We start from the raw sequence: 144179 nt of genomic DNA, 5'->3' as shown, positions 1-144179 counted from the left end.
TAAGCCTGTAATATAAATCACCGTGTTCTTCCTATTCTTTTCTAAGCCTGTAATATAAATCACCGTGTTCTTCCTATTCTTTTCTAAGCCTGTAATATAAATCACCGTGTTCTTCCTACTCTTTTCTATGCCTGTAATATAAATCACCGTCTTCTTCCTATTCTTTTCTAAGCCTGTAATATAAATCACCGTCTTCTTCCTATTCTTTTCTAAGCCTGTAATATAAATCTCCGTGTACATCCTACTATTGTCTGTGCCAGTAATACACATCACTGTACACTTCCTATTCTTTTCTATGCTTATACTATAAATCACCGTGTTTTGCATACTCTTTTATATGCCTGAAATATAAATCACTGTGTTCTTCCTATTCTTTTCTATGCCTGTAACATAAAGCATTGTGTTGTTTCTACTCTTTTCAATGCCTTTACTATAAATCACCGTGTTCTTCCCACGTTTTTCTGTGACTGTTCTATAAATCATTCCTACACTTTTCTGTCCTTGTATTCTTTTCTATGCCTGTAATATAAATCACAGTGTTCTTCCTACTCTTCCTACTCTTTTTTATGGCTGTATTTTAAATCACAGCGTTCTTCCTACTCTTGCTACTCTTTTTTGTGCCTGTAATATAAATCACCGTGTTCTTCCTACTCTTGTCTATGCCTGTAATATAAATTAGCGTGTTCTTCCTACTCTTGTCTATGCCTGTAACACAGATCACCGTGTTATTCCTACTGTTTTCTGTGCCTGTACTATAAATCACATTGTTCCTCCTACTCTTCCTACTGTTTTCTATGCCTGTACTACAAATCACCGTGTTCTACCTACTCTTGTACATGCATGTAATTTAAATCACCGCGTTCTTCCTACTCTTTCCTGTGCCTGTAGTGTAAATCACCGTGTTCTTCCTACTCCTGTCTATGTCTGTAATATAAATCAGCGCTATCTTCCTACTCTTCGCTATGCTTGTAATATAATCACCGTATTCTACCTACTCTTTTATAGGCCTGTACTATAAATCACCGTATTCTTCCTACTGTTTTCTATGCATGTAAAATAAATCACCGTGTTTTTCTTACCCTTTTATATGCCTGTACTATATTTTAAAAAAAAAACGTTCTTCCTACTCTTTTATATGCCTGTACCATAAATCAACGTGTTCTGATTACTCTTTTCTGTGCCTGTACTCTCAATGAGCGTGCTCTTCCTACTTTTTTTCTATGCCTGTAATATAAATCACCGTGCTTTTCCTACTCTTCCTACTCTTGTCTGTGCCTGTAATATAACTCACCGTGCTCTTCCTACTCTTCCTACTCTTTTCTCTGCCTGAACTTTAACTTACCCCGTTCTTCCAACACTTTTATATGCCTGTAATATAAATCAGCGTGCTTTTCCTACTCCTTTCTATGCCTGTAATATAAATCAGTGTGTTATTCCTACTCTTTTCCGTGCCAGTAATATAAATAAGCTTGTTCTTCCTACTCTTTTCTGTGCCTGTAATATAAATCACTGTGTTCATCTTACTCTTGTCTTTGCCTTAATAAAAATCACCGTGCTATTCCTACTCTTGCCTGTGCCTGTAATATAAATCACCGTGCTCTTCCTACTCTGTTATATGCCTGTAATAAAAATCACCCTGTTCTTCTTACTCTTTTCTATGCCTGTAATATAAATCAGCGTGTTCTTCCTACACTTTTCTATGCCTGTAATATAAATCACCGTGTTCTTCCTACTCTTCCTACTCTTTTCTCTGCCTGAACTTTAAATCACCGTGTTCTGCCTACTCTTTTCTATGCCTGTAATTTAAATCATCGTGTTCTGCCTACTCTTTTCTATGCCTGTACTATAAATCACCGTGTTCTGCCTACTCTTTTATATGCCTGTACTATAAATCAACGTGGTTTTCCTATTCTTTTTTATGCATGTAATATAAATCACCGTGTTTATCCTACTGTTTTCTATTCCTGTACTATAAATCAACGTCCTCTTCCTACACTTTTCTGTACTTGTACTATAAATCACCGGGTTCTTCCTACTCTTACTACTGTTTTCTATGCCTGTAATATAAATCACCGGGTTCTTCCTACTCTTGTCCATGCCTGTACTATAAATCACCGTGTTCTGCCTACTCTTTTATATGCCTGTACTATAAATCAACGTGGTTTTCCTATTCTTTTTTATGCAAATAATATAAATCACTGTGTTTATCCTACTCTTTTCTATTCCTGTACTATAAATCAACGTCCTCTTCCTACACTTTTCTGTACCTGTACTATAAATCACCGTGTTCTTCCTACTCTTCCTACTGTTTTCTATGCCTGTAATATAAATCACCGGGTTCTTCCTACTCTTGTCCATGCTGTACTATAAATCACCGGGTTCTTCCTACTCTTGTCCATGCCTGTACTATAAATCACCGTGTTCTTCCTACTCTTGTCCATGCCTGTACTATAAATCACCGGGTTCTTCCTACTCTTCCTACTGTTTTCTATGTCTGTATTATAAATCACCGTGTTCTTCCTACTCTTTTCCATGCCTGAAATATAAATCACCGTGTTCTTCCTACTCTTTTTTTATGCCTGTACTATAAATGACCGTGTTCTCCCTACTCTTTTCCATGCCTGTAATATAAATCACCGTGTTCTTCCTACTCTTTTCCATGTCTGTACTATAAATCACCGTGTTCTTCCTACTCTTTTTTATGCCTGTACTATTAATGACCGAATATGAAACAGAAAAAGTGTAAACCAACTCACTCATCAGTCATATTGGTCGCTTGATGGCGATAAGCATACTGTGCGACTTTCCATACTGGTTTTCAACTTCAGCAGACTTTGCTTAGTAGCAAAAATTTGATCCATGGAGCCAGGAGTCAGAAGTACAGTGGGATAGTGAATAGGTGAGGTTCATTGCACAGATTTAATTCCTTTTTACTCCTTCAAATAAATTCTCAAGAATGGTTTCAACTGATTTTGTGAGAAGGTACTTTCTTAAGCCGGATACTCACCAATTACGCCATGGTGACTAAGGGTTGACCTAAGTGATAGTTTGGGTAAATAAAGTAAGTCTAAACCAAAAATCAATAAGTTTGATTTATCTTCCCTGGAATATCAGTTTCTTTTCAGTATTGAACGAATTTTCGGGCTAAATTGTGGCCAGTTAGTCTATTAGTACGTCAAGTGACATTAACATAATCTTACATATAAACTCTGATAAAGCTAAAGAAATGTTCACTTTTTCGTCGATTTCAACTGATATATAAAATAGTATGTACCTCAAGACCGATTACATTCACCAAATGCAATATTCACCAAATGCAATCTGATACATTCTGAAACGAGTGAGAAATCGATCGAGAAGTTATAGTTACAATGACCCGTCTGCCTAAATGATACTTGGAAGAATGCACGTTCGACTAAATTGTACGGACGGCCTAAATGATATTGGGAAGAATGTACGATGGACTAAATTGTATGCACTGCCTAAATAGAATATGTATTACTATCTGCAAGAAGTGATATTCACTCAAATAGTTTATGTTTTATTTATATTGATTTTTATCGTATCTTGAAATAATATTCAGTTGTGCTTCGATAAATCACAGAATTACAAGATCAGCGGTTGAAAAACAAAAGTAGTACATCGGAAAAGGTAAATGAAACAAATTAAAGAAACAAACCTGACTTATAACCTTAGTTTTGCATGTTTATATCGTCGAGAGGAAACAAATCTCACTTATAACCTTCGTTTTGCATATGTATTTCGTCGAGAGGAAACAAATCTCATGTGATTGACGCAATGGTCTGTGTTCTCCCTTTCCACCTGCCAAATGGACGAAAGCTCGTACTACAACAAACATATACGGGACAGAATGGCCAATTTTACTATAAACAATATTACATTGCAATGGCCAGAATGGCGATGTTTTCCAGAAACAATACCATAATATGCAGCGTGTTCTTCGCACGAAACTTTTAATCTAGTCAGAGCAGGTTACGAAAATATCAATCCGGTAAAAGGATATAATCGAACCGATCATGAACTTCATAACTTATATTCTTATGTTCATCCTTGACTAGATCCACCGACATACACCCGCCATCTGTTACATCCATCCATTGCATGCACACCTATAAGACGTAAGACATCTTTAAAAACAAATTATTTATGAACTCTCTAATTAACAGAACATTTATTCTTTCTTTAGCTTTTTTTCCAATTATACAATTGGAGGAGTGAAAGGAAATTTCACAAATGTTTCAATAATACTACCTCCAATGAAGAAAGTTTTGGAAAGATTATTCATCATTTTGGAAGAACAACATTTAGAAATTCCCGCTGAAAGTCAAATCAGATTTATATGTACAGAAAATGGTCAATTCAAACATGTAAGGGAAGACTACAGATTTAAACTAGATAAGAAAAATAATGAAATGACTGCAAATGAAACTATAGTTGATATAAAAGTCCCAAAATGTTCCTTCTGTTGTAAACAATCCAAGCAGACAGTGCTTATAGTGGTTGTAGTTTAATTTCAAAGTCATATAAAGATCTGCCTAAAATTCAAACGTGTTGAATTAGCCATCCGTGCTATCTGCATAATAAAATTACACGTACTGGATTAGACACCAGCGTCATTTGCATAATAAATTTACACGTACTGATTTAGACACCAGTGTAATTTGCATAATACGTTTACACGTACTGGATTAAACACCAATGTAATCTGCATAATAAATTTACACGTACTGAATTAGATACCCGTGCAATTTGCATGGTAAATTTATATCAGCACTCATATTTTTCTTCAATAAAAGATAATCACTATCTTCATTGATTTTCTTATATCGCACTGAGTAGAGATTACAGACCGGCGAACAAAAGATGTCATTTTGCAATAACAACAGGAAATAAAACTTTGTCACGACGTTAGTTTGAGTAGCTTTTGTGTTTGAGGAACTATCGTATATCATAAAATAATGAATAATGTTTCCTCTCATGTGCATTAGGTCTTAAAAGTACTGCATTTTCAATCATTTGTTGTTTTATACAATGTCGATCGAAGGTAACACCACCTTACCGGACATCACTATTTCAACAAAAGAAGGAAGTTATACGACTTCTCATTTGATCTTCGAAGGAAATAATCATCGTAATTCGTGTATTTCTTTGGTTATGAGTGATTGTTTAGCTCTGATGGTGTTCATTGTCTTAGTGCACGATGACGATCTTGGCGACAGCAATAGGTGAAAGAAAAAGAGAAGTAGAAGGAGGAACATTTTAATTATTTTATGGTACAGTACTTATTTGTACCCCGAAAATAAAGACGGACTTTGGAGAGTATGTGTACATCCCGAACAGTCTCAATTTAACTAAAATAACTACAATATGACGACTCGTACAGAAAAGTCTTTTAAGACTTTGTCACCCAGTCAATCAATCAACTTTGAATTTAACTACACATATGTTCTCACTTTAAACGGATACGTTAACTTGATATCTTTCAGGTCCCCAATAAAGAGAATTTCCTTGCTTTTCTTAGATTCATGTTCATCGGGTATCAGAGAGAATAACAATCTAGTACTACTGATCAACCGTCGATATCTTTTGTAACCAAGATATTTGTTGCCTTCTGATCGCTTTTGACGGTTTCTTCGGTAATAAATATCATGATGTGAAGTATTTTAATAATTGCATATTGTCCTGGTTACCAAGCAAAAACGTGACACCACCTTTTTCAGTTTCGCTGACACATAACCTAGTTTATGAATCATCTTTCTTTCAAAGAAAGAAAAATGTCTAAGACATTTGTTGTGAAAAGACTTGACACCAACAACTGTTTTATTGACCAAAATGGAGCTCGTCGATTTTTTTCGTTGAATCCAAGCACTTTTATAATGCGGACAGAGGAAGCAACTTGCGTGTATATTCTGTATTTCGGATATCAACGATAGATAAATAAAAATGACATTTTGAAACAGAATATACTCCAAAACTACTATGTGTATGGCAGGAAGATTAATTTTTTAAAAAATCATTTATTTCAAGACATATCGTTTACAACAGATATATGCACATATTGTACGATATTAATTCCTTTTGTCAAAGACCATTACACGTCACAGAGATATAGCCTTTTAAAAAACCATAACACGAAATAAAGATCTATTATTTTCAAAGATCATTTCACGAAACAAAGGTATAGCCTTTTCAAACATCATTACACGACACAGGGATATAATCATTTCTAAGACCTTTATACGACACAGAGGTGTAGCCTTTTCAAATATCATTACACGAATCAATGATAGTATTTTCAAAAATCATTACACGACATAAAGATATATCCTTTTAAAAAATTATTACACGACACAAAGATGTATGATTTTCAAACATTAGTACACTACACGGTGATAAATCATTTTCAATGACCCTTACACGACACAAAGATGCAGCCTTTACGAAACTTAGGACACTAAATGGAGACAAAGACTTTTCAAGGACCATTACACGACAATGATGTGTAGCATTTTCAACGATCAATACAAGACACGGAGATATAGCCTATTTTAAGATTATTACACGACACAAAGATGTTGTCTTTTCAAACACCATTGCGAGGCACAAAGATATATCGTTTAAAAGACCATTATAGGAGTCAAAGATACAGTCTTTTAAAGACCAATTCACGAAACAAAGATATATCTCTTTGAAAGACCATTATACGAGACAAATGTGAAGCCTTTCAAAGTCCGTTACACGACACAAAGATATAGCCTTTTCAGAAACTATTACACGACACAGAGATATAGCCATTTTAAGATCATCACAAAACACACATATATATAGCCATTTTAAGAGCATCATAAGACACAGAGCTATGGCCATTTTAAGAGCAGTATACGACACAGAGATATAGATATTTTAAGAGCATTATACGACGCAGAGATATATCCATTTTAAGAGCATCACACGACACAGAGATATAGCCAGTTTTTACTCTATTACACGACACAGAGATAAAGCCATTTTAAGAGCATCATACGACACAAACATATAACATTTTGAGAATCCTACGACAGAGAGATATGGCCATTTTAAGAGCATTACACGACACAGAGATATAGCCATTTTAAGAGCATTATACGACACCAAGATATAGTCATTTTAAGAGCATCATACGACACAAAGATATAACTTTTTCAAGAAAATCACACGACTCAGAGGTATAGCCGTTCTTAAGACTGTTGCACGACACAGAGATATAGCCATTTTAAGACTATTACACGACACAAAGATATAACCATTTTAAGAGCACCATACGACAGGGAGATATAGCCATTTACAGAGTATCATTCGAAACAGAAATATAGCCATTTTAATAGTACTAAACGACTCAGCGATATAGACATTTTAAGAGTATTACACGACACAGAGATATCACCATTTTAAAAGCATACGACACAGAGATATAGCAATTTTAAGAGTATTACACAACACAGATGAAGGCATTTTAAGAGTATCACACAACACAGAGATATAGCCATGTTAAGAGTAGTACACGACGAAGACACATTGTCATGTTAAGAGCATTACACGACACAGAGATATGGCCATTTTAAGAGCATTACACGACACAGAGATATAGCCATTTTAAGAGCATTATACGACACAGAGATATAGCCATTTTAAGAGCATTATACGACACAAAGATATAACCTTTTCAAGAAAATCACACGACTCAGAAGTATAGCCGTTCTTAAGACTGTTGCACGACACAGAGATATAGCCATTTTAAGACTATTACACGACACAAAGATATAACCATTTTAAGAGCACCATACGACAGGGAGATATAGCCATTTACAGAGTATCATTCGAAACAGAAATATAGCCATTTTAATAGTACTAAACGACTCAGCGATATAGACATTTTAAGAGTATTACACGACACATAGATATTACCATTTTAAAAGCATACGACACAGAGATATAGCAATTTTAAGAGTATTACACAACACAGATATAGCCATTTTAAGAGTATCACACAACACAGAGATATAGCCATTTTAAGAGTAGTACACGACAAAGACACATTGTCATATTAAGAGTATTACACGACACAGAGATATAGCCATTTTAAGGATATTACACGACACAGAGATATAGCCAACTTAAGAGAGTACACGACACAGAGACATAGCTATTTTAAGAGTATTACACGACACAGAGATAAAACCATTTTAAGAGTACTAAGCGACACAGAGATACAGCCATTTTAAGAGTATCACACGACTCAGAGATATCGCCATTTTAAGAGAATTACACGACACATATATATGGCCATTTTAATAGCATTACATGACACGGAGATATAGCCATTTTAGGAGTATTACACGACACAGAGATATAACTATTTAAGAATATCAAGCGACACAGAGATAGAGCCATTTTAAGAGCATCACACGACTCAGAGATAAAGCCATTTAAAGAGTATTACACGAAACGGAGATATAACCATTTTAAGAGTATCACACGACACAGAGATATAGCCATTTTAAGAGTATTACATGACACGAAGATATAGCCATTTTAAGAGTATTACACGAAACGTAGATATAGACATTTTAAGATTATTACACGACACAGAGATATAGCCATTTAAAGAGTATTACACGACACGAATATATATTCATTTTAAGAGCATTACACGACACAGAGATATAACCATTTTAAGACTATTAACGACACAGATATATAGCCATATTAAGAGTAGTACACTACACAGAAATATGGCCATTTTAAAAGCTTTCCACGACACAGAGATATAGCCATTTTAAGAGTATTAAACGACACAGAGATATAGCAATTTTAACAGTCATCACACGACTCAAAGATATAACCATTTTAAAAGTATTACACGACATAGGGATAAAGCCATTTTAAGAGTTTTACACGATAAGGAGATATAGCCATTTTTAAGACTATTACACGAAAAAGAGATATAGCCATTTTAAGATCATCATACGACACAATGATATAACCATTTTAAGATCATCATACGACACAATGATATAACCATTTTAAGAGCATCACACGACTGAGCGATGTAGCCATTTTTTGAACTATTACACGACACAGAGATGTAGCCATTTTTAGAACTATTACACGACACAGAGATATAGCCATTTTTGAAAGCATTTCACAACACAGAGATATAGCGATTTTAAGAGTATTCTACAGCTCAGAGATATAGCCATTTTCAGAGCATTAAATGACACAGAGATATATCCCTTTTCAGAGCATTAAATGACACAGAGATATATCCCTTTTCAGAGCATTAAATGACACAGAGATATATCCCTTTTCAGAGCATTAAATGACACAGAGATATATCCCTTTTCAGAGCATTAAATGACACAGAGATATATCCCTTTTCAGAGCATTAAATGACACAGAGATATATATCCCTTTTCAGAGCATTAAATGACACAGAGATATATCCCTTTTCAGAGCATTAAATGACACAGAGGTAGGGCCCTTTTTAAGAGCATCACACAACTCAGGGATATAACCAGTTCAGATACATGTACACATCAACAATGGTTACATACAGAAATATGATAATTATACAACGCAAAGAACGGTTACATGAATAGGATTTCTCACCACTAAGGTGCTTAAAGATTCTACACTTCATGTCTCGCCCGTAATAAGGTATCGTACTGAAAATCGCCATTTTACTGGTTAGCCTCGTACTGAAGTCAGGATCAATTTCATCTCCTTTGCTTTTTTCTCCGCTTTTGTGAAAGATAACAATGGTAGCGAATTTATTGTGGTTTTTTTTATTTATGTTAGTTATCATTTATTTATACTGTACATAATTCACTAATTTAGTATTCAACATAATTATTAACTTCACTTGTTTTCTTTAGCAACGCTCACATATTAAGAAACCTTTGTCTTTTTCTCAGTAAAACAAAGCTTGTAACACATGATAAAGATTCTCGGGACATGAACGTACTAGCAGTGCACCACTTATAATACTGAAATCGATGGTCTTATCAAGTTAATGAACTATTTCATGAACGTGCATGAGTTTCTCTGAAATCAGCATCATAGTTTTATATTTCATTTCAGTGGAATACGCACTTTAAATAAACTAATCGTCAATGAACGGAATGATGTGATGAAATCAAGATCTGTGACACGTGCAATTAGATACGCTCCTTACGTAAATGAAATGTCAATGAACAAAATGCTGTGACGAAATCAAGTTCCGGGACACGTAGATTGGAAACGGATATCACGTAAAGGAAACGTCAATGAATTTTAGGACTAAATCAAGCAATTCAAGCAGTTTATTCGTAATTAAAATACTTTCCTTACTGGTGGTGTGAGACCAATATGATAGCAATAATATTTTGTTTGTGGGGTTTTTTTTAGTTCAAGGTTTTCACTCTTTTTTTAGAGAGCCTGTCCAAATGACCTTTTTATTTGTAGACTATTATAAGCTTGTACTTTTGGCAATAAAGAACTAAAATGAGTAATCACTTCGTGACATTTTGTTTCAAATAAAGTTTTATATTTAAACAATATGAATTACAAACCTTGAGGACTGAGAAAATTCAGCCGACTTAATATTACTAAATGTATATACCTAACAATTACTTGAATGTAGACTTAATTATATATTAAAAAAGCAGTTAATGCGATAATAGTGAAGTATAGAAGTATACATGTGTCCCATCTCATTGTTTAAATTGGTTATGAAGAAATATAATGAATATTTTTTTCTTCATTTGCAGATCTAAACTTGCATGATAATTATCAGATTTCTTTCTTAACGTCGCCATGTTTTATATGTCAATATAATTTTTTTCTTTATCCATCGGTTTAATTTTTATGTCCAGGCTTTTTCATTTTCATTTTAAAGGTGTGTGCGCGAATTAGAATTTTATAACCTTTAACATAATTTTTTTTTTTTGGGGGGGGGGGGGGAAATATGCTACATGCTTCATCCATATGTGCGTCCGATGATGTTTATAGATGATTTAAAGTTGGAAATGAATCAGTTGGTAAACTTCATGACACATATATACAGCCTTATATAATTATTTAAGCAAAACTACAGCATATATAAAAGTTGTGTCCTTTGTATATTTTACGAGAGTTTTATATATACCAGTGAGCTGCAAGAATTGTTAAGGGACTTGAAATACGAATTATTTGTTCCTGTTATTTCTTGGGATATTATTTGTTTCAGATTAATGGATCCTGATTATTATCGAAATTAGGAATATTTCCAGAATTATACAGTTCAGAAGTTTCTTACAGAAAATTATTAGGAACAGTGGATGCCACATGGTTTACGTAGAGGAATATGGGTGACTAGTATCTACAGTATGAATACATCAGCTGAAGTTATATTTCATGAGTCTGAGAACACAGAGAAGGTAGTCACCTCCGAACAATTATGATGAGTTTGTTTCATATATGATGTATTGGACACAAGTTTAATCTGTTAATACATGATGTATTGGACACAAGTTTAAACTGATAATACTTGATGTATTGGACACAAGTTTAGTCTGTTAATACATGATTTATTGGACACAAGTTTAATCTGTTAATACATGATTTATTGGACACAAGTTTAATCTGTTAATACATGATTTATTGTACACAAGTTTCATCTGTTAATATATGATATATTGGACACAAGTTTCATCTGTTAATACATGATATATTGGACACAAGTTTCATCTGTTAATACATGATATATTGGACACAAATTTCATCTGTTATTACTGACGTATTGGACACAAGTTTAATCTGAAGATCCTAGATAAGAAGAAACACAACCCTTGGCTTTAAATAAATATGGACCACAGGCAATAAAAATAATTATTATATGCTCATTTTTCCCCGTTAACTTTACATTGTCAGAATCGTTCAATATTACCCGATACTGAACTCGCGCGACAATACACATATAGCATTCACATGCATAAAGGAACTACTTTTTCTTGTAAACAAACAATGGACGCAGACGCCAGCATTTTTGTTTTTGTACACAAATCATGTACACTCGCCTAAGAGGCTCTTTACGTTGTGGTTATTTAAATTTGTTTCTGAATGAACTAAAACAGATGTTTCAAGGACTGCCACATACCAGCTGCTTTGGCACATTCCGCGTTGATGCAATGTTACGGATTTAGGCTAGCTACATTATATAACAGACGCAAGATAACGTCTTTACAAATAACATACAAGTGACAAGTCATATACTCTCTTCTTTAGCTGGTGATAAGAATGGCAAAATAAAATATACTTACAGTTTTACATCCTGAATTTCCTCAAAATGTATTTTCTTAATTCTGCAAATCCGAATTGCATTAACCATGTCATAGGTTTTCAATCTGGATAACACATTTCGAAACTGTGCTGTAATTTAGATGATAAGTGCAATTGCATCCTCCTTACTGCACTCAAAATGAAATAAGCATTAAATTCCATAGCGTCTTTTTAACAATTGCAGTTGAAAGACTTCATATTTTTCCCACATTATGATTTCAAACATTCAATGACAGAAACAGAAACACATTTGCAGATGTCAACACGCTTCTCCCTAGCTTATTAAATCTCATGTATTTCATGTGGAATCGTCACATACAAATCCAGTCAATAATCACGAAATTTCCTAGAATCGAGAAAAATACCAAATTCTATTCATTCCAGATCAAATGGAAAAGTTGTTGCAATGCACATTCATTCACAATATGACTCCAAATTTCAATTTTAACTAGACACGCCATTTTCCTTCGAAAGTTATGTCGAGCGCGCGACTAAGTTCAAATTTGTCTGGGCGGAGTTATGTGCGCATTAATAATGTTGATTTGTGTAATGACGAATATGCGCTTGTGTATTTAGTTTGGAATGCGGCATACATTAATTTACGTTGTTTCTTGTAGTGTATTGTGTTTATATAATTAAACCTTAGGTAGAATAAAAAAATGAGCATATAATAAAAAGGTTACTCATTTGTATGGGAAAATATGAACTCGTTTTGTCAGGTGGATATTCTGCACTCCCAAGGTCGTACAGTATTCCATCCCAAAACTCGTTCATATTTTCCCATACAAATGCAGTAACCTATAAGTACTGATGAAGATATTAGTATTTGCCTTACACAGATTTGCTTTAAAGCCATGTGCGTTCACGGTGGCAAAGAAGTCTAAGAGGAAATTGTTACGTGTTTAGGCTCTTGAAAAGCATACCAATAAAAAAATGAAGACAACAAACTGTATCAGATTTAACAAATAATTCAATTCCCTAGAAAAACAAGGTAAAAATGAGAAAAAGAAATTACGGTTTTAAGAATCTAATTAAAAAACAATCCAAGAATTAAAATAAAATTCCTAATGATACTGAGTTTGAATCCCGATGAAATCCAAAATGGAAGGTGATGACGTATGCTGTGGTTCGTACTGATGTGTCAACAGTTCTTTGTTGAATTACAGAAAATAATATTCCAGTGTTTGAATTCTGATAACTGTCCTTGTCCAAGAATTAATTTAGAGCCCTAGTATTTCTAGGGAAAACAAACTTGTAATCCAAAAAAAAATCAATTAAACAAAATAATTAGCCCAAAAACTGGTCATTGCATAAAACACTTTAACTTCTCAAATGTTAAGGCACTAATGACTATTCTTTCTCAAAACATCAATAATAAATCTAGCTACAACGCAAAACAGACGTAGTTCTATCCTCTGGAAAGACCTAATTGATACGTGTTATTTGTCACATACTCCAAGTATGGCCTCGATTTCCCTTGATGAATATTATTCTGAGAAAGAATTTTTTTAAACGTTGTTTATTACAACTCTTACATGTTCTGATTCAAGGTCAGGAACTAGGTCAGCATTAGATACAAAGTTTCTATAAAGCGGTTTAAGACAAAAATATATTTTAATAAATTAGTCAGAACTGAACTTTATTCCAGTAAATAAAGTTACATTACAATAGCAAGTAATGGAATATAAAAAAAACTTACAAACAAACAATTAAATTAAATATAAATTTATTAAAATATACATAACAAGAGTCAGAAAAATATTTGTGTACAGGATGAGTTCATCTTGTGTTAACACATCTGCAGCATAAAAAGGGCTGAGTTTTCTTTGATGCTTTGACTCACTTTCAATATCTGATGGCACGGATGATATTCAAGAGTGTTTTGTCCGCACTGAAGGACTGACTCTGCAAGTATGGGTAATGTCAGGGTCTCGCTTACTTATGGACTCTTTCTGACTATACTAGATTATATGTGGCTGGTATGTGTTACTAACTTTGGAGAGAAGTCAAAGTTCGGTTCCTTAACGATTCCTACACAACGGCTGAAATGCATCCATTCTTTCCTATCAGATCCGCGTGCAGTCTATGTTTGCTATAAGACTTTTAAGAAGGTAATATAAATACTATGTTGAAGCTGCTATAGGGTCAGACGTCTGGAACGCCCTCGTCGGAGCAATCGTTACGAATTGTACCCCATAGTGACTACAAAATATACAATATCTGCATCCATCACACAATTAAAGTATAACTTCTCTGTTTCTCTACAGCAAATGGATTATTGTCTGACTCGGCGTGAAGTTGAAGCCAAACACGAAAGCATGAAGTAAAATCCATAAAAGAACTTACCACGTGTTAAAAAGACTTTGTTAAATCAATGATACCAAAATATAACTGCTAACCTTATCACGTGTTAAAAAGACTTTGTTAAATCAATGATGCCAAAATATAACTGCTAACCTTATCACGTGTTAAAAAGACTTTGTTAAATCAATGATACCAAAATATAACTGCTAACCTTATCACGTGTTAAAAAGTTTTTGTTAAATCAAAGATGCCAAAATATATCTGCTACTCAATGTTGAAAAAGTAATTGAAGTGCATGTTCCTACTGATATAATAGAAGACTGTGGTTCTTTCGTAATGATTTTTGATTGTTAACAAATAGTAAGAATATTTAGTACGTTCTATATCAGATTTCTTACTCTGAGACAATATACTCTACAATGTATACTCAGTTTGCTACCAGTGTTTGTAATTGTATTGGAGGGGGTCTTTTTTAACACGCACTTGTTTTAGGAGAGACAACGATGAATTCAAAAGGTGTTATTAAGCAACAAAATTACTGCATTAAGGCGGAAACAAAAAAGCAATATACTTAAATTTATCGCATCCATCATTAATTTCATTAGCAAGATTTGATTTCGAGACAGTTATAGCTTTTAATGTATTGCTTGCGTTTGATGTTTGCCATGCAAAAAAATAAATGAAAAAAACACTGATTCTTCTGTGCTCAATGCGCAGTTAAATATAAAGCCTTAAGACAAATGTGTCAAGAAGTATGCAGTTTGATTCAAAGAGAATAATATCAGCATTTCGACATTTTATATTTCAGTTTAAAAATTGTACACCCGTGAATTCATCTCGCAAGGAAGAGAGATGTAGCTGATCAGTGCGTTTTTGACCAAAATCTCACACAGGGAAGTCATGTAAAATGTAACATGTTCAGCCACAGTCGCTTAGTGGTTATGGCGTTCGACTCGTGGCCATTGTGGTGCAAGTTCGATTCCCACTTTCAGATCAGCCCAAATTGGCCACCGTGGTTAGTCTTTATGTAACTTACAACGTGTTTGTGTGCCGTAAAGCACCAACCAAACATTGTAATTGCTGTACAATTTTCAAGGAATATCGATCCCCCTAATAGCTATTTCCAAAACTCATTTTGCTTCTTGCAAAACGTACCAAACTGTTCGATTTATGTTTGTGAAATACGCTTGCCTATCACATTTCAGGAGTCCATTTGAATGACATAATTTTTGTAATGTAACAAACACCTTTCGAGTCAAATAAACAGAAAAGGAAGCACCCGTTGTTCCCTGTTAAATTTGGCTGGCACATCATAAACACGCCAGTTGTTTATCGTCTGGTTGCAAGAATAAACAGATGGAACAGCCATCGAAATTGCGATTTTTATTTTGCAGCTCGGGGGTGAGTAAACATTTTTAATGAAAACATCAATATCGTGGAGGTTAAAAATAAAATGTATATATTTCAGTGCAATACCAATGGTCTTAAAAATAGCTGATTTTCAATGTATGCATGTTTCAAGTGTCTAATTTATTGTATGGACTAAGATTAAGTCTCACTTCCAACACCATCCCCCCTCCCATTTCCCAAGCCTACCAAGCCCCGCATCATCTCGTTCGGGAAACAAAACACAGATAAGAAAGTCTGACAATTCCACGCAGTCTTTGAAATGCATACTGTATATCTTGCTGTCTTAAAAACAGCCCAAAACTTGAATTTCACGAAAGAGGACGATAAAGAGTTGATAGTTAGCAAAACAGAAATGAAGTAGACGTAGCTGATAGTGTGTGTGTGTGTGTGTGTGTGTGTGTGTGTGTGTGTGTGTGTGTGTGTGTGTGTGTGTGTGTGTGAATGGAATTCAATCCAACCGGTTGACTAGGGACTAAAGAGAATTCAAAGAGGAAATATAAAGAGAAAACAAAATGCATAATGGCTAAAAGCCTGTTAATCGTACGTACCCCTTATTTGTGATCAGAAGACATGAGCACTTTCTTAAGACGACCAAGACACTTAGTTTAGAGTGTTGTCCAACAGCGAGCTTCAGTTCATGATCAAATACATTTTCGACATTAAGCAATGGTCCAAACTGAATTTGAATTTGGTAAGCATAAAGGCGTGGACATATCATTCAACCATCAAAAAATTTCTTCTTTGTACATTTTCTTTGCACTTCAAGCGTGTATTTTTCCGTCGACACTAATCGTAAAGCCATTTAAATTTCTTTAATATTTTTTTCTTCAGAATCACAACCATATTTGTTATTTTCTTTTACTCGCGTATCTTTGGGTCTAGATACTTCACTCTATTGTCTCTGTGTGTGTGTGATTTCAGACTTTTAACGTAGCTTTAAAAAAAAATCAGTCATATCGCTACGACATCTGCAGTGTGGTAGTTTATAGTGATGTCTAGATCTGGGGCATCATGCCGCAGACATGTAGCATGATGCCCCACCCAGTCACATTATCCTGACACTAACCTCTTAATGCTGAGCACCATGCGAGACAGCCGCCAGTACCATTTTTATAAGTCTTTGGTATGACTCGGCCGGAGATCGAAACCACGACCTCCCGCATCCGAGGCGGACGCTTTAATCACTAGGCCACCGGAGCGGTCCACTGTATTGCACAACATGTTGGTAAATAAACAGATACTGTACATACACATGCACACACACACACACACACACACACACACAGAGTAGAGAGAGACAGAGAGAGAGAGAGTTGTTGTTGGGTTTAACGCCATTTTTCAGCACACAATAGGCTATACCTGGCGGCCAGTATTAATGGTGGAGGAAGAACCCGGGAAACCCCCGGAAGAACCACCGACCCACGAGAAGCTACTGGCAAGCTTTCTCACATACCCACATTGGCCGAATCCTAGACTCGAACCTACGCAGATAGAGGTGAGATGGCAGTGATCCCTAACGGAGAGTGCTTTAGACCAATCGGGAGAGAGGGAGAAATATACAGATGGAGATAAAAAGTAAGAAAATAAACATAATACTGGAATACCCGGAGTCAGCCGATAGCCACACATACATCTGGCCGTTTGATTTAGAAATAGAATACGTGCATGGATGCATAACATACCGGACACATGAATTCACATAAAGATTATGTTTACAGCTAAAAAAAAACAAACTGTAGTAGGTCTATATGTCACGGAATCGGCTATATCATAGCAATCTTACCCCATCTGTCACTGAATCAGTTGTATCATGACAATCTCACCCTAACTGTCACTGGATCAGTTGTATCATGGCTACCTCACCCTGTCATTGAATCAGTTGTACCATGGCAATCTCACCATCTCACTGAATAAGTTGTATCATGGCAATCTTACCCCATCTGTCAATGAATCAGTTGTATCATGGCAATCTTACCCCATCTGTCACTGAATAAGTTGTATCATGACAATCTTACCCCATCTGTCATTGAATAAGTTGTATCGTGGCAATCTTACCCCATCTGTCAATGAATCAGTTGCATCATGGCAATCTTACCCCATCTGTCATTGAATAAGTTGTATCATGACAATCTCACCCTAACTGTCACTGGATCAGTTGTATCATGGCTACCTCACCCTGTCATTGAATCAGTTGTACCATGGCAATCTCACCATCTCATTGAATAAGTTGTATCATGGCAATCTTACCCCCTCTGTCAATGAATCAGTTGTATCATGGCAATCTTACCCCATCTGTCACTGAATAAGTTGTATCATGACAATCTTACCCCATCTGTTATTGAATAAGTTGTATCGTGGCAATCTTACCCCATCTGTCAATGAATCAGTTGCATCATGGCAATCTTACCCCATCTGTCATTGAATAAGTTGTATCATGGCAATCCCACCTTCAGTATATTTTAATACACTGACAAACGGGAATTTTTTTTGTTAATTGGTATATATTAATTGGTTCTAGCTAGCTGTACAATTTTGTCTTGTAATACTTAATTACATATGACATGAAAACACGTTTCATATTATCTCTGTATACATGAGTGTTCATGGAGGAGGTACTCAATCAACCATTGGCTGCTTAGACTTGACGCTCATCCTAAGTGAAAGTCAGGGCCTATGCGCTAGTTATAGAATTTCCGTATCGTACGTTTGCAACACCTTTTGGATAGACATGCAGTTTTAAGAAAGTCAAGTTACATTCGTAATGCTACATATGAATTCCCTATTACAATGAATTTGTTTTTTTCATGGTGGTTTGGATGGTGTGTTTTCGTGTGTGTGTGTGTGTGTGTGCGTGTATGCGATGGGGAGGGCGTCAGAATATTTCAATATTTCCAGTTTCGAAAATTGTGCAAATACATCTTTCTGAATTATCGTATTGATTACATGCTATAATATAAGATCAATTGTTTTTAAATATTTTCAAAAAATGCAGAAATAATTGATTAAATACAAGTAATAAATGTTTATAGATTTTCGTTTAAAATTACTATCATGTTATTCATACGTACCTCTGAATCAAAGCGCATGCCCGTTTGGTCATAATTGTATTGGTGACATGCATGATTCGATATGTGATTCGACACTGGATTTTACATGATCGAAATAATGTTCAAAGTAAGGATGCTTTATCTCTGGTTGTTTTTGTTTGGGTCTTAATGTTGTTTTTCGTTGTTGTTACTTTTGTAGGTTTTTTGGTGGCGGGTGTTTTTGTTTTGTTTTGTTTGGTTGATTGTTGGTTTGTTGTTTTTATTGGGGGGTTTCAATTTTATATTGGAGCGAATCAAAGATGTAGATATTAAAAGTATTTCAAAATAGTATTTTGAAAAAAATAATACTTACCTTTGTGCATTCCTGTAAACCTATCTTTCAGTACTGTCAGTTCGTATATCTGTCCAAACTCCTCGAAAATAGGCCTTAGATCTTTTTCCTCTAGATTTCTCGGAATTTGCCCAATAAATAATTTTATGGCATCGTGGTCTTTCATTGGAATGGAAATTGAATGACCCACATTTGGTCCATTTTGAGCATGGTGATCACCCATAAGGTTGACACCATTCAACAGATTTGCCATATTCGGTCTCATTCGGCTGCTATTTGTATTTCAAACGTCCACGCGCACACTCGTTCACTGATCCACCCGGTTCTCTTCAAACGCAACCGTAAAGAGCAGACGACACCCTGAAAGCGTATCTCACCTTCTCTGAAATGAAAACGGAATGGTTCCTCAGCATCTTATTTACATAGATAATATGATGAATTTCCCAGCATTCCAAAGCCTAATCAATTTGTTCTGCTTCCGCATTCATCGTTGTGAACCACACTAATCAATAATATGCGATACTGAATAACAGAACACAGCATTATTGCCACGATTAAGCCGCACGCGCTGCAATATTTACTATGGATTTTCGGTGATAAACCGTTATTTGCCCTAACTGTTAACATGCCACGTGCGGTTTCACTTAGTTACATGCTCAAATATACAATCAGTCGAAATATTAATGCGTATGTACGTGTAAATGATCTCGCAGAGATATCTTACCATTTTGGATTCCGTATCTCGTAGATAGGGTCGTATTAGCTGAGGCAGGCTTTACGCTATTAAGAACAGCAGATGAGAGTATACAAACCCTGAGACTCGAATTAAATTACCCCCATCCTCACTAGATTCCATTTCGCTAGAAGGGAAAGTGCAGTTATTGGCAGGAGTACAGATACTGTCTAATGAAATGTATCAAACGTGGAAAGGTACTGATGTTGGCCGTGGTCTAGATGATAAACTATGATAATATAATTTGAGTTTGTAAGAAAAGTGCGCCGTTAAAACTGTACATTGTGCTGTAATAAGGGCAGGCCCGACCGTATAGGCCAACTAGTATGTTGCCTTTTGCACCAGGTTTTAAGGGGCACCAAATTATACGGTTAAACAAAGTGATTTATTTTCGGGGGGGGGGGGGCACCCAAGTCATTGTTTGCTCCAAAAACCATAGGGCCACCTCTGGCTGCATTGACTGGAATATTTAGAACGATACATTAAATTCATTTTTTGGGGGGGGTGCAGGGTGTTTTTCCTTCCATCCCACCTTATCTAGGGTGCCGTGTATGCATATTTTTGAATATTGCAATGGAAGAGAAAATTAATTTGTTAATATTGTATTGTGAATGTAACAAACATAGGTTTGCGACAGATCAACAGAAATATTTAAGGAGTGCAATGTTCACATCCTACATTATTCGATATTTGAAAGCTGATCATTCTTACTCTAAGATGATGTATGATGTGATGCTGGTAAGCGTTGCTGTAACCATGCAAATTACTATAATATATATATATATATATATATATATATATATATATATATATATATATATATATATATATATATATATATATATATACCCAAACATGACAGAAAAACAAGCCAAAAAAGTTGAATATGCTATTATTGTTATTATTATTATTATTATTATCATTAACATATTTGATACAAAAATCACTGAAAGACACATACTTTATTACCATGTTTTTGAAAAACTACGTAATTAAACATATATGAAACTGGAGTTTTCTTTGTCTTTTTCTGTCTTTTCCTCTTCCTTTCTTTGAATTGGAGAAGGTAAACCGCATGATAGCTAGCAAACCAGTACAAATGCTGACTAGTACGTTTTGTGGAAATCACCGACTAGGTACTCAGTTTTAAAAAATCCCTTATATTTTCTCGCTTCTTAAGCAAAGAAAGATAACGAAAACCTATCCCGTTTAGTCCTGCTCGTTTTTATGCTGTACAAGGGATAGCTTTAGAGATATGCTTGTTTTTATGCTCACTATGTATAGCTTTGAGGATATGCTTTATTATGCTGTACAAGGGATAGCTTGAATGATATGCTTGTTTTTATGCTGTACTAGTCAGTGTATCCCCCAGGGATGTAAAATTGAGGGTTAAAAAAAACCTTGGTGTCAGAACTGGGGGTCAAATAAAAAATGTGGGGGTAAAAAATGTACTGACAAATTTTCATATGACTCGTACTTTTTCAGCGTGAAATATGATATTGCAACTTGCACAACATACCCCCCCCCCCAACATACAAATAAATCAACATGCACAATTAACAAACAAACGCATTGTCCATTCAAAAAATAATTTCATAAGTTGATTGTTATTTTAAAGTCGTACTTTTAACAGTCTCCTTATAATCAATATGAAGCAATATTATAGCCCAACACAGTACATACAAGCCAATACAAAAAGCCAGATAAATATTTTTAACAAAATGGCAATCAAATTGCTGCCTTTCATAAAATGTATACTATCATCGGTTTCATTTTACTTCGTCCTAGAACATAATTATCCAAATATCAAGGAGGATAATGGTTCATCTTCTTTCCAATAAGTTACACCTGAACTTTTAGATCTTTCTTTTATTGCAGCAAAGTTAAAAACCAACAAAATCTGCGATGACCCGCTGACATTGTAATCCAAATAACGCATTTGTCTCTTCGGGGCCCCGAGTGGCCGAGTGGTCTAAAGCACTCTCCGTCACGGATCACTGCCATCTCACCTCTGTCTACGTGGGTTCGAGTCTCGGGCTCGGTCAATGTGGATATGTGAGAAAGCTTGTCGGTAGCTTCTCGTGGGTCGGTGGTTCTTTCCGGGGTTTTCCCGGGTTCTTCCTCCACCATTAATACTGGCCGCCATGTATAGCCAATCTTGTGCTGAAAAATGGCGTTAAACCCCATAACAACAACAACAACAACAACAACATTTGTCTCTTCAAGTTTGCTGATTTCTTTGTTGTAAAAGAATGTCTTGGGTTATAATGTGTTTTCCAAATATCTTGTGAACGAGGGCAGATTTTTTAAAATGCTAAAACCCTGTCAATAAAGGATTATCCACTTTTGCAGTCTTCGCAATCACGCGATCATAAGTCACACCGGTAATCCTAATGTATGAATACCGTATTCCAGTCAAGGGCATTATTTTCTCCATTTTTCATTAAAGTTAGATCCACAGTAACTCTTTTGTATTTTGCTTCTTTCACTTTCTTCGCTAATTATTGTTAGTGCAGGGCGTTTTAATCTGGAGATCACTTTCTAGTGCAATATGCATTGAGATTAAACATCTAGATGACAGCTTGCTGAACTCGATGGAAATCGCGTGAGAGCTCACGAGATTAGGAGAAGCTAATCCGTCATAACATTGCCTATGCTAGTCTGGTTCATTGTTTCGAATGTTCCTTGCGTTGCACTCTGCTATACAAATAGAGGAGCGGACGGCAAGGAACAAACAAAGCGGACAAAGCGGGGAACCAGACAATGCATATGCTCGAAGTATCTACGATGCCGTCCATCGTCCAATGCATTGGGTATTAAATAAATCCTGATCACATTATGAAAATCCTTTGCGTCAAAAAAAAAAAAAAAAAAAAAAAACGCACGGCAACAAAATGTGTGTGTTAATTTTCTCTAGCGTGCGTCCCTGACGCACCAATGTGCGTAAAGGGAAACACTGCTAGACTAGAGATAGTTTTGGGGATATGATTGTTTTTGTGCTGTACTAGGGATATATTTGAAGATATGCTTGTATGTATACTGCACACAGGGATATCTATGAGGATATGTTTGTTTTTATGCTGTGCTAGGGATAAATTTGAGGATATGCTTGTTTTTATCCTGTACTAGGGATAGCTTGAGGATATGCTTGTTTTATGCTGTACTAGGGAAAGCTTTGGGGATATGCTTGTTTTTATGCTGTAATAGGGATAGCTTTTGGGATATAATGCAACGGGTGACCTTGTTATCTACTGTTAAGTCACTTCTGTTTGAAACATCATATAAATTTGCTAATAAGCATTTACGTTACAACACACGAATTTTCATTATATGTAATTTTCTTTTCTTTGCAGCTAACCTTCAATCGACGCCATATAGCATGGATATGCTGACATACCTGTATACCATACTCTTAGACGAAAAATCCTTTTAGAAAAGTATAGTTAAACTTCTTGCGACAAGTTGCTAACCTGGACCACTTCTAATAGACAAGAAAAAATTGGATTGCACTCAGTTTGTAAAGTTTACAACATACGAAGTAAAGAAAGTATAAGAAAAAGAACATGAATATGGCGAGCGATTTTATTACATCCTGAGTTGCAATCGATAAAACGGAACTACGTGTTGTCTGAAATCCCTGTAAGGTAGAGGGATTAGTATTTGTATGTCTTCCAAACATAAAGGACAGAAACGTGTTTGTGTTTATAGACTTGTGCGTATATCCATGTATGAAGACCAAAGAAAATGAGTTAGACAATAAAGCCAGCGTTCCGTGTCAAACTAGCATTCGACGAGTACAGTCTCATTTCTTATGTAAAGTTTAGTCTTTTTAAGGAGAATGTGATGAGAGCAGTTCGATGGACAACGATTATGGATACATGTCATTACATGAGGGAGGTAATAGAACAACAATGTAATGCATTTGTAAGCCATTTATGAACTTTCTACGAGGATCAAGTGACATTACGGCGCCTTCAGAATTATACTGGCTTTTTTTACTATGAAAGAGTTGGTGGAACATGACTTTGAAATCTGTATAGAATTGTAAATGTCCCGATACAAACGGAGGCAGGATGACAAATACAGCAGGGAATAAGAACGAGCAACTAACGAGTTTTTTTTATTCAAACAGAAAACGCCAAATATGATGCGTAGTCAAACTACTTTCAGTAAAGGAAGGGGAGTTAGTGGGATTTTAAAGTCATATTTATTCGCGCTTTTAATTGTTGCGTTATTTAGAGAAGCGCAGCATTACTAACAAAGTATATACATCACAATGGTCCATATTTGCTTTGATTTATGTGGAAGAAAATATTTCTTTGATCGAAAACATAGGTGGAATGTTGTGAATTATTAAGCAAAATTAGTGATATACTTTTCTTTCTTCCTTCTTTTCTTTATCCTTTTATTTATTTATTTATTTATTTATTTATTTATTTATTTATTTATTTCCATTGAGCACAATAATTTGTGTACGTAATAACAAGTCTTTAAACGCAACGCTACTCTTCCACAGATCAAAACATTAGTAATCAACAACTTATAAATCATTGGTCAAATAAATCAAAGAAACAAAATACTTTCAACCCATGAGAAGTCTTCTTCAACGGCCTGTTTTTACTACAAAATTGCTGTAAGTAATGAGCATAAAACATTTTGCACAACAGCTGCACAACTACGTTTAGCTGGACTGCCTTGAGCTGCTGACAAACACAGTCCTTATTGGTGCTTCGCTTATTTATAGATAATAGAAGAAATATAGTAAAGTCTAGAGTTGTTTGTTTCTTTTTCCTTTCCTTTCAAACACATATGATGCACGGGAATGTGAATGGCATAGAGTACAAATAGTCAGATACTCCCTTTTTGATTTGGGGCAATATAGCAGAGATATAGAGAAAAGACTTCCGGAAGGCATTATGCTAGTTAACTAGCAAAAATCATGATAGATGAATGGATATACATATATAACGATAGACAGTGAAAGGAACAACCGAACAAGGGTATCTTGTATATAAAAAAAACTTTCAAAACAGCCCCAAACACTTAGGGCTTATGAAAGAGTTCCCATCGCCTGTCTATTCAGAAGTGTCAATTCATATGTCATTTGAAGAATGGATTTACGGCAGATGGTTTTGTAGATATATAATGGAAAAATGAATGAACGTGATATGGAATGATGAATTAACAAACAGATGGGTATAGTTGAATGAATAGGTTATTTAAAATATACATGTCGCGATAAAGAAAAATTAGAGTACATTGAACGTTGGGAGGGTGTGGACAGTAAAAAGGGCAATTAATAAATAAAACTGATATCCCTTGGCTGTCCTTTTCAAAATAGTGTTACTGTGGTTGGATAACGGAATTTCTTTATGGACTGATAGATGGATGATGCATGGATAGTTGAATATATGCATGGATAGATGAATATGGAAATATAAGGCTGGTTGGACGAGAGAGGGATAGGTAAATAAATATGGATATTGATTAATTATCTGAGGGAGGAAGGAAAGAAAAGAAGAGAAAAGTGTGGAAAAAATGTGAGAAACCGAATAAATGAAGACGAGCATAATATTATCTTAATACTTGATCTCTCCAATTAAAAACATATAAATCAAAATTAAAAATATCTGCTTTAAAGTTAATATATATATATATATATATATATATATATATATATATATATATATATATATATATATATATATATATATATATATATATATATATATATATATATATATATATATATATATATATATATATATATATATATATATATATATATATATATATATATATATATATTGTTACGTGTTTAGGCTCGAATCAACAGTAACACAGAAAGAGTGAAAACAACAAGCGTTTTAAAATTTTATAAATAATTTATTTTCCTGGAAAATTTCAGTGAAAATGAACAAAGGAGAAGAACTTACGGTTTCAAAAATCAAATCCCAACAACAATCTAAGAATAATCCACGAGTTAAATTGCAAAAGTCGTAGTAATAAATGTTCTAAAAATTTCAAGTTCGAATCCTGATAGAAAACCCAAGATGGATAACGATGATGTATGCTGTAGTCAGTAATGTGCTTATCGACAGTTCCTTGTAGAAATACAAATAATGGCACTCCGGTGTTGGAAATCCAAATTAAATTTGTAAGCAATGTCTTTCCAAAATTTCTGTGAGCACTCCTCAAAATATTTCCAGATTAAAAAAATAATCCTTTTGAAATCCAACTGATTTGAAGAAAATTAGAACTATTAATCTGGATACAACAAAATAAATTGACATCAGTGTAAAAAGCTGAGAAATCTCTCTCAAAGCATCTCTATTAAAACTAACAAATGCGCGTAATGGAAAAACCGGAATTGCGAAATCGAATGGGGCTGTCACGTGATCGTGTTTATGCCACGTATACCAAAAATGATCCTGACGACAACCAGTCATTCTACTCCAAGAAATAAAAATTAAAATATATTGCTTACCACATAGTCCCATCATGATCTTGGAAACAAACAATCATTTTAAAATAAAATAGAACTTGTTTACGAAGGTAGCTACAAGCTCTGAAACAAGGTCAGAATTTAGATCAAGATCTGTTGTTTACAAATTAACAGTCAAGGTCAAACAATTTTCTGAAAAAAATAACATCTCCAGTGAATAAATTTACATTATAACAGCATACAATACAATAAAAGAAATTAAAACTGACAAACAATTAAATTAAAATAAATATGGATTAAATCAGATATACTTAACTATATATAATACATATGTAATAATACATATGTATATACATATATATATATATATATATACATATATACACATATATACATATATATAGATATATATACATAGATATATATACATATATATAGATATATATACATAGATATATATACATATATATATACATAGATATATATATACATAGATATATATACATAGATATATATATACATAGATATATATATACATAGATATATATACATAGATATATATATACATAGATATATATATACATAGATATATATATACATAGATATATATACATAGATATATATATACATAGATATATATATACATAGATATATATACATAGATATATATATACATAGATATATATATGCATAGATATATATATACATATATATATATACATAGATATATATATACATAGATATATATATACATAGATATATATATATATATATACATAGATATATATATACATAGATATATATATACATATATATATATATACATAGATATATATATACATAGATATATATATACATAGATATATATATATGTATATATATATATATATATATATATATATATATATATATATATATATATATATATATATATACACACACATATATATATATATATATACACACATATATATATATATATACACACACACACACATATATATATTAAAGTGTAGAATTTTGAATTGTATTGAACCTTTAAGGTTGAAAGCATTGAGAATTAAAATTTTATCACATTTAAGCCAGAAAAGTCTTTGTGAAGGGTCACCGCGACCTTTCTTCTTTTCTCATCCCATGTCAGGGTTAAAATATGAAAAGCTAGCATTTATGATTCAGTGAGATTGACCAGAGAATCGAAACGCTGTCCTGAGAAAGTAAACATTTGAGCTAGCAACGATAACCGCCGGATAGGAACCCATGTCAAATTTACATTTTCAAAGTGAAATTGAGATGCACCGTAGTTTAAATCAAACGCAATAAATTATTATCTTGGGATAATTTGGGAACCGCTGCTTACGATTGGCGAGAGTAACTTAAGGCGTACACTTTAGGAGTAATGCGAATTTAAAATGACGACCCTGGTCGAAATTCTTTAGTCTTAAAGATCCCAAGAGAGGAGAAGTCTGACTCCGGGGAAGAATAAAAACAATAGTGCTTTCCTCGTTAGACATGAAAATGGGACCAGGTGGCTATCTTGTAAGAGAATACAGGTTTTAGTGCTACGACGCACAATTTCTGAAAGAGAACAGTATTAAAGTGCGCAAGTTTATTTTCCCACGTAATCTTCTATTTTGAATGTTTGTTTTGTTCAAATGTGTTTGATATGACTATGATCCATATGATTTTGTAATGTTTAAATAATCTTGTAAGTTAGGGATTGCTGTGAGCTAGAATTATGTGAACTTTATGCAATAGTTATCGAACCTGTGGTTGCATAGATAAAGAAATACGGTAATGTTGGATATACCGCTCACGTGTTAATATATGGTCGGTTGCTGTGAAGCGAGAGTGATGATCTATCGAATTAAGTCAGAATGTATGCAGTGCGGATAGCTATGTATGCTTCTGAGTAGCGTAAGTGAGGGATTTTATGTACGTATAGAAAGTGGTACATCTAGAGGTTTGGGGTTAATTTTGTCCTTTAAGGAGCAGTTTTCTGGGCGGAGACGAGACAGTCTGAAGACGGAAGTCCGAAAAAAGAAGTGACGAGTTCAGAATAAAGGACTAGGAAGTGCAGGAAATAGTGATAGAAAGGCTCGAGGAAATAGGAAGACGTTGATACCCAGTCAGTGGAGGAAGGTGATGCAATCAGTCGTGGCCATTGAGCTCTTTTCACCACTCGTTATTATGACGAAATAAATCCAAATTAGACACTGCTGTTAAATTGAGTTTACATAAAATAGAATGAATGGTAGTTGCTGCTATTAATTGTTATTCATTAAATGTTGTTAAAAAGACAGACAAGACAAAGAAATAAAACAAACAACCGTTGTCTTTGTAAACCTATACATGACTATGACTTGTTGAAGATGCTGAAAGATGTTTTATAAAATACTAGCAAAAGTTTTGATAAAGTCTTTTACTCAATTTGGCCTTCCCAAATCTATCCAATAGGGTCTAGGGTTAAATTTAAGTCAGGATCTTTCCAGCCTATGATGGTTGAATTTGGCATTCAGCAATTCAAGTAAAAAGTGAAATTATGGTTTGACAGAACTATAGCGCAGAGAACGTTTGAGTCTTGTAATAATGGAGTCCTGTCTCTCTTGGTCATTCTTTAAATATTTTCTTCGGTTTAGATAGTGCGGCCCATGCAAAGTTATGAAGAAAATAAATAATATTAGTGCTCCTGAGATCTAAATAAGTTATAGGAATGTTTGACAATTAATTTATCTAAAAGTGCGTTATGCCGTGCTAGTGTAACATTTCTGGACACGTCGTGGGACATGGACAAGTTAAACCTATAGATGCTAAGGTCAGGACTATCTCTGAAATTCCCGTGCTTGTTAATATTATAACTGTTGAACCCCTGCCAATTTTATTAAGTAAGAAAAACAAGTTCCTTTGGACTGAAAAATGTCAGGAGGCTTTTGACAAGTTGAAATCCATACTTAAAAGCGCGCCAGTTCTTACAGCTCCAAATTTCAACCAATCCTTTAAACTATATGTTGATGCAAGTGATGTTGGGGTTGGAGCAGATTTGATTTAAGAAGATGAAAATGGTATTGATCATCCAGTGTGCTATTTTGCTATTTTTTCGAAGAAATTAAAGAGGCACCCAAGAATTATTCAATATTCGAGAAGGAATGTTTGGCTTTGATATTGGAATTACAACATTTTGAAGTTTACCTTAGTTCAGCTCCTTCTTCGATTTTTGTATTTAGTGACCACAACTCCCTTACTTTCATCGGCAAGATGAAAAATAAAAGTCAAAGACTATTAAGTTGCAGTTTGTTGTTACAGTAATATAATCTATACATCAATTACATCAAGGGAAAAGATAATTTAATAGCAGACGCACTTTCCCGTTTATAACAATGTATTATTTCATGTACACTGTGTGTAATTTATATGAGTTCCTTTTAACCTCATGTATAATTAGTCTGTGGTAAAATGAAAGTTTTATGTATAAATCTTTCTTTTCTATATGGGGGAAGTGTTATGTATATTTGATTTAATTATATCTGAAATAATATATATTTATTTTAATTTAATTGTTTGTCAATTTTTAAAAAAATATTATTTTATATTACACGTGTTTGTAAATTTATTCTCTAGAGATGATACGTTTTTCCGAAAATAGTTTAACCTTGAATGTTTGTTTTATAAACACCAGCTGTTGATCTCAATCCTGACCTTGATTCAAAATGTGTAGCAACCACGTAAACAAGTTCTGTTTTTATTTTAAAATGATTGGTTGTTGTCGAAGTCATAATGGGACCTCGTGTTTAAGATGTAAACAATTTTTTGGATTTATTTCTTTGAGTAAAATGTTTGGCTTTCGTCGGGGCCACACTGGGTAGACATGATCTTTAACAAGTACTTGATTTATATGAGCTTCCGGAATATGACCACGTGAACCCCTTGTTTACGTTTTAGAAGACCATATAACCACTGTTTTGGAGAATTATTCTCAGTTGCAGCTGGGTTTCTCTTACATTGGAAGTTGTATGTTGTGCTGGTTGGAGTTATTTCAAATTACTTGGACTCCAAAGGATTAATTCTGTTATTATTCTGAAAAATACGTATGCTCATGTAAATTTATTGAATAAGGACAGTTTGTTATAAAAATGTATTCAGCTATCAGAAACCGGAGTGATAATTCTTGTTTCTACAAAGAACTATATAATTCAACAATACAGATTTCGCCATACGTCATCGTCTTCCATCTTGGATTCTTCGTCGGGATTCGACCTTGAAATCAGTTGAATATTTTGTTATTAGGATTTCAAAAATTTATTCGTTGATTATTCTTGGAATATTTTTGGATTTGATTCAATAAAACTGTAAGTTTCATATTTTTTCATTTTTACAGAATTTTCAAGGGAAATAAATTATTGTATTTTTTCAAAGCTTGTCGTTTTCACTATTTCTTGTGTTACTGTTTATTCGAGCCTAAACACGTGACATAAGAATACACTATCTGTATTTGAGCTAAAGCGCACATTGAGTAAGACAGGCAAATCTATGATCCATGGCACGTTGCATTGTTTACAGTTCAGCCTCTCCAAAAATTACAGGTTATCTACAAAATTAACGTAAGTTCGTCTAGGGACATGCTTTTTATTTAACGTAGGCTTTATTTGGATTTTGTCACAGTACCGAACCCTGACAGTGTGTAAGCATTGCAAACTTTAACTGGATTAGCATCTTTATTAATAAAACTAGGGATGCAGGCTATTTTGACATTTTGTATATATTTATAGTAAACACAATTAAATTGTGAAACAAAAATGCAAAAATATGGAATTGTTTCCTTCAAATTTTAATTTCATTTATTTTCATTTTTTTTTAATTTGCTAACAATGCCACATTTTATTCTCTATGGACCTGGTGCTGATTGACGTCATCATACCTGTATTATTCCACCATATTAAAGTTAAAATGGTGGACATTTTCCAGAGAAAATACCTTTAAATTCAGTGTCTGAACGTATCTTTTGTGTAGTATCTGTATGGATTATTGCTGAATAGGAACCCTGACATAGACATTACATAGCTTGTAATGGTTATAGTCTTATAGTGACCCTGATAGGGATATTCAATATGTATTTAATATTCGGTTGTTATTTAGACTCTATGATCTTAAGCTAAATAACAGAAAAAGGCGAAAAATCCAACAATTTTGTAAAATTCAACAAGTAATTATTTTTTTAAAATTCAAAATGAAAATTTAAAAAGGACCTTAGAATACTATGAATTAAATCATAAATAGTCCTAAACGTTATATCACAAGTTGAAATGTATAAAGTTCCAATTGAATTCAGTGGTGTTCCAAATAATCCAATACTGAGCGTGCCAATGCGTCCTTAGCCCCGAAAGTGATAATGTGCCAATGGTCTGGAATGTGACGATGTCTTAACAGTTCTTTGACGTGTCACAATAATCCAATCTAAAATGTCTGTCCTGACGGAAGCCACTAAAATTCCAAAATAATGACTCAGTCCATGAAGTATTAATCAGCACTTTGTAGTTCCAGTGAATAAATATTTGAATAAATGAATCATCCCAATTTGAAAACTGAACACAGCAATAAGAATGATTCCACTTCGGATGTTAGAGCAGGAATTAGTACTTTTTTTCAAGTAAACAACATTGATATAAAAAGGTAAGACACAATAATAGATCCAGGGGGTAGATTGGTCTCCTCTATTAAAAATTCAAAGTTGTCAACAAGTTTAGGAAATTCCAAGTGAGAAGCCAATATCCTACATCCAGAGAGAAGTAAACTCGTTTACCTCCATTAGTAATGATCTACCATTTAAACCATAACCAGAATCATAGAGAAATATTAGCTACTCATTATGTTGTCCACAAATAAATGTCACTGGTCAGGTAAACCATTAACTTGATTTCGGACTATGGTCAATTAAATAATACAGATGTACAAGCGATCTCAACTTCGAAACACATCGTACCAACAAAAGCCGTCAGTCCTCTAAACAATATGTCAACTGATTTGGCCATGGTGAATTTCCAAACTACAGGGTACAGTTGAAACTGCGACGTTGCGTAGGAGTCCATTACTTGTGTTTGTCACACACACACACACACACACACACACACACACACATAGAAATTTATACTCAGTCATAGATTAATAAATAATTGGATGGATGAATGCATGCATTCTTTGGTATGTTGATGTTTGATTAACTTGAAGAACTAGAGAGAGAGAGAGACAGAGACTGATAGAGAGAAAGAGAGAGGGTATTTTGTTTGTTTGCTTACACTAGTATGACAGCTTTAGGTTCGATTATGCATTTATTTGTTCATGTTCATTCATTCATGTATTTATTTGTTTATTCATTCATGTTCTTAATTCATTCACAGCTTTTTGTGATTTCTTTTTGGTTTAATTTTTATGCGCATTTTTGATTTTAAATAAAACTGTTCCGTTCTTCTTACATTTCTCATGATGTAGTAGTTGCCATTACAACTGCATAAACAGTGTGTTAGCTATGGATTACCGCTCTACAGTCTTCTCCCAAGATCTGTGTGTCATTGTTCTGTCCTTTTCAACTTGGAATTAGACTGTTTTCTGTCTGAAACGTCCTAGGATCCAGCTACACCTGAGTAGTTTATCTTAGAATGAATGTCCTCTTAGCATTTTGGAATAGCAATACTGCTTTGAATTTGGGCATGCTCGAACTTTCAGCACTCGGAAACATAGATACAAGGATTAACTATGTACTTAGTCTTATTGCTGTTTTCATTCGTTATTCCCGTATCCTCAACCGACTTCTGTGTGGCAGAATAATAAAATGAAACTTAGATGTAATAGTACTAATTTTAATTCACCATATTCTGTCATGTTTGTTTGTAAAATGACAAACACATAAATAATTTATGAACGGGTAGGGTGGGGGCATGCTATTATATTGGCATGGTTCTTGAAGTTAAAACCACAGCAATGAATTTCGGGAGAAAACAATTATAAGATAGGTGGCAACTCTGCGATTTGATTTTGCTTGTCAACTATACGACGTCTAGAAACCCCAGAAATACAGTAGGTGCGAAAAAATACGTTTACAATCATGACAAAGAGAATTTCCAGTACGGTTATCAGTATTCATTATATTCTGATTGCGCTCACACTTTATTAGTTTAACCAGTCCAGTATCAAGGTGTTTGTATATTCAAATTGCCAAAATACAGACAGTCTAAAGACGCAAACTATATCTTTGTACGACATACATGTCATATTGGTATTTCGATTGTGCGTGTACAAAGTGATTCCAGCTGGGCATGGAATGATAATAAGCATTAGTTGTTGGCGTTGTAGATTCCTTGAAATAAGCTTGACCTGATGCTACGTTCGTGTCATTTACGTTTTTAAGCATAAGCAGTATAACAGTTTACGGCTGCCCAACGGCAACAAATGTAGCAGGAGGTGTCGCAAGGAAAAGTCGATGTTAACGATTGAACCCGGTACACCTGTGTGTGTGACAATCAGGCACACACGAGACTAAAATACCGGACCAGCTAGGGTGGTTAACAAATGATCTAACATATGCTAGTTTTCCAAAATCATGCTATCCCCATCACAACCTTAAAAAAACAAGTTATTTACTTCCAAGCCTTAGCCATGAGTGTATGTATATATATATATATATATATATATATATATATATATATATATATATATATATATATATATATATATATATATATATATATATATATATATATATATATATATAAAACTCATAATTCAGTACAGATTATGCAACAAGTTAAACTATTAAAACTTAAGTTATAAATTCAACTAATAAAATAATGACAAAGTTTTACAATGAGCACTATGCAAATTTTTATTTAATAAAATCACATTAGCTTCAGTTTAAATAATCCATTTGAAGAGTGTAAGTAATCCATACGAAGAGTGTAAGTAGTTCTTATGAAGAATGTAAGTAACCCATATGGGGAGTGTAAATAATCTATATGAACAGCGTAAATAATCTATATAAGTAATGTAAGCAATCCTTATGAAGAGTATAAAAAATCTATATCAAGAGTTCAATAATCTATTTGAATACTGTAAATATTCTTTATGAAGAGTGTAAGTAATCCGTATGAAGAGTGTAAATAATCTATATGAAGAGTGTAAGTAGTCCTTATGAAGAGTGTAAGTAATCCATATGAAGAGTGTAAGTATTCATATTGAAGAATGTAAGTAATCCTTATGAAGAATGTAAGTAATCTTTAGGAAGAGTGTAAGTAATCATTTGGAAGAGTGTAAGTAATCCATATGAAGAGTGTACGTAATCCTTATGAAGAGTGTAAGTAATCCTTATGATTAGTGTAGGTAATCCGTATGAAGAGTGTAAGTAATCCATATGAAGAGTATAAGTAACCCATATGAAGAGTGTAAATAATCCTAAGGAAGAGTGTAAGTAATCATTTTGAAGGGTATAAGTAATCCATATGAAGAGTGTAAGTAATCCATATGAAGAGCGTAAATAATCCTTAGGAAGAGTGTAAGTAATCTATATGAAGAGTTTAAATAATCCTTATGAAGAGTGTAAGCAATCCATATGAAGAGTGTAAATAATCTATATGAAGATTAAATAATTATATGAAGAGTGTAAATAATCTGTACGAAGAGTGTAAGTATTTGAGATATAATCTGAGGTCATTTCTGATCTTCTTACATAATCGTAAATCTACCAACTGAATTTAACTCTCCATTTTTTCTTGTAAGCAGATATGTTTACATCGTTGTTTAAATATAGCTTCAAAAATGGTATCATCAACCTCCACGTTATTTACTCAAACGTTTCCCATTCAGTGTGAAAACAATAGATTTGTACACTTGAGTTAACTGTAACTTTAACTGTATAAAATTGTTTTGGAAATCTATCATCGGTTATTCTCCTGTATCCTGCTATTTGAATTGATATTCTACCTTAACGAACGTAGATTTTTACCACCACCACCACCCCAATAAGAACCAAATATTTGGTGTTTGGTAAAAAAACCCACTGTTTTCTTATAAAATGTTTGGAATATTGTTTTTATAGACAATTTGCCAAAACGATTTAATCTTGTTTTCAGACAAGTAAGGGCGTTTGCTGTTTGTTCTGCTAAAGTGTACATTGAGTTCTTTTATATTTTTTTTAAATCACAGACGATACGTTGACACTATGCATGATATTTATTGTTTATGATATCACTGGAATCGAGTTACGCCAATGCATTGCATAGTATAATATGGATCATAAATTATGCATGTGTGTGTGTGTGTGTGTGTTGGGGGGGGGGGGGTACACAGTTATGTATAGTCAGAATATACCGCTTGTTTTCCATAACTGTAGAAGACACCACTGTTGCCCTCTGTTTTCAAGATTGGCAATATTACCCTTGCAATCCGTCTTATGTTTTTATATATTCTTAGTTATGGAACTGAATCATACTCGTGACTTGGACATGGAACCGGCAATCTTGGGAGGTTCAGTACAAATCAAGCAATGAGGACTTTGTATAACGCCTAATCTTTAGAAGCTCTAAGCGCTTTACAACATTAGACAACACCTATAAGATTAAAAAAAACATATAATAATATTATTACAAAAACAAACACCATGAAATTAGAAAAACATTCAAAAATATTTTTTAAAAAAACATGCTGAGAATATTTCAGGTGGGAAACATCATTAGGTCTTTAAGTTTGTTCTTACAGTCGAAATAAGTGAGTTTTGAGAGCCCCCTTGAATGTGATCACTGTGTCTTTGTGTCTAAGTTCAGTGGGCAATTCATTCCACGTTGCTGGGCCCTGGTATTCAAAAGAACGCTGTCCATATGACTTTGTTTTCATAGTGGGAATAATGAGTATACGATTGTCAGAAGAGGAGCGTAAGTATCTTGCTGGTGTGTACACATGGGTGAGATCGGATAGGTATGTTTGACTAGAGTCCGACAGTGAAACGTAGCACAGAGAACAAATTTTGTGTTTGATTCTGGATCGAATGGATAGCCAGTTTACGGTACAGAGCAGCGGGGAAGTGTGCTCTGGTCGTGGTAATCTCAGAATGATCCGAGCAGCTGTGTTTTGAACTTTTTGAAGTTTCTGGAGTAGATATTGAGATGAACCAGACAGAATTGAGTTACAATAGTCCAGTCTTGAAAGTACTAATGAACACACAAGTGTTTTAGTGGCATCAACTGAAATATATTTGCGAAATGAGCTGATGCGTCTCAGCTCAAGATATGCAGCCTTGCATATGTTCATGACATGTTGGTGCAATGTGAGAGTACTGTCCAGAGTAACACCTAGGTTTCGTACTGATTGCGTGAATTTAATGTTGGCGTTCCTGATATTTATTGTTTGAGGTAAATGATGTGAATGTGAAAGTCTTTGTGTTGTGATCAGAATGGCCTCAGTTTTATCATCATTTATCTGCAGCTTGTTACATGTCATCCATGATTTCACATGAGAAATGCACCTCTCTACACCTTGGATGGTAGCATCAACTTCAGTTGGAAGGCTAGATTTGTATATTTGGGTGTCATCAGCGTACAATTGGTGAGACACTGGATGATGATGTATGACACTTGAGAACGACTGAGTGTACAGAATGAAGAGAACAAGTCCAAGAATGGACACCCGTGGAACACCTCAATATAGATCAACTGGGCTGGAGTGTATTCCATTTGCAGATACAATTTGTGTCCTGTTGACCAAGTAGGACTTGAACCACAGTAAGGCTGTATCATGAATGCCAAATATATGCTGGAGACGGTGAAGTAATATATCATGGTCTATTGTGTCAAATGTTGCAGACAAATCAAGGAGGGTGAGGACTGTAATCTTTCCGTTATCCAACGCAGAGAGAATGTCATTAACTACTTTTAGAAGAGTAGTTTCAGTACTGTGGGGAGGGCGATATGCAGATTGTACATTGCTAAAAAGACTGTTTGAATTTAGATGAGATACAAGCTGGGATAGAACAACCTTTTCTAAGATTTTTGATATGAATGGGAGATTAGAAATTTGGCGGTAGTTCTTTAAATCGTTATGGTCTAGTGTTGGTTTCTTCAGCAGAGGCTTTACAATGGCAGTTTTGAAAAATGATGGGAATTCCCCGGATGAGAGAGAGGTATTAATAACATCAGTTAGTGAAGGCAATACTGGATCTAAGCACTCAAGCAACAGTGATGATGGAATTGGATCAAGTTCACATGACTTTGGTGCACTCTTCATCACGATTGTACGTACGAAATCCATAGAGACAGGATCAAATGCTGCTAATGGTTGCCGCTCAAATTCTGTATCCAAACTGTATGGTGACGACGAGGCAATTGAAATTGTGGTGTCAAGCTTATCTCTAATGGTTTGTACTTTGTCACGGAAGAAATTTGCAAACATGTCCGGAAGGTCGACTGGAGAGAAGGTAGATGGAAGTGGTGTTGATTTGTTCCTTGGCATTAGCTTGTTAGTAATCTCGAAGAGCTCTTTGCAGCTGGAACTTTCCATGATCTTAGTAGTGTAGTGGGCTGATTTAGCTGCATGGACTATATCTGTGACATTCTTTTTAGCGACTTCATAGATTTGCTTATGAATAGCGAGTCTGGTGGAAAGCCAGAGCCTCTCAGCTTTACGGCGGTTTCTTTTAGCAGTGCGAAGCTGGTCCCTTACACTGATATACCATGGAGAACACTTTTGAATTGATACTCTGCACTTGGTAGCTGGGGCATGTTTGTCAAGCAATGAACGCAGACAGTTATCGAGTTGACAACGCCTGCACAATAGGTGAGAATAACATCCCCACTCTTCAATCGCAGCCACTTTTCCCCACAAAGCAACCAGGGTCCGCATTTCGTTCCGACGGATATAGGCCGATAAATCAGCCCATTTCTCATGATGATATTGATTTTCGGTTTAGGGGTTGATATCACCTATTCATTAAGACATGCATAAATCTGCAGCCAGTTTTGGCTGTACATATCGGTGTGCCTTTTTATACACTTATAGGTATTTCTCGCTGCTGTGGAGCTACCGTCGGCTGAAGGGTTCTTTTGATGACATGTACATTATATTTCCGATGCAAATCCTATGTTTGGTGCCTTGTAAATCCACGCAGAGTAGCAAAACCATCTGTCCTGTAGCATTTTGTTAATTTCGTGCTAGATATGGCTGTTTCGAATTACCATTATGTGTCTAAAGAGTACGCAGGTTTGTTCTGGAACGATCTGCATGCAGCAAAGTTGTGCATTTTAATGAACAGGTGACACCACACCTATATATCGTCCATCACTATCAACACAGATTGGGGGGGGGGATGATTTATCGTATTACGATGGATACTAAATCCATAAAGATATAACAATGTCATTCATTCAGATAATTAATGATATCCGTGCAGATGAGTTACGTCTGAACTATCAATTCAACCTTTTCGAAAGTTTATTATTCGGATGTTGCGAACGTTTATTACTAGATCTTGTCGAAAGTTTATTGAAAAACTGAAGAAATCAAACGACAAATTAACATGTAAGCTTGCAAGAAAATACACAGATATCATTGAATCAGCGCTAAATTTAGAAGCAACGCTTCTGACAAACATAAGGAGATATAGATTCAAGAGGCCTCATCCCGCAGAAACAACTTAATCTTGCATGATAAGCCATGGATCAAGGGCAAGGATAACTCACATTTGCATGGTATGCCATGGTATGCCAGAGATTGAGGGCAGATACAACTTAGTCTTGCATCGTATTCCTGGGATCAAGGGCAGAGACAACTCAGTTTTGCACGGTATGCCCAATCCTGCAGAGACAGCTCAGTTTTGGAAGATATGCCAGGAATGCAAGGTATCAAGGGCTAGAGACCCCATCATTCAGAGACAACTTAATATTGCAAGGTATGCCAGAAAATCAAGGAATCAAGGCCAAGAGACCCAGTCCCTCAGAGACAACTTAATTTTGCATGGCATGCCAGGAATGGCATGAATTAAGAGCTAGAGGCCCCATCCTGCAGAGACAGACAACTTAATATTGCATGGTATGCCAGGAATGTCAGGGATCAACGACAAGAGGCCCAGTCTCTCGGAGACAACTTAATATTGCATGGTATGCCAGGAATATATGGGATCAATGGCAAGAGGCCAAGTCTCTCAGAGACAACTTAATATTGCATGGTATGCCAGGAATATCAGGGATCAATGGCAAGAGGCCAAGACTCTCAGAGACAACTTAATACTGCATGGTATGCCACGAATGAAAAGGAAACAATAGCAAGAGGCCCCTTCCTGTAGAGACAACTTAATCTTGCATGGCATGCCAGTGATCAAGAGCAAGAGGCCCAGTCCCACAGAGACATATTACCTTTGTATGGGTATACCATGAATCGAGGGCTAAATGCGGAGTGACGCTGAAAGCACATTTAGAAAATATATACGGCTGACATTATATTTGAAGGAATCGGAAAATGAAATTTAACGAGTCACCTTCTGAGTTCCAGAAGCATTCTGAGACCTGCGATTGGTAATTTTTTTCCTTGTAAAGATAAGGAAACAGTTGTGAAAAATACCATGAAATATCAGAATAAAGGCAAAGGTGGATGAGAGAGAGGAGTCAATGCAGTTGGAATTGACAACGAATATTAAGGCGTTTTCGTATGTAACTAAACCACAAATCTGTTTCTGACGACCTCCCAAAAAGGGTACGTCTGGCACAAATAGATCTGTATCCTTCATTCATCCAGGTGCTCAGGAGTGGTAAAGCAGTCGTCTTGAAATACGACAGATATGTTACAAGTAATATTCTGATTTACATTTTGAGTTCAGAAATGGAGACACTACAATGGATACTATAATAACTCGAAGTACCTTGATATGTACTTAGTTTAGGAGACGACGACGTAGACTAGTACTATTTTTAACAGCGTTTTGACAGTATTGATTAGAGCGTATTATACCTGAAATTAGTCAGAAATATATTAGCAGTTAAATGCTTACGATGTTATGTGGTTATTGTGTTGCGTTAAAACGCCAAATGGCTTGGCAGAAACAGTTTACTCTCCGATTAGAGTATGTCCCGGTCGTGGTTTATTGTCAATTGTTTTGGAAAGACATAAAGACACACAGTCGGACCAGCCAAACGGTATAACATTAGAATTTACTAAGTTTGCTGTATGCTGACTACATTTTTGCCAATCCAAAACTGCTTTTCAACTCAAGAGAATACTCAATAAATTACAAGAATATAGCATCAGCTGGAAACTAAAGACAAACCTGGAGAAGATTGCAATCATAGTTTTGTTTCGGAACATGGGATATCTGAGAGAATACGAAAATAGGCGTTTGTTGATTGCCTGATAGAGATGTCATCTTATTTTAAGTAGTTCGGTTGGGTAGTTTCTTCAAACCTCATGGACAAATATTTCATCATAAAAAAGTTATAGCTATAAAGATAAAATAAATTATTGAAATAATTTCAAAGCGAATATGGTGGAAAATGTAGCAAAAACAGCTTTATACAATTGCATCCATTATTTCTTGGTCATTTATTACATCTGGTAGAATCACTTAGTTTGTGCTGATCATTAAGGGGATGGCATTAGTGAAAAATGATTTAAATATAAATGAGTGTATTGTTAAATTTATCTATTTCAAAAACTTACTTTAGTAAATAATGGCACCCGATACTGAAATTATTCCAGGATAGTAAGCTGTTTAATTAAAATAGCGATTATATTCTACCTTTTTATTTAATGTTTATGTCATCTCTACTTCCATTTTTGTTATTTCTGGTGAATGTTATTCAGGTTGTAGAGCTTCTTTTTCTTGAGAAATATACTTTTTATCCTAATCACGGACATTATAAACCAATGGTTTCGTAACTTCTTTTTTTAAAAAGTATAGATAGGATCTGATGATCCTTGCATATCACTGGGCTTCATCTGTATACAATTACCAACAATCACATCATATACCCTTATATATATTCTTGCAATTCGGATTTTAATATTTCATCCCTTTACGGATGTCCATCTTCCTCTAGTAAATTTTCTACTAAATTGGTAAAAGTTTCTATTTGTCTTTTGATGAAGTTAGATTTTCTATGTGAGGCTCTTAAAATAGCACATACATTACACCTAACACTTTCAAATAATCTAAATATATCAGCCCATGCCTATTATTCACTATTCGCCATTTATAAGTTCGTACATTTTTCATATATACATTAAAATTCTTGTTGCACTGAAGTAATAAACTGCAAGCTTACTAACGTCTGTTGTGCGTGTTAATTTAATTGTTTGTTCTTGTTCTGATATTTTATCCCATCTCTTCATTTTATAACAACCATCAGTTATGGTTTTCATCTACCTAGTATAGCATCAGATTTGAAGATATTCCAAATGAATGACATATTTCTAGATATTATTTTATATTTATATTATTGATAAGAGGAGGTAAATCTGATATAGATGTTCAAGCACTGCTGACAGGTCAAACTTAATCAAGCATGTAGTCACATTTAGATAATATCTTTCTATTTTGAAATTTATACAAATCTATACAGTGATCCGACTAAATTTGGCAATGTTTCATTAAAAACCAAAGAGATATATTATATGCACCTGCTGCTATCCATACAGAAATATTTACTTGATTTTGCCAAGACAGTGTATCTACTTTTATCCTAAATTTGTTGCCACTTTAACGCAAGTGAACGTTAGGGTACATCGTGGAATAGCTCATATGAATTATATTTTGAACATTCTTTACTAAATCTCTATCTTCAGTCATTAATGGGCTGATTCAATTTATTTGCAAATCTACTTGCTGGTATTAAGCAAAGAATTTCGTACTATCTTCAGTCTATTATGAGTTTATAAAAGTGTATTCTTTTACTTTTATCTGGGAAGCTTTCAGTTTCAGTTTAGTTTTATATCCACTATGCGTTAAGTTTGTCAGGTAAATTGTATCTAGTTATGATTTACTAGAATAAGTCAGGGGTCGGCGGTGGAATCATTCTGGTGTGCTCGAAATATTTTAATGTTAAAAAAATTAGGTTTGGAAATTGATGCTAAGATTGATTATCTGAACTTGACATAAATTATTTGAACTTGGATGGGTTTTTGCATTTTAGATTTATATATTGATTAGTAATTTAGTCTGTTATAAATTATTAGTGTATTGAACTGGTTGGCTGTAATTGGACAGCTAGTCAGGAAATGCGTTAACACTAATGATTTATACAGACAACTCAAACTGGAAACATTTCTAGCTGGTATGTTATATTTTCAATAACATTTCTAATTTGCATTTTTTTAAAAATATAATTATTGTCATTTTTTAAGTTAATTTGCTGACAAGATATATTTCGTAGTCTTTTGTTTTACAATTTATAAATCAGATGCAATGCTTGAAAAGAGATTCCTTTTCAAGAAGAAAAGGAGGGGATCGTGGGATGTTCTGAAACTGCCATTAATATACTACTAACGTCTGAGATGATTTTGTATAATTTTGATGGCATGCATGAGTATGCAATCTAGACCAAATCCAAATTAAGCCGCATTAAAAAAAGACAATATTCGAATACCCACTAATACACGCAAAATACAAATACAATAGGTATACCATCTAAAAACCTGAAACAATATGACTCAAGTTTATGTCCCTGACATTTAAAAAATGATTACTTAAAAATAACCTATACAATTCTTGTCAAAATGGGGCAAAATTTTATTCTCTCCAGAAACATAAAATTTTTAAATAAAAGACCTGATCTAAAAATGTGACGTTGGATGGATGGAAAGAAAAAGAAAATTGCTTGTTTTTTGTACTTTCTTAATAATATTTAATTTAAAAAAACTAAGTGAATATAAATACAAAAAACTATTTCACCTAACATCGATGTCAATTTCTGGTCATGAAAATTCTTGTCATTCATTTATCGTTGATGTCAATTTCTGGTCATTAAAACTCCAAAAACACCAGATTATATATTTATCTGCAATTTCATGTTATATTGTGTTTGAACCATTTATGTAGAGAAATTATTCGCCATTGATTGAGCAGTTGTTACAAACCACGTACCTTGATTATTCTAAAATCAAAATCTACCACGAAGTACTGAATCAAAAATAAAATGATAACACAAAGTACTCACTGAAACATATAATGATAACATAAAGTATTCAATTGAACACATAATGCTAAATCAGAATATTTTTTATTGGACGTAGCAGTACGTAGGTCAATAAATCAGCCTCATACTTGTAATGATATTGTCTGGCTTTTTCTGGGCTGATATCTCCTATTCGTTAAAACCTACAAAGGTTTTGTCTCCACACATCGGTGTACATTTTATATACTTACCAGTATTTCTCGCGGCTGTTGAGCTACCGTCTGCTAAACAGTTCTTTTAGCAATATGTACATAATATATCTGGATCAAATCCTGTGTTCGGCAACATGTAAAACCACGTGGAATATCATAACATTGGTCTTGTGTCCAATTTGAATTTCGCGCTAGATATGGATATTACCAAATACCGGTGTCTAAGCTGTACGCAGTTGTGTTCCGGAAAGATTTGCAAGCAGAAAAATTGCACATTGTAATAATAACAGGTGATATCCGACCTACAATAATCCATCAGTAGCAACACAGATTAGGGGTGGGGTGGGTTGATTTATCGGACTAAGCAGTACTTTATTTGAGAATACGAAGATAGCGTTTGGGTTTTAGAATCATCATGTCGCTAATTATCTTCAGTGTGGAGCCGGTATATGCGATAGTACAATCACGACTGTCATTCGTAAATACTGAATATCACATCCAATAGCACTGTGCCGAGAATGTAAGGTGCAGTTAGATCATGATACCAGTAATCATCCGCTGATTGACTCTGAAATTATTTTTTTTCAGACAGCACTCACATCCCCTTACTCACATCCCCCTACTCACATCCCCCTCAGCCTAGGATACTATACCTGGTAATATTTCTTTGTACCTATTCCAGCAGGCGCTACTGTCAGGTGCCGACGGATTAGAGCTATTCCTTTCAGAGTAGTGCAATTTTCATTGATAAGCACAAGTCATAATTCGTAAACAATAAGGTAATGTGATCATTAAATGCGTTTAAAAAAATAAGGTAATGTGATGTATTAAATTTGTAAACAATTAGGTAATTTGATGTATTAAATACACATGTCTTGTATTAGGAAATATTCAGATACAGTATTGCAGTAGTTCCCGTGCATGGTAGGGTACATTACCTTAGTCACTGTATCCCATCAGATAATTTTCTTGGAGAATAGTTCTCAAGGAAGAATGAAATAAAATTCTGCTATAGTGTTATATGTTGGGGAGGGCACTATAGCCACGAGACAACATTGTAGAAGAATAGATCACAAGAGAGAAAACAATGATAGATCTAGTGAAACACATGACGTCAAATAGCGCTGGGGTGTGTCAATAGTGCCTACTGTCCAAATACAGTAAGATAAGATAAGAATTCTTTATTTCAGACTACAAAGTCCATACCTCTAAATTAAAATATAATTATAAAGTAAACGCATTGTAAACATAATAGAACATATATATATATATATATATATATATATATATATATATATATATATATATATATATATATATATATATATATATATATATATATATATATATATATATATATATATATATATCATACATACAAGTATAAAGATACATCTACAACAATTAATTGTGCCATGCATTGTTACGAATGAAATTAAATGGCACATTTAAAGAGTAATTTGTTTCATCTACAATGACCGTAGTCAGGTAAAATATCCCAGAGTCAAGGCGAAATGACTCATCCTAAAACAGGATCTGTTGCGAGCAAATCAGAAGTGGAAAATCTATCATGGCATGAACAACGAAAACAACAATAATAATAATAATAATAATAACTTTGGCTACACGTACAGGACTTTGTATTATATTTATGACACGTGTATTTATGACACGTGGTTACATTAGTGACATCAAATTTGATTAACATGTATTCATAACACTGATACACGTGAACCATGTAATAATTCAGGAAAGCCAAGGATCAAGGAACTCACGAGAAAGCTCTGCTCCATAACATACGATGTCATTGCTCTGCTCTGCCCCATAGCATACGATGTCATTGAACTGCTCTGCTCCATAGCATACGATTTCATTGGCAGAATTGCGCAAAGACTCGGACTAAATGTGTGACCATGAGGATGACATGTTTAAAGAACGACAAATACGGGGAAATAAAATGAGTCTATTGGAGTAGTGTACAGTCGAAAATGAATGAGAATATGGAGTAGTGGAAGGGAAGGGGGGGATGGAATAAAAGAGATGAAAGAAAAGGAATGAATGGAACAAAACAATAAATAAAAGTGAACGGAATGAAAAGGAGTGGTGAGAAGACGACTGTAATTAATTGGAAACAAATCAGACAGACGAGTTTTATAAGGGTGTGGTTTTCTGAATAAGTCAGTTAAACCGTGTGTGTGTGTGTGTGTGTGTGTGTGTGTGTTACCAGAATTAGAGATACTATTATTTAGAGAAAGCTGAGTATTAGAATATGCATTTCTGGACCATAAACGTGTGTTTGTTTTTTCTTATTGGCGAATGAACAAATTAATGAATTTAACTTCATTCAGAATATATGCCTTTGGTCCAAATATTCAATATAAAAGTACGAAATATACCTACAAAAATCTTCTAAAGCAAATGATTATGGTAACCGGTATGAAACGTGTATAAATATATCAATAACTTTAAAAGTAAATTTCTGTCTGAATATATCAATACTTTTACAGGTAAATCAATGTGCACTGGTGATATACTGTCAGAAGAGTGTCAAAGTTTTCATAAATAAATCAAGCAATTTACAAATACAGCACCATAAATACTCCTTCAATGTTCTTCCTTAACTTAAACTCATGTAAAGGATAAGATCCAATGGTAAAATATACGTTGGGCTCACGGCTTTCATAACAATACTACAATGGACTTTATTAATATATTTTTGTTTAAATGTCCATCGGCGTCTTCTCAAACGTATCCAGTTGATTTCAGCGTAATATAGCTTGCATTTTCGTCTAGAATATGGCCCTACTGGACACTGCCACGAATACATTTGTGATATTTATATTAGATCTAGCGAGATTTCTAACGAGAGTTAGTTTGTAATAAGTCACGTGGTATATCACGTTCTATAACGCTAATGTATATTATTTATAACTGATCCTGATTCTAAGAGATGGTGGTCCTAATCGAAATATGGGAATACCTCAAACACCCTTTTAAAAGAATAATGGGACCCAATATCAAAATTACACGAAGCTTTGCTTCTCGGCTTTTACCAATATCCATGTGTACACGTACGTATACCAGTAACAACAAGCTATTCACACACCATTAAGTTATCGTACAAATGCCACAAGGCTTCTTAATCTATTTGTATATAGTGTTTAATGACAGTAACCGAGGAAGACATGTTTGATAATGTAACACAAATGCCACAAGGCTTCGTTTTAATCTGGTTTTATATAGTATTTAATGACAGTAACCGAAGAAGGCATGTTTGGTAACGTAACTATCTGCAGCAACTACGGACGAAAATACCACATTAAACCAGTAAGAACTAGTTTATACCGGTAGGTGCATCATATAAAAAGGTTAATTTTAATATAAATTATTTCATTGCTTTCCACCGTTGAAGAGGACACAATAATACAAAGAGTCAGTGAAGCAATAAGTAGGTAGTAAGCTGTGATATGAAATCAAGATTATTATTTTTTTCTAGTTCAATGTAGTTACACAAGATCTAAAAGGAAGTTACATGGATAATGCGTGCCGAGTACAGATCAATGTAGTGACTATTAGAAATCACAAATCTTAAACAGTTGCACTCACCATACATCATTGTATCATTTCATTGTTCATTTGTATTAGTCATTAAATGATCAACCTTCTCTGTACCTTTTCCACCTTTCACCATAACATTACTTAGTCCAGCAACTTCAAATGCAACTGCTCTCGCTGAATTTCGCAAACTAAGTACATATTTTAAAAACTTGTATAGACGCTGACGGTGAGAAAACAGCATTTGAATTTGAGTAGAAGAAACGAAAGAGTGAAAACAAATATTAAATGTGTGTGTCCTACATAAAGAATAACACTTGAGAAGAGCAGAAATCCTCACAAGACAAGAAGCTAAACGAGTAAGCATGACACGTCTTAAGGGCTTAAAGAACATAGGACAAAGCCATTTCCTGCTCATGCCGAAACAAAACAAAGAATTTTCCGTAACGGATCAAATGGTTCTAATTGTGAGGTAACAAAGATTTAAACGGAGGTACCGAGCTGTACGGATATTGAACGGATATACATCATCGTACGTATTTCTGCTTCCAAATGGAAATTCCAGACAAGGCTCTCGTCGATGAAAATAATTCAAATCTAATACAAATATTTACAATCGAAACCTGCCCATTAATAATGACACCTTTCCTCCTAGTCCGATAGCTCAGCCCCAAAAATTTGTGTTGATACTGATGTACGATGTTGTGGTTCTGATGTCAGATGTTCATTAAACTGTGAAATTTTGCTGTATGCAAATCTTTCCGGAACAAACCTGCGTACACCTTAGACACATACCGGTAATTGTTAACAGCCACATCAAGCGCGAAATTCGTAATGGCCACAGGACAGATGGTTGTGCTATTCCATGTGGATTTACAAGTCACCAAACATTTGCTCCGGAAATATAATCTAAATGTCACCAAAAGAATCCTTCAGTCGACGGTGTCTGCACAGCCACGAGAAATACCAATAAGTTTATAAAATGTACACCGATGTATGCAGCTAAATTTGAATGCAGATAATTGCATTTTTTAATGAATAGGTACTATCAGCCCCTCACTAGAAAATCAATATCATCACGCGTGAAGGTCTGATTTATCGGCCTAGTTTCCTCCATATATCCCTACTTCTTTTTCTTGTATCGAGTTTAAGGTACGAATATTGTAGCCATGTTGTATTTATCATCGTCAATGTTTTACGTGTGGTCAAGCTGGAGCCATCCCTTTCGAGTGTAAACGTTACCAACAACAGCCAAGGAACGAACAATACCGCAACTACTCACAGGCAGCCCGATCAAACTTAAATGAAAATGAAAAAGAAGATAGGGATGAGAGATAAGGCGAAAATGAATAACGATTAGATTTGGACAAACAAGAGCCCATACAAAAGAATTTGATATCACGACCATTCTAGGTCAGAAAAGCTTAGAGGAACTCTTCATTCGAATGCAGGATACCCCTCCATACGTATATCTTTACCACATCGACTAGACGGTGTCAGTCATAGCAAGAGTACAATTGACAGAAACACAATTTACAGTACCAGACAAAACAGCGTCAATGTCACGTGACAAAGAAAAGTTTCAATGGTTCTTTACAAACATAACTAATCCCTTTAAAGCACTTATAAAGTCAGAAGAAGGAGAATACAGAAAGAAGGAAAAAGACCGAGGGAAAGAGTCCAAAAAAGAAACTACCAGAATAAACTAAAATGTTCGTGCTCGGAAACCAAGTACCACTAAAAGATGGAATAAATGAAGAAGAACAAAAAGATACAATATAACGGAAAAGAAAAGAACACAGAGGAGAGGAAATATATGAGAGTTCTAACATAAAATCAGATAAGATATAAAAAAGTGAAATAATATACATTTAAGGGTAAGTCCAAACCTCAAAAGAAAAGTGTCTTCCTTTCACTGTCGACCAGAGAAAATAGGAAAAGCGAAATTTAAAAACAAAAATAATCAGTAGCAAAATATACAGAAAATCAGAAATAGTAATAAATAATAAGAACAAGTTACTTAAAAATATTTTATAAACAAGAGATCTTCAGCATAAGGCTTAAAATGTAACACAAACAAAACAGCTCGTTTGACGATTAAAAAAAGTTTTAAATACACAAAGTATGATATTATATTCCTGCAAGAAAGTGAAAAGGCTATATTTTAACAAAATTAAATACGAACGAAAGAGAATATATTTACAATTATGAATAAAAGGGTAGCCGGCTAGGTATCTTTTATATTTGCAAAACATAAAAAGCCGTAAAGTGATTATAATATATCATATCAGACTTTCTCAGATGATTTTCCAGTAGACTTGAATTTAGGAATGAAAGACAAAGATGGGGACAACAAAAATAGAAAATAAATTACATTATAATAGAAAACGTACCATATGAAGAGAAAATTAGGAATATATTAAACAAGCTACAAGTGACCGCAGGTATATCAGTAGACTGGACAGAAACTTGGAAAAAAGAATGATAAATAGTAATTGATAAACAGGAAGATGATAAAATAAACGTAAGGTAAAGACAAGTAAAGTAGTTTATTGAGAGAAAAAAACATAAATGGGGGAGACAAACAAAAATGAAACTGAAAGGAGAAAAAGTTTTGAAATATAATGCAAAAAAGTAATAGATAAAGAAGAAGATGATATCATAAAAAGTAGGCAACAGAAATTAACGAAACAATAAATTTAGTTACGGATAAACGAGAACAAATACGAACAAGTATATTAGTTTGGCTGTAGACTATATGTATAACTTAAGTTACACGGAGTCAAAGTACAGAAAAAGAAATAGACGAAAATAAATATAAAATAGTATGCACAACGCAACAAATATATTCAGAAATAATAGAAACACAGAGTATGAGGTGTAACCTTCCTGAAAATAAACAAAGACAACAAAACATTTTGTGAAATCTTCATTAGATGGAAACAAAACACAAACCCAATAATCAAACACATAAGGATAAATTTCAATGCGATGATGGCATATCGTCTACTGATATAAAACAATTAAAACAAAACTTATTCCTATAATAGAAATGATTTACTATATATATATATATATATATATATATATATATATATATATATATATATATATATATATATATATATCCACTGGTTAATTATTAGCCCCGTAAGAAAATAACCAGCAATAACATTAATAATCCCCGTTTTTCAATCAATTAAACATGGTACACAATTTCATCAAAACAATTTCTGCTTTCCCTTTAATCCCCCTTTCCTCTCTCTCTCTCTCTCTCTCTCTCTCTCTCTCTCTCTCTCTCTCATAAGGCACAAATAACAAGAAAAGCTGTGGAGAGAGAAAAAGAATTTCTGTTTGATGAAACCCTTGAAACCTAACAACACTGGTCGTCGTAACCGTATGTGTTCACAACAGCAATGATACGAAGTTGCAATAGACTGTCGAGACTAATATAATCTATGTTGGGGGGTTGGACCGACACAAGGAAATCTCAGTCAAGGGGTTATATTATTTGTCTCCACACGGGAATATGCCTCGTGGGGACGCATATAATGTAACTCCGCGACTGGGATTTCTTTGTCTTGGTACACAGACACCGACATATAGTATATTTCTCACCCAATTTTTCCAGCTAAAGTAAAATAACTCTGCACCCTTGCAATTTATTTAGCAGATTCAAAAGGCACTATTTTTAGGTACTATTATTGCTTCTCGCTCTATGTAAAGGTCGGCAGGTTTTGTACTCTTTTACGAAAATCTGAATAATTATCTAAGGAAAATCGAGCTTCTCTTAGGAAAGGAAGAAAAAAAATCAAGAAAAATGTTGTAAGTGTTGTGTGTTGGAGGTATTTGCACAATAAGCCTCTCGAGCCACGTGCTTTTTTTTCTTCAAACTGCGCATGACGATTATATTAATACGGGCAATGGGGTGACCTGTCGACCCTGAGTACACAAGTTCTACGCATGAAAAAATAAAAACATAAATTCATTTGATATTAGTTCTGTATCTATCACATTTAATTGATGGATGTCATATGAAATAGACAATAATAAATAATTTATTCATTTTATATGGTTAAGTTTCAACTTTCACAGTTTAATCTGTAAAATTTTCAGCGGTAGGCAATGGATGGTATGATACTGCGCAGCACAAAATGCCTACAGGGTACAGTTCTAAAATCAGGAAATTTCTAATTCATGACTTTCCTGGAAATTTATATTTTCTGTCCTGGATTTATGGCAAATGTTGCTATCACTACTACATGGAAATGCTTAAGTGGAATAGATTGTGGGCTGATGAATGAGTAACGATGGTTTGTAAGAAAATGGATATACATGTGCAATGGCTTTATTATGTTTGATTCAACCAGGGCGGATTGGGGAAGAAAAAAGTCTGAAATAAATCATTTCTGGTTTTTGCAGGCTTTGCAGCAGCACCTGAGAGAATTTGGTTTTGTGTGGCCAGTGATGGGTATTGTCTGGGTCTCTATCAAATAGCTCGACTGTATGTGTGTGAAAATGTTTTGTATGGTGTTATCAAAGTTGGAGAGATCTCAAGTTGTTTAATGAGTAAATTTATTTTTATTATGCATCTGTTGTTGTAGTATTTTATAACAACTTCGACAGGCACAGCAGAAGACATCAATGGTTTCTTTTTAAAAGTAGTTCGTTGCGCGTGGACACCATGACTGAGACGAATTGTCTGAGATAATCTGACTTAGAAAAAGTAAGGTTATTACAACAGACATATTTCTCTGTCGCATGGGTGAGAATGTAAGGTATTTCTTAGCTGACGCACACAGGGGCGGATTAAGGCTCACTGGTGCCCTAAGCACTGACAAATTTTGGTGCCCCCCTCCTTTCCACGTACACCTGGAAAGATAACCCTAGGGTGCACCATGATCAAGAAACAGAACATTATGATCAATTTGCACTAGTTTGATCAATTTTTTTTTACAAATCTTCATTCGTTTTTTTTTCTTTTCACCCTTTTCTCAACTTTGTGGTGCCCCCTTTGGCCCTGGTGTCCTAAGCACGTGCTTAGTCTGCTTAATGATTAATACGCCCCTGGACCCACACACACTGTAACCAATGTAATTCTCCGTGTGTGTGTTTAAACCCTATAATGAGGTTCTAGAAGCAAATTAGTTTTAAATATTAAAATGCCCGAGGGTCAAGCAGCATCTCTCTCTCTCTCTCTCTCAGGACTCTAATAGCAAGGTGCGCGCTAATTTCCGTGAATAAGCTAAGGCCACGGATTTGCGCCCGTGTCATGCGACCACGTCTCTTGGCATATGATTAATGGCAGAATTTACAAACCGGCCAATGGAAAGGGGAAAGAGGGAATTGAAAGATGAAAGCAATCTTATGGCCGAATAGCAATGTTAAAGCACAATAATAACTATAAATAAATGAAAATGTTTGAATTACTTCTTGTTGGTTCATCATTTTGCTAAGTTGATATTCTCCATTCGTTTGAACATACTCGCCAGTATGTGAATGTCTGAGCGTACATTATTTTGTTTGTATTTATTTTTAAATTTTTACTTGGATGAGTTCAGGACCTTTTTTTTCCCTTTGAAAATCAATTGTCTACTTGATTTGTATCATGATGTTGGCTTGAATTTAAGTTCAAGGCCTGGTTTGTTTACCACTTTTGTACTTTCTGGAAGAGAATATGTTTGAGAATTTGATGGTAAAATTAATCACATTCTGGTCATTTTATTGTGTAGCGTGAGATGTATTACTTATCTAAAATATTCATTGGAATTACAAAGTGCTCATTAACTTTTGGACCAAAACACTGCTATGGAATTATTAAGGACTCAAAATACATTCTGGATTATATCATTATAATACAGTAAGACTATATGGTACATCAACACATTCAAGACTTGTAATTTATTCGGAATATTCTATTATTTTGGACTTATGATAGAAGATGTAGTTTTGTACCAGATAAAGTAAGAGTTTAATTAGCTAATTTGGCAATACGTGACGTTTTCTTATGCCTGCATCTTGCTTGAGAGGAATAAAGATGTTCAAAGTTTCTATCTGTGAATATTCATTTCAAATGTTTGTGAATATTCATTTAAAATATTTGTGAATATTCATTTCAAACGATCACTGCCTACTCATCTCAGCTTAGTTTTGAATGGAAGTCATCTGATCAAAGAGCCGAATTAGTGTTAATATTTTAGTGTTAATCTTAATATTATTGAACTATGGCCATTAAAGCCAGCAAGTCTTCGTTTATCCTCAATCCATTCTGTGTACAAATTTTGCTGAAATGAAAGAAAAGATTCTCATCCAAATTTATAAATCAAATGATTTTATTAATTTTTATTCATCGAAGTTAATCTCACTACTGAAGGTTGGTCATATTTTGTGACAACGTATTATTAAAAAGCAAAAATAAAAATGAGAAAGCCGGCAACACGCGCAAATTGCTTTGTGGTGTAATCAATCGTCGTGCAGTCATGAATACATTTCCTATAAAATAAAATGACCCCCTTTTCCTTAACAGTTATTCTTGTTGTATTAGTTCAAACATATATAGGCCCTCGAAGACAATAGTTCTTGTGCAAGTAAAATCAGCACATCTCACATTTGTGCATAAGTATATTTAGTATATTTAGTAAATCTTAAGCACTTTTCATTATATTTACACGGTTATTAAGAACAAAGGACTTAAAATGCTAGAAATATGAAGATCATGATATTAATATTTACAAAACTAAATACAGTGAAGGGAAAGAGGAGAAGTGAAATGCAAACGATGAAAGATCATTTGATGATACCTATTTGAGTAACTTATACGAATTTGTATTGCTATTAACAGTACCCACACCTATACTAGCAGCAGAGGGGGTGAACCCATCTCAGTAAATCGAGCAAAGAAGTCTATACGGCTTACCTTAACGGTGGAAGGTTCCATTTTGAAAAATAAAGCTTTGAAGAAGGAAGGCTCCATTTGAAAGGCCGGGGTGGGTGCATGTGTATATATGGGTTACCTTAGCAGAGATGTCGCACCCTATCAAAAAATGTTATCAAGACCTATACGATATCGTGATCGTGGGTCATGTAAGTTTATTGTTTTAAATCCATGCGGGGATAACTGAGCCTGACTAAATAAATTTCTAAACTTAATTATATCCATATCACCGCTACACCAAGTCTGGTGGATATTTCGTTTAGTATGTGTATCAACTCCGTTAAATACAACTAAAATATTACAGTTGTCTCTGATCACTTTAGGTATTGGCGTATACCGCTGAGTAACATAAATCACGTCCGTGTTTTTACGCCTGCCTCGAAAAAATATCCGAGTTGGATTTGACTGTTTGTCTAGCATTACATCGTCATATACAACTAAATTGTTAATAAATCCATCAAGTTCATCTACGGATTGCGCTTCATTAATATCAGTAATAAATTCAATAACGTCTTCGTTTAACAACTTTGCATTTTCATTAAAATCCTTAAGTATTTCGTAATATCGTTGATCATCAACTGACGTGACAACTAAATATAATTTATCCCATTTGATCCCCCTCATTATTAAAATAAGTAACAGTTGTGTTTTGCCAGACCCGGATGGGCCAATTATAATCTTTCGGACAGAATTTGGTAGCGCTGGATGATGCTTGACCGGCTTTTGATTTCGTGTCGCTGAAAAGTCAATTACAACCATGATGTAGAAATATTATAAATAATATGGATTTATATTGTGTGAAATGCCAGACGCATACCCCCACAAGTGGATTAACAACTACACTACGAAAAATAAACGAAAAGCACTTATGGGTAAGTGTGAACGATTGGTACCAAAACAATTTAAGTTTATTTACGCTGACAAACCAACGAGCAAGACTAAAACAAAAGGGAGGTGATATTGCCACGCAGTTAACAAAGTTACCAGGAACACCATGGGGATAATACCCAGGAGGAAAACACCTTCTAGGATATAATTACTGCGGTCCTGATACCAGGCTTGATATCAGACCCGATAACCAAGATCAGCCAAGGCCTGGTGAGCATCCAGTAAACGCTATTGATAAAGCGTGTCACTCTCATGATGTAATTTATGAAAGTAAATATCTTCAGTATCGACATATCGCAGATGTAAAATTATATCATGCGTTAAATTCCATAAAAAAATCTTTCAAAGAAATATTAGCTAATTGGTTGGTGGGATCAGTGATGAAGGGTAAACTAGCATTAGGAGCTGGTAATTAATCAACCGATTATTATTATAATGAAGTCGATTTATTATAGTCCAAGGGGATATTAGAAAGATAGAGCAGCGATTAGTAAACTCGCCGACGCAGCAAATGTTACACGTGTTGCTGCTGACAAATGGTTAGTACGACAGGCAATATGGCAAATGTACCTACCACCGCCTAAAATTATTCAGCATGCACATTTTGATGTTAGCATTCCAAATGAAGTTCATCAGGCGGATATTTTGTTTTTACAACATGATATTATTAAAATTGGAAGACGTCGAATAACATATAGGTACGTGTTAACTGTCGTTGACGTTGCAAGTAGGTATAAGGAAGCAGAGCTGCTGCTAACTAAAACAGCAACTGAATTAGCTTCAGCGTTTGAACGAATTTATCAACGTGGTGGTCTACGATGGCCACATTTATTACAAGTTGATCCTAGCAAAGAATTTCAGGGTGCAGTATCATTGTTGACGAAAAAACATAAAGCTGAAATACGAGGACACACTGCAATTCATCGCGATCAGGCATTTGTTGACAAATTTCATCAAAAACGGTCATTTGGATATCAGTAAGCGAAGGAAATAATGCAAGTTACGAGATCTCGCGAATGGGTTGCAAGATTACCAAGTGTCATAGCTGCATTAAATAATGAAATTACTCGAACAAATAACATGAAACCCATTAATGCAATTACAAAAAAACATACACCCGTACAACGACATGATTTTTCAAAACAGCTAGTATTAGCTAATGTGACTGTAAGATATTTATATGAACCCGGTGAACTTGAAGGTGGTAGAAAAAAGCAAGTGATCCTATTTGGAGTATTACGACACAAGATTTCCAGCGCGGCAAGATCCACGGTTAGACTTGCAATCTACAGACTAGATTCAACTGCCCTTCAACGTGGATTTTACACGTGAACAAATTACAACTAATTCCTGAAGACACATGGTTACCACCGCGATCAATTTTGTAAGCTAGCGCCGTTACGTCAGATACACTCAAGACAGGTCAGCGTCACATTTTCGCGTGTATGACCAAGACTACTATCTTTTCTATCTATGGTAAATTGTCTTGGATGTCTATCCGAGTACTGCCACAACAGTACTGTATTACAACTTGCACAATGAGTATTCTGCTGTTGTCTCAGCGCTATGACAAATTCAGTATCGAGATCAAAGTGTCGTTTGTATTTTGTGGGTTTTTTTTGTCACATTGTTTATAACCAGCTAAAACAATTATATATCACTATCAACAACATCATTGATGGTTTCTATAGTGTCTATGATAATTCTCCGCTGTTGAGATATTCTTCTGACTCGAGACACTGTGAGATAAACTAAGTTTGCCCATTCGGTACGAACATCGATGATCCAAACAACTGTATCACAGATGGTTAGCCCTTGAGATGAATGAATTGTCATTGCATAACCCAGCGTCCATGGGGTCTTGTTCGCGCTGAGCGCATCCTCAACAACACTAGCATCAGCTACGACAACATCATTTAATACGAGATTCTGTTTCTCAGTCTGTCCTGGTATATCAACGTCGATATTCTGTCGTCGTGTATCAACTGGTCTATAACACAATAGTACACGTAGATCTGAAAAATTTTCTTTTTGCAACTAAAATAAATGCTGTTAAAGTGAATCACGAACTATCTTTCTACTTGCCACTATCAAATCATTTGGTCTCCACTCTTGCAGAAAATCGTTCATAGAAGTTTCTGAAATTATTTTACGCATTATTTCATACTGAATTTTATTAGGTTATAGTCTGATTAATTTCTTGGACTCCCTTAATTCTGGATCAAGAGATATATGATCATCATTTACTTCTTCATAATAATCTACAAAATTCTTTAGCCATTCGTGCGGAGATAACTTAACAAACGGCGGTGGTTGACGTTGATCGCCGCACATGATCACAACTGTAATTTTCAATAACAGCCAGTCGAGAAACATTTTTAATGTATCTTTCGATACTGTGCATACTTCATCCCCAATGATGATGCTTGGAATGTATTCCTCGCCCATTCGGCCAGGAGTCCATGCGTTTCCCTTCCATCGGAAGAAGCTATGATAAGTACATGATTGCGCTTTTCGTTCTTTCATTTCTCTTGCAAGTATGTGTGTAGGTGTTAAAACAACTATACCATTTAACTCTGCCTAAATAATTCAATAACTCGCGTTGTTTTACCAGAACTACCCTGTCCGTTTAGATAAACAGTCTTGAGTCTGGATACTGGATCATACACAGATGGTGCATTCGACATTTGTCCTGATAATACTGGTATACGATAAATATCTTTAACCGCAATATTTGCGGATTCAGAATAATTATATAACATTTCTTGTTTTATTCTCCATTCACCCCACGATGCATCATTAGCTGTAATTTGAGTCAGTAATTCTGAATATTTTTTTCAAGATAAAATGAATCGGTTGCAACTCTGACTGCATTGGTAGGGAATTTGTTTATCATCGATAATAAATTTATAGAAACATAAGCAAGCATTGAAGATCTTAAATGAGTAAACTGAGGCGATTCGCCATCAATATAACCAACAGTTGTACCTAATCGTGTTCCGTTAGACAAATAAGCGGTTTCTCGACTTACAAATATATTTCTCTTCGTTGCATCAGCAATTACAAAATCATATTCAACATCGTCTTTGATCAATCGTGCATAATGTCGTTTATGATCATATGCACCGCCTTGAGCAAATTTACTGATTATTCTTCTGCCAAGATCCTTTGAGGTTTTATTTTCATCAGGTGGTGGTAACCAAACCTCTTTCTGAGGACGGTATAATATAATTGCATCACTTACAATCAACGATATCAGTATTTTACGATCAAGCATATATCGTGACAGCACTATTGGTGCCCAACGTTTTTCTGAAAAGTGTATACCAAAACATATATAACAGATCGGATGAAGACCTTCAGAAAACTCGAATGACTCAATACAGGCGAATCCAGTTAGATCAAAATCATTTAGGGTAGGGGTCTGTTTATTCATCTCGTGTGTGGGGTGTACAAATCGATTAAAATATCCAGAACACTCTCCGTAACCAAGAAAACTTCCCGGATAACACGCGACCATATCAACCGAGATAACATTGTTGTGGTCATACTCTGTATTCCACAATCCACCGTGTCCGTATTCACAGAAACTTAGCTGTACGTTGTCACGTTATAAGTAAGGAAAAATAGCCAGATTGCAAAATGTAAATGCTAGACCCTGAGGCCATTTATTCGCTTCATAAATGTTGCGAGTGTAAGTCGACATCAAAAAGACGGATGGGAAGCCAGTTGTATATAACATGGCCATAAGAACTTGTTACTGGCGCCTTATTTGGCTGCGTGCGATTCACAGGTAAGCGGCATGAATTGCCGGTGTTGGGCTCAAAGGAACATTAAGTGGGGGTCGTAAATCCACCCTTGACAGACTGCCGGGGAGGGACAATGTCTGCTAATTATGTAGACCATGGGTGAATCGACATCCACTCGGACTTGGACAAGGCGTGGCCACCATTGGAATCGCAAGTTTAAATCTAGTGTCTTGAAACTAAACGTCAGTAGTCGCTAAACCAAACTGCGGGAATTACATGAGGAAGTTATAGGCTACTCCGACGTCATTCGAAATTGACGGGAAACATTGTTATTCTGGGAATTACAAAGGAGCTTTGGAAAGGAAGCTATCAGGGACCGGAGGAGCTGTAGGAGAAAGAGAAGGAAAACACCCTGGTACAGTTGGTCCCGAGTCTCTGGGAGACAAGAAAGGAGAGAACGGAAGTGGAGGAAGTTGAAGGGTGAAGGACGTGGTTGTTGGACTGAAGGGGTACTGGGTACCAGTCAAGAAATACTACAGATGAGTAGAAACACAGGACAGGAGGAAAATTTATCACACTGTCAGATGATGAAATAGGCCGTCATTTGGTCGAGTGAAAGACGAGTGACAGGGTTTTGAATATTGAATTTCATTTGAGGAAGGACTATCTGTAATTGATGGCATCAAATTTGTTGTTTATTTTGAATTTCACCTTTTGTGTATTTAGTAATTTAACTGTCGACATCGCTGACAGGGGGCTCGGAGCTTTGCATCTCTATCACTACCTCAATTTTTAACAAAAAACGAGCCAGGGTGGATCTTCTGTAATAAAGATAATACTGGGAGCACCCCACCCCAACCTAAGATAGTTTACCAGACCCTTTACATACGTCTTCAAGAATTCAAATCGTGTTGGCTTCCACGAATTTTTCTCTCTTGCAAAATGAGCAGCAACTGACGGAACGGTGAAACAATTATTTAGTAATTGTTCATTATTCTCTTTTTGAAAATTTCTGCGTAAGATTATTAATTTCTTCATGAAGAGATTCTTTACGATATAATTCGCCGTTAGGTCAGAACTCTTAAATAGCCTTACTGATACAGGATCGTTTTTGCTTATTTCGTGAATAAAATTAAACATGTTTCCCCCAGAGTCTTGAGGGTAAAATCTTACGGTTCGATCTCCTGGAAATATTGTCACTGCGCTAGTCAAGGAGTGCGCATTATGATCAACGATATTATTGGAACTCCCCCCTTCTTATAATTTTTCGAATCATGTAAAATTTCTTCTGTTATCGTTGCTACTTTTATTGGGAATTTTAGTGTGTTTTTTTTTCCTAACTGAGCGACATCATTAAATGACGCACCTGTTTCCTTGACCGATTCAGCCCATTTGTTTATTTTTTCACGTCGCTGATCCGTTAACCCATTTCCACGTATCGTGTTTGTAAAATGTTCGATTACTCGTTCGGCTACACAATTTAGTCTTGACAATTTCATCGGCGCAAGATCATAGACGTTGGGGTTATCATTTAGCGAATAAATTCCATAAATAACCGTTGTTATAGGATACTCTCGTTTTTAATATGGTTTATCAATACCAGTCAACATTTGTGGCCTAGAATTTTTACTTAGCAGAGCGGTTTTCCCATTAACAAGGACAAGGTCACGTTTGTCACGGATAATCCACTCAGCGCTGGGATTGTCTGTTTCGGATAATATAACAAATTTTATTCTGAAACCAATATATTTGATCGTTGAGATTATCGATAATCTTTTTCGCTCGCTAATCATTCATTGTAGCATCAGTGACTCCGTCGTCGAGTATAATTTTGAATGTTGACAATACGTGAGATGTCCCATCGTCACGAAATTCTCTTCTTTAGCATCTCGAATATTATTAATCAGATTATTTGTCGGATCAGCGAGAGTTTGCCTCCGCAAGTAAGGAGTTATTCTGTTAAGATAGAATCTGGATTCAGGAAACGAAGTTTTCCAAGGCTGGATTGTAGATAAAAAAAATATTATATATATGATGATTTAAACAAAGAACCAGTGCAAGTGACTGATGATAGGGTCTTCAACTCCTTATAACAAATCTTGTGTAAACGAACTCTGCGTACAATATTTGCAAAGAGTGCGTCGAAGAAGTATTGGTACAAAACCGCGTTTACGGTGTGGTGTTGGAGTTAGAAGGAAAACGCAGTTGTGTGTGCAATGTGCTGGTAAAAAATATAGGGACCTATAACGATATTATAATTTTTAAAAAAATAACCTTGACGTTGTCAAAGACGTTGATAAAAATCTACACAATGTTATAAGAAACCCTGAAGATTATATAGCTAGATTTTTAAAGACAAAATTTAATTTAGACAAATAATATTATATATAAAATGGAGTAAAAAGAATTTGTCAGAAATCCTATCATCAAGAATTATGAAGCATCTCGTGATCGTGTAATCAGACACAGTCAGCTGAAAAAAAAACAGTTGGTGTTGTTAATAATACTGGTTATCTTAGATTCAACGTTTGGAAGAAAAGGTATTGCAATCATAGGTTTGTATGTGAGACTTTTTACGCGGTGATCAAAAAGGAACTTGTGATCGATCATATTGACGTACAAAAACTCAATAACTCTTTGAATAACCTGTAAGCTATTATACAGAGCGAGAATTGCAAGTTCGGTAATACTGGAAGATGAAAAACAGTTTCAATGAAGGCAGTAAATCTGTAAATATTAAGACCGGTGAAGAAATAATATTTCAGTCAATGACCGGGACTGGCAAGTATTTCGGTATTAGTATTAGCCCACGCGGATGTTAATTCACACTTCTGTAGTTTCTCTCTGGAGTGCAGTGTAGCTCCCAAGAGTCCCTCGTGGGGGTCAGGTATTCCTAAAGTCACAAAATCTAACAACTGGAGAAAGGAAGGATTTGGTAAAACACCTATTACTGCAATGTTAATTCGACAAGCCGAAATTGAACGCGGAAGTAAATAACTATGGTCTTAACAGAACGGTCTATCGCGATAATCTAGTCTGTGTTACAACAACAGCATTATATTTCAAGGAAGTACAAACAATAGTATCTACTTGAAGCGCTGACAGTTGTCTCCGTTGTTTTATAATATCCCCCCCTCCTTAAATTTATCAAGGATTTCATAAAGGACTGTCTTTGAAGATAGGAATTTGTCGTTTATTTAAGATAAATGGAGTTCTTTTAAGAAAAAATATTCTCGTTTTACTGAATCCGTCCGGTTTCCTGGTTCATCTGTATTTTTTCTGCGATGTTATTTAAGAAAACATAAAATGCAAACAGCAAACAAGCCGCGCCCATCGCATAAGCTTTTTTCTCGAAGATTCAAGTATTGGATACCTTATTTACTATACGACCCGTTCTATTATTGGGGGTCCTCTCTATGTTCGATCTTCAATAAACAAACGCACCCTCTCACCATGTCACCACGTGGTGGGTGCTCTTTACACTCTCCTGTGGTTGATTACGGAGTGAGGGTGTGCAAAAATCTATTGAACGTAGAGAATGGCTCCCGTGTATGTTGTGCCGTCTTTAGAATTAAGTCAGATAAGATTTATGTATTGTGCCGTCCTTATAATTAAAGTTTACTGTAAATATATTCCCTGAGCCTGCAAGACTGCCATATGGCAATCCAGGGAGCTCACATGTGAATTGCGCCGTCCTTACTGTAAATAAATCCCCTGAGCCTGCTAGACTGTCATATGGCAATCTAGATGCTCACATGGGAATTGTGCCGTCCTCTCCTTAACACGCCCTCCTGAGCCTGCTAGACTGTTGTTTGACAATCTAGGGGTTCACATGGGTAGTTGTGCTTCGTGCGCCCTTGAGTCTGCTAGAATGTCATATGGCAATATAGGATCTCACATGGGTTTGTTTCGTCCTTAGTGTAAAACCCCCGCCAGGACATACTAGAATGTCATATGGCAACCTTGAAGTTCACATGAGAGTGTAAAATATTTTTCTTTTAAACGTATATTTAGTATAAAATTAACTATGAAAATATCAATGATATTATTTCTGCTATTAAAAAATAAAAACATGACGGCATAAATATATCTGATGAACTAAATCCTGAAAAAAATTATTTCTGATTTTGAAACATTACAAGATCGTAAACTTGAAGGGGGATACACGCTACCATCAGAATACAAATTTGTAAAGCGAATTCAGAGGTCCATATTTCAATCGTTGAAAGAAACTGAAGTAGGGGAATTCCTCTCTCTCTCTCTCTCTCTCTCTCGCAATAGAAAATAATTAAATCATAACTATTTCGTGAATACGAAGCAAAAAAGACAATTTACACTCGCATGAGACAATTAAGAAAGATTACATCTGAAAATGAAAGTTAGAGTCATTTCGTGAAAACGAAAGTGAACGTGTGTCAGACTTTAGTCAGTATAAAAAAAACCCTCCCCTTGACAACGTCAAGGATAAAATCAAAGACAGAGTCAAGGATCAAGGAGGGAGATATTTTTTCTCTCTCCTGTTTTTTCAAGTATGTGCTGTCCTTGACATAGTCAAGGGGGGGGGGGAACACTCTACAATTAAACTCTGCAATTAAAAATCTACGATTAAAAATCATTAAGATCGCACATATAAATTCAGACTTAAAACCTCTTTACAAAGGTCAAGAAGTGGCCGGTCTGGTCAGTTAGTTTGAAATTTATTCTTGATAATAGCGGATTATGACATCGCAGGTAGACCGGATTGATAGGCTCTTGCACAATCAGATATCCGGGTGGTACTTGCAAAATAAAAGTGCGCCTGATTTGATATTTCTGTGTTTGTCTGATAACTGCCATGAATTACATCACATACAAGATTGATGGCGACCGTTGAGGTTATATTTACAATTCCCGGCTATATATGTCAACCTTCGCTGTAATGTCCATTGTTGTATCTGAGAATGTTATTCTGCTGTGGTATCTTTGTCCTCTCAGCAAATATTTTAGGAAAAAATTCATCGATGATATCATTGACGGATTTTTTTTTTAAAACTCAGCTGCGTTATAAACAGGAAAATTAAATATTGGAAGATCTGCATCTTTTATCGAATAATGATTAAGTAAAAATTGTTTATGTGTATCTGCTGCATTAATAACTACACTTTTTCTGATAAATGAATTCAATATCAAATACAATCTGATTTAGTATTTCTATTTGTTTGATAATTCCTTCCCTTGTAGACGTCAAGTCAAGAAGATATTCGGTGAGGAGTTGGTGTAATTTTTCTCGTTGCCGCGTATGTTCATCATTTATCTCACTAAAAACAATCTTAATGTGGGTTTTTTTTTTCAAGAAATGCCCTTGGATCTTTCTTGCCAAATATCCACCACATATGCGGTCTCTCTTCGTTAATTTCACGCCTGTCCGGGACTTCCTCAAAACTACCAGTGTCTGGACTCTCCTCTATATGTTCCCAAAGCCGATTCTTTACATATCCTGGAGTAATTCCATGATACGAGCGTTTATCTGATGTAGAATCAGACCGTTTTGGTTCTGATAATGGTGGAGCAACTTCTGGCCATCCCAGCACGGATCTGATCGTCGATTGATATATATCAACGTCGTATTCCGGTGAATTTATTTCTATCGCGGCTGATAGTTTTGGTTCATGAACTGTTATGGCTATCTTGGATTCCCGGCCCGTTACAGATTTAATTCTACGATGGAATTCATCATTGATTTGTTCGATTTGATAACTCCCGTGGTTATTCCAACAACGTGTCAATCAGGTGTTTCCCCGTTGACAGAGTCAGTGCCATCGGCATCTGGTTCAATTTTATTTGCAAACACTAACGAATTATTCGATTGTAGACCACCAAATGATCCTGACCGGATATTGGGCCAACTGTAGTATATTCGTAACTGCACAAGAGCTATTTCCTTTACTGGAATCGCGGTTGGAAAATTAATACTAAATTCAGGGTTTGTGGAATTTACTGATATCATTGTGGTTTTCAGCGGATGTGTATTTGCGACTATCTGCTGGAGTAGTTCTGTCATCATTGAAACCGTCATTTACTTCATTGTCTGTCTTAAGCATTAAGTTAAATTCAGAATCTAATATCGTCGTATCGAGGAGTACGCGTGTGTTGCCGTGTGTAATCGCACAACATAGTCGTGTAATTTTGTGCCCGTGCACGTGGATATCTTTTTCGCTGCTACTGCTGCTGTCACTGGTGTTAGCGCTGATGATAATACGCTGGTATCAGCAACGAGTGTAGATACCGAGTATACAACAATATGGATGAGAATTGCACGTCTTTTTTATTTTTTTACTTTCGTTGTATACTTGTCAACGATGGTCTTTAGCGCTGTTTGCCATTCACGTACTTGATCATATCTAAATTTCTGAATGGCCATTATATTTCAAACTTTAACCAATTGCGGTGCTTCGGCAACAAATTTCAGACACCACCAGTAAGATGCTGCGGTTAATTTCTTATCAGCTGATTCTTGTATAAATGTTTCTTCGTTCCTGCTATTTAACACAATAGACACAACCCCGGAAGACTTGTCGGTTGAATGACGCCAGGGATATGTAGTGTATATACTAAACTTTGCAGCGATGAACACAGACAACCTGTACACACCAGTGACTTCCGCGGTATGTTTGATAGTATTAGTCTGCTGTGACCATGCTGAGAATCCTGATAACACTGTGTATACTATGTTGATGATCTGTTTGTGAGGAATTTTAATCCGATTAATTTTGTTAACGATATCAGGAATTCCACTTACATCTTCTAGTGTTTTTTTAATCGTTTCAATGCTCGTCTTGACATCAGAGAGTTTCACGTCAGCAGTCAACGGGGTGCCAAAGAAATCGACTGCGATTTCATTACGTTTTCTTAAGTTTCTATGGAGATTTGTAAACGCACTTACGAGAACATCATACTCGGCCTGCAGCGTGGATACTTTGCCATCTACGTTATCCACATATTTGTTTGTTGCAGCATCTTCGTCTGATGTTGGATCTCTTAGCACGACTATTTTATTTCCGTTCATGCTGAGTTCACCTGTCATTGTGTCGCTGGTATTCTTCAAACGATTAGCAATGCTTCTTGCAATTTCATTTCTGATTTGCGATATGGATATACTTGAGTCTCTGACCTTACCGTCGCTGGTAAACAAAGGGATGTTATCCGTGGTAGCGCCAAGAACTCTACGAACTATGTCATTCCACTTGATGTTACTCGTTTTTAAAAACGCCGTATATATATTGAAAAATAACAACTTCATCTTGTTCAACTCCAGAGAGGTTCATAAAATCAGCGGGTTCATCCTTTGTTGCGTAATTTGACAAATCTATTTCGTCGAAAAAATGTTTACTCTTAGTAGTATCGCCTCGGGATCTTCCGTAAATATCTAGCATTATTCTTTAAGACCAGTTTAATTTACTACTTGTATATTTGATTATGACTTTGTGAGGTTATTTGGTTGATTTTGATACAGCGTCAAGTACAGCAATTGCCTCATGGCCGCATATTGGTAGATCAGTTAGTGTGTGTTGGCAGCGTTGAATACCAGAACGGGGTTTTGATCAGTGTAACATAGTTGATAAATTCCTGTGGTGGAGCTAACCCGTACGAATCGAAATAAACAATTCCACCTGGATTAATCGCGTATGCTACCCAATGAGTTCCTGCACCGGTACTATTATCAAGATTAATAATACCTGTCTCAGTGCTGTTTGTTCAATGTGGTAACTGATCGTGCATAAAACACCTCTAAAGTTTTTTTATATTTAGTTGCTTAGCAGCATCATTGTAAGTCAAAATTTGACAACGGTGAAATCAACGAAGTGTTTCTGGAAGTCTCAGACCTTTTCCTGACGAGTTCCCAGAACCCTTAAGCCCTTTCCCGTTGCTTTTTTTTAATGCCATTCCAGTGGCGGTTCCAACAGCACTTAACGGGGCTGCTTTTGCGACAGCTGGTGCGGCTGCGGCTATCAGCGCTGGTATTGCCGTGAGTAACGGAAAGATACCTCCGGTTTTAGCGGCGTCGCTGATGGCTCCGATGGAAAGTTTGGCTTTATCGAGATGTTTAAGCTGACGCGATGTCAACGACAGTTTATTTTCACCGCCAGTGATTTGACTGTTGTTTAGCGTTATTGTGGTTCTTGTTTTTTTAACTGATGCGGATTGTAGTTTATTAATCTGACCAGGAGTCAGACTGACACTACCGTGATAGTACGATGACATTATTAATATACTCGTATTTTTAAATCACCGCCTATTACATGTTTACTACCGGTGCATCAATGACTTTCATTCGACCACCAGCACCTTCAAGCAGCATTGCCTTGTCACTGAGTACGACCACGATTGCTCCTGTAAACACCACCTGGAATATTCACGCGAGCTCTAGAGTGCATATCAACAACAGATTGCCTAAATAAATCTAAATGTAACAATGAAAAATAATAGATTGGATACAGTGCTATAAAATCCAGCTGTGAGATTTGTAAACCGGTATCTAGATTTTGATCACGTCCCATATACGACAACAATCGATGATACGCGCGCGCAACACTATTGCGTTCAGAACTTAAGATAATATCCTCAGGTGGTTATTGGTGTCAATTTACTCGTAAAGAAACTTCACTAACTTCAAGGGGTTCAAATATCATGTTGCTGCGTTCTTGATTATCCAACCGATCATTAGCTTGCAGCGCAACAAATATATGTCTTGGTGCAGAAACACCCTGTTGAGTTGCCTTTTGCCATGTAAATGTCCCGTCAACATTACTCTGAATGCTATCTGTGGTTGTTGTAAACTATGATATCAACGACTTACCACGTCTGAAAGTTTAAACAAGTTTACTTTACCAGCAGGATCTGTGTCTGTTCGCCAAATAGCATCATTGTTGTTACCTTTTCGTATAAGGACAACCGTGTGCTTCACTCCAAAGATAACTTTTCTGAAATATTTGCAAAATCCAAAGATATGCTACAGTGGAATCGCGCATGAAAATCTTCTATGGTCACCCTTCAGCACTAATGTATGTGTGGAAAGACCCATGTTGTAATTGTTGTTGGTGCTTTGGAGCATCAAAGAAGCAGCATCTGGTCTAGCTATCGCTGTAGCCGGTTGTGGGTCAACCGCGGTATCTCGTAGTACTTGTACTTGAAGAAATTTCCTGTGATCAGGATGATTAACTTAGTTATCTTTGGCAAACATCATCGACGGGCCAATTGATCTTGTATAATCACTGGAGTATCTTCCTAGCCCTAGTATTCTTGTGGCAACATCAACGTCCCTTTGAATTGCCTCTATGTTTTTTCCATCAATCATGTAGATGGCGCTGTCAAATGACGCCATAATACCATTATTAACAAAACCAACCATAGCCCTCGCGGCGTATGGTTTACTGGCAACATCTGTTACAAGCTCACCTTCTACTACAATGAATGCATCGGAGGGTAGAAAATATCTGCTTGTATCATGGACTTGCAATTCTATTCTTCCTCGTGCGTTGGGTACATGTGCGTCGTAAGAATAAAATTGATAATCGTATGGATTCATCTTTGCGAACTGGTTCATCCATATCGAATGCTGTGTCGGATGTACATTTAAACATCTTATTGTATTGCCGTTTTTCCAAATGGTTATCGCGCAGACCTACGAAGACAACTTCCTGAAATAAAACTTGTATTTATTTCTTCGCTAGGTACAATTTCTCCTTGATGTATCAGCGCTGCTAGTTTTTGATTTGCGGCTTGATTTATTATTTTACTGACATTCGTGGGCATAGCTTCGGTGGATGGTTATTTCACTGATTGTGGTTTTTGTCGTATTAATGATGCTATTTTGTCTTTGATTGCAGAGAGCGCTTTACTAGCAACGTTACCAATTACACCAGGAGCTTTTTCTCGAATAACGTTGACGACTTTCATTGATAACTGTTTTGAGATTGGTGCTGCTTTTGGAGCCACCCTTGTGAATAATCCCTGAATAACATTACCAAGTCCATCTCCGTAATACGTGCTGTAAACGGGTAATCGTGAGTTTACTACTCTGTCCATCACGGGTCTGCGGTGACCGTTGTTGTGTATGATCTTGTTATTTATTTATCTAATCACTGTAGTAGCTGTCTGCGATTTCATCAATAAGTTCCCGATAAAGATTGATATCCATGATACCACCCTGAAATAATCGTTGGCAAATATCAACTGCTTCAATGATTATTTCTGGAGAATTATTTCCGGCTCATTTTCCTCCTATGAGAACTTCTAGTCACTGCACATCATCGATGATGTTGTTGGGACATGGAGTAAGACCACTTTCCGTACAACCACTTCCTGTAGGTGCATCGTATTCTTCTTGAGGTTGTGCTCGAGTAGCTAGTTTTTTTATCTTTCTGATACACTCTGTTTAAATGCTATATACCCGGGATCTTTCATATTAACCCGTGAATTTCTGGTGGCAAACTATAATGAAGGACGCCAAAAATGCAGGTTTTTCTAATCCAACAAATTCAGATTTTAATTTTTTTTTCTCTATCATCATAATCACGCTCAGCAATATCGATTCATTTATCCGGGTTTCTGGCAAAGTATTCAAGAGCGCCATTGGTAAACATTTTTGCAGGTAGTAACGGTAACTCGGGAGACAGATTCAGATTGAGGTTTTTTGTTGTTCTATTTGTTGCTGCTGGAGGAAGTTGATAGGAAGGCTCTTGCTTAGAAGGTGGCAAATAGGGAGGTGATTTCCCTTGAAGTCGTTTTTTTTACTGAACGGATTGTTGAAATTGAGCACCTAAAATACATTATCTATTTCATCTAAATATGCTAAATATAATACATCACTATCTGAAACTCGATCCTTTCTAAATTTTACGTGCAACATCCATTTATACCAAATATCCTTCCTTACGGGTTTATCATGTTCAGTTTTTAAAAGTCTATTTTTGTAACTAAAACTCGAAGCTGCAAACGCACCTAATTTGGAAAGATCATTTATCATACCGATTTGCTTAACAGTGCTGTCATTAAATGTATCAAATAGTTTAATCTGTTCTTCAGGTTGCTCTTCTTCCCTTAATTTAGGCACAATTTTTTTTCTTATTTTACCGACACCTTCAGGTGTTTCATCGGTTCATGGTTGTGCGGCAGCTATTTCTGTTGGAAGTTTTCGTAAAATCTTTTCTGTTTGTTTAGTTTTTTCTGCTATTTTTTTCAGTTTGTTCGGCGGTTTGTTGTACTGGAAGAAGACCTTTAGTAGCCATTGCAACTCTATCAGTAACCATTGTAACAGTCCTAAATAACTGTTCTGCACCTTCTGCAAATTCAACTTGGGATTCTTGATGCACTTGTAGTTTTTGTTTAACAGAATCTCTCAAGGGAATATATTTCTTAATTGCTTCTAGTCGCTCTACAGCTATTCTAACTGTATGATTCCAACACTGGGGGTATTATCTGAAATAATTTTATTTTAATTGACAGCAGCAACGAGGGTACGACCTCTTCTCAAGGTAACCCGTAAAGACTTTTTTGCCCGGCCCTTCCAACAGAACCTTCCTTCTTGAAAGCTTTATTTTTCAAAATGGAATCTTCCTCCGTTAAAGTAAGCTGTACAGACTTCACCCTCTCTGCTGCTATACTATTTCTAAAGTCTGATTGCCATTGGATTACATATATGCAAGTAATATGACTCTCAGTTATGGCATTACACTGACTGGAAGAAGAAGCTTGCCCCATGTGGTGTAGGCAAGGCCCCTGTATATGGAAAATGTAACACTCATTGCATCTTGTGTAGTATGTATGCATCATGATAATCACAAAGCTCAATTCTACCTCTGTGATGTGACTTATTGCATGTAAAATGCAACATCAAAATGCCTACTTTATGTCTAATAAATTATTTTCCACATTACCGATTGTATCTGCAAATTTCACTTACAAATTTTAAAGTGAACAATGTAACATTTTCCACTGATTACATATTATACATATTTGGCTATATCATACACATCCACCCTACAAACCTATTTGCATTTCCAATAGTTCAACACGTAAGGAAAACCAGTAGCAATGGTAATTTCATTTACTCAAATAGCATATCTTATCACATACCACAGGTCCAAGGAACAAGACACTAAACCAAATCTGTGCTGTGATAATCTCCACATATCTTCTTCTGAGTGGACATCCCCTTGTCCAGTCAAACCTATAAATTCTTTCTGACTACCTAAAGAGGGCACTAATAACAACATCCATGTCAGATATGAGATGGAAGTCAAAGGAGCAGACAAGATCACACATTTTAAGCAAATAACTATTTTACTTTCAGATCACACACTTTGTTTCAATGTTGCTATTTCAATAACTGCCCTTAACTATGCATGCATTTAAAGTGAAACAGGGACATGATATAATCCATTATAATGGATTCTTGTCAGATAAAATAAAATCATATATCGTAAGTGCCAAGTACACTATTCTCCTATTAGACAACCTTTCTTGAATGCAACTAATACTGACACTTCAACTATTGTTAGGCAAAGAGCTGCATGCCAGGTACGTCATTCTCTATTACAGTCAGCGTTCTTGTATGAAGGATAGACAACCAGTCCAATAAAGAAGTATTCATTTACTTCAAGAAAATAAAAGCTGTCCTAAACTACCCAGATCTAAAAAAATCAAATCCAGTAAAAGGGGATCCTCTGGCATCCTCTCATGAACAAAACACAAAAGATGAAATATAATTCATGATGCCCTTCTTCTCTTGTAAGGGTGTGTTACTAACAGAGATGAACATTATTATCAATTTCATTAATACAGTATGAATAGTGCCCAAGAAAAGAACATTACACACAAAATTTAAAACAAGTCATTGAAATGTACATTATAGGTCATAAAAACCTACTTGTAAAATGAGGTTAGTTCTAATTTAGATTAAGCCCTTCAACAAATCAAATTATTTTTCTTGAAAGGATATCATGTACATAACACACACAAATAAATGTGGCCATAAGCTAAATACAAACCTATGCCAGTAAAATCTGAAATGTAGGTCATAGTGAACTCTTTTTCATGTGTCTTGTAACAATAGATACAATCATAAATTTGAATGATTCTAGCATGAATAGTTAAACCAATATTTAAGCAAAAGACTTTGGTGTTTCTCGTATGCTTCATTTTCATAGACCTTCTGTCTACGAATTGTATGAAATGTGAAGACATGAACATGGGTCACAATAACCCATTTTAGTGATGAAAGTACTCATCAAGATGCATCCCCCCCCCCCACCAAGTTAACAGGATGCAATAAAACTATGTGGCCATGAGCTAAGCACAAAACTTAACCCCAGTCAGTGATACGTGAATTGTAGGTCTTAGTCAACTTTTGTAATGGTGTGGTACTAACAGAGAAGCATACAAATATCAAGTCTGACCATTCTAGCATGACCAGAGCTTGAGAAATAAACTTAACATAAGCTTGAAATTTGAGTGACAGTGACTTACTTTTGTGACAATGTTGTAGTACTCATTCAGATGCATCACCTCATCAAGCTGCATGATTCCAGGTGTAACAGTATAAAAACAGGGTGAGAAAGAGAAAAAACCAACAGCTAAACAAAATCTTAATCAAGAATGTACAAATAATGTAAATAAAGTTATCCCCGCTTCCCAGAGGGAAAGTGCTATGAAACCCACTCCAACCTGTTACCTAGGACCCAGAAAGAAAGGCAGCTTGAAATACAATGAGACTACATTTGAAAATGCTTTTATATGTGAATGTACCAATTTGAAGGGAAGTATAATAGCTTTCCTCTACTTTATAGAAACAAAATTATGAATTAAAATGGCCATACTACAACCCACAAGCCAATTACAATTGTGTCAGGTGCCATTCATCCATATCCATCATACAGTAGCAGTTTTGTACCCATGTTGCGATGTCAAAGAGAGGGAAGCAGTGGTGGAATTGACAATACCTTTTTTGTGACTGGCAGTAGAAATTTAGAAAAATGTCAGAAAATACACAAATTTAAGATGGAATTAACATTTCTTATGTAAAACACTGTAAACTGATTATATATACTTTGTTTCTTTGTTTAATTCTCCTTGTGTGATTCATGTATTACCATAATTTAAGCAGAAACCCTAACCCCCACCTCAACATTTCTTATTTAAGACACTAATGGAGATAGATGAAAAATGAAAAGAAGAAAAAAAAAACATTTCAATTCGCTTAGCCCCCAAGAAGCTTAAACCTTTATTTTTTAAGTTCAGTATGTACTAATAAATATGTATACAAGCATCAATACTAATAAATATGTAATACAAGGCATCAATACTAATAAATATGTAACACAAAGCATCAATATAATGAAGTGATACAATAGAGACGTGAAGACTAATTCATTTCAAATCATATTAACATATAGAGACTGTAACCTTAATACTCTGCCATGTTCACCATGATATAAATAGCATTATCAATATACAATATACCTGTAACTAGCTTAATATAAACAATTACAAAATTGTCACAAATTGGTGGTGAAGAAATACAAAATTTCAGCATTTTAAGGAAACTATTTGGAGGAATTGAGGTGCACAGGTAACACATATTTGAATATATATTAATTCACCCAAGTGATTTATATTTGAAAAGTGTGTTGCTATCTAAAATAAAATGATTGTACATGTATACATTTATATTTGTATAAAACTTATCTACTTTAAGACAGGAAACAATTACTGATTGTTCAAAAATTTCTTTGTAACAGAAGAGACAGCTGTCAGCAAAATTTCAGCTTTCTACTGAAAACCCCTGATATTGTATTTTTATAAATCATATCTGAAGATCCTCTCTTGAATAAATAGTGTTCAACCAAATACAAAAAAGAAAAGAAACAAAAGCCTTCAAAAGGTCAGATCCATGCCTTATTTCATTAAGCTAAATCCAAATGTGGAAAATTCATGATAATTAATGGATAATAGATTAAAATGAAGAAGAATGAGAATTATATGGCAACAGACTGACCTACATGAAACTTTTTTTTGCAAGTGCATGAAAAAATACAACATTAAAAACTAAAATCATATTCATGTTATACTGAAAGTTTTGTTCATATAAAAAAGAGGTCCAATTGGGCCTTATATCACATACCTCACTTAAACAATATAACACATGACTAAACAGGCTTCTGTAGTACTGTAAAAACACAACCCTAAATAAACTGTATCATGAATTTAATATCATGGTGATTTGTACTGTAGTCTGGTATACATTTTCAATGATACAAATATAATTACTATATATACTTATATAATCTCTATTGTTTATGATCAAACTTTTCCAAGATCTTTATATTACCCTATTTACCAAGTTTCACAGAAAAACGATGAGAAATATAGTCTCAAAATCTAGAGATGTAACAAGCATAGCTAATCAGTTGCTAAGCATCTCAATACTATGCTCTGATCTCACTTATATAATCTCTGTATGACAATGATGATGTAAACTTATTTACCAAGTTGCAGCAAAATCAAAATTCTTTCTCCAGGGTGGTTACAAGATCAGTTAAAAGGCTGCCTCATTCTATATGCTTAGATCTTGCATATAATCAATTATGTCCAGCATCCTGATGATATAAGACTATTTACCTATCAAAATCAAAACAGAAATATACTTGCTTAAGTGCTGACAAACTTAGCCAATCAGATGGAAGATCACATATTAATAAATGGATCCTGTCCAGAAAAACACTCGACTGAGATTCTGATGATATAAGCCTACTGACCAGGTTTGATCAAAATCCTGTAAAAAAAAGTCTCTATAATGGTGAAATAAAACCCAGCCAATCAGATGCAAGATCACCTCATAAATACGCACTCTAATAATTGATAATATCATTCATCTAAAATCTTGATAATGCTGGCCTATTTACCAAGTTTGATCAAAATGTAAAGTCAGATAAAGAAGCTCAACCATTCAGATGCAAGATCAACTTATTAAAATGCATACATTTTGCTATTTATAAAACTCATTGCAAATCTTCATAAAAACCTTTTCACCAAATTTAGTCAGAAATGGAGTGAATGAAGAGTTGATATGCTCACAGGGCAGCACAACATCCATTAAGGTGAACTAGGTGATTGCCTATGGTGCTAAATTTGAGGAGAAACTATCAGAAGGTGGGTGCTGATTGCATGACTCATCTTAAGCACCGGATTGCTGTTCTAGGACCACCACTCAATCAATCTAATGCAATATGACCTCATTAATGTGTAGATCATGTTGACGATAATATCCATTTAAACTCTTGATAATTTACATCCTTTTACCAGGTCTGAACAAAACAGGATTGCAAAAACAATCTCTAGGACGATAACAGGCTTGGTCAAAAAGATGCAAGATCACCTCATTAACATGAATGGATCTTACTATCTAACACGTGGGTTTATCAGCGTACATTCTAAATTTGGGCAAAATTACATCTGAAATATGGTCTCCATAGTGATAACAAGATCAGCCAATCAGATGCAAGACCACCCTCTTAATACATATGATGATCATACTGATGCAAGCTGACCTCAATAATTTGCATCTTCAACTATCTAGATGATTTAAGCAGACATTTCTTGTGAAGGTCTATACAAAATATGGTCAACAGAGGAGGGGTCCTAATCAGAAGCAATATCACCTCATTAACACACATGATTTCAGCTTATTACTTGTCTTTGGTCTTCATGATAAAAGTCCAAATTCCAAATTTGATACAAATCAGATCAGAAATATGATCTTCAGAGTGGTAACAAGCAATTGTTCATGGACAGATGGAAGATCAATGTAGATATGTTTTGTGATGGAATTATAATATGCCTCACTCTTTTAACCAAAGAAAAAACTTTCGAGTATAAATAAATTCTAAAGTTGATGTGATTTATACATATGAATATATTGCATTATATCTGAGGTTGGTATGATTACAACATGTTCTTGTAATTACACAAAATATATATATATATATATACTGTACAAGATGTCTAAAGACAAAACCGATTCATGAATAGTAACAACAATGGTAAAACTTTACAACATCACTAAATGAAAGCAAAACACATTTCAGTAATGATACATCCCTATGGACAAAATTATCTTCTCGTGCAAAAACATTTACAGCAATGAGTGTGCATAACATGTACAGTGTATCTATCTACATGTCAAATTTAAAGAAGAACGTTCATTCGAAAGTAGTTTCATACATACCAATTATACAGGCCAGGATTTATCTTTCAATATTCTTCTTTTACAGAGAAAACGAGTTACATAACACTTAATGCTACTCAGATTTCTTCCCTGCAATCAGCAGTTACCATTTATACTTGTTTGTAAGTTGAGTGCAACTGCAAACATCACAGACCCAGATCTGCCATAAAGTAAAGAACATGCAGATCTGGGTTGATGCAGTTTGTTAAAAGTAACCAGAAGAACAAACAAACATACTTTGATCTGCCAGTGTATTTTATGATGGTAGATCAGGAACTAGATCAGGAAGTAAGTTGTTTGCAGCTGGACTTGACTTAAAAACGAGTACATACACATGACCAAATCGAATACATACAGAAAAATTCTATCAAGAGTTTAATGTTCTTTTTCCTGGGTTTACTGTGATATAAACTGTCAGTTGCCAAATCACACAGCAAGTAACTCCCAAAAGGCATTATGTAAGTGGTGTGAATTGGCAACAAACAGTTTATACCATGATAAACTCAGAAAAAATTTCAAACTCTTATAATTGCCTTTATTTATAACTATTTTTTTGTTGTTGTTATTTTAAACTATCGGTATTAGATCCTGTTTGAGATTAAAAGTTCTTATTGAGGCATCTGCTACGTAGCTACTAAGAGAACAGGGAATTCTCCATCTGCAACGTGATAGCTATGTCAATATCAAACAAAAAATTCTACCAATGGTAGACAATCTAAGGTTTTGAACATTCCACATCATAGTCTTAATCATTTCTCTAAACTGGCATTATGTTTTCTGAGTAGAGTGTGTGTGATTATGATTTTTAACATAGCTTTAACAATTCTTCAGTCATATCACTAAGATGTCTGCAGCGTGGCAGTTTATAGTGATGTCTCGCACTGGGGAATCATGCTGCATGCATGTACAGTAGCATGATGTCCTACAGTCACATTATCCTGAAACCAAGCCTAACACTAACCTCTTAATGCCGAGCGCCTAGCAAGGGAGCTGTTAGTACCATTTTTGTAAGTCTTTGGTATGACTCGGCCAGAATAGAACCCACAACCTCCCGCTTCCGAGGCGGACACTATAACCACTAGGCCACTGGAGCAATCTTTCTGAGTAGAAGTTCAATATTCAAAGCAAAGGATGTGTTGTTTTGTCTGACACACAAAATACACTTGGATTTGCTGATATCATGAGTTTGTTATGATTTGGGAATCATTATTGCCCAGACATATGAGTAACCAATTTTAGTGTCTTTAGATCTATTTTCGTGTTATTAACAGTTTAGGTTACCTACTGGGGGCTACTTACAAATGAAATGAAGACTATCGGTAAATGGTTATAGTGATGGGAGTCCAAAAGTCAAATAGTGCAAGACATCAATACTAACAGTTACAATAGGTGGGGTAGTGGCTCTCCCACCCACCCCTCATTGTAACTATCAAGGTCGGATTCTTACATTGTAGGACCATAAAACCAATTGTAATAATGTCAGTCTTTGAACCCCTCTCCTCCCAACCCCTATATCTATTTACCCATATTTTTAAATTCATTTGTAATGAGCTGCAGTAAAAGTGATGTCGTCCCAATGTTCTTGGCAGATTTTTAGTTTCCCAGCTTTTCTTTTTCAAATCTAGTAAAATAAAAAATATTTATAATCAGACAAACAGCAAAGATGTGTTATTTGATTCTGTCAAATCAATTTATTCAATTTTCTAAATAAAATACAAACCCATCATTTCTATTTTGTTTTAAAGGCATGCAGTTTGTATGCCTTCCAGCTTAGTGTTTATGTTAATTACTTTGCATGTGACTATTTACAGAAGTTAGGATAAAGTAGTTCTATATGCAGTTTATACAGAATTAAACGCAATTGGGTTTGATCACATGATTATGTTCTGACCAATGGAAATCTTCCCTTCCTTGATCAGCTGATGCAACTGCAATTATTAGGCAATGGTTTAATTTGGTTTGGTGTGTTATGGCAACAGCACAAGCATATTATTTAGTATCAACGACACAATATGATGGACAATGCAAGCTGATTCAATTGTAGGATTTCAATTTGAACCATGTTTGGTTACAATAAGAGAAGGCTAAAGACAGAGTCAACATGCCCATTTTACTTACCAGTGTTGTCTCTTTGGACATGCAGCTGGGCACATCAGACCTATTTTACATCCAACACCAAGGGTTTCAGAAAGAGAACAGTATTTGCAATATGTATCTCTTCTGTATCACTGTGTTTGAAATCAGCTGAAATATTCTTAAAACTGGTCCATACTACTGATGTGAGAGAGGCTTGCTTTAATTCTGATCTCACTGCAATGCAGTTGACAAAGGCCTTCCATAGATACTTATGACTGATATTGGTGGTGAGATACAGTGAAGGCTCAAATGTGGCTCAGATGTGGCAAAGGCTTAAGAACAAAGTGAAGTGACATCCTTTGGGTGCTGATGCACTAAGCTGAGCATCGTCTGCAGATAGTGCTTAAGTGCCTAGTGGAACTGTGCAGCTTTGACTAATCCAAAAGAACGCCTGTGTGATGTGAGTTCAGCAAACTGGACAAAGATTGTTATTCTGGTTGCTGACAATTGATGATCGGTTTGAGTACTGACCCGTTACAATCAGAGCCATATGGCAGAGTCCAATCATGGCAGAATGGGGTCATCGTGGTTGGCATGATGTTATCCATTTCATTAAGTAAGTACAGGGTAAGGGATATTTGATCCACATAGCAAGTAAGTGCCAGACTGTAACTGAGGTGGTTCGTTTTGATCTTGACACTGCTCAATGGCAGGTGATAAAAACAAATGGGCATGAATCCTGTGCAGTAAATGGCCTACTGGTTCTGTTAAGAATAGCTTATCATGACACAGTGTTGAGGGAGGAGTCATAGCTGATGCTGACTGACAGTTTGGATCAATTCATGGTTGACGAACCAAGTGATACCTGTGAAGAAGCAAGTCATTTATCACCATGACATCATCATGTATACTTATGACATCTTCATCCCTCAAGCTGTGCCTTTCCCTAAAGTAACCCCTTCCCCAGTACTGCTTTCGTCCACAATGTACAAATCTGACATGTTTTCATAAATTAGCAAATGAGCAGGCTACACATGTAAAGTTGTTTTCAGACCGGTTGTTCCAATGTTTACAAAGCTTACACTTGGTCTTGACAGATAATATACACAAGTGAAGCACAGCACATGTCCGGCTTTATAAATTCACAGTGATGTACAGAGCTACACACAATGACAATTTATCTGCACAAGGGTGCATGTGGCAGCCATTACAAATAGAGTAAAGGAGCAATGCATGTAATACTTACTAAGTGGACACCAAAATAATATTGATTCTACTCAAGTTGTATGTAGGAATAACCACTTTGCTGCCAATACATGTAAAATCGCTAAAGTATTGCTTATAGTAACTATGAAGTGGATGCTAAGACTAAACTATGTATAGAAAACTTACCTGAATGTATCTGACCACAGTGGAAACTATACAGCGATATAAGTTTTCTAAAGCACACTCAATACATGCACATAAAAATATACCAAAGCATCAAGATTGATACTTATGAAGTGGACACTATAGTATCAATTGCATGAGAATATCACCTGTAGCAAAGACCAAATCATGGCCTATACAGGTAATATTTGTAAAGCACTGCAGATATAACTACAATGTGGACACTATGACTAGATTAGTATAGAAAACTTACCTGTAAAACCATAGCAGAAATTATCCAAAACTATTATATGAGTTTTCTATATCATACACTTGATCTGAACATATTTAAATATAGCAAATGTCAGGGTACAAAGTAGCAAAAAGCAGGTAAGTACCAAGAGTGTCTAAGTGTGTCAGGATGGCAAAGTGATGACACTAAAAACACATAACTCTGCCACTAAAGACAGAAAGAAAAGGGGAAATTTACTGTTACTTCCCTTTAAACAGAACACTACTCCAACTGGGAGGGCTGAATTTGTGAGGCAGTAGTTATTCTAACGTATTATGATTGGATGACGTATCTGAAGAAGAAATACATACCTCAGTTGTACATTGACACAATAATTTTTTCCAGGCACATGTTCCTCCACCATACAGCTGCTGCATGTTTTTCTATTGTGTCATTCAAATTTATAAATGGATAAGGTTATTTATTGTTCTCATGTCCTGTTACACCCTTTGTATGGAGATGTTTAGTGATGGGAATTGGTCAGAACTTCATAATCGATAACTGGTTCCACTTAACCAAGTGATAATCGATAATAGACGGTTCTTAAGAGCAAATTTGAAATTTTGTTTGTTATACAGTTATATCTTTGATGTTATACAGTTATATCTTTGATGTTATACAGTTATATCTTTGATCATGAGTTCAAAAATGTAAATAAATGTAAACTCTTGCAATGACATCTATAATTTAACCTCTTAAAAATATTACATTTTCTATTGTTTTTCATTTTGAAGCTGATCATCATATGAAACTGAAATACTGTTGCAATCCCCCAAAATCCTTTCATTCATATCTGATGTGTATATAATTTAAGGTTTAGAAGGACATTGTTTTCTTGTCTGCCACTGTTAATAAATGCTACACAGTAACTTACATTCAAAGTGAAACGAATCATCAAAATGTGTTTAAATTTATTAACTCAAAAATTTAACAGCTTGATCATGTAATCATGACTGTATGTTACTAATTATGAAATTTTACAGCAATGGAAAAAGATATGGTTTTATATATTTGAAGTTGTGAAGGGGATTAATAATCCAGATCAACTTTAGTGGCTGGGAGTTTTACTAACCTTTGTGTTTTTTGCATACAACTAAAAAGAAGTAGTCTCCCTTTACACACAATCGATTATGGAGTTTCACAATCAGTTATCTTATTGGTGTTCACTCAACCACCTGATGATCAGTTATAACCCAGAACTTATGGGTTAGAACTTATGGGTTAGATTAAAAATTTGAAGGTCTCTGGTACACCAATGAGAGTAACTGGAAACAACATAATTTTTTAAATAAATTCACAAAACTGTAATGACTTCTAAAATGTATTATTGACAATATAATAAAAATAGAAAAAAATCCCATCAAATGCAAATAATAGTTTTTCCTCTAATTGGCACATTATCATATATAATTGCTTAAAGGTACACACCATCAAACAACATGGACTGTGCTTATGGAAAAAACAATATGCTGTAAATTTTGGCTTAAATGACTAAAATTAAATTGTTTTGCATACTATGAATTCATTTAAAACTTCTGTACCCATTTTTGTTTCATCAGTCTGTACAAAATACACAAGAAATGATGCTTATCTAGATCAGTCTGGTCAAGGACAAAGGTTTCTGTGCAAGATCCATTTTTCTTTTTGCATCACAATAACCCTTTGACTTACTGACCCCAAAATCAAAAGGCCTCTTTCTTACCTTATGTACAAACCCTCCACAATCTTTGGTCAAGTTACATGGTTTTGAAACTTCTGGTTTTGTGCAGAAACCATGTTTTCCTTTCCAGTCAGTGACCAACACCTTTGACCCCAAAATCAATAATCTCCTTACTCAAAGTGGAAGCCATCCATAAAGTTTAGTCCAGGTGTGCCATGAAAAACTAAAGTTATTCAGTGGAAATGATTTTTCTTCTCTTAGGTACAGTGATTGTAACTTTTGACTATTTAATACCTGTTATATAGGCTTCTTCATTACCTCAAATGCAATGCAACCAAAGTCTGCTAAAAGTGGATGGTGAAAAACTAAAGTTATTGTACAGAAAAGAAAAAGATACCAGACATATGGATGTACAGATATACATACATATGGACAGACATGTAATGTTACAACATTATACACTCCAGCTTTGGCGGGAAAATAAAAATGGTACCCAGCACAAAAATAGTGATTCACAGTAACCCTTAACTTTTGCATGGTTTTGTGATCAAATACCAATATAAATGTATGAAATCAACTCTCACAGTCCTTGGGCTACAATCCTTCAATCCCTGTTCTGTCCTTGGCTCCAGCTTCAATGTCCACTCGACATATTGGGCATTTCTTGTTCGTTGTTAACCACTGATCAACACATTCAATGTGGAATAAATGCATGCATGGAAGACGCCTTGAAGAGAAAAGATTAATCTGATGAGCTAGAATAAATTTAAGTTTTAATATGCAAGAGATCTTGTTTAAAATTGGCTTAGATTTCCAGTTTAACCCATTCAAAATCAACCCCAATAAGTCAAGTGAAATTTGTTAGTTAAGTCAAATTATCTTACAGAAAGTATTATAAAAAAACAAAAACATTATTCAATTCAATCAATGAACTTTAATTGAAAATTCACTATATTCCAAAAATCTCCAGGAGATAAAAGCATGCAGTGAATATAAACATTGTTTAAACTGTATAGTAATTTACATTTCATTTTTGGAGGCCCCGAGTGGCCGAGTGGGCTAAAGCGCTCACCGTTCCGGATCACTGCCATCTCATCTCTGTCTGCACGGGTTCGAGTCCAAGGCTCGGCTAGCATGGGTACGTGGGAAAGCCTGCAAGTAGCTTCTCGTGGGTCGGTGGTTCTTCCCTGGGTTTTCCAGGGTTCTTCCTCCACCAGTTATACTGGCTGCCATGTAGAGCCTATCTTGTGCTGAAAAATGGCGTTAAACCCTAGAACAACAACAACAACAACAACTTTGTTTTGTACCTTAAGGAACCATCTGGACCCTCTTGTGTGCATGCCTTATTGAAACATAATGCATGCAGAATGATAATTTGAATGTGATAATATGAATATAGTGAATGTGATAGTATGTTGTTGTTGTTGTAGGGTTTAACGACATTTTTCAGCACATGATAGGCTATACATGGCAGCTAGTATTAATGCTGGAGGAAGAACCCGCAAAAACCCTGGAAAGAACCACTGACCCACGAGAAGCTACTGGCAAGCTTTCTCACATACCCACATTAGCCGAATCCAAGACTCAAACCCACGCAGACAGAGGTGAGATGGCAGTGATCCATAACGGAGAGCGCTTTGGACCACATGGCCACTCAGGGCCCCTTGATAGTATGAAAATACTTAATGTGTATAAAATACTGAATGTGATAGTATGAATAAACTGAATGTGATACTATAATATAGTGAATGTGAAAGTATGAATATACTGAATGTGATAATAGTATGAATAAACTGAACGTGATAGCATGAATAAAATGAATGTGACAGTATGAATATACCGAATGTGATAGTATTATGAATAAACAGAATGTGATAGCATGAATATACTGAATGTGACAGCATGAATATACTGAATGTTATAGTATGAATATACTGAATGTGATAAAGTATGAATAAACTGAATGGGATAGTATGATAAACTGAATGTGATAATATTACGAATAAACTGAATGTGAAAGTATGAATATACTGAATGTGATAATATTATGAATAAACTGAATGAGATAGTATGAATATACTGAATGCGATAATATTAAGAATACAATGAATGTGATAGTATGAATATACTGTGATAATATTATGAATAAACTGAATGTGATAGTATGAATATACTGACTGTGATAGTATGAATACACTGATAATATGAATACAATGAATGTGATAGTATGAATATACTGAATGTGATAGTATGAATATACTGAATGTGATAGCATGAATATACTGAATGTGATAGTATGAACATACATTTGAAATGTGACTAATTAAATAACTTATGCTGTCTTTAGACGATTGCAAGATCTGAGATATATGATTAAGAAAATAATACTTTTTGACAAAACTCAGCTAAGCACTATTGCAAATGACTCCAATAATCATATCAAATATATTTTTCCTGAATGAAGAAAGAGCCACAATGTTCCATAAGCAATACAACCTACAGATAACCTATATTTTCCTATCTACTGCAAACCTCACCTTACATCCTCCCCATCCTCAAATTCACTGAGACAGATTGTGCATTTTTCTAAGCAATCATCATCACTTTCACTACAACGTTTCATCTGCAAAATAGGAAAAACAAACAGGTTATAATTTAAATGAGGCACACAAAAAAGTAAAGGACCTGTAATGGACTAGGAATATGCAGAACATAGCATTCCATCTTTTTATTTGGATGTAATTTTTCACATCAAGATTGACAAAGCAAAGTTGCAAAACAAATTCAATACCACACTCTTTTAAAGAATGGAGCTTTTAAAACATGAATATTATGTTGTTGTTCTAGGGTTTAATGCCATTTTTCAGCACACGATAGGCTATACATGGCAGCCAGTATCAATGGTGGAGGAAGAACCCATGAAAACCCCAGGTCATATACAGTTGCTATGAATGGCAAATAAGGACTTTTTACAATATTCTTACACAGCAACCTCAAAGTTTAAAAGAATAGAATTAAAGAGATGATAATAAAATGACAAAAACAACTTCTTATTCCTCTATTTTTATTTAAGCTTTTAATGTAGCAAAAAAGTACAATCCACATGAAGTCTCCTGGAAAACTTAATTTGCTGGAAAAAATGCGTAATGATTACACAAAAGCATAATAGTTGGCATGTATGCTTCTGGCCTTCATGAGTTCATCGAATGATTTTATTTTCTCCAAATCTTGTGGGCAATGCTGGGCCATCTATGTCCGTGCATGAAGCTCTATACTGTGTCACTTTAAAAGCTGTTCCATTGTTTCAATTTATTTTCAGAATTCCCGTGAAAAGGAACCAAAGTTAGCTTCCCTATGTTGGACAACTTTGTACCACACACACAAAAATAAGCATACTTAAAAGGACAAAAAGTCATCTTCCAAGGTCTGCAAGCTTTGTGATAAAAGAATCTTATTATTGATATCCTTAAAAAAATAAAAAGGCTTAAAAGTATCCCGTCAGCTTTTGAGTTGGCTTGCTTTGTAATAAAAATAACCTTTGCCCTTGACATCTTGTCATTAAGTTTAAAATATGAGTTTATTGTTCACTGCCAGTTGTGTTTATTCACCACCCCGACTTCTCATTGCTTGGCATCTGTAGTCGTAATTAAAACATATAGGCATTGATGACTGGGTAAATAGTATACACAGCAATAACTTGCTTTAACACTTTACCTCATAAGGCTTTGTAGGCAGTTGATATACATGTACCAAAGTAACACAGTACAGTGCATTATAAATAGAACACCTGTTCCCTATTGGACTACACACACATAGGCCTGCCAATTAACTGTTATAGCAGTGTAGTACATGTTACATTCAGCATCAATTTTAACCATTTTACATTTTGGTACACATCTATTATGTATAGAAAGATTTAAGAGTAAAGTCTGATCGTCATAGTGGTATAATTATTTTTCATAGATGAATTTTTTTATGTGCTTTAAAATCTTGAGAGAACTCATTCACCATCAAGCCAGTGAAGTTGTGTGACCAACCATAGCTGCCATTTCTCAGACATCAAAATTTACCAGTTCTGTCTAGATCTATCTCGCTAAATCACCTGAATTTGATAAATTATAAAAACTGCCTTCATCAACATCAAAGCCTTTACCTATGTTAATGAAGCTTTAATAACTTTGATTCTAATCATGCTAACTCTAGAAATCACTGAATGAAATCTGGAGCATCCATTTTGTAAAGTGGAAAATCTAATCGTTATTTTAAATAGCAGATTACAACTAGAGCTTAAATATGGACAACGTCATCTGACATAATGGTCATTCATATTAATCAATGTAGTATATAATGGGGGGTTTCATGAAGTTGGCACTACGAAAACCAGCTGAAAATTACTGATGTTTACAGTGGGTGTCCAAAATCACTTCCATGAGAATGGTGTAGAGGTGTCAAAACTCGCTTCCATGAGAATGGTGTAGAGGTATCAAAACTTGCTTCCGTGAGAATTGGGTAGAGGTGTCCAAAGGCACTTCCAAGAGAATGAGGCAGTGTCCATAGGTGCTTACATGAGGTAAAGGTTAATAATACTTTTTGTACCAAATGCAAGCAAAAAATAATGATTTTTATTTGTGAGATACCGTCATATAGCTGACCTGGCTATAAAACAATTTTGGTTATTTTGCACCAAATACCATGTCATGTGTGAATGGTGGATGATTTCAAATAACACTGGACAACAAATTTTTACAAAAGTCATGTTACTGAAATAAAATTAGTCAATTCTTATCAATTTTTATGTGCTGAACACGAATATGACAGTCAAATTGCAAAATTGGCTCTAGTTTTTTTGTAATCTGCAAGAAATTAATGTTTACATAACGAAATGCGTTCCAATAGTAAAAGGTCAACTGTAATAGCCTACCTATAAAAAATCAAGTCATTGACTACATGTTAGATTTCTTCGCCTGTCTCTTGTACAGCTGTTCGGGAGCATCTCTGAGGAGTGTCCAGCAGTAGTCAGCCAGCATTGTAGTGGACCATTTTCCCTGGTATCTTTGTTCCATTGTTGCGATATCTTGATGAAAACGTTCGCCGTGTTCATCACTAACAATACCACAGTTGCTAGGAAAGAAATCCAAATGGGAATGAAGGAAGTGAATCTTTAGAGACATATTGCAGCCAAGTTTCTTATACTTCATCAACATGTCTTCTACTAGTTCCTTATAGTTTTCTGCCCTAACATTTCCGAGGAAGTTTGTAGAAACTAGGCGAAAAGCATTCCATGCTTGTTTCGCGTCACCTTCCAGCAAGTTGTTGAACCGGTCATCTTTGAAAAGCTCTCGAATCTGAGGACCCACAAAAACTCCCTCTTTAATCTTTGCTTCGCTGAGTCGAGGGAATTTTTCATGCAGGTATCGGAATGCTGGCAAAGTCCGGTCAATGGCTTTCACGAAGTTCTTCATCAAACCTAGTTTGATGTGAAGGGGTGGTAGCAAGATTTTCTGAGCCTCAACCAGAGCTGGGTGTTGGATATTCTTCTCTCCAATGGCTACATTCTGCCTGTGAGTCCATTCCTTCCTCATGTAGTGCATTTCCCTAGCTCGGCTATCCCACTCGCATAAGAAACACATGTATTTTGTATATCCTTGCTGCAGTCCCATTAAAAGGGCAACTACCTTCAAATCACCACAGAGGTGCCAGCTGTACTTGTTATACTCAATGGAATTCAGTAGCTGCCTTAAGTTATCGTATGTCTCTTTCATGTGGACAGCATACGCTACTGGAATAGATGGAAGAATGTTTCCATTGTGCAAAAGCACAGCCTTGAGACTCAGTTTCGAAGAGTCCACAAATAGTCTCCATTCTTGTGGGTCATGAGTGATTTTTAAAGCATTCATGAGGCCCTCAATATCGGAACAGAATATCAGATTACTTTCCTTTCTGAAGAAAGGCTCCAATTGCTGGTGGCGCTTTCGATATGCAGTAATTGTGACATCTTCTTCTAGAAGATTCCATTGTTGGAGTCTTGATCCTAGCAATTCTGCCTTGTTCTTTGATAAGTCCAAATCACGAATCAGGTCATTTAGTTCTTCCTGTGTTATTCTGTGTGGGGTTGATGATGCACCACAGTGAAAATCTGGATCACTGCATGCTGATGGACCAGGAGAAGAACAGGTCGACTCACCTTTGTCTTCGTCAGATGAATCAAGAGAATATTCTGCTGGAGGTTCTGGAATAGGAAGTCCCTCACCATGTGGAACTGGTCTCAATGCAGACGGAATGTTTGGGTAGACTATTCTCGACTTCTTTCGCTTCGTTATTCCGCCGGAAAGAGGAGGAACCAAGCAGAAGTAACAGTCATTTAGGTGGTTGCTTGGCTCTCTCCACACCATTGGGACTGCAAACGGCATTGATGACCTTTTGCAAATCAACCACTGTGAAAGCTGTGTTGTACATGTAGCACAGCATATATGCGGAGCCCAAGGCTTGTCTTGGTCACCAACCTTGCATCCAAAGTAAAGATGATATGCCTTCTTCACTTGAGAATTGATACTTTTCTTCTGGTTGGCAAATGTCACTTCCCCACAAATATAGCAAAAATTGTCCGCGGTATTAACACACTTTCGAGGCATTACTGTTCTTTATTGTACGTAAATGGATAAAATAATAAGTTTTATGTAACAGTAGCTTGAACTGTCTCGCACAACGTCTAAAATATTTTAAATGCTGAACCTATCTGATTGGGCTTTATATAGTACACTGCTTACGTCAGCTTCAGCAGCCGCCTGGCATTAGTATAATAGGCCTACACATGTATAGTACACTGCTGACGTCAACTTACTTCAGCAGCCGCATGGCATTAGTATTGCATTGCATCAGAAAATGATGCAATCAACTGTGGATGATGTGAGCATGATGGTATTATGCAATGTTACATCATTATTCCGGATGTTGCTGCAGTCCTACTGGAGAAATTTACACAGTGAAACATAGAAAATGAGGTATATGAATATCTTCAAAACGAGAGCCAATACAAATTTTTCACGGTTATATTCGTGTTCGGCACACCAAAATACTACAGATTAGGGCCTTTTCAAGTCAGTAATGATTTCACTGTTGACCAGTGTAATCGTTTATTTCCCTTTGTGAATTAGTTGGATCCAGTTTTCAGTCAGATAACATATTCAAACCTTAGAGTACAAACAAACACAATCTGTTTCTCTATGTTCACATCAATGAACAATGTGTCATGTGTTATCTGACATAAGCGATACATGCTTGAGTATGGATGCCTATGCTACATATATGGAGTTTGTGGATATATTTTATTCTGTAATGCTCATGATGAAAATAAAAAGAAGAATAAATTATAACAAAACAAGGTTACTTACTTTCATTTTATCATCAAATAAACATTTTATCTATTATATTGCAAGGTGCCATATGGGGTGGGTGCAAATTCAACATAAATTTATTTCATTTCTTTAGTCTTACAATATATGACCTAGGTGAAAAAATGTTTCACCAGAAGTTCTGGGACAAGAAAAAAATTAATTATTTATATACAGTAAATACAATATGTTTCTTTACTCACAAAAAAACATCTTCAAGAAGTTATACATGACTGTTATCATTTTTTTTTTGGGGGGGGGTAATTCTTTTATAAATTTTTGTGTATCAAACTATAATGAATCTGTGACAAATGGTTTCAAATGCATGAAACCCATCTGAGTTCTTGGAAATGTGTCATGTACAGTTACTATAAATAGAAAATAAGGAAACTGTTCAAGGTCACACACATCGAAACTATATGATCAGCTGACAGAGGTCTACGATGGATTAATGTTAACACAACATGAGCCTCGTACTGTACTTGTTATTTTCAGTTTCGCTTGCTCCTGATGTTGCCAGATATAATCTTCGATCAGAACTTGGAAACATGTTTCGTTCTGTTTTGCATGAAATAAATGGTACCCTGTAGCTAATTTTATTACTTGGGCAATTTATGAACAGGCAGGTGGGCAGGTACTCGAGCACCCGGGTACCCACTGACACTTTTTATCATCAAGCAGACAATTACATTCTAAGTGAGATATAAATTTATGGAACTTGTTAACACTGATTAGCAAATTCAATTAAAAAAAAAAATTAGGTGACAGTGTTCTGGAATGTATGTATACTAGCTGCAATATCTAATACCTAAATCAATATGGTCCAGTAGAACTTATGAACTGTCACAAAAGCATAACAATACAGGCCATATCATATCAGTGTCTTTCAGAGGATAGCAAGTTACAACCATGGGGTGGTTAATGTCCCAAGTATTGTGCAATTTCATGACAATTTTGATTCAGGACAAGTAGAATATTTTAGCATCAATCCAGCTCTGAATTTAGCATCACTACAGCCCTGAACTCACCTTCTGATATTTGTAAGGTAGGGTATTCTGTTCTATAGTCGCCTGACTAGCACCATGATTGACATTCCCCAGCCGTTCCTCCAAACTCAATAACTCCTGAAATATGACGTATATATAATAAAGAATAAAAGAGCTCCTTAAAAATCAAATATAATTATATATGACATATGATAGCATCTTGTGCTTCTCAAAGCAATTCATCAGAACCTGCATAAATGTATGGCAGGCTATAGTAGTCTATGTACAACAAAGGTCTCTCAATACCTTTTCGTTCTTATTCTCCAATAGTGGCATATCAAACATTCCGACATTTATAAAAAAAACTTCCCTAAGAATCCAAAAATAGATACAAAAACCATGTTCTTAATATTAAAAAAAATCTTTGGTAATTAATAGTGCTTACAAGATGAGACTGAAGTATTCTAATAGACTGCAAGAACAAACTTAAAGACATAATATTGTTCCCTACCTTAAATATTTTGAGCATGTTTTATGTTTTTTACTTTCATGGTATTTTTTGTTGTTGTAATAATATCATTATATATATTTGTTTTGTTTTTTATGTTATAGGTGTAGTCTAATGTTGTAAAGTGCTTAGAGCTTCTAAAGATTAGGCGCTATACAAAGTCCTCGTTATTATTATTATTATTATAGTTTTCGATACCACAAAATATTACTTGATGAGATCAAACTATATTAATTCAATAATTTATAAATTGAAAGAAAAGATAAAAGAGAAAAAGGCAAAAAGACTGAATTACAGACAGATTAATACAGGACTCCAACAGGCTGAAACAATACATGGTTCAAATTGTTGCCATTGCCATCATCAGAAAATTTAAGACTATCTTGTTATCTGAAAGTCAAGCCAAATACCCAAATGACACAGATCCCCATGCTAATACAATGCAGCTGAAAGAAAAGTTCAAAATCAAACTGGGACCATAAGTCTGTAAAACCTGCTCTAGAAAGGTGAAAATCAAACTTAACATAAACAAGGGGATGAAAATTAGTTGACCAATTTCTGGGACTGATCTTTTTTGGCTGCAGATATGTCCTATAATACACACACAAGCCCATAGTTCTTTTTTGTTCCTATAAACTGAATAAAAATGCTCTGTAATTCTTACATCATCTGCAATAGTCATTAAAGTGTATTAATGCACTGAAGTGTGTGTAATTTGGATTTTTAATACAGCTTTAACAATTTTTCAGTCATATCACTATGATGTCTGCAGTGTGGCAGTTTATAGTAAAGTCGAGCAACAGGGCACCATGCTGTAGACGTGTAGCTTCATGTCCCACCCAGTCACATTATCCGGACACCAGGACAACCAGTCCTAACACTAAACTCTTAATGCTGAGCACCTAGCAAGGCAGCTCTTCGTACCAATTTATAAGTCTTTGGTATTACTCAGCTAAGATTTAAACCTGTGAACTACCACATCCAAGGCAGATGCCCTAACTGATCCATTGAAGTAAACCTTTCAGTAATGAGACTGGTATTATAACACATCACTGGAAAAAGGCAAATAGAGCATGCAATATGTTAAGCACCAGTCTAAGATTTATCTTTGTCTATCAAATGTACCTATACCTCATTTAAATTATATATCTACAGTATTGATCTCCTGAATTTCATAGATTATCGAAAAGTAAAACCTATAGATTATCGAAAAGCAAAACCTAATGAAAACTTTCAAATTAAGTCTTTCAAAAGTTTATAACCAGAAACAAACTTCAAGAACAGATGGGATGGAACAATGATCTTGGCATACTTTACTCTGTTGAAGCATACAAATACTTCATATGCAGAAGGTCTGTGATGAATGTTATGGGACAGGATGGGACATGAAGAATATGGTAGTTCTATACAGTTCCTCTTGGGGGAAACATAAAAATACCTTATATGTAGGAGGTCTGTGATGAATGTTATGGGACAGGATGGGACATGAAGAATATGGTAGTTCTATACAGTTCCTCTTGGGGGAAACATAAAAATACCTTATATGTAGGAGGTCTGTGATGAATGTTATGGGACAAAGAATATGGTAGTTCTATACAGTTCCTCTTGGGGGAAACATAAAAATACCTTATATGTAGGACGTCTGTGATGAATGTTATGGGACAGGATGGGACAAAGAATATGGTAGTTCTATACAGTTCCTCTTGGGGGAAACATAAAAATACCTCATATGTAGGAGGTCTGTGATGAATGTTATGGGACAGGATGGGACATGAAAAACATGGTAGTTCTATACAGTTCCTCTTGGTAGAAACATAAAAATACCTTATATGTAGGAGGTCTGTGATAGATGAGAAGGGACAGACATATATTAGTAATTCTCTTTACCTCATCTTGGTGGAAGCATAAAAATACCCCATATGAAGGAGGTCTGTGAAGGGTATTATGATAAAGCATGAGAATTACAAATTGTTATACATATCCCACTTGGTGGAAGCATAAAAATACCCCATATGAAGGAGGTCTGTGAAAGATATTATGAGAAAGGATGAGAATGACAAATTGTAATACATGTCCCACTTGGTGAAGGCATAAAAATACCCCATATGAAGGAGGTCTGTGACGGATATTATGAGAAAGGATGAGAATGACAAAGTGTAATACATGTCCCACTTGGTGGAAGCATAAAAATACCCCATATGAAGGAGGTCTGTGAAAGATATTATGAGAAAGGATGAGAATGACGAAATGTAATACATGTCCCACTTGGTGGAAGCATAAAAATACCCCATATGAAGGAGGTCTGTGAAGGATGTTATGAGAAAGGATGAGAAAGACAAATTGTAATACATATCCCACTTGTGGAAGCATAAAAATATCCCAAATGAAGGAGGTCTGTGAAGGGTATTATGATAAAGCATGAGAATGACAAATTATAATACATGTCATAATTGGTGAAAGCATAAAAATACCCCATATGAAGGAGGTCTGTGAAGGGTATTATAAGAAAGCATGAGAATGACAAATTGTAATACATGTCCCACTGGTGGAAGAATAAAAATACCCCATATGAAGGAGGTCTGTGAAATGTATTACGAGAAAGGATGAGAAAGACAAATTGTAATACATGTCCCACTTGATGGAAGAATAAAAATAACTCATGTGAAGGAGGTCTGTGAAGGATATTATGAGAAAGGATGAGAATGACAAATTGTAGTACATGTCCCACTTGGTGGAAACATAAAAATACCCCATATGAAGGAGGACTGTGAAGGATATTATGAGAAAGGATGAGATTTACAAATTGTAATACATATCGCACTTGGTGGAAGCATAAAAATACCCCACATGAAGGAGGTCTGTGAAAGATATTATGAGAAAGGATGAGAATGACAAATTATAATACATGTCCCACTTGGTGGAAGCATAAAAATACCCCATATGAAGAAGGTCTGTGAAGGATATTATGAGAAAGGATGAGAATGACAAATTGTAATACACGTCCCACATGGTGAAGCATAAAAATACCCCATATGAAGGAAGTTTGTGCAGGATATGAGAAAGGATGAGAATGACAAAGTGTAATACATGTCCCACTTGGTGGAAGCATAAAAATACCCCATATGAAGGAGGTCTGTGAAGGGTATTATGAGAAAGGATGAGAATGACAAATTGTAATACATGTCCCACTGGTGGAAGAATAAAAATACCTCATATGAAGGAGGTCTGTGAAATGTATTATGAGAAAGGATGAGAATGACAAATTGTAGTACATGTCCCACTTGGTGGAAGCATAAAAATACCCCATATGAAGGAGGTCTGTGAAAGATATTATGAGAAAGGATGAGAATGACGAAATGTAATACATGTCCCACTTGGTGGAAGCATAAAAATACCCCACATGAAGGAGGTCTGTGAAAGATATTATGAGAAAGGATGAGAATGACAAATTGTAATACATGTCCACTTGGTGGAAGCATAAAAATACCCCATATGAAGGAAGTTTGTGAAGGATATGAGAAAGGATGAGAATGACAAAGTGTAATACATGTCCCAATTGGTGGAAGCATAAAAATACCCCAAATGAAGGAGGTCTGTGAAGGGTATTATGATAAAGCATGAGAATGACAAATTGTAATACATGTCCCACTTGGTGGAAGCATAAAAATACCTCATATGAAGGAGGTCTGTGAAGGGTATTATGAGAAAGCATGAGAATGACAAATTGTAATACATGTCCCACTGGTGGAAGAATAAAAATACCCCATATGAAGGAGGTCTGTGACGGGTATTATGAGAAAGCATGAGTATGACAAATTGTAATACATGCCCAACTGGTGGAAGAATAAAAATACCCCATATGAAGGAGGTCTGTGAAATGTATTATGAGAAAGGATGAGAATGACAAATTGTAATACATGTCCCACTTGATGGAAGAATAAAAATACCTCATGTGAAGGAGGTATATGAAGGATATTATGAGAAAGGATGAGAATGACAAATTGTAGTACATGTCCCACTTGGTGGAAGCATAAAAATACTCCATATGAAGGAGGTCTGTGAAGGATATTATCAGAAAGCATAAGAATGACAAATTGTAATACATGTCCCACTTGGTGGAGGCATAAAAATACCCCATATGAAGGAGGTCTGTGAAGGATATTATGAGAAAGGATGAGAATGACAAATTATAATACATGTCCCACTTGGCGGAAGCATAAAAATACCCCATATGAAGGAGGTCTGTGATGGATATTATGAGAAAGGATGTGAATGACAAATTGTAATACATGTCCCACTTGGCGGAAGCATAAAAATACCCCATATCAAGGAGGTCTGTGAAAGATATTATGAGAAAGGATGAGAATGACAAATTGTAATACATGTCCCACTTGGTGGAGGCATAAAAATACCCCATATGAAGAAGGTCTGTGAAGGATATTATGAGAAAGGATGAGAATGACAAATTGTAATACATGTCCCACTTGGTGGAAGCATAAAAATACCCCATATGAAGAAGGTCTGTGAAGGATATTATGAGAAAGGATGAGAATGACAAATTGTAATACATGTCCCACTTGGTGGAAGCATAAAAATACCTCATATGAAGGAGGTATGTGATTGATATTATGAGAAAGCATGAGAATAACAAATTGTAATACATGTCCCACTTGGTGGAAGAATAAAAATACCTCATATGAAGGAGGTCTGTGAGGATTGAACATCATCCTTCCCAGCTGCAGACGCATCTGAAGATTACGGGGTATGCTGGGGAATGCAGGAAAGGGAGGATATGGTGGGAAATCTGGCATTGGTGGCATATCTGGGAACGGTCGCTGTAATGTAATTGACAGTGTTACAAAATTATTAAAAAATATATTTAAAATAGCACAAATGATACAAGTACATACTACTTTATTATCTTCACCATCATCATCACTATCATTTTTGTCACTATCATATTTACTATCACTGTCATTATTCTAAAATACTGTCATCATTTTGTTCATAGGAAGTTTCATCATTCATCACTTACGATCATAATCTCTAGGTGTTTAACATCTAACCGAATACACTTACATATACTGCAACTGTTTTCTAAAGTTCATCCATAAAAATGTCACCAAATTTCTTTCTTGGATTGCAACAACCTTTGACAAAGGAATATAACCCTCATAAAAAAAAACTGCAATTGAATCAATCAAATATAGCTTTGTCTTCATAGTACAGCTTTATCACATCAACCAAGTGTTAATAATTATTTCATACTTTTGTGGATTAAAGGGTTCCGACTAATTCTATTATTTTCTGCAGGGTGCATGCATTTTATGGAAGACCAAGATATCTTTTCCAGGTTCATCTGACAAAAGGACTAAGGCACTACAGCTGCCTTAATAGATCACATTCACTCCTCGTGAAATATTTAACGTTGCATTGTAACTAAACTGTTTACTAGTCATGCTAGTCTTACTCAAGAAGTGAATGATGCATACAAACCACATCAGTTTTCTTTTTTGATTGTTTAGTTTATTTAATAAACTTAAATTATTTCGCGTCACTAGGTAGTATTTTGTTCTGTAACTCAAATGGAAAGACACGTACATATGACTTTGTGAGGTATTATCTTGGTAAATTCTAGCTTGGGCACCAAGATATATTTTAGAGGTGACATGACAGTACAATCAAGTTTAAATACTAGATCTGAACTTTTACATAACATCTTGCATCTAATCTGAACAAGTGTAGTCAAAGTAATAATGTGGATCTTGTAAGAAACTCCTACACATAAACACAAGCTGTGTGTGTGTGTGATTAAGATTTTTAACATAGCTTTAACAATATTTCAGTCATATCGCTACAATGTCTGCAGTGTGGCCATTTATAGTGATGTCTAGCACTGGGACATCATGCTACAGACATGTAGCTTCATGTCCCACCCAGTCACATTATCCTGACACCAGGCTGACCAGTCCACCAAGGTGGATGCTCTAACCACTAGCCCACTGGAGCAGTCTAAACACAAGCTAACCATCATTGAATACACATCATACAAAAGAACAGTCTTCTGTTAGGGAGTTTAGAATAGAAGGACATAGAGCACTTTTAGGAGAGTGACAATGATGAATGTGATGAAAGAGACTGAGCTCTATCAACAAGGCCAACCTTATCAGCCAACAATATAATCATAAAGATATACTTTCAGTATTTCCACATTATTTCGTGCTTTAATTCTTGATATCTTCACAAAAACTGGTGGCCATAACCCGGTATCATACATGGACAAGAAAGACACAATAAATAGTCATGTGCATCACTAATTATATGATTGTAAGCAATTCATCATGTAACAAACCATGATCAAGTGCACTATCAAAATTGCCAACTACTGTTTCACTTGGAAAACAAAGCAAATGAATCAAGATTTTAAAACTGATTACACCACATATGTGTTATAAGGCACAATTAACATTTGGGTTTTTTTTACCTCATTTTGGGATTAAAATCGGGATGAACATTAAACACACCCAAATACAGTACACAGTCAAACTGAAGTAACACAAATTTTAATCACTCTTTATATAACTGTCCATGGAAGACGTAAATGGAACTCATGTTATAAGAAAGGTAGCTTTACAGTGACAGATGTTCCATTAAGACTGTGTACAGATAGTGTGTTAAAACAGAACAATAAGGCATCTAATGATGTGACATCACACTGTAAATGGATCTCATATTACTTGTGATATAAAGGGGCAGTGGTATAATGAGTGATTCATAATGAAGGACCACTGTATACAATACAGTGTCATAAAAGGGCAGTGGTATACTGAGTGACCATTTTATATAATATCTGTGTTATAATAAGGGCAGTGGTATAATAAGGGATTTAGATGAGTGGTATAATAAGGGATTTAGATGACCATTTTATATAATATCTGTGTTATAATAAGGGCAGTGGTATAATAAGGGATTTAGATGAGGAACCATTTTATACAACACCTGTGTGAAAAGACAGCAGTGGTATAATATGGGGTTTATATGAGGATCCATAGTGGTATACTTAAGGGTTTGTAGTGAGGAACCATTGTAAACAATATCTGCGAGTTTATAGTGAAAAACTTTCATGGTGGACTGAATGAAAAGTTACTTCCATAAACCATACAAAAACAAAGTGTATCAACTGGACAGCTATAATGAAGTTTGAAATTGTGATAATTAGTAACACTAATTTATTTTAGTATTATTCAATTTTCAAGACAAAATATTTGCTAAAAGTGCTGATCTGCAAAAACTATAATTAAATAGGTTGTTTGTTTACTCACCTCACACAAAAACTGGGGGGGGGGGGGGGGCCAGAATCAGTCCCTTTTAATAAATTCCTAAAAACTGTAAGCACTTGAAGATTTGTAAAAAATGTTTCTCAAGCCTACTCACCATCACTGGCAACCCATAATGCATTCCTGGTACTGGCAGTGGGTGGAGCCGTGTGGGTGGGTGATGGTAGTGGTGCAGATGGTGATGAAGATGTTGATGTTGAGGTGGCTGAGGGGTGCCACTCAAAGGGGGCTGTTGCATGCTGCAATGATAAAGTACTGTAGTGGAAATTTCTCAAGTGGATGGATCTCATCTTTAATTCTTGTGCAAAGAGAGTTAAAGAAAAGTCTAAGTGTAAAAAAGAAACAAAACTTAGCCAATCATGCATGCACTAGACAATCATGTCAAAATGAATATCTATAAACAGTTTATAAATTATTATTTTTTTACAGAATGCAAATAGTTCTTTGGACATGAAGTACTGTTAGTACAATGTTGTTAAATATGCAGGCAGAAGAACGACTGTGCAAAACATGCATCCCAAAATCAAACCATCAAATTTTGCAAATACAAAATGCCTCAAAACCATCATTTATCAGATTCATGTTACTGGAAATAATTCATATGACACTGTTTTAAGCAACATTAAAGACATGAAAAGTGATCAAGAAGAAAAATGTTTTATTTTGAAATGCAACTAAATTAAGTTCTGAAATTCTGAAGGTCCATGAATAAGCTTATACCATACTGTACACCATTTCTTCTACTTATAACCAGACTTCAGAGAAATGATGTACAATGGATAACAACACTGTACAGACTTGAATAAAAACATAATCAAGTATTGTGTACAGTGTATAACAGCACTGTAGACTTGAATAAAAACATAATCAAGTATGGTGTACAGTATAAAGGAGTATTATAGATTTGAATAGAAACATAATCAAGTATGGTGTACAGTGTATAACAGCATTGTAGACTTGAATAAAAACATAAACAAGTATGGTGTACAGTGTACAACAGCTTTGTAGACTTGAATAAAAACATAATCAAGTATGGTGTACAGTGTATAACAGCATTGTAGACCTGAATAAAAACATAATCTCAAGTATGGTGTACAGTGTATAACAGCATTGTAGACTTAAATAAAAACATAATCAAGAATGGTGTACAGTGTACAACAGCAATGTAGACTTGAATAAAAACATAATCAAGTATGGTGTACAGTGTATAACAGCATTGTAGACTTGAATAAAAACATAATCAAGAATGGTGTACAGGGTATAACAGCTTTGTAGACTTGAATAAAAACATAATCTCAAGTATGGTGTACAGTGTATAACAGCATTGTAGACTTGAATAAAAAAATAATCAAGTATGGTGAACAGTGTATAACAGCATTGTAGACTTGAATAAAAACATAATCTCAAGTATGGTGTAAAGTGTATAACAGCATTGTAGACTTGAATAAAAACATAATCAAGAATGGTGTACAGTGCATAACAGCATTGTAGACTTTAAAAAAGTCATAATCTAGTATGCTTCTAATATACTTTTCCATATATTCTGCACAACAAAACCAAATCTATGACCAACAATGAAGACATGATTAAACACTGTTATATGAAGAAAACACCCCATTAAGAACCTAAGTTTCTATCAAATCAATTATGTATTAACTTTTTTTAAAAATTTACATCATTATTTGACTTGGATTATGATATGACATCATTTGTTGTCTGACGTAAATGAAACTAGGTATAAATCTAATAAATGCATCTTTATGGAAAATGTCTTAATTTACATGTTAGAGAATTACACCATTTAAAACTCAAAAACAATTTAAAAATGCACATTATTTTGATCACCATTTAAAGAATCCATTATAAAAATACTATACATTCAACAGTACTCACAAAAGTGAGCTAAATGCAAAAAGTATGTAACAATTAGAATATGAAATTTATTACGTACTTATTCCATATTTTTGCCACTAATTATTATGTAATTATTCCATATTTTTGCCACTATTATGTAACTATGCCATACTTTTGCCACTAATATATAGGTAATTATGCTAAACTTTTGCCACTAATTATTATGTAATTATTCCACATTTTTGCCACTAATTATTATGTAATTATAACATACTTTTGACACTAATTATCATGTAATTATGCCAAACTTTTGCCTCTAATTATTATGTAATTATGCCAAACTTTTGCCACTAATTATTATGTAACTATGCCATACTTTTGCCACTAATATATAGGTAATTATGCCAAACTTTTGCCACTAATTATTATGTAATTATTCCATATTTTTGCCACTAATTATTATGTAATTATGACATACTTTTGACACTAATTATCATGTAATTATGCAAAACTTTTGCCTCTATTATGTAATTATGCCAAACTTTTGCCACTAATTATTATGTAACTATGCCATACTTTTGACACTAATTATTATGTAATTATGCCATACTTTTGCCACTAATTATTATGTAATTATGCCATACTTTTGCCACTAATTATTATGTAATTATGTCAAACTTCTGCTACTAATTATCATGTAATTATGCCAAGCTTTTGCCACTAATTATGTAATTATGCCATACTTTTGCCACTAATTATTATGTAATTATGCCATACTTTTGTGGCAGTACATGTAAGAGTGTCTCATAGAAATGATGTATATTGTCAAAACGTAAGGTTTGTGTCATTGCTACTGAGCCAAAATAATACAGTCAGAAAAGTGTTCTCTACATCTTGCTTATGCTTCACTGGATAGTATGACATACTTGTATGTCTTCACATATTGCACCAGGTTATCTGATACATGCATTTTGTTACATAGGCCATGCACATGTGCAGTGGCAGCTTAAGGTCCATGTTGTTTGCAGTTGGCCCCAGCTTATAAGCACCTAAAGACAGCAGGTGACTTGCCCTTTCAGTTATTGTAAGACATGGCAATTTTCACTTTACCAAAAAAACAATAAAGCACAAGTTTCAGTTATATTCCAAAAAAGACCTCTTCAATATTCTAAAACACTATTTTGGCACATGGCCTGGAAAGTTTACAAATTAAACAATGATACATTCATGTTGACACTTGTCAACATAATTAAAGTATACAGCTGCATCTTATTTCATGGATTTTCCCTCTATTAATACCCAAAACAAATAATAACCAAACAAACAGAACAAAACTATGTCAACAACAAAGGGTGGTCACTTGATCACTAAGAATACATTAGTAATGAAGAGAAGGCTTTATGTATCACTTATGTCTCATATTTTCAACAGACTTTTAAAATCATTGTTTGCATCAAGCACAGAATCCATGAAAACTGATACGAAGAAAAATACAGTGAAACCACAATATTTCTTTGATGTCATGACAAATGCAGCAGGCAGTATATATTGAATCTTGTATATACCAACTGTTTTTGTTGTTGTTCGGGGTTTAACACCATTTGTCAGCCCATGATAGGCTATTCATGGTGACCAGCATATCAATAGCGGGAAGAACACAGAAAAATCCTGGGAAAAACCATTTACCCACAGGAAGCTACTGGCAAACTTTCTCACATACCCATGCTGGCTAAGCCTGAGACTCGAACCCAGGTGGACAAAGGTGATAAGATGGTGATCTGTAAAGGCAAGCACCATAAACCACTAGGTCAGTCAGGGCCCCTATGAACCAAATAATGAAGGGATTTATGGTGAGTGGCCAATGAGATTAAAAGAATTTAATTCTGCAGAGCAACACGTTTGATGACATTAGGAAGAACATCATAACAATAAAATTAATAAATTTAGTAATGCAACCTCCACAAGGGTTGCAGACATTTACAACATAATAAAGCATAATGACATAATCTACTGTGTCAATAAGTGTATGCCTATCCCACATGACTGCACACTTCTATGGTACTGGGTTTGATTCCCAGCTCTGATACATTTGGGGGCACATCCAAAGTTGATGGTTTCTAATTTGTTTTCTGGCCTCATCTCAAAGTCATACAAGGCCAATATGTGATCCATCAAGCATGTACTGAATAACTGTTTGGACTTTGTATCCAACTGACACAAATGGCATATAATATTACAATGGACCATATCTGAAATAAATCAAGCATATGTGATTGAACAAACTGAGGGAAAAAAATGATGCCACTTTTTGGTTTACATCAACAATCATGGCTAAGTGTAAAACAGTTGCTTACACCAACAAAATAAATGGATTTCTTATTCATTTTTATCAGTGTTCAATTAACAATATCTAAACAGTGAAAAAACAAAACTATAATTTATTTTTTCAAAAGAATAAAAGCTGAAAAGTCAGGCTAACGTGGAGATAATGATGGAAAGAGATAAATTCCACACAATACTTAATAAAAACTTGTTAAAATGCATCAATTTGTTTCAAGGTCAGGATTAGGTGATCGACTCTAGTGCTACCATGTGACGCACCTGGGATACAGAACTTTGGTGTTTTCATAAGAAATCACACTTATTTTGACCTTGTTTTGGCATGCAAATTTTGAACCAAGGTGTAATTTCCCTTTTCCAGTGCATATTACACTTGCCCAGTTCTCTCATGGTCAGAAAATGAGCATTGCTTTGTCAATTTTATTTTTACATACCTCTGATTTCCATTTGCAATCTGGCAGCTGGACAATGGTTCTTCAGCACAACTGTTTTGCTGTTGACCACTGTTACTATGGGCATGTGGGGCATTGTGGTTGGATGTTGTGCCATTAAGGTGAGGTGTGGATCCAGACCTGCTGTCAAACATTGCTGGTGGTGGAACTGGCATAATGCTGGGTCCTGTTGGAAGAGGTCCATATCGATGATGAGGAATAAATACTGTGGGGTTGTCAAGAAATCCACGCTGTGGATCTGCAACCTGTTGCTGTTGTAACAACTGTGGAGCCTGCATGCCTGGGAAAGGAATCGTGGGAGGGAGATGGAATGGTGCTGGATGGTAGTGGTGGTGATGTATGTGAGCTCGAGGTGGGTGATGTGCAGGCAATTGATGCATGTGAGAGTGTGGTACGTGTCCACAGGAAACTGAAAAGAAAATAAAAAATAAAATATGTAACAAAAGAATGATGTCACCAGTCATGATCCAACAATAATGAAAAAAAGCAAATTCAGAGAATCAGTCCCCTGTTATAAACAGTGTGGTCACCTAAATTAAACAAAAATTCAATCTGGTTGTAACCCTTACATCAGAACTGTAGTTACTAGGCTAACATGGAAAGTATCCTGTTTCATATATGTATGCAAAACAGCATTTAAGTAAATGTGCAGATAAAAAAGGAAAGAAATTTACCAGTGAACCTGGCCTGAAAATAAAATTCTATGATACATGAAATGCTATCATGGTGAAAAACGTGTACTGTGTTATTCACACCTGATCCACAAACAGGACTGAAAATGTAATGCAAAAACAACAGCAGCCATGAAATAAATGACCTAGAAATAAATGTGACCTTGAATTTGAAGACAGGATCCCAATATACAAGTGTACTAATTTTAATTCTTTAACCTCAAACAACTTGTTACAAGTCTTTGGTATTGACCTCACCAAACAATAAGGAAATCAATGTTTCTTTGAGAATACATCCCATTCACATTAATGTTAGAATATAAGCCTGTTACCGCTTGAATCCAGCGCTACTAAAAAAAAGACAGCTCCGGAGGCCTAGTGGCAAGAGCATCCGCCTCGGATGCAGGAGGTCGTGGGTTCTATCTCCGGCCAAGTCATATCAAAGACTTATAAAAATGGTACTAACAGTTGTCTCACTTGGCATTCAGCATTAAGAGGTTAGTGTTAGGACTGATTGGCCTGGTGTCAGGATCATGTGACTGGGTGGGACATCATGCTACATGTCTGCGGCATGATGCCCCAGTGTGTCCATGAAAAGATTGGTTCAACTCTTTTTTTAGCACGTGATAAGCTATACATTGGCTAAGCCTGTGACAATTAGCCATACTAACAGTGACAGCTGGTCTAACATCAACAGTTTGGAAGAAACCAACAATGCATATGTGTGGCATATTTCAAGCATAACTGACCACCCCTTCCTAACTTCTGTATCACAGTAATTTGCATGAACTAGCTGTTACCTGATTCAAGGTCATAATTCATTCTCAATAACTTCATATTGATTAAATCTATCACATCTATTATTCAGATAAAGTACTGCTCTATATCATTTGTCAATCACAGCAAGCTGCTCTGCCATAATGTCTCTGAAATTACATCACATCCTACCACAGATACACTGTGCAAAGTAAATGTAATTTTTGTTATTGTTAAAATTCAAAGTTTTGCACTAAATCATTTAATAAAACAAATACAGACTTTCTGGAGGGAAACATAAAGATTTATGAACCAAATGACCTACAATGAAATAAAAAAGGAGGTTTGCAGGTTCACAGAACTCTCGACAAGGTATGCAACCATATAACAACATTACACTCCCACTATTAAACTACCTGTGCAGTTTCCATGAGCGCCAAGTCTGTGTGATGCATGTGTTGGGGCATGAACATGGGCATGTGGTGCTGGCATGTGGAGGTGGCAGTGTCCTGGTTCATGTAATGGGGAGCATCTTGCTCCACTTCGTTCCATACAGGATCCTGAGGTAACATGCTGGTGGTGTGGGGCATTTTTATGCTGAAATTATAATATAACATGTAAGACTGTAAACAAAGCTCACTAAACATTTTTATATAGCTCATGGAAGATAAATCATCTATACCAAATCAAGTGGATGAGTTAATCTTACTTGTACTCAGGGAAAATGTTGTTTATAGAAAATTTGGATCTTACCATCCTGTATCTACAATATTTATTGTTGTTGTTGTGGGGTTTAACACCATTTTTCAGCACACGATAGGCTATACATGGTGGCCAGTATCAATGGTGGAGGAAGAACCCAGGAAAACTCTGGAAAGAACCACCGACCTCCGAGAAGCTACTAGCAATCTTTCTCACATACCCACATTGGCAGAATCTGAGACTTCAAACCATGCAGACAGAGGTGAGATGGCAGTGATCCGTAACAGAGAGCGATTTAGACCACGCGGGGCCCCTTATGATATTTAAATAAGCACATCTCAGTCTACCTATAAACAAATCCCTTTGCCCAAAAAAAGGATGATTTTAGTATTCAAACTGAAAACCTGTATATAAATGATTCTCAACACAGTAAATTGTCAACACAGGAAAGTGCATCTATATTACAATGACAGAGGACAAGTATATTTGTCTGAAAAATTCTATGTTTACTTAATTTATAGCATGTTATATTACCATAAAATGTCTGTAAACCTTCTCATTGAAGATTTTATTGTGCATATGTTAATTTGTTTGCAGCATAATTACAAAGCACATGTATATAATCAAACTGATTAAGTTCAATATGGACAAGCCCTTTGAACTTCTCAACGATCACTGCCAAAGGCACGTCAGTTATCACAAGGGTAATAATATATAACATGTAGATTACTATTAAGAATGATTAGTTTTGAGGTACTTCCTACTGGGTATTAGCCTGACACTGTACATAGTGATTTGAACTACACAGGCAGTGATTTATGTGAAGTGTTCTATCTCAGACAGAACAAATATAATGATCTTGGGAAGAAGACAAAAAATTACAAAGCATTCATATGCAGGTGATGTAAAAAGATAAACAGGAGAATGAAAGACCTGGAAAAGTAAACTGTCAATGAAATTCTCAAAGCCTCTGAATGTCTCTAAACATGTGACTGTAATAAGAATTTTGAACATCCATCAGCCATAGATTTTATATCAAAATATTTGTACTTGATTTTGACATTGCCAGAACTTGTTTCTATAATCAGCCTTTGAATCTAATTAGCCACAACTGTATTCAGTCTATGTTAGATAGTGTAATCCTATAAAGTTAAACACACATCAAAAATACCCATGTCACTGAGTTACTCATTTTACTATTGTATTTTGGTGACAGTACAACAGGACAACCATAACCGCCTTGAAATCACTTTAGAAGATCAGTGACTTGATCTCTGTAAACATACTGTGTTAATCTTCCAGGTATATTGAGACTAATCCTTTTTGTCATCTTTTGCCGTCCAAGTACCAAATACAACTGCCTAAAATAAGCTTGTCTTTTGTATCAGTCAAGCAAAACTAGGGAATTACAGCCCAGAGCACTTATCCAATCATCAGAATGGAAATGAGTCACTGATAAACATTCATTGGCATAAGGCAGCTACTAATTTGGTGGGTTTAAACTCCTCGTGTAGCCAGAAACATTAAGGACATTACAGGAAGAACATTAAGCCTTAGAAGACTATGCAGCAAAGAAACATCACTGATTTTCCTAACAAACTATCAGGTCACAGACAAAATAAAATCATGGAATACTTCAAGTTTGTGTTTTGGATTTTTAACTAAGCTTTAACAATTTTTCAGTCATACCACTACCATGTCTGCAGTGTGGCAGATTATAGCACCAGGGCATCGTGCCAAAGACATGTAGCACGATGTCCCACCCTGTCACATTATCCAGACACCAGGCCAACCAGTCCTAACACTAACCTTTTAATGCTGAGCACCTAGCGAGACAGCTGTTAGTACCATTTTTGTAAGTTTTTGGTATGATTTGGATGGGGCTCGAACCAGCGAAGGCATGCTGGATTAATACTGTCTGTGATATACAAATACATGTTAGTTAATATGGAAGGCAGAAATACACATTGTTCTGAACAATCAGTGCTTTTTCTGTGTGGATTAGTACTTTTTTGACAACTACTTGTCTTTGCCATTAATAAGTTTGAAATAGATTACATAAATGTTTACAAGTTTATTATTTCTGTTATTTTTTACAAAATGTGCTGAATTTGGACTAACACCATTCATTTGCTAATAAGCAGTTGTAATTATAGCTTTGAAATGAAGACAAGAGATTTGACAAGAATTACTTAACTTTAGTCACACTGCATTTTAAAAAACAAATAATGCTTATTTATTTAACTGCAAAGTGGTCAATATGCAGTTTGTAGCAGATAGTTCAAAAACTGAAATTATTTTTTAACTCCTCAACAGTAGTCCGAATTTAATCGTATATTCTTCTCTCATATGACTGACTTTCAATATAAAATAATTAAAACTTGATGAACTGTAATTCAGAAATGAGGATTGACAAGCAAAAGCAGGTGTTACATCAATATTTTATTGTCATTAGCTTTACCTGATTTATGTCAATATCAATTGGAAAAAAAACAACATGAAACATAGTAGGATATCTTTGTAGCCTTTATATGACATTATTATCTGACCAAATTAAATGCAAATGTACCCTCTACGGAGCAAAAAGAATGTCCAGAAATTCATGACATGACCATATATTCCTTTTATCTGTCAAGTGTTCAAACCATCTGATATTTTTCAGCACTGTGGTACACATATTGGATGCCCGCTTATGGACCAAGTGGATATTATCGATAGTGTTTAGGTGAAAATCCCATGTCATAAAGATTGCCCATTCAAGGCGAATAGTGACAATAACATTTTTAGAACAGACATCACAGCAGTTATATTAGATGAACAAATGGCACCATTTCATTTAGAACCAACTAGGTATCATGAGAAATCGATAACTGTAAACCCCATGTTGGTATACCATCCATTTAGACAGAAGTAGAGATAATATTTTCAAGATATGACTTTCCAATATGAAGTAGAAATAATAAGTTTTTCAAGATATCTGCATGTTAAACAGCAACATTTTCCTTCAAGATTCAGGACATCGTAAGAAGTCTTCTGGTGAATATGACTTTCTATTCAAGTTGAGATCTGATCACAAGATTTTTAAGATGGCTGCTATGGAGGCAATGTTGGATATTAGACTGCCATCATTTGTATTCAGAACCAGCAAGACATCATAAAAAGATTTTTAGTGAAACACTGTGTTGATATTACAATCCATTAAGAAGGAGTACAGTACAGTGCACATGTATTTTGGAACCCCACGCATAATGGTGAGGGTGGAGAGAGATTGGAGAGGATCAAGAAAAAAGAACTCCACCATCTATCCACACATCCTGATGGAGTTGCTCGAGTGGCGTATGGTGAATTGCTATGTAAACCACGGAGTGGAGTCCTTGAGGATGACCACTGCAGAGTGGATGTGGTCTCTATCAAATGGGTGTGGTTTACTGTGTATGACCCCTGCAATCATGCTCTTTAGAGTTTTATGGAGAGAGAGGTGTCAACTCCCTACATTATCAGATGATTATACAGTCGGCTCCACTTAAATGCATATCGCTCAATGGCATAGATCGCTTAAGTGCATAGCGAAAGTATAGTCCTGTTTTTCATTGTAAATATACATGAAATCTGCTTAAATGCATAATCCATTAATATGCATAGCTTGGGTCCGGTCCCGAGGCTATGCATGTAAGCAGAGTTCACTGTACACATAGCCTAGTTCTAACAAAGATTATGTAAGAGATATAAAGACAGATCAAATTGCAAGTAATATTAACATAATTTCAATGCCTTGTAAATTGCACTAATACTACTGAACTTTTTTTATTATAAAAAGCTGAATGACACCTTTAGCAGTAATTTTACACTTTTACTTTATCCAAAGAAATCTGAACAAGCTTATGCACTGACTTAAGGAGACCTTGTTGATCTTCTCTTGAACAGTGCCAAGTTAATCTACTGTTTAAACATGAAAAGTAATCTCTGAGGTATGTACATTTAAATTTCCAATGAAGAATTGTATATTTTTTTTATTTTTTTTAATGGGCAGCCCATTAAAAAAAATAAAAAAATATACAATTCTTTTTAAAATTACAATTCTTCTTAAAATATTTTATAATGTCCATACAGTAGTCCCCCTCTTGAACGGCCCCCCCTGTCCAGTGACCACCCGCTCCTTATGGCCAAAATCCGTTGGCACCGGCGAGTTTGTGTTCAAAAGTACCCCTCGTGAAAGGCCACCCAGTAACATGACCAGCGGCCAGCATATTAGTGCAATAATATAAAATTTACCCCTCACAAGCGGCCGCATTTTATTTGAATATGTATCCAGAACCAGTATTTTATTCATAACGTGTGTTAAGTAATCCGATTTCTGTTTCCCCGATGTCAGGTTTTCGTTACTGAAAAAAGTGTTGAGTGAAGTACATTTACCACTAAGGTTAATATTATATCATTTACGCCTCACGGGAAGCCACATTTATTCCATAAAAACCGAGAAAGACTCAAATTTTAATCCATACAAAAGGGTATATACATGTGATCCAATTAGCCTTACTGCTGTGTTATCATAAGATGTCCGGTTTAGTCACTGATAATTGCTAAAATTACAATTATTGAACAGTAGTAACAGCTGAGAAGCGGCAGTATCGATGTACAATACACAAATCAGCAGGAAAATGGTTTCATAGCCTTTATGGCTTCACTTAGTAAGATGTTGAGCTTGTTCACTTTGATAATTAGTGGCTATTACTACTAACAATAATTGTCAAAATTACAAATCCTAACAGCCGCGAGGTCAAATCTGTGTGATGTTAATGGTACATATCGAAGCCATTTTGGCTTCTATCACTTAGTATAAAGAAATGTATAAAAACAATAGTGTACCAGACTGCGACTAACGAATCATGTGACAAGATCACTTCCTTTAAAAACACAGCAATTTGTTTAGATGCATACAATATTGTTTTATCAGTATTGTAGTTGGCAACATGAATAGTTTACGGCAAAAAGATCAACATGTCATCGAGGAAAATAAAAATTCTCAGTTTAGAGGAGAAAGTGAAAGTAATTCAACTGATGGGGGGGGGGGTTGTCGAAGATTCTTGCAGAAAACTAATGTCGGGAAGACTCAGATAAACAATATCGTGAAAGATAATGAAACAATTCTGCAGAAGTGCGAAGGTGAAATGGACGGAGAAAGGAAGATTGTTTGAGCCAGGAGACGTTTGTTTCATGATTTGAATGACAAGAAAAAGCAACAATTTTGTCAGTTGAATTGGGATATGACGACTTCACCGCAAGTAACGGATGGTCGCACAGATTTCATGTGCGACACAATATTAAGTGTTTTGTCCTTAGTGGAGAATCAGCTGATGTTAATAATGAAGTTGTCGAAGATTGGAACAAAAGACTTAATGATATATGCAAGGGATATGACAGCAAGGATATTTTCAATGTGACGAGAATGGTTTGTTTTTTAGACTGTTACCAACAAAGTGACAGATGATGTGAACTGTAACATAATTATAAAGACAGTTTTAAAACTATATCAATGGTTATTCATAGCATTCTTTTGAAAATGAGGACACAGTTTGTTTTACATTTATTTCACATCATGCATATGATTTTTTAATGAAAATATTAAATATTTAAAATGAAATATACTTGTGACTTTCTTCATATGTATTTACTATTCACATTTGTCATCCCCCTCTAAAAAGGCCACCCACATTATAAGGCCACTTCCCTGCTGCATTAGGGGTGGCCTTATAAGAGGGGGACTACTGTATATATAAAATCAAAATCAAGATCACGGATTGCTGAAATGGTATTTGATTTTTAATCACTCATAACGTGTTGATCTACCCATGGGTGTTCTTCACTGATTGGCTGTTCAAATGTAAATAAGTAATACCGATCAACCATAACACTGGCATGCCGGCCAAGAAACGGTGGTGATTTGCAAGTGTTTTATTGCTCCATCGCAGAGCGAAAGAGGGGATTAGGTTCCCCACCTTAATGCATGGGGTTCCATAAATACATGCGTGCTGTTTTGTACCTATGACAATATTTCTAAGACTACTGAAATGGTGGCCATATTCACTGTCAGATCAGCACCATTTTCATTTAGGACCAACCATGGGAATTCTTTTAGTGAAAATCCAATGTTGATACAGGAGCACTAAAAACAAGATTTTTAAGACAGCTGCTGTGGTGGCCATACTGGGTATTGGATCAGCACCATTTTTATTGAAGACCAAGTTGACACCATAAACCCGTTAGTCAAGGCTCTATGATATGACCATTCATTCAGAAAAAGTAGCAGTAACAAGATTTTCAAGTTGGCCACTATATATATATATATTCTTCCAATCTACAGCACAGTGTGCTTATGTGCACAAAGATGTGCAACATTAAATGAACATGGAATGAAGAATTCAAGTTGATTTTCAGCTGAAACTACCAATGACATAGAATGTCGAGCACTTATTTACATTTTGCTCAAAATGTTTACTTTTCTGACACCATCAAAATGGTTATTCCCTGCATGTAGTATGTTGAAACTGAAGTGTATTTATCCATATATTCTTCTGTATAAACTAAGTCCAACTGCAAACAACACAAACTCTGATCTGCTGTTGCTACTGGCATATCAGGGTCTATGGTGATTGTTTTACTGCTTACATCTGACAAACTGCACAGATTCGGATCTGCCAGCACATTATGCAATGGCAGATCTGGGTCCATGCAATTTGCAGTTGGATTCAATTTATAAGCAAATATATATGGTAATTTCAGTTGAAAATTATCACAACTGGAGTGATCATCAAAGAGCTAAAAGGCAAGTATCTGTTTATATTATTTAATCCACCAGAACTATATTCCTCAAAATAAAATTAGTCATCTCATTTTTCCGAAGTCTAATGTCTGATAATGACAACTTTTACTTTGTACCTTTCAACCGTCTTGAACCTGTTAGTTTTAGCATAAATTAATTCAGTGGAACAATTACCCTTCCACAAGAGCTGGAATCTCCCAAAGGTCCTCTAGATGGTATTCTACAGGTGTGGGCTGGTTGGGGTCTTGATCCATTCATAAACCCATGAAGATGTGCAGGTGGTGGATGAAGGTGATGGTGATGATGGTGATGGGGCATATGATGACCAGAACTTGAGCACGGGCTGGTTGGTGCAGACTGGCTCTGATGGTCTCTTACATGTTCGGTTAAAACTACATTTGTGATTTGACCACTGGATGATAAATCAGGTGTAGCAGTGGAAACTGGTGATGATTTCTGAATACTGTTATCTGAAATATATTTGTAATTAGTCAGAATTATTACATTTACAAAAGAGCTAAGTTTCATAGATCTGAGGTTCAGAATACTCATAATGTATCACAAATAGTAAATGCCCTATACTTTACATTTCTACTGATTCTGAGAGTTGTTACAAATTACAGTAGAGGTGAAACGATTCATCGATATATTGATGCATCGACACTTTGGATACACACATTACAAGAGGAGAATCGATATAAAACAATACTTACCATATATCTTATTTTAGTCTTCAGCAGCTATGAAAAATTATTATTAATTTGCCTTCTTATTATTTAAATATAGAATTCATCTGAAACAGTATTTGCAATCCTAGGCACTCATTTTTATCAGCAAAAACAAAAAAAAAGACTACTGAGAATACTCGCTCACTGCCTGCAAATTCAAACAAAGTGACATGGTTCATAATCTGCCCCCATCTCAATTCCATGCTAATTATCTTAATCCAGCAGCATAACACATACATTCCAAACATGTTCCATATGCATAATGGATATAAAGAAGTACTTTACTATCTTTTAATAACCAATTTTATGCGAAGTTTGCATGATGAATTTGATCTTGGCTACTTTGTCTGCTTTGGTTGATTTGAAAGCTACACTACTGGAATGTTACATTCAAATCTTACTGGTGGTTCCAGTTGAGGTTAAATAATAACTACAAATCAGCAATCAGTGTAGCTTATTCCCCGTGCGACAGACAGGAAGTACTTGCAAAGCAAGAGAAACTTCGCTCTGAAGTCATTGATATATAAAGTACTTTGAGATGTCAGGGTGTGCGATTGCATGAATTGTGCAAAATATGTATGAATTTGCACATGTGGAGAATAGTGATGCGTGAGAACTGCAAATTAGTTGAAAGTCTCGCATATCAAACACGGGCTTGATGAAGTACAACATCTTTATTTAACCATTCTTGTTGCGACATCTGTTATTTGAGTAGGCAACTGTTTAAACATCTGAGGTCTTCAAGCATGTCAAAAATGGTTGTTAAACTAAATTTGATTGGCACATTGTGCCCTGAAACATGAATTATGGCGTACTTGGAACCCTCAATGAAGGAAATATGGCCAACCTAGAAAACCCAAAATGTCTAATTCCCAGCATGGTTCATTAAGTTTTCATTCACCAAATACTGGCTGATGATAGTGATGATGACAACAATTCTTAAAGTTATGAATATTGGATTATTGGAGTTGGGAAATTATTATTGTAGAAACCAGTGAGTGATTTTGAGCCTGAAAATGGTGTTAAATACGAGTCAGATGTACATTTTGGATTAACAAAAATAGAGGGCATGGATGTCAATTTTCCATTCAGCAGTATTTCGAAATTAAATGTAGAAACAGCAGAACACTGAGCCAAATTAAAATACAGACAATTTATAAGTAGAATGCAATTTTCATTTTTTTACCAATCAATTTAGCCTTGTGAATCTTATGCTACAAAAAATTTATCCATAACAGGGTTAATATAAACTGAATAAATGAGAATGAACAAAAATGATATTAAGAAAATATTTATTTTGAATATCTTTGTCTGCACACTGATTGACTTAAAACCCTAATACAGCATTATGGAACAGATAAAAAATCTGGCATGGTAGTCAGTAAACCACTGATTCAAGAAGTTTGTGTTAGTGAAAAATCTTATTTTGGAGCAGATGTATCCAAAAGATAATATCTGTGAGCTCTGCAAAATAGTACATAACAGCCATACAGATCAGTTTCCCAACATCTTCAAGCTGACAAGGCTAGCTATGCATATGCCCTTTCTGAAGCATGCACAGAAAAATATTCATACACAGATAATGAACAGAGTATCCTCAGAAATAATTAACAGATTAATACTTATACAACTAGCAGTGACATCTTTTAAAGATTTTTATTTCAGTAGAGCTCTAAGAAAGTGGAGTATTGAAGTGTTAGGTAAATATTGAACCATTACTGTTTCCTCCTCCCCCTCCTACTTTCGGCGACAAAGGGTGGAGTCCCCCTTAAGATAAAATCCTGGCAGCATCTCTCCTTAAATTTGTACATGGGGAACAAAGTTTGAATTTTCCTTTTTATGCTGAGATATTTAATCAGTAAATGAAATTGCTGATGGAATAAATAAAATAACCACATAATCAGCAAGGGGGCAGATTTTAAACAGCTGAAGTTTATCATCTTGTGTAAAAAAAAAAAAAAAAAACATTATACAATTGGAATGGGTGTTGTAAATAGTTTTCCTTCTTCACTAATGAATATAAGTACCTGTGGCCACATTTGCATATGCAGAAAGTACAGTGTGATAGATTTTGTTGGTATTCATCCTTATTCCCATACCCCAATTTGTTCTAGATGAGATTTGCTTTGCATGAGGAACTTGCTTTATTTCTTCTGTTTTGAAGATAACATCATAATGTCTTCCAAGTTACACATGAAATTGGTAATAAGATATTTTCAAAGTATTCATGCAGTGCAAAACAAAGCCCTGGTGATTCAAGTGAGTTAAATGGAGCCACCATTAAATAGCTAAAAACACTGAATAAAACTCACTGACAACAAGTAGTCTGTTTGAAAGTTTTAAAAAAATTCTTGTCATCGATGAAAATTGCATATAAATATATGATAACTACATCTCTATCTGTAATCTCAAACTGGAAATACAACCAGTATGTTAACATACAGAAAGGGGCACCCCCACCCTTTCAAAGATGGAAAGACCATCAAGTGTATTGATACATCAAGTTTATATGTGTATTGCTATGTATCGTATCTCAGGCTGTGCATCATGAATTATATCGATATGCAGCACAATTGTATCGTTTCACTCTCTAAAATACTCTCTAAAATACAGTACGTGCATCATTTAATGAAAATCTACATTACCATGGCGGACCTTAATCTTCTTCACCGTGTACAGGACATAGTAGCCATTGTGGATTGTCCGCATCATGGCTTGTAGTGGACAGATTAAGTTTTATTGCTCCAGTTATTAGTCACAGAAATATAATAATGTAATCACAAACATCCACTGCATCGCATGGAACTTACCTGTCAGTTCTGCTGCAGTACACAGTTGTACACAATGTCATTTGATACTCAATTACTTGCCCACTCAAAAAACAATCACATGAGTATTCTGAGAGTTGAAAGATAACTGAGCAAAGACTGCTGAGACAATTTAGGTGTTTCACAAAATATACAAAGGTTAATTATAGTAATTTTAATATGATAGAGTCTGCTTCTAAATAAACAAAAGGAAAACGAAATCACTTTTAATTATTAGCAGGTTTCAAGGTATGGAATTGAAGTCATAACGGAAAAGATTTTTTGTCTTCCATTCAGAGTGACCTTGACCACTGACACCTAAGAAATTAATAGCTTCTTTTGTCATGCAATGTTAAACCATCCACAAATTCTGGTGAAGGGACATGGTTAATAACTTAAACTTTTTGTGCTGAAACTATCTTTTAATTTTCAATTACAGTGTCTTTTACCTTTAACACCGAATCCAATGGACTTATTCCTTACCCAAATACAGGCCACCCAAAATATATGGTCATGGTCTGTCAATGCAGGCCACCCAAAATATATGGCCATGGACTGTCAATGCAGACCACCCAAAATATATGGTCATGGTCTGTCAATGCTGGCCACCCAAAATATATGGTCATGGTCTGTCATTGCAGGCCACCCAAAATATATGGTCATGGTCTGTCAATGCAGGCCACACAAAATATATGGTCATGGTCTGTCATACTTACCTAATGTCATTTTATAAAATATATTTTTCTTATTACAGCGACTGATCTTGACCTTTGATCCCAATGTCAACATGTATTTTTTAACCCCATATACAAGCTATAATCAAATTTAGTGAGGCCAATCGCATCAAGTCAAAACAGCATACAAAGCATATTTCAATAAAAAAAATTCCTTAATTTGATGAAGCATTTTCAAATAGATTAAGTACTACAAACCATGTAACATTCTAAAGCTCATGTGAAAAAATTAGAGCATTATGTCTTGTACGTTTTGAGATAATGCTTCTTAAATGACATCATTCATTATAACACATATTAGGAATATGCCAAATTTAGCTTTTTTGCCATGTTTGTCGCTTTGCTAGAACTTTGGACTTTATCCAAAGTCTATAAATTTCTCTTAGTTTAATCCTGATGTGCAGTACTATATATATGAGAAAAAAGAACAAATGTTGCTCTACATCTATATCTGTAAAAAGCACAAACATTATTATATTCGTGAACCTCTATCACAAAATAACAAACAATTTGCTAGAATAAAAGTGCTTAAAAATACAACAACAAAAAACCAAGTGTTCAGAGACTAGTCATGTTCACCATCTGACACAATGTCAAACTAGAAACGTAAAAATTGAGTCCCCAACACAGAGCCTGAAAAAGCTTTTAACAAAACTTGACCAAAGTATGATGACAAGTGTAACAATATATGTCCCTACACATTATGTGACTCTGACATTTTCAGAAATTTTCCCATGTCCAATGACCCCTCATCTGACAAGTTCAACTCAAGCTTTGAAACTTTCTTACCAACTTTACACACAGTGTGATACTTGGATGATTTCGACACAAGACAAAAACTTATTTAATGTCTCCTCATCTGATGAGTTACATTCATGCTTTGAATCTTTTTTACTAAATGTGCATGCACTGTGGTACTTGGATGATTTTGACACAAGAGGTTGTGACGTGTCTAATGTCTCCTCATCAGACGAACTTCAATCGCTTTCACCCACAGGATTTACACCATTTATATTTGCCAATGTTTTTAGGTCTAGCTTGCAATTCCTAATTATAGTTGCCTTCATGCATGAAATTCATTGGGCCATGCCATGCTAGTAAATTCATTAATGCAAACAAAATTATTGATATGACACAATGTACTGACTGCCCTCCACATTCAAATCTGGTCCAACTGTTGTCTGTTCATGTTTTTTCAAAAGTCTGAGTTCTCTACACAAGTGTGTTCTTGCTCTTAAAATCTGCTCTTTGTTTTCTTTCATATTCCATTTGCATTACTCTCGACCTTCTCTTCCAGAAATCACTGTTTGACTTGCTCATTCCTTGTCCCTTATTGTTGGTGCCCATATGCCTCATACCAACACTAGAAATCTTGTCAAGTGGATTGTTGGCACTTTTTATCCATTCAACTGGCTTATCTTGCTTGGCAGCAATAAAGCAGGCCACATTCATGAAATCCATTGCAGGGGCAATCATCATTTGTCTGAAACAAGTTGATCACAAGAAATTTAATATAAATCAAAATTACTTCATATATTTTTTCTTCTGAAAATGCCAAACTGTCTTCAGTACATATACACTGAAGTCTTGACATTTTACTAAACTTCATTTTCATGTGATAATTTAATATATAGCCAGTAGGGGATGTGTTAACTGATATTAGATAGGATAGAAATATGGTATTACAATGTCCCGTAAGAGTATATGGATAAAAATGTAAAATGTCACATAAGCAGAAACGTTCATCAGGCAATTAAGCATTATAAGGCATATTACCGTCCTAAATTTAGTTCCATCTTGCAATTTAACAGTTTCATATGGATGGATGAACAGTGTGTGATACTAATCATGATGAAATGTGAATGACACTAGTCATGGTGAACAGTGTATGACACTAATCATGATGAACAGTGTATGACACTAATCACGATGAACAGTGTATGACACTAATCATGATGAACAGTGTATGACACTAATCACGGTGAACAGTGTATGATACCAATCATGATAAACAGTGTATGCTACTAATCATGATGAACAGTGTATGACACTAATCATAACGAACCAAGTATGACACTAATCGTGATGAAAAGTGGGGATAGATATCATTGTTATGAATCCAATGAATCGTGTAATTTAAACAGAAAAGAAATTGCTTTGGAATATTGACTGATTGATTGATTGTAGTTTTACAGCACACCAGCACTGTAAGGCTATTTAGCACCAAAGAAATGGTTAAATGAAAGATTTGGAAAGAATTACCTAACATTGCAAACAAGCTCTCAATCCTATCATTTGTTGCATTTCCAGTGGTACTGGCAGCTTTCACCATAGCAGGAGTTGGTACTGCATACAGACCATCATCAAGGTATTCCTCTGCATGACTTCTTAGTTTTTCTGGTCCAGCTTTTGCCACAACTGAAAATGAAATAAAACTTGTACAAGAACAAAAGTACCCTAATTCTCTTATTGATGGACTTGTCATTGGCTTGTATTTTCATCTGACAGCACATCAACATAAAAAAATATATTATGTTAAAATTGACACTATGTTCCCTTAAATTTAAGTTCTTATTGTAAAATGCATAGCAGTGATTGGTTATTTATATAAATCAATCCATCTAATGAAAATAAACGTAATTTATGCCATTGTTTAATTATCAACAATTAAATGAATCGGAAAGTCATACCTTTTATAATGTACAGTACGAGATCAGAACTGAACGCCATCTGGTGGATGAATGTCATATATGGTTGGTATAAATCAGGGTCCATGGCTCCTTCCCATAGCAGATCATTTCCAGCAACAAGTCCAGATGGATCCCTGCACCAATTTCCTAACTTTCCAACAGCTAAGGCATAATACTCATTCATCTCCAAAGGCGATTTCACTGACTTTGTCTTCTGAAGTAATGGAGCGCAAAGGTAAAAGTACAATAGACCAAAGGCAAGTTCCTCAACTTGAACATTCTGGTTTAAGTAGCCTTGTTGAACAGAGTATTCTAGTCTTTTCAGGCCTGGAGTGTCTTTTGCATCTTTTATGTCCTCAAGAAACTTTAGAACTAGATCATATGTTACAAGTGTTGGAATCATATTCTGCAGAAATATAAGGTAGCGGTTTCCTATGATTGGTCTGAACAGTTCTGATCCAGTATCCAGATCACAGCAAAGAGAATATCCTTTGAAATCATTTCTGAGTCCATATTCTTTTCTACTGTGCTCACAGAGAAGCTTGTTGCATTCAAAAATGTGTTTTTCTGCACTAATCACACCTCTTTCCCTGGAGTTTCTCACACAAATACAGACATTCTGTACCAACCACACCTCTTCCACTGGAATTTTTCTCACACAAATACAAACATTTTGCACCAACCACACCTCTTCCACTGGAGTTTCTCACACAAATACAGACATTTTGTACCAACCATACCTCTTTCATTGGAGTTTCTCACACAAATACAAACATTTTGCACCAACTACACCTCTTCCATTGAGTTTCTCACACAAATACAGACATTTTGCACACCTCTTCTATTGGAGTTTCTCACACAAATAAAAACATTTTGCAACCACACCTCTTCTATTGGAGTTTTTCTCACACAAATACAGACATTTTGCAGCAACCACATCTCTTCCATTGGAGTTTGTCTCATACACACTGGTTTCATATACTGATGCATCTTCACTCTCTGCTTTCAACAACTTCTCCTTTTCCTGAATCAATCGTGTTGCTTTTTTCTCATTTGCCGCTTTGTTTGACATTCTGCCATTGATTTACATAAATCAATAGGTTATATCACTGTGAACCAAGCCCAGTTAATCAGCATTGTTATGGAGTTCTGTGAACTGTTCTTGCTTGTTGTTATTGTTGTTGTAGGGTTTAACGCCATTTTTCAGCACATGATAGGCTATACATGTGGCCAGTATTAATGGTGGAGGAAGAACCCGGGAAATCCCCTATAAAAAACCACCGACCCACGAGAAGCTACTGGCAAGCTTTCTCACATACCCACATTGGCCAAATCTGAGACATGAACCCATGCAGACAGAGGTGAGATGGCAGTGATCCGTAATGGAGAGCGCTTTAGACCACTCGGGGCCCCAAGTGTTCTTGCAGTTGCTTAACTGTGTCATCTGCCTTTCCTGAACATACTGGACTAACAGTTAGCACACAGAATTTTGGATTCTGTGGATCATCATTTGGTAAAAGTTTTATTGCATGAGCACCCCAGTGAATTTGATGCTTGGTTGTACCACTGGACTGGTGACACAATGCTGGCTTTTCATGGCTCAGTTCAAATACTGCTCTAAATTTACTAATGCCCCGGTCTCTGACACCATTCTTTGGGCTGTACTTCTACTTGGCAGTGTCATGTTGCTGGTGTCATAATGTGACATTTTCGAAAAATGTCTTTACAATAGACTGCACCATATTTGCAGATATGCCTTTTGTTAATACACTGTAATTACAAAAGATGCACTTCTCCCTTGTACTTCACTTCCTTTTGGGCTTTAGCTACTTCATTTCCTCAAACCTTTGATTGAGACTGTCAACTGAGACTTTGTGTTGATTTTTTTCAAATTGTCAACATTTCCAGCAAAAATAACTTCCAATTGATTTCTTGTCAGTTTCAAACTTATTCCTTGGAGCTTCAAGGTTTTCATGCAATTCACAAATATTTCTATTGTGTCTCTGAACTTTCTCTACTGTGTTATTAAGCACTCTGTGCACATGATTCAACTCTTCCTCCATTTTGAATCTCATTTTCTTTCTCATGAAGGCCCCTTAAAGCATCAGAAGCGACCCTTGTTAATCTTGATATTTCAGTAACTACAGTGTCCATTTTATGTTGCTGAAACTTCAACTTCATTTTCAAGTCACTCACCACCCTTGTCCCTTGCCCTGAGATTATCAACTTCTTTTTTGGTACTCTGGTCCAACCATTTTCAGCTACAGGTTTTGCTCGTTCTCTAAATTTCTCAACTGTTTATTTTATTGCACAACTGTGCCAAGTGCAGCCATTTTAGTCTTCAAAATAGTAGCCTATGCAGTGTTTATTTTCTTGAGTTTATTATTTTCAAGTAATGCATCAAAGAAGCTGTTGTCCTTGACATATCATTCATCTGGAGAACATTATTTAAAATCTCATAGCATTCATGTAAATCTGAATTTACATTCTTCTTTCTTGGAGGCACTGTATTTTAATTTTGAAATGAAATCATGGTATCCTTTACTCTACTGTCACCACGAACAAGGAACCGCTTGTGTATTCTTTGAAACATTTGTGACGCCTGTTGTACAAAACATGCAGAGTCTTGCATTCTATTAGAAAATTTGTAAAACGACAAAGCCGCATTGTCATAATTTTATACCATAATGACCCATAAGTAGATTCTTTCTTGACAGTGAGGCTATAGGCTTCAAAGTTTTAGGATGTATGGATGAGGCTAAGAAATTGTCCTGCGGTGAGATTGCTAAAATAAAACATAGTTCCAGATGACACAGGTGGCTCAAGTTTGAGCAAACTTTCCAAAGACTAAAATGGCCATGTGGAATTGGATGATATTATTGGTGTAGGTTTTAATGCCATTTTCTTGCACAAGATAGGCTATACATGGTGGACAGTATAACTAGTGAAGGAAGAACCCTGGAAAACCCAGGGAAGAGCCACTGACCCATGAGAAGCTACTGGCAGGCTTTCTCAAATTTCCATGTCGGCTGAGCCTAAGACTTGAACCCACACAGACAGAAAGTGGATGAATTGAGTCTTCAGACCAAATGTCACCTTCTAGGAACACTAGGTGTGCATACACACATCTGAAAGACGAATTTATGCTCAAAAATTAATGAAACTGTTTTAAATTAGTAAATATAAATTTTTATCAAACATGTTTGATGTGTCATTTTAGTTTTGTCAATTAACGAATGTATGAAATTTTATGTTGATATTCACATTTCTTAATTTTCTTATGGGGTTTAACATTATTTTAGCCATTTTAGAAAGAAAATTAAGAGCTGGGTTGGGGAGAAATGCCAAGTCATTATAATTATTATAATTGTAAATACTTTAAATACAATGACATTTTAAATTTCTTATATGTCATACTCACTGACAATTCATTAATAAATCATTAATGCTTAATAACATGTACTATTGCTGTGAATTTAGATAAAAGCAGAGGGGTGGGAGTGGGGGGCTGAAAATGTGTAATGTAACAACCAGTTATCACTGACCTACAAAAAACCTGTGATAAGCCATAGTGACCATTTTACTCCAGGGGCCCAATTATCTTGAAATCTTTAATTTGAAGTGCGGCATAATAATTCTTGCAAAGGACATTATTTGGAGCTCATTCAATGCAAAGAAAAATTCATCTATATGAGAGCGAACTCCTTAAAATAACCAGAAAAAAAAGTAGAGAAAACAGAAAAAACTTACCCATTTCTTTGTTCTTGGTTGTTCTTCATACTGCGAATACTACGGGAAAGGTTACAGCGTTAAACCAATTTCATTGGTTTAAACTAACACAGCTCCAAGTACAAAGCAAATAAATTTTTCCATTTTTAAGAAAAGCGAAGTATCAATACCGTTCATAAGCAGGTCGCAAGGGACAGTCATTCTGATTGAAAAGAAAACAGCTGAATGCCAATTTCAAACTTGTCCTTTCTTTATTTTCGAAGGTAAAATAATACAATTTTCATGAGATAAAAATGAAAAGAAAGAAAGATGATGGTGTAATTTTTTTAATCCTGGTACATAGGATACCCATCCAAATTAAATGTTAATAATTGGATTTTCACTGACCTGCCACTGATTACCTATTATGATATATGTGGGCCTCTCTAACAAAGTTAGGTCTGGGTATGTGAGGTACAACAACTAATCTAATTGTGCAGAAACCATTTCTCTTCTTTTAGTCACAGTAACCTCAAGATATGACCACAATGTGTAAGCCATACACAATCTTTCTTCTTTCAATACACACTGACTGTAAATGTTTACCCAAAATCAACAGGGTTCTTCCTTACCAAAGTAAAAGTGAACCACATTTAGCATCATGCTAATATAGGTGCGATAACATGTAAAGGCTGATGTTGAAAGATTTTATGTGTCTTGCTATTTGCTGATCTTGAAGAAAAAAACATGTTGCGATCCTTACCCTCATCTGATTCTGTTAAATCTACTACTACTGTCGCTCGACAAGAATCCTGTCTTCGCCTTGGTCTGCAAAAAAGATAAGGATAATGCATATCCCATAATTTCTGTCAGCCTTGCAGATATATTTATTGTTAAACCAGAATGTAATCAATGGTTACATAGATCACCTTTACTTTCACTAGTCTTCTGTAGCCACTGTCAACATTATCATCTAAAATCTCAATTCAGACTTAAGCGATCTTTACCCCTTTTGTAACTAAAGATTTGCAATATATCATCTTTACATTTAAACTTATTCATAATTTAAATATTTTAAATCTTAACTTATAACTGGCACTGTATAGACAGTATTGTGTTGTCCTTAAGAAACCAACACACCTACTGTAGCAGGGCATAAAAGACAATAAAAAAGAACAATTCTTCTCTATCATTTCAAAGTATAGATAATTAGTTAATCAAGATTCAGGTTCTTATAATCTGCTTGGAAAGCAATTATCATTGATGAGCCCCACAAGTATACTGTTACTGGATGAAAGCTACAGGCACTGAGTAACCTTGTGGTGACAGCCAGCAGTAAATATTTCACGAATCAATAATTACCTTGATTATTCAGTACAGGTGAAGCCTTACATAAGAAACATTTAGCACAAGTCCACACATTTAATTCCTATATTCATTCACCTGTAAATACATAGTTAATTTGCTGAGGGTAACATATCATAATATATTGTTGTTGTTGTGGTGTTTAACGCCATTTTTCAGCACACGATAGGCTATACATGGCGGCCAGTATTAATGGTGGAGGAAGAACCCTGAAAAACCCAGAGAAGAACCACCGACCCACGAGAAGCTACTGCCAGGCTTTCCCACGTACCCACGCTAGCCGAGCATTGGACTCGAACCCACGCAGACAGAAGTGAGATGGCAGTGATCCGTAAAGGAGAGCGCTTTAGACCACTCGGCCACTCATAATATATAATGCAAACAGTAATATACAAAGTTTACCAATGAATAAACATATTTATTTGTACTTTCAACTGTATTGATCATTCCGTGTAGGAAAGGATGTAAACTGCTTTAGCATGGCTGAACAAATAAAATCATAAACCTAAATACTTAACCAATATTATACTCGACAAACTATTTAAGAGGAAATTGATTTAATATAACTATGAATGCAAGTAAAGCATAAACGTAAATCAGTGATCTTTGTTGAATGGGTGTAATGATTAGCCAGTGCAAAATGTGAAATATTAGTCACAGTAATCTTCTTTTCAGTTCACACTGAAAGAAAAAACAAACATCACCTCACCAAGTTTCAGGATTCCAGGTTGTTGTTTGGGTTTAACACCATTCTGCAGTGCCAGATAGGCTACAAATGGCAGCCAGTATAGCTGGTTGATTAAGAACCACCAACTCATGGGAAGCTATTGGCAGGCTCTCTCACATGCCCATACTGGCCAAACCTAAGACTTGAACCCATGTGGACATATGGAAGTGATTGGTATAGGCATCAGCTGCTTTAGACCACTTAGTCAACTGAGGCCCCTGATTCCAGATGTACATTTGATAAAACAAAACCAATGTCATCATGAACTAAATGCAAAACTTAACATAGCCACCAAAATGTGCAACGTAAGTCACAATGACCATCTTTGTTTGAATGGTGTGGTACTAACAGCAATGCATACAATCATCTAGTTCAACGATTCTTGCATGAACAGTTTTTGAGACTAAACCCATGTCAGTGAAGCATGAAATATGGATCACAGTTACCCACTTCTGCCATGACAGCATAGCACTCATCATGATGCAACAGCTGGCCAAGTTTTATGAATCTTAGTATAACAGTATGTTACAGAGTGCTAAAAAACAAAACATTCTGGTTATGAGCTACGTGCCAAAGTCAATCAAATATGTAATATAGGTCACCATGCCCTTCTTTTCTTAAAGAGGTATGGTACTAACAGATATCAATAAAATCATCTAGTTTGACAATATCACCACGAACAAAGCGTGACAAATAAACCTCAATTTCATTCATTTAGGTCTAACTATTTATTATACATTTCATCATAAAGATATTGAAATGTATCAGTAGGAGAAAAATTATATCACTACAGTGGAAGAAAAATTATATCACTACAGTGGCAGTACCACTTTTATCACCAGTTGTAATATAACTTTTTCTTTCCTTCAGTATGTTATTGAAATCTGTATTCCCATATCTGGACCCAGTTCATGTTTCTTCAACTTCTTTGGCTCCTTCACTTTTTTTAATTAGTTTTCCTCATGAATCCTGCAAATGGCTAGTGATTAAGCTATGAATCCTGCAAATGACTAGTGACTAAGCTATGAATCCTGCAAATGACTAGTGACTAAGCCTACATGAACTGTTGCTATTAGATAGTCTGTCATCATAGAGGTGACCTCTCCATGATAGTTCTAAAGTTCCCAATCCCTAATGTTTACTGTATAGAAATGATTTAATAAAAGTAAACATTTTCACGTTGGAAAGTCATCAGTTTGACTAAATACACAATTGTAAGCATCAGTCGTACAAGATAAATTTGAAAAAGGTTGCTGTCCCAAAACCCTTGTAAATTTCACAACTTCTCTCAAGTAATGCAACAGTTATTTATATGGGCACACTACAGAGAAAATGATCCATGCAAATCTATGGTTTTTACCTTAAAAAAAGAAAATCACCATAATCACAAGGAAGCGTTTTACTCATGAGTGAAAACATTTAGTATTGTCACTCTTGGCTTTACCATGCATGACAATACTATGTTTTTGAGAGCACTTGTGAAATATTTCCTTCTATTTACTATTTTAAAGAACATCATCTACATATACAGGGTGCAAAAACCTATTTTCTATCAAGTGAAAACAAAAACAAGCTATGCCAGTAAAATGGAAAAAGTAGGTCAGTGACCTTTTTGATAATGGTGTGGTAAATCATGTTGTTTAATGGCTTAAGCATGAATTAAGCTTTAAAAATAAACTTAAAGCACAAATTTAACCAAAGTCAGAGAAACATGAAATATCAGCCATAGTAACCTACTTTTGTGATGTGGCTGTAGCATACATCGAGATTGCATCCGTTGACCAAGTTTCATGATTCCAGGCATAACAATATTTATACTCTGCAAAAGCCTATGGCAAATGCAAGAACTTTACCAAAAATGTACAACTATTGCAAATTGAAATATAGCCCCCTCCCCCTTTCTGATTAGAACCATTTACTAAAAAAGTTTCTTTCAGCATTGAATATGTTCCCCTAATAACTGATGTTAGAAGAATAGGTCATACGCTCTGGGAATGTTGATCATCCAACTTCTACCCCAGGGGGGATATTGGATTCCTAATATGAAGGTTCACCCAATCTCATAATTGCATATATCACAATTGAAGGCAATGTTGTTTACGATGCGAAAGAATACATAACAAGATCACATTACCACATAAAATTTACAAGTTAATCCAGCTTAAAACTAAACTGCACAGGGTACTTGTCTGAATGTAGGTCTGGTAGGCCCATGTATGACTGAGTCTACCAGATCGAGAGTTTGTCGCTATGGAGCCGAGTCTTGTAGATAAAACTCTAGAAGGTTGTCCATGCATGTTTAGTGATGGCCTCGACAATCTTTGATAGAGATGGCCAAGGCAAGGCTCGCAGAGATTATTCTTCTCTCACGAGGCAACTGTTCTAGTGATAAGCCAAAGTATGTCATGCATATTATCCACTTACACCACAATGATAATACAGGAAAGAGGTTGTGCAATGACTTTTGATTGCCCGCTGATGGAACCAATTTCACCTAAATCGAGCAACATCATAAGGACCGCCAAAACAGCTGATTGAAACTGATGGTAGGTTAGGTCAACAGAGAGGGCATGTAATTTACTGACTCTGCATGGCAAAACAAACACATCAGGAAACAGGTTTTGCATGAAAAAAGCTTCAGCAAGATACTGGTTACAGGCTTGATTTTGATTGAATTCAGTCAGGTCAGTTGCTGTAGGGTTTAAAACCATTTTTCAGCACAAGATAGGCTTTACATGGCGGCCAGTATTAATGGTGGAGGAAGAGCCCCGGAAAGAACCACCGACCCACGAGAAGCTACTGGCAAGCTTTCACACATACCCACATTGGCTGAACCCGAGACTCGAACCCATGCAGACAGAGGTGAGATGGCAGTGATCAGTAACAGTGAGAACTTTAGACCACTCGGACACTCAAGACCCCTAGTCAGGTCAGATCCTTGGTGAAATTCCACTTAGGAAAACAATGTAAGTGATTTAGGCCTATGCAAGTCAAAGTTGAACAATAAGTCAGAGAAGTCTGTTATGACCAAGATCCTTCCTACCATGAAAAGTAATAGTAATAGTAGCCAACATTGCACCATTCCCTTGAAACATGCCACTTTCCTTCATTAGCATTTCAAGTGGAGAGCCTTCTAGCTTGTGCAATGATTTGCATGATTGAAGAGTTGAATTTTTTCCTCTGTAAGGCTCTCTGAAGAGCAAAGCATGAAGGAGAAGATGGCCTGGGGCAGGGATGGAATATGTGGGTTCAAGGCTGTTTGATAAGAAATGACCTGGCCTGATCTTTCTGGGTAGATCACTAAATAGAGAAAATCGTTGATCCAGGATTTGACCCAGTAGAAAGGGGCAATCACAGTCACTTATGGCCCCTAAATTCTGTATAATATTGGAGGGGGAAGGCAATGGAACACAGACCCTCCTAACAGAGAAAAAGAATGTTGTGCACATCAATGATGAAATGTCCAGACCAGAATAAGGAGTTGGGCTGATTTAGTACTGCCCTGTTTGAGGAGATACGTCAACACCACCTAGTAGTGTGTATGTGTGATATAGAGTTTTAACGCAGCTTTAACCATTTTACAGTCCCATCGCTATGATGTCTGCAGTGTGGCAGTTTACAGTAATGTCCAGTGCTGGGGCATCATGCCGCAGACATGCAGCATGATGTCCCATCCCAATCACATTATCCTGACACCAGGCCAACCAGTTTTAACACTAACCTCTTATTGCCGAGCACCTTGCAAGGCAGCTGTTAGTACCATTTTTGTTAAGTCTTTGGTATGACTCGGCCGGGGATTGAACACACGACATCCAGCATTCGAGGTGGATGCTCTAACCACTAGGCCACAGGAGCGGTTACCACCTTGTGGTCTGATGTGATCAAATCCATCTTGTTCTGATGATGGTTGTTCCAAAAATAAAAGGATTTGATGATAGTTCCATGAGATTGATGTAGAGACCTTTGTCCTCAAGACCCCAAATGGTCACTGACAATGTCCAAGTCCAGCAACAAATGGGTAGTTCAACATCACAGCTTGCATCTGCATCATAGGTCTAAGAATGATAGTATCTCACTTGTTACACTGATCCTGTAATCAAGCTACATGGAAGAGGGATGGCTCTGAGATAGCAAGTTCATCTACAAAGGGTGCATTTAGAGGCAACCCAGTGGGATAAAATCCTGGTTATAATCAATTTGTGTTGCAAATGGATTCTGCAAAGACAATGATTTGGACCACTCAAAGGTGGGGAAGACATACCAGGTTGAGATGGGTGAGAAAATCCATACCCTGATGGAATGGACAAAAATGGGGCTTCCTAATTGACCAAAAGTCCTAGATGATGTAAATGGGAAATAAGACTGTTCTTTCCTTTGACTGGAGTGGAACAGATCATGATTCTGGAAGACAGTGTCCAAATATGCAGCAATGGAAAAAGATGAAGTCACAGAGAACATGGAATACAATGGAATATGATGCAGTGGAGCAGTTTCATATAGGCCCAAGGACTTATGTTCTATCTGGGAGAAAGTGCAAATTTAATAACAATTTCCTTGATATGTAAACTGCAGGAATTCCATAATGACAGATGGACAGGAACATGAAAATGTGTGTGTGTGTGTGTGATTTGGAATTTTAATGTAGCTTTAAAATAAATTAGTCTTATCACTACACTGTCTACAGTGTGGCTGTTTATGGTGATGTCTAGCACTGGGGCATTATGACACGTATATAAAGCACCATGTCCACCCAGTCCCATCATCCTGAAACCTGGCCGACCAGTCCTAACACTAAACTCTTAATACAGAGTGTCTAGTGAGCTAGTTCCATTTTTATAAGTCTTTGGTATGTCTTGGCTGTGGTTTGACCTCATCCGAAGTTATATTCAGTCCACTCTATGCTTGGATCTAAGCATGAACTATCATCAGGTTTAATGCCACATTCAGTGTGAGGGTCATTCTGGACATGATCAAGATCAATATCCATATAATACATTTCCTGAAGCATACATGAAGCAAGGCCATTGTCTCTAATACTGTCACCATACAGTCCAAGATATTAAGGGGTGAGTAAATGGCTAGCCATACCTGTCAAATCTGTGTGGATGGCTTGTTGAAGACAAAAACAACCAATATAGGTGTCGCACATATGGATGGCAGTAGGATCTGTGAAGTTAAATGGACGGATGGATCTATCAATAAGATCCCCAGTAATGTTGACATCTATCAATAAGATCCCCAGTAATGTTGACATCTATCAATAAGATCCCCAGTAATGTTGACATCTATCAATAAGATCCCCAATAATGTTGACATTCCATGGCTCAACAGACAAGACATAAAATATGTAACAGAAGCCATAAGGTCACTAATATAGATCAAGGCCAGAAGGCTAGACAGTATAGTTGGCAGCCAATATGGCAAAAAAACTGAGGTGTGGCCAGATGGTTTAGATCAGAGTTTGATGGCCGGAAAGTACGATCAGCAGCCAGGAGAGAAGAAAAAAATGTGGTGTGACCAGATGGTTGGAAGGTATGGGCAGCAGCCAAGATGGCATCAAACTATGGGTGTAGCTAGAGAGCACAACTCATTCAAGTCATTTATAAACTCCATGCACCCAGACTTGCAGACCAAAATGTTATGCAGTGGTGAAAACTCCCCAAAAGGTTTAAAATTCATGACTAAAACTGGAAGATAAAAGGATGTTGAAATGGACATTCAAATTATTTATAAGCTCCATGCACCTGGACTTACAGGCTCCAAAGCCATGCCTGGTCATTGCGGGTTCCTTTGACTTAGCACGTTCAAACCATCCATATTCTCGGTCCTTTGATTTCCGACATAACTTCTGGGTCATACAGTTTTCCATTGAACTGTTTACCATGTATTCTTCAACCAAGTGGAGCACATGCTGCATGTAGCCAACAATGTAAACTTTCTATGTGAGACATGTGTCATGAGATTCATACAGGCTTGCAATCTTTTATTTTGCATACTTGGTCATCATGCTTGATTCGGAAAAGACAAAGAAACAAAAAGAAATGCATAATTAATTGTGTTAAAAACACCAGAAACACTCACTATACCAGGAGTCTTAAATAAATAGTTTGCATAAACATGTACTTCAAAATGTTCTATCACAATATATCAATGAAGTGCGTTGTGGGCAGAGAATGCAGCAACTAAGGCAACGTGGGTGAAAAATTCAAATAATTATGGTCAAAATGAAAAAAAAGATAATGTAGAATAATCTCAAAATGACAAAATCCTTAGTGGATGGAATGAAAACAGATCAAATATCCACCTAGTTTCAGGAGGTGAACTGAATGATGTCCTGTCAGTTCACAGCAAGATCTAAAAATGTGTGCATGGGGAGATAATGAGAAAGAGTTATTGCTCTTTGCCTACTATTATCTGTCTACTGGTGTATATAATCTCTCTCTCTCTCTCTCTCTCTCTCTCTCTATATATATAATAGAGAGAAAAGATTAATTTTCATCTTTGGAAGGGGGTAGTAGAGATTTTATTCCTAATGTTCATGTGATCGGGGACAGGTATTCAAAGGAGAAATGCTGCAGCTCATATTGTTTTATCTACACAGAAGCTGTCATCAAGGATACACTGATAAATATGTTTGATCATAAGCATTCAGAAAGTTAGTGAATTTTTATTATCAAGATCTTTGCATGGGTTTACTATGGTAGTTAAATTAGTCACTTGAGCCCTTCACAACACTCTAGTCAGCAGGTCATGATGGCATATTTGACATGTATCAAAACTTGTGATTACTGGTACATAATCATATTTGGAGAAATGAAAATATGAATTTGCCACAAACAGATCTATTTTGTAAAAACAATATTCTAATTTTGCATTCAATTTGTCATGAAAACTGAAAACTTGCTTTTATATCACTAAACTTGTATCTGATTACTCTTTAATTTCTGTACATTTAAAATGCTTGACATGTCTAACAGTCTGTGACAAGTCAGATTACCAGGCTCATAAAAATACAGGTTCCTTGCCATGAATTATTAATAAAATAAAATATAAAAAATGATTACAGCAGTTTCAACAAAATTTGTTTTTAATCCCTGGTGTACCTGCTTCTTTCAATGTGTACAACTTCCACATCACTGTCATCTGATGTTGAGTTGATACTGACATCAGGAAGAACTGGGGAAGCTCTCGTTTCCTCTCCCTGTCCATGGTATCGGAGAAAACCTGTAGGATCATCTCGATCACTATAATTTGTCAGATCAATGCTTCCATCAGCCAAATTTGAACAGTGATCACCAAATTCTGAATCCCTGCCTTCTGTATTATCTGTGCAGAATTGATTACAAGGGAGTCCCCTTACAGGGGAATTGTGTATAGTTACATCTGATTCCATCAGAAGGACTCTGTTCTCACTTGTTGGAAAGTCAAATCTTGGACTGTTGTAAGTTCTGTTACGTCCATAGTTATGAGAATTTCTTGGCCCTGAATTTGACAGGTTCAGTTTAGTAGATGTCTCTAACTTGATTGATTTTGGTCTTGTTAAGATCTGAGAGGCCCCGTTACCTGCACCTGTGACATCGTGACTATCCTGTAGGTATTCAACAGATTGGATTGTCATGATATCAACATCTGATTCTGTTTCACTTCCTGAATCAACATTTGTCTCCATTCTTTCTATTTCTCTTTTGGATGTCTCATTAGATTGTGCAGATTTGGGCTTACTTTTTGGATTGTTTTCAATGTTAGAAAATGCTGAAGCAGTCTGAACTGGACTGATTCTCAAACTTCTGGGTTGTGCTTGAGTGGTTTCTGATGCCAAGCTAGAACAGCTTGTATGCTTGCAAGAACCATTACAATTCTTACATTTTTCACTTTTCATACCACCCGAGTAATGCCTATGTACATGACCATGTATTTCAGTTCTACTTTTGGAAGGTTTAGGAAGATTAAACAAGGAATAAGGATTCACATCTTCTGATGTAATGGGACTAGAATCATGGCTATTTGAACCCCAAGCATTTCTCACATGCCGATAAGAACCATGGCCAAAATCTTGAAGTTGCACTATGTTTTGTCCAAGATGTACACCATCTGAGGTTTCAGTCTGGGGACAGTTTCTGCTGTGAAAGTTTAATTCATCACCATCACTGTCTTCTGATGTTGAACACATATCTATTACACTAGATTCTCGTGAACTCTCTGCAGATTCAGGACCAAGATCAGAAAGATGAGTCATGTAGGATCGGAACTGATCAGTCAAAGGACCTGACATGTTATGATTTGAAAAATGATGTTCAACAGTGGACGGTTCATTTGAGTTGTCTTCACGAATCTGACGGTGATCTGGAAAGGTAGATTTTTCAAACGTATAAAACAACTCTATATTGTGTTTTTATGTGTTATAGTACAAGCTTAAAATTTAACCCACAATGAATGAATTAATCTTAATATGTGACTACAAACTTATTTCACCAAGTAATCACAAATGACTGAATCTATATTCAGGGCTCCTGCATTCTTTAAATAATGTAATTCCATGACTTTTCCAAAACTCTTTTCAGACTTTTTTTTACCAATTTTAAGAGTACCTAATACATAAAGATTGGACCATTAATACTTACCTGACACATAAATTTAACACAAAAACAATATCATTTTAGTAATTTTACTCTGATCGCATCTTACAATGATTTTGAATGGTGGCAAGATTCCCCGATGTAGTCTAACTGATGTTTATGGGGATCTCACTCTAATAAATCCATTATCGAAGTTATGTAGATTGGTTGGTAAAACTATTGCATTGCTGAATAAAAATGCAACCTGATAATGCGAAATAACAAAATTCCAATAACGTTCCAAAACTTTGAAAGTCTTATGAAAATTTTAAAAAATTTCAAGGCCCTTGACATGCCCTTTCTCTACTTTACAAACTTTTCCAGGATTTCCATGACTGCAGGAACCCTTTGCATTAAAAAGTGATTCATCACCTAATTCGGACAAAGGATACTGATGTAAAGTTAAATACTTGACCCAACAGAAAAGAATTCTGCTGAATAATGTTCAATTGCTCCACCATGGCATAATTATATATAATAAAAAAACAAATTGCAAAATGGAAAGATTGAGAAAAGTAGGTTGTTGTGACCCTTTTATGGCCCATTTTGAGTATAACTCTCCAAGATGAATCATAACTCTACATAAAATAGTGTCAGAGAATTTGAACTAAACGAAAAAACTGAGCAGAATCAATAGAACCTGAAAAGTGTGACATATATTTGCATGTGGTGAGCAGTACAATCAAGGATGAATATAACAAGGGAAGTTTCATGACTGTACACAGAATGGTGCCTGACAACTATATGCAAAATCATCATGCTGCCACCTATGCTGATGACAATGCCATTGGAATGTGATGGCTCACATATGATTCACAGGTGAGAAAAAAAGTTGACCTAAGTTTCTCGTACTACAGAATTCTGACCCTCACCCCTCAAAACACCTTCTTCTGTTTAATTGTTATAGTGAAGTAATGTAAATTGGATTAATGGGGTGTGCATAAATAATTTAACATTCACAATGTTTTTGAGATTCTGAAACACATTTTTACGAAATAATCTGTGACTTGGAAAATAACAATGTGTACACCATTTAAAATTAAATTTTCAGAGTCTTTAAAATATAAAAATATACAGCTTGAAAAAAACCTGGTAAATACATGTAAATCACCTGATGATGTTGCTGGTGTCATAGTATCCAATGAAACTACATCAACATCTTCTTCTGGTGCTGACCACATTTGCTCATTTACATTATTTATTCCTGCAAGCATATACATCAATATATATTACTTACATGAAATCATTAACAACACATCTCCTATGTGTAAATAATAAACAACACATCTCCTATGCATAAATAACAAACAACACATCTCCTATGCATAAATAACAAACATCTCCTATGTGTAAATAACAAACAACACATCTCCTATGTGTAAATAACAAACAACACATCTCCTATGTGTAAATCATAAAAGCCTTCCTTTGTTATTTCTATGAATCTAACCTTCAGTGTTTGGGTTATTCCATTATCCAACTGTCACTCACACTGTGCTACAATTACAAAAATATTGATAGTTTGGACTTTTTTTCCACTATCAAATTTTAAATCAGACAAAGCAATAAAAAATTTACATTCAGGATCTGAGATTTTGCTGCAAATAATAACAGGCTGCATTGTATCATTCAATCAGACTCCTCAAAAATTATATTGTTACAAATCTGTCTAAACATGCTATATGAAAAGCCATTATGGACTCTTTTTTTTTTAGATGGTGATTACCAATCACACATACACACAACCTGCATTTGTGCAAATAAAATAAAAACATGAGAAAAGAAAAGTGCTGATAGAATTGAAAACTAAATTTTGGCATGGTGATGTGTCACAGACAAGTTTGCCAGTATGCTCATGGTAATTATATTTGTTTTTTGTGAAAGGAAAACACTGGATTTTAGAATAACCCCAGAAGAAAATGGTTATCATCCATGTATCATCATTACTGCTTTCCGATTTCACATTTAAAGTGTCTTTTTAGAAAACAGATACAGAAAAAAGTATTCTAGGCAACACATTTATTTGACTAACCGAGTGTCTGCTCAACTACAGCTTCTGCATGTGCTTCCAGAACTGCAGGGTTAGCAGCAGACTGGTTCCCTGCTTCTCCTGCTAACACGGTAGAAAAGCTGTTGGTCTCACTATTTACCACCAAATCACCTGAACATTCATTCTGGAAAGATGAAGAATAACTGCAATGACTCACCCTAACAAATCCTCATGCTCTTCTTCTGAACCCACCTCTCCACTCATTCCCCTGGTTCTCAACCCCCACCCCCACAAATAAAGCCCATGGATTATAAATGAAAATCCATCAAATGGCTATGGCAGCATATATGAATTCATACAACATTTGAAAATGTCACTGTAATTTAACATTCTGAACTATTGGTCTTTAATTCCCTTCCCAGGAATGCCATATAAAGAAGCCAATACAGACAAACCCTCTCTATGACTGCCACTAGAGAGACAAACATCTACAAACTTTGTTAAATTTTCATCTGGGGTTTAAGTCAATGTGGTAATCAATTGACATACAGAGAGAGGGTATCACTATATTCCACTGATTGTTAAAAATAGCCAGGGGCTATATAAAAAAAACCCCACAGAAACGTGTTAATGTTCTTTGACCATGACAAAAGTGACAAATTAAAGTGCTAACTGTTTAGTCAATAAGCATGTATACTAAATGCCGTTATATCTGTGTAACAGTCAACAGAAACAACTATGTTGACAAGTTTAATGTTAAAAGTGTACGTCAATGTGGTCATGTATGCTCAATTATTCAAATTAAATAAAATAATAATTATTCTTCTAAAATGTAATACTAAAATACAGGTAATTTAAAGTCTATTCAATCCCAGCTGTAGAATGATCTGCACATTAAATGTCAAGAAATACTTTCAAAACAGAATTACTAATTACTATGGACTTTCACATACATGCGCACACACACCTTTAAAAAAGTTGTTTACTCCAGAATAAGGAGACTTTTCACTGGTGATGACGCCTGCAATCAAATTATTTGTTTATAATTTGATTTGAAAAAAAAATGGAACAGCTATGGCAGACCATCTTTCCCAATTCTGACAATACATACAACAAGCATATGCATTTTATGTTATAAGATAAAGGAAGACGGGTATGTAACATTCAAAAACCGCAAATGAACACAGGAATGAAAAAGAGATAATTCCAAAATATGTTCTGTCCTTTCAAATTTCTTTTTTTGGTATGCTCATTCTTATTGCTTTTTTGTCTCACCACACACACACACACACACTATGGCTGTGAGCAAAAGATTTGTATCATCATCAGGAAACAGTGGAATGATAAACAATAATGAAATTTATAATGACAAATGTAAGCAACCAGTTGAAATAGCAGTACTTAAAAACAAATTGCTATCAGGGTTATTTTTAATTACAGTCTTTGGAGAGATGATAAACAAAATAAGACAGAAAAAAAAAAGAAACCATGCAAGAGAAACAAACTTAACTCATTGAAGAAAAAAAATAGAAGAAAAAGTATTTATATATAAAAATCTAAAAAGAAAAAAACTATGCCCCCAAGCAGGCTTAAACTGCTGATTGACAATGTAGTGAGTCTTGCCCTATACCCATAAACCACTCGCATACCTTGAATCTGTGATAGGCAAAATATCATATAGAAGTAGTTTGTTGTTGTATGGAATTCTTTTAGGTCTGATCAATTACTGTTGACAATTATGTTATCCAATTTTTAAACAAATATTTTATACATGTCTTTGCATTACCAATTTGGAAAAATTCATAACACTACAATAAAATCCATTTCTTCAGTAAATGCTTCTTCAATAACTGTATTACACTGTTTTATTTTTGTTCCATTTTACTGTCAGCTGGAGATTGAAAACCTATTCAGCTGGATACTGTGAAGTTTGGTACTGAAGTAATTCATCAAATTAGAAAGATAGCTTGTTTTATTATTTGTATCATCATGATTCATCCCATTATCTTTTAGATACCATTAACAAAATAACATGTAAGCTGCATCATGTTGTTGTGGTGGTGGTGGTGGGTTGACTTCCTTCATGTGTCTCTTCTATATTTAACTTACACTCACCCCAAACTTCAGAGAATCAGAATGTAACAAAACAAGATCAGAAAAAGGAAGGGAAAAAACCCACAAATGACAAGAAATATTTTAAAGTCAATTTTTTTATTTAGTGGAGGCAAAAGCATTCTGTGATATTTGCTACTAGAAGATTGTAGATCATATGGCTATGGACAGGGGCGGAAATGAGAATACGTTTGAAATTTGCATGTGTTCGATTTTTTTTGTAAAAGTGTTGTCATAAAATAAAACATTCTCAATTGGGCTGGTAGTTTGAGGGGTCTTTTGAAGATTCGGAAATATGGAGAAATCTGCTGTTATTGATGAACATATAGACAAAATTAAATGTTTATTTCATGGTTTCACTATACCACATTTATTGTCTTAACGTTAAAATGAGCATATAGTCATTTTGCTGTATGTCAAAATTATCTGATGCATTTACCGAGATGCCAACCCTTCAGACTTGCAATTAGTGAAAAGTAGGATAAAACTGAGTGAATTTTGAACAATTAGTGAAAAATTATACCATGACACTAGCTCTATCCATTTTGATGGTCAGTACTTCATTATATGAAAATCCCAAAATAAAACTAGAACATTATTTACACTGATTACATGTACAAATTTATTTACAGCCAGATTTACTGATATACACAAACTTCATGCCATTTGTCATGATATGATGCTGTGGCAGTCTTTAACTTCCTCAATCAGGCCATGGTAAATCTGTTTTCAAAACAGTTCAGGTTCCTTGCATGCTGTTAATCTTGGCAATTAAAAAGGAAGGTTTTGTTAACAAGAAAACTCATAAACAATGCTTCAGCACTGGTAACTTGCAGGACCTGAGTAGGTGGTTTAAAGTACTCCAGAGCTGAAATCTGCTGGATACTCTTCATTCTTCCGATATCAATGTGCTCCGATACATATGTGCTCTTTGCAAGCCTTGTGCTTTTTCATCTCCTTCTGCCACGTGTCCACGGGGTCTCATGTTGTTACTTACAATTTATCTGTCATACATGTATTATATGTATGACTGGTAAATTGTAAGCAAAGATATGAAAATCTGCGCACATTCTAAAATTTGCAGCATAACACTGTACGAAAAGCTAAATGTACATCAATGTTTGATGGCTGAATGCAATGCCAATTTTTGGTGTACTCCAATCTATATTTCACTTTCAGTGGAATACAAAAAAAATTCCATGGAGGTGAAAACATTTTAACTGTTATATAGCTTGATCATGAAATGGTATTAATCCATAAGATGAAACGTTGAACAATTAACGATTAATGGTGTCAGCGCATGCGCTGACAAATATGAACTCACACAAATTATGAGACATGCTAATCTTTCAAGGTCTCAAAAATTCATAGACTCGGAAAAGCTGTCTTCATTTGGCGTTTGTTTAAAATAATATTTCAGTTGCTATGAGTATGTACATGTGCCATGTAGAGAGGTACGAATAAATCATGATACACTAAAAAAAAAAAAGTTTTTCACATGGTTGATATATAGGAACCAAAATGATATTTTAATCAAAGGTTGTTCACACATACCTTTATATTTGGTAAAAATATGAATTTGGTTACTACATGTGGTCAACCTTATTGTTTTTAAAATAGCTTAAATGTTAGTACAAAATTGCTATTTTACTGCCAGATATGACATCATGTGCAAATGCATAAAATATCATATCAAATGATTTTTATAAATCAACTGCAATTTTCAGTTTTTCAAATGTTGATAATTTGTTTCTATTGCATTACCAAATCAATAATGTTTTTGGAAAGTTTGTGAATTTTTGAGCCAAAAAGAGTCCTCATAGTATCTACCCTTTAACACTAATTTTATTGTATGTACTTCTCTCCAAACTGAGTGAATAATTGCCTCTTATGAGTAGGTGGAATAACATTCTAAAATGTGACGTTCATTACTGAAATAGTAGGTTCTGAATGCCTACAAGATCTGGTGACTTTTACAACACAAGTAGTTCTAAGCCGCAGTTAATGCATGCACAAGTGATGCACTTAAGAGTTCCTACCAGGGGGAGATAAGATTTCTTGAAAAGTTTTATAATAATGTTAAATGAGAATGCTTGAGCATTATTTAAATCCATCTGTGAATCAAAAACATGTATCTGTGTTAATAAAATTATACAATTATTTCTCTTGTCCACACATACATCATATTATTGTACTACTCAGAGAATTGTATAATAAAACACATGATCATGTTACATAGTGCTGGACACAGCTAAACACACAGACCATGCAAAGTTTTGCCAAAACTAGTGAATCTTACCTCAGCTTTTGTTTCCCGGATTGGAAGTGCTTCTTGCCAATTTGAACTACCATCTTCATTAACAGCCATGACACTAGGCTCCATTACTAGACCAAAGTTTCAAGCAATGTCAAAATTAACTGAAGAATTTCATGATACTGACTTGTTTTATGTAGAGCCAAACCTATAAGTAAATAATAAAAGATAATAAAAAAGTTATCAAGCATATCATAAATGCTTAACTTGAGAATTATATCCTTTTTATGGGATAAAAGTTATTTTATTCCTGATTTAAGCCAACTGAGAATTCCTGAATTCATGATTTGTTTGCATGCAACAGGAATCTGCATCGCTACTGAGTCATGAAATTCATGCCAAAATCATGAGGGTTGGCAGGTCTGCACCAACTTCAATCACAACTGTTTACCATTTATACATGTTACATGTAATGAGCACATTCTGAAAGTGGTGTTTCTTTTTTGAAGATTACTGAAAAAAGTGTTTTCGAAACATGACCATGTCAGGGTTTGGGAGTACAAAATCGTGGTTTTTTTTAATATTATGTCCTATTACAATTTCATTAAAATCAGATCCCCACTTTACATAGTACAGTGTTGATCTGATTTTAATCAGACTGTTTTGTTTTTTGACAAGCCTGACAAGCACCTCACTTAGAAAACTGGACAGGACCAATCTGATATTAGTGGGGCACTGCTTGCATTTATAATACCGTTATCTAGTTACTCCTACCATACAATACCATTATCTAGTTACTCCTACCATTTAAAATTAATAGTTTCTACAGTGCTGTTAAGTCACATGGCCAGAATATACTGCATATGAATATGATAATATATACACAATTCAGAAAGTTTCTATTTGAAAATAAAATATTGCTTAAAACCAATCTTAACTCATTAACCCCATAGCACCACGTTTATGTGTCAAGATATAGTAGCCTAGTGCCGAGCTCTGTAGTGTCAAGGTCATGTATGATACACTAAAGTGGGTGGTATTATAGAAAGGTAGACAGATGCTGCTCTACAATGAAAACAAATAATCTGGACATTCTAGCTGAACTACAAAAACAGAGGGAAAATCCTTATTTTTTTTTAACCCAATTTTTTTTCCACCCAAAATTCGTCCATGGTTGGAATCTGATTTTGTGTCCAGATTTTAGAATTTTTGGCCTCAGATCTAAGGCCGACTGGTCTGAACTGCACACTGACAGGTGAACCTTTGCAAAAAGTAGGATAAGATGAGCATTTGGAATAAAGTGTGGTATGTAAACAAAAATGATGGGTCTGTTAAACAAACAAAAAAGAAAGAATTCCAACTTTTACCCTTCTGCTCATGCGTGAGTGAAATAGCCAATTTAAAATGATGTTTCTAACACAACTAGGCATTAGGTTAACGGGGAAATCTCTTAGAAGTCAATGTATTGGGATGTATTCAGAAATAGCCTCCAAAATAACTCTCCTTCTCGCATTTAAGGCAAAAAGGAAAAAATCCTCCACGAGTTAAATGCAGATAGTCATATTACGAAATAGAGGTGCTACAAATGATGACCTCAGATGAAGGGAATGAAAACACCTCATACGATATATATATATATTCCACGTCTCGCTGTTTAGCTCTCACGTTTCCTTGTTTTGCCAAAAAAGAAATGTCACTTCTCCCTAAAAATTCAAGTTTAGCTTGACCCCTGTACTTCAGGTTAAAAATGGGTGATATTTGGGCAGTAAGACCGCGACGCCCAAACAAATATCAGCCTCGGGGTCTTACATTATAGGACTAGCTCAAATATATGGTAACACATGTTTAAGTTTACGGCTACTGTCGTATGGAAGAATAGTGGGTTCTGGGGACTCAAAGCTGAAAATTATAACTCTGAACACGCTAAAGAAGCAGGATACAACTCGGTGCTGGAATTTCATTGTTTACACTGCACGTCTTTGACCGGAAAACTGGAACCGGAAGTCTCCATCGTAAAATCTGTCTTTACAAAGTGAACAGTGGTTAAGTGTGTAATATATATTAATACATTATTTTTTTTATGTAAATCAATTCAAAAACTGGTATTTGAAATATATATGTACAAGGAACCCATCAAAATTACATGAATTATATTCGTGGATTCATTCGTGTAGTCCCATGAGTCTGACGTTATAACTTGAACAAAACACCACAATGTCAAGGACTCATTGCGGTAACTATACAAATTAACAGCAAAGCTAAACAATATTAGTAAAGCCTGATAGTATCATGCCCTTCAATCTATATTTATATGGACTGATTTTTCACAGAAAAAAGCTTCTTTACCAAATAACCGCTGTAAACAACCCAATCCTTCGATGACTTAATCCTTTGTCCGCCATTACATACAGCTCCGCTGACTGGTATGCCATAAATGAATAATAAACTTTGAATAGATTTGAAAACAACTTTACACCCGACAAGCACTTGGCCTTGTAACAATAGTGACTTTTCATAAAAGAGATAGAAAATAGTATATAAAAAAAAACAAATAAAAATGCTTTTGATTATAACTGATCTCAAGGGTCTGGTAGGGGTAGCTTTCATGATCCCTTATTTAAATTAAAACATGAATAAATACATTTCGCATAGGGATTATAATGTTAATTCATAAGGATGCCATGAGAGTATTTTCCTCTGTTGGTTCGTGTACAATATGCGCGAACAAGCGATGAAATTTGTTTTAACACCACAACTCACAGAAAATGTCGACAATGCGCAAACATCAAGTTAAGAGAAGGAAGCAAGATCATGCAAAATATCCGATCAGCCAGGAAACCCATGTGAACCTAATAAATCTCCCGCAAGCCTACCACTCACTACCCTATCTCAAATACCCATTAAGAAGAATAGGGGAGATCTAATATCTCTTCTTTTCTTCTTCCCCTCTCATTACAGTCCCTGAAAATGGTCTTCTAAACGTACGTGGAATATATAAACTGTATAATGTCAAATTTGTCCCTGATATAATCCTGAAATATATCTTAACCAAAATTCAATTGTATCGACGATGTCCACTACACATTCTTGGTAGTATGCCACCCCAGCTGAAAGGCTCTTGCAATCAACATGACTCTGAACCTGGTGGACCTTACGACACGTAATTAATACAGACATCAGTGCATTAATAATGATGGATTCATGCTGACTGGTATTAACTACTGTATACCTCCGGTTATCAGTCCACATAATGACCATACGATACAAGATTGATGATTGATGCAGACATCAGTGACTTAATGATGATGGATTCATGCTGACTGGCATTAACTACTGCATACATGTACCTCTGGTTATCAGTCCACATAATGACCATACGACACAAGATTGATGATTGATGCAGACATATGTGACTTAATAATTATAGATTCATGATGTATGGTATTAACTACTGTGTACCTCCGGTTATCAGTCCACATAATGACCATACGACACTTGTAAAGATTTATGCAGACATCTGTGACTTAACAATGATGGATTCATGCCGTATGGTATTAACTACTGTTTACCTCCGGTTATCAATCCACGTAATGACCTTACGACACGTGACTGATGCAGACATCTGTGACTTAATAATGATAGATTCATGCTGACTGGTATTAACTACCGTATACCTCCGGTTATCAGTCCACATGATGACCATACGACACAAGACTGATTGATTTACGCAGACATCTGTCTCTTAATAATGATGGATTCATGCGGGCTGGTATTAACTAATGTATACCTCCGGTTATCAGCAGAGACGTTATTTTATCTTTTTTTTGGGGGGGGGGGGGGGAGAGAGAGAGAGAGAGAGAACTAGCCGGGCTTGTTAATTTTCGTATATAGCCTACGGCAATTTTACAGCAAATGCAAATTCAGCTCCCACCCCCGTCCCCCCCCCCCCATGACGTTCCTGGTTATCAGTCCACATAAAGACCTTACGACACGTGATTGATGCAAGCATTTGTGACTTAATAATGATTGATATTGTTATGCATTTGAAGCTACTAAAAAGACTTTGTTACTTCATTTGTTTTCCAGCCAAGAAACGAATATTTTAAATGGCTATATGAACAGTCCATAATAATGTTATTATCTCCTACCAGTTTAATTTGTTGCACTCATAGAATGATGTACCCATATTTTTGTGGTAATTTTAAGAGATGTGTATTTGAATACCAAAAGAATACATGACAATTTTAGTAACTCTAGCATAGCAGACACATACACTTATGCAAAAGAGGTTTCTATGCCATAATGTTTACAGTTGTTATAACGGTACACCTGCATACCAAAGATGTTTTATCATCAGTGCAGACTAAAATGATAACTGAAGATTTTTTTAAAGTACCCACAAAACACTTGATATTGATCTTCCTATTTATGATATATAAATTTAAAGAAATGTCAGAATTAATATATAAACAAACTACATTTCGTACGTAATGAAATCCAAATCACACTAAAATTAAGTTCATTACATACAGACACACACATATGGGGACATCTTTATGTTTAAAAAAACTTCGTGCAATAAAGATGTTTTACTATGCCTTATATATATATATATATATATATATATATATATATATATATATATATATATATATATATATATATGTCTTTTGCAGTTGACCTATGGTTAATTTCAAGGAAACAATGTATCAGACTTTTTACCATAAGAACGGGGACAAACAGATATACACAAGGTGTCAGAAATTATAGAATGAAAATGGGAACATTCCATAAGCACACTCTATAAATTTTATTCAAAATAACTATCAAATTAATCGAAATGCTACCGTAATCGCATATCTTTGCACATATTTTC

General features: G+C 35.3%; 2 protein-coding genes and 1 pseudogene across 8 annotated transcripts in view; all 3 read right to left on the bottom strand.

Annotated features, from left to right (window-relative positions):
* The window catches only part of LOC149794170 (CUGBP Elav-like family member 4), a 285013-nt gene extending 264754 nt beyond the window's left edge, over window positions 1-20259 (bottom strand). Inside the window, exons 1-2 of one of the 5 annotated variants that reach the window (XR_016422975.1) lie at window positions 20174-20259; window positions 19471-19831 (exon numbers count right to left, since the gene is read on the bottom strand). Coding sequence is in view for 4 of the 5 variants with exons in the window: in XM_089968270.1 (XP_089824396.1) it covers window positions 19471-19714 (244 nt within the window). In the remaining variant the exon portion in view is untranslated. The remainder of the gene's footprint in view (window positions 1-19470; window positions 19832-20173) is intronic. The other 4 variants (XM_089968270.1, XM_089968273.1, XM_089968271.1 and 1 more) reach the window with 4 other exon arrangements.
* Window positions 20260-73328: 53069 nt separating this feature from the next.
* LOC149794168 (uncharacterized) lies at window positions 73329-141724 on the bottom strand. 3 transcript variants are annotated; one of them, XM_089968267.1, is made up of 15 exons: window positions 141650-141724; window positions 139349-139511; window positions 134980-135121; window positions 134059-134151; window positions 131436-132675; window positions 123004-123068; window positions 111748-112043; window positions 104468-104648; window positions 102607-103033; window positions 98076-98217; window positions 95333-95476; window positions 90176-90271; window positions 84294-84379; window positions 82341-82483; window positions 73329-77981 (listed from the first exon to the last, which is right to left on the bottom strand). In XM_089968267.1, the coding sequence occupies exons 2-14, from the start codon at window positions 139430-139432 to the stop codon at window positions 82351-82353; spliced, it is 3129 nt and encodes a 1042-aa protein (XP_089824393.1). In that variant the 5' UTR covers window positions 139433-139511; window positions 141650-141724; the 3' UTR covers window positions 73329-77981; window positions 82341-82350. The 3 variants fall into 3 exon arrangements, with proteins under 3 accessions (XP_089824393.1, XP_089824394.1, XP_089824395.1); XM_089968268.1 differs by lacking the exon at window positions 141650-141724 and adding an exon at window positions 141447-141496 and having other exon boundaries at window positions 73329-82483; XM_089968269.1 differs by lacking the exon at window positions 134059-134151 and having other exon boundaries at window positions 73329-82483.
* LOC149794169 (uncharacterized) lies at window positions 113440-121400 on the bottom strand (annotated as a pseudogene).
* Window positions 141725-144179: the final 2455 nt, after the last annotated feature.

This window comes from Sinohyriopsis cumingii, chromosome 8, assembly GCF_028554795.1.
Source record: "Sinohyriopsis cumingii isolate HCF-2022 chromosome 8, ASM2855479v2, whole genome shotgun sequence".
In the NCBI taxonomy this organism is placed as follows: Eukaryota; Metazoa; Mollusca; class Bivalvia; order Unionida; family Unionidae; genus Sinohyriopsis; species Sinohyriopsis cumingii.
The sequence above is the reverse complement of the archived record's forward strand: the minus strand, read 5'-3'. Positions and strand labels throughout refer to the sequence as shown.

Excerpts from the sequence above, each read along its gene's own strand:
- LOC149794168 (XM_089968267.1), bottom strand. The coding sequence starts at position 139,432 with ATGGAGCCTAGTGTCATGGCTGTTAATGAAGATGGTAGTTCAAATTGG. Across the intron at positions 134,152-134,979 it reads TGTAGTTGAGCAGACACTCG|GAATAAATAATGTAAATGAG; the intron begins GTTAGTCAAATA and ends ATATGCTTGCAG. Across the intron at positions 112,044-123,003 it reads TTTAACAGAATCAGATGAGG|ATAACAGTATTCAGAAATCA; the intron begins GTAAGGATCGCA and ends AATATATTTCAG.